The sequence below is a fragment of the Xenopus tropicalis genome, chromosome 8 (genome assembly GCF_000004195.4).
Source record: "Xenopus tropicalis strain Nigerian chromosome 8, UCB_Xtro_10.0, whole genome shotgun sequence".
Taxonomy (NCBI): domain Eukaryota; kingdom Metazoa; phylum Chordata; class Amphibia; order Anura; family Pipidae; genus Xenopus; species Xenopus tropicalis.
Window position 1 is genome coordinate 48,265,087 of NC_030684.2, and position 144,179 is coordinate 48,409,265.

Below are 144,179 nucleotides of genomic sequence, written 5' to 3' on the forward strand. Positions count from 1 at the left end.
AAAAGTGGCCAGCCAACGCCTAACAAACAACAGTTCAATATATTGTGTACCCAAAGACTAGAAGAAAAGAAACAAACAAAAGTTAGAGAATATAAATTCTAAATTATTTTATAATAAATAAAAAAGACAAATACAAAAGTTTTGTAGAAATGATACCTTTATTGGCTAACAATAAAAATATATTACAAGCTTTAGGAGCTCTAAGGCTCCTTCATCAGGCAAAATACAAATGAAAGCTGGAATGGTACAACGTATATACTCTTAGATCAGAGAGAAGTGTTCATGATCAACAAATTAGGAAGCTACAGATAGATAGAAAGAACTTGTGAAGCTAATAAAAGTAATAAATGTTTATTAGGATGGGTTGTATATAGCCCAGGGGTCTGGATTCAGTCAGGTCAGATAGTGTGACATGAAACCTGACCCCTAATTAAGGACCTGTCTTAATGTATTAAATAACTCCATAATTTTGAATTCATAGATCTTTTTTTGTCATTCATTTTTAAAGTTCCCTTTTAGAATTAACACCTTCATGTCCTGAAGCATGTAGTCCTGATTGCTTGAAGAAGTGTTGCCCCACTGGTGTATCACATGCTTTGGTCTTAATCTTATGTTAGTGATGGTTCATCCTTGTGCGTAGTCTTTGCCCAGCAAACTGTGACAGGAGGGTCAAATAACAGGAAAAAGAGAAGAATCGATTGATTGGCTGGAACCTTCTTTGATTTGGGATAGTCCTGAGTTACATAGCTACACAGTTAATGTGGGTTGAAAAAAGACATGTATCCATCACGTTCAACCAGTCAGTGTTTAATGAGGTAGGCAGCTTTTCATTACTCTAGAGAGAAGAGCACCCTTATGTCATGCATCCACACCTAATTAGAGTATGTCCTTGAATGTCATATTCTCCTGTAACTACTCACCAGTATTACATCATTATATATACTCTAATTAACATTTAACTTTTTGGAAATTGCCAGTGTAAGTGACAGCTTTAAATGTGTTCACATAGTTAATGGTCTATAAATAAAGACAGGTAGGTTATTGTCATGAACCTGGTATTTAGCTACCTTTTGGATGGTACATTTTGGCTGTACTTATGTTGATGATGTGGAAATCTATACAATTGAGTTTGTGTATTTAAGATTGGTCATATGGTGGGTCAGCTAAGGTAGAGCTAATCACACAGAAGCAGACTTGACTATTTTCTGCCTAACTGGTTGACATATACTTGTGTACCTTATTTACCTTAATCAAAGACAATATCTGATCAGAATATGTTTAGAATCAAGTATATTCTAATCAGACATGTTGCTAGATTGATTCTTCCAGTGATCAGACTAGCATGTTTTAAACATCATTGGCTGGACAGATTTACTGATTTGTTCATCAAATGTTTCTTGTGACTGCTTCTAAGAAGGTACTGGCCTACAGTATGTTATGCATAGGGGCACATTCATCAAAGTACGACAGGTCTGAATACAAACAATTCATATTTTTTTTAAAAGTTACAACTTTTGCGTATTTTCTGTGACTTTTTCTTACATTTGCGTGACTTTTTCGTATTGTCACGCCGAGTTTGAAAGTTTCTGATTCATTCAAGCTTCGGTATCGTGACTTTCCTTGGGCCGGGTTGAAGCTGCAGAGTGCCATTGAGTCCTATGGGAGACTTTCCTTGGGCCAGGTTGGAGCTGCAGAGTGCCATTGAGCCCTATGGGAGACTTTCCTTGGGCCGGGTTGGAGCTGCAGAATGCCATTGAGTCCTATGGGAGACTTTCCTTGGGCCAGGTTGGAGCTGCAGAGTGCCATTGAGCCCTATGGGAGACTTTCCTTGGGCCAGGTTGGAGCTGCAGAGTGCCATTGAGCCCTATGGGAGACTTTCCTTGGGCCAGGTTGGAGCTGCAGAGTGCCATTGAGCCCTATGGGAGACTTTCCTTGGGCCAGGTTGGAGCTGCAGAGTGCCATTGAGCCCTATGGGAGACTTTCCTTGGGCCAGGTTGGAGCTGCAGAGTGCCATTGAGCCCTATGGGAGACTTTCCTTGGGCCAGGTTGGAGCTGCAGAGTGCCATTGAGCCCTATGGTAGACTTTCCTTGGGCCAGGTTGGAGCTGCAGAGTGCCATTAAGTCCTATGGGAGGCTTCCAAAATCATGCACAGAAGGATCGATGTCAGAAAGGTTTTCCTTTTTTGTGATCGTACTTTTCGGACATTATAAGTTAAGATACGATTTTTTCGTATTTCAAGATCCAAATTTTTCATACTTTAAAAAGCACAATACAAAAAAATCGTACTTAATACGATTTTTTTCTATTGTGCTTTTTAAAGGTATGAAAATCGTATTTTGATAAATCTGCCCCATAATGTAACAAAACTTCCCAATGATTTTCCTTATCAGCTGTTTGATCATGTATAAGAAATAGTGTTTGTACTGCTGTGTTTAAAGTGATCATGTGTTTAAAGTGATCATGGAGGCCCCACCAATCAGCATTGCAACCCATTTGTGGATCCCAACACACAGGTTAAATAAGCCTGAGAGGCAACTTTCCCTGTGGTTTTAAACATAGCATAACAATTATTGCCTCATGAAAGGAAACTGAATCTCTACTGTCAGGTACACTACAACTTTATATATTTACTGCAAACCAGGATGTACATTCTGAATAAACATTCCCACTGGCTGGCACATTGACCATATAGAACAAGAGGGGTATACATGGGATCTATGTCAAAATAGCTTAACATTCCAAGACCAAAATGCACAAAACACATTCAAAAACTCCATTCAAGGAGTTTTCTTTAGCATTATTGCAAATGGGTAAGACTCAAACAAATTTTCAGTGCCCATTCAACAGCACATTCCTCGACCTTGACTTTTCTTATCATGTAACTGCTAATGGTTATGTCTTCATTGCTCTTTAAACTCCAAAATCCACAGAACAATAATAATACTATTACTGCAAAATATATAATTGCAGTTTTTGTGTGTATCTAAGAATTCAAAAACAAGCATCAAGCACAAGGTTTTCTAACTGGGAAAATATATTCAGTTGGCTAAAAGTTGTTTTGTTTCTTCTCAAAATTGCCCTAAAATGTGTGTTTACCAGATCAGAAATGAGAATGAAAGTGTTTATTTGCTACAGCTGGAATAAGATCAGTCTCTGGGTGCCTGGTCATTCACTTAGAACCGATTCTAACAGATTCATTCCTCATTAGGCAAACGGCTCATTCCCATTTCATTCACTGTTCTCACAGGGAAGTATAAGTCTCAGGGCCTTTGTTAAGAAAGCACAATGCTTCTATTAGAATGGAACTCCAAAATAGTGATGAGCGAATCTGTCCCATTTTGCTTAGCCGGAAAATGTGAAACAGTGAAAAATTCGCAAACAGCCAAAATGACTGTAAGTGTATGGATATCACCTAATTCTGAACTTTCTGGATAATGGGTTTCCTGATAACAGTTTCCATAACTGTACAACTGAACATACTAATATTTATGACTAGAAACAGAAAGAGTTATCCTAATAATGGTGGAGGCAAGTACATAATAACAATCACAGCAACTTCAAAAGAAAAAAGTAGAGACGTATACATATAGCAAGTTATAGCTTTTGAGCAAGTGAAAATCTGTTTGCTCTTCTTCTTTCTCTGCCAGTAACAGCAGGAAGTCTTGTTAAGAAGATAGGAATCTCTCTAGGGTTGAAGAGGGAGTTGTAGCAGTTACACTGCCGAGTTTATTGTATTAAGTGAAAAATGGCTCTTGAGATGATGGGCTGGCCGGTTATTTCATTTAGCATCTAAATCATTCTTCAGAATGTGTACAGAACATAATTTCGATTATACAATAGGTTCTGAAAAACTAGCAGCATTTAGTTTAAAATAAATATTTTGATGCTTACTATGCATCAACATCAGTGACAGTTGGACAACATCAGGTGACAGCTGGATAAGGAGTGCCATATTTTTTTAAACATATACAGATAATATAATCACTGAATTACTGATAAAGCATAGGGCCTAAAAATGTGCATTGATCATCCTCCTGTGTGTCTGCTGCAATGTTAGCTAGAGCAGAAGCACTTCCTTTACATTTTAAGTAGCCTTCTATAATCCCCTTGTAATTGTACTATGTAACCCTGGATACAGTTGAAAGGACCTTCATTAAAACTAAATGTCTTATTGGGTTTTCTTTTATAGAAAGTACGCCTTTGCAGAGAAAGCTTTTTCTATCTGTCTCTCTGTTATGGGCACACAATGGTTCATCATGTGTTTTTTTTCTTTAATGCATTTCTTACTGCTTTTAGAAGTACCTTTTACTGGGGAAACTATGTCCTTCAACTACCATGTACCTAAGGGATTTGTTTCTTTTTCCTTAACCCATTACTGTTAAGGCATGGTCTGAAAAGATATGACAATTTTCTCCCTACTTCCATACTGTGTATTAGGATCCTTGTTAATACTTATGCAAAGGCTACATGTTTTGATTGAACTCTACTATACGTTTCATAAACATAACTCTCCTGGCAGTGCTTCTTTTTGACAATGGTTACGCCTGTTGCCTTCGTTCATAATGATCTTGGTATTTTATGTACTATCACCCACTTGTGTTGAACCATCTTGAATGAAGATTCTGAGGATTAGATAGTAAATGTTTATGCTTAGGGACTTTTATACCCTTAACAACATGTTTTTGTATTCTTGCATTCTCTGTATTTTGAGTTCTCAGTATCTGGCTGTTTAGCACTTGGTGTACACATGTAATAGATAGTGATGGGAGAAATGTTTCACCAGGAATGGATTCGTCGAAATGGATGAAAAAATTTGCTGCAGGAAAATTCAAAGCGCGTTAAAAAATTAGTCGCAAGAATAGTCATGGGCGTCAAAAGAAAAGTCGCACATCCAAATTGTTGCAAGAATAGTCGCAGGCATCAAAAGAATAGTTGGGGCGACAATTTGTTTTCCTCACAACATTTTCGCTGTTTCACGAATCTTTTGAAAGATTTGCAAATTAATTGGCGAAACGCGACAGATTCGCTCATCACTAGTAATAGATGTATTTTTTATTATATGGGCTATATGGTTGGAGCATGGACTGGAACTTGTTTATTTCACTGTTGGTTGTTTGCAACTGTCCTTAAAACAGCTCTTACTTTGGTGATAAGGAAAGCGATATATTATATCATCATTGTATATATTAAATTGACCATCTTTGTTCTTTTCTATAGCAAACACAGTTTATATCTGTATTATTTCAGAGTTGCACAAAATAATTGCTAAATGAAACCCAACTTAAAAGTGATTTTCCTGTGCCCTGAAAGCGCAGTTGTTTGGACAAGGAATGGTCATTTCTAAGGAAGCAACATTTGTACTATTTTCAAGTAAAAGGAACTCCATCGCTCACAGACAGAATGAAGTGACAATGTGCAAGGCAAGATGTTGGCCGCAAAGCTATGAGGAAGCAGAAAAATGCTTTAATTTGGTACACAATTATATTAAAGCTTTGGTAGAAATTAATAGAGTTTTTGGGATGGAATAGGCAGAAAAAAACGGGTGCCCTTTTTCAATTAACTTGCTAAAACAATATAAAAAGAAGTGCAAACTCCCTGTACCTATTTACAGTAAATCTGTTTCTTTTCTAGCTCTCTTCAAAGCTTTCCTCAGATCATCCAGCGTCATGGGGGGGTTAATTTACTAACTTTGCTCAAAATTGCTTTAGAGCAGTAATCCAGGGCATTCAATCACATTTTTGGATTAAATGTTCTTTCTCATTGATTACTTTCTATAATTTTCTTTCAAGGTACAAATTTGTCCAGCATTAGTAAATTAGCTTGTTTCTCATAGATTGGCAAGTATACAACTCTAGAGACAAGGGACTGATTGCACAAATGAGTCTCCTTTTTGTAGCAGTTTAGGTAGGTGCAATCGACTCATGTGTTCAAACAGTAGCCTGGCCTAATCATTAGAAGTCATTTGACAGATTTTTAATTGCAAATCAAGAAACAAGAAAGAGAATGTCTTGAGAACAAAATTGCTGATTTCTTTATGCACTTTTGGCTTTTTTTGTATTGTTATCATTAAAAAAACAATTATAAAAAACCTTATCGGATACAAGGGAATACAAAAACATGAATGCCCTGAATTAGTAGCTTTCAGGTAATGGGTAGCAAAACTTGAAAAGCTTGAATTAACTTTTGTGTTTTTTTTACTTACTTTTCTTATATAGAACAATTGTGGATTTTTATCATTATTCAATTTGATGTTTTTTTAATGCAAACAAAAAAAAAATAAAAAAATTTATATTATACATATATACATATATATGAACATTGATACATAACCCCCTAGATCTACTTTTATCTTTCTCTTTTTTTTTTCTTTTTGTTGTTGATGATGAGGATGATGGTACTATTGAGGAAATGACTTCCAAAATAACCAATATGGCCCAACAATATGACAACATTTGGGGTAACTGACCACCTATTTTTTCTATCTATTCCTAGGCTCTAATAAGTAATAATCTTGCTTCTCAGTGCTGTATACACTGTGTTTTTGGCTATGGCTCCTTTTTGCTTCTTCTATTCTTTCTATACTTTTACTCTTGTTTACTTGATTCTCATCGGCATAATATTGTGTTTATATTACTGTCAATTGCAATGCCTGTAACAATAAAAAAAAACTAAATCCTGAGGTAACTCATTGTGAGTCTAGATGTGTCATTTCATTTTTCTGGTGTCCCTTTCTGCCTATACTGGCTGCTTTAATTGCTGTGTATCTGCAAATCTCATAAGATTTATACTGCTTATCTAGTAGCATAGCTAAAGCTTTACTGCCATCATGGCAAGTACAGGTAATGGTAATGATAAGCCCTGGAATATTCATGAATGGAGCTATCATTTCATAACACACCAAAAAATCAGGTATAGGCTATTGACTAGTAATGAGCAAATTTCTTTACCAGGCATGGATTCGCTGCACAATTCCACATTTTGCCATTGATGAATTATTTTTGCAAAACTGCTGCAAAATTCGCTGCTCCAAAGATTTGGCAAGTTGTGATTGCATGAAAAAAAGTTGCAGTCATTTCATAAATTTTACCGTTTTATGAATTTTTTAGCAGTTTCAGGAATTTTTCTCCAAAAAGGGACAGATTCACTCATCACTACTATTGATTTGCCTCTAGACCTTAATACTTGCTTCAAAGCATCTTTCATTGAACCTCATCTTTCTTGGTTTCTTGTTCCTTGTACAGGTATCGGACCCCTTATCCAGAAACCCATTATCCAGAAAGTTCCGAATTACGGCAAGGCCATCTCCCATAGACTCCATTTTAATAAAATAATTCTTATTTTTAAGAACTATATCCTTTTTCCCTGTTATAATAATAACAGTACCTTGTACTTGATCCCAACAATGATATAATTAATCCTCATTGGAGCCAAAACAATTCTATTGTGTTTAATTACTGTTTAAATAATGTTTTTAATAGACTTAAGGTAGGAGATCCGAATTACAGAAAGACCCCTTATCGGGGTCCCAAGCATTCTGGATAATAGGTCCCATACCTGTATAGTGATCTAGGACCTAACAATGAGCCAAACATCAAACGAAAAACAATTAAAGAACTTGCACTGAAAGCATTATATCAGTCATTCCTTGAGACAGGCATACATCTCTTACTCCCCCCTTTGCTCCTTGGTTCTTTTTTTCTCTTTATTATTTTCCTTATCCTCTCTTTGTTTTTATTGCAGTCAATGTCTGTCACTGTTATGACTACTGAAGCATAAATAAAAAATGTGTTATGATATTACTGGTACACAAATTTAAAATATAAACTAATTTAACAACAACATGGGGCAAATTTTCTTTTAACACCTTTCCTTCCTTGTATATACTTGGAGGTGTATTGGGAGAGGCTATATTAGCTATGTTCTTCCTTACCAGACATGGATGTGGTATGATTAATGAAGTCCACCCCTTATGTTTCCTGTGGTCCCAGGCACTATAAATGTGTAACAGTTTATGAGTAAGGGATATAAATAAAAAGAACTACATCATCTCTTATCAGTGATTTTATAACAGCCAAAAATGGACTCATTTGTTTCCCATATTATTTATTGCATTACTTTTTAAAATTCTAATCTTCCCTGTTCTTCTGTATATTTTTCACTCAGAATTCGAGCATTCCCCTCGTTCAGTCGATTTCCCCAACAGCTCATTTATTAAAATTGCACTCATCTGTGTGAAAGCTGTGTTACATTTACACAAGCCCAGCAATAAATGTCTTAATTCCCTGAAATCATTATTTACTCACAGTTCATTAAAGAAACAGTGTGAAATGGACCAGAAAACCAATACACCTTACACCACAGAATATGTTCTACTCAGGTTTGGCTTGATTTGAGCCTTCTATTGTCTCACCTCATGTTCACACAATATAATAACACTTATCTCTAGTTCATAAATACTCAGCATTACGATACTCCAAACCAGCTTTAATTATGTTTCCGTTTCTCACAAAAGGTTTCTCTGTGTCAAAGGAATCAATTTATTAAATAAATTCATCAAAGTCTTTTAGATGCTGAATAAGCAAGAAAATGGCATAATTAATAATTTCCTTTTCTTTCCCAGTAACCTGCATCCCTGGAGGAACAAAATCTTGATTATTAAAATCAGTTTGTGCATCACAAATGAACTTACATGCATTTAAAGGGGGGAGGTATCCAAGAGAAAATGAATGTCGTGCTTTTATTGTGTGGGGTTATATTTTGGTAACTTCTGTTTAGCCATTTTCTGAATAAAAAATAAAAACAAACGCACCCAATATTTATTCTCGAGGAGATGCCTACAGTTAATCTCAGCTACCGTGGGCAACTAATCTTCCCAAAATGCCTTTCCACCGGCAATAAAGTAAATTGGAAGTGGAAAGGCATACGAGCCACTTTCTTTTCAAAAGTCACAAGAAATTTCCTGCAGGAGGAAACTTTGTGCGACTTTAGTTCAGTTTACATAGAATAAACTTGTGCCTTGTGGCTTGTGGCTGAAGTCCCCCTGCCTGACTCTCCCTCGCTGATCAAATCAGCTTCCTCAGAGGGCTCTCTGATTTGGTTGTGTATGAAGGGGAGACCAGCCCATTGATTATATGTGATACATTTGACCATTGGTCTGTAAGTAGGCATTTCTTCTGGTTGGTGGAGGCCCCTGACTGATCACCAGCCTTTATATATAACACAAAATTATGACTCTCTATCAGAATTATTTGAACGTTCACCCTTACAACAAAGGGTGTTAACTTTACTGGTTGAATATACTACACTATAATAGCTCTTAGTTATTCTACTGCTTCAACAGAAAAAATGGCAGCAGACACTTGACCTGATAGTTAAAACAATACATATCTTTTCCTGTAAAGCACTATATTATCTAGGTGTTGGCATTCATTATATAAAAGAAATGACAAAATCTATTCCTGAAAGTATTATAAAGAAAGTTGGGTACTTCCCTGGTACCAATAGCAAGGACCCATTTCAATTAGATGTAAAGGATAATCAGTTAACATTTCTGAGTCTGTAAAGGCAGATGGCAGGGAAATAATTGTTTGGAGGGACAGATGGCTTTTCTTCTAACTCCTTTTCAGATTTGTTGTTTATCAGCGTGGCTGAGGTACATGAAGCCTTGCTATGACTATAACATCTGAACCGTTTTATCTCACTGCTTGCTGGATTTAAATTAGAAAGTCGAACAGTGTACAATGGCTGCTCACCAGTGCAAACAATGACAGATATATATATTTATGAATGACCAACATCTAAGAAACCTTTGGGGCTCACATACTTTTTTTTATTCAAAGTGGAAATTCTAAACACCCTTCCATTTATTTTTTTCATGGTTAGATTCATATAACTGCAGATGTATTATCAACACTTTAAAATAAACTAGAAATTGAAAACAAGTGAAGATACAATATGTGTGCTTCACTAGAGCAGTGCAAGCAATCCCTGTGACTGAACAGCTTCTATATAATGAAGGCCAATGATTATTTGGCAAGGGCATGTCTGCTAATAATATTATATCAAATGCAAAAACAAACAAACAAACCTATATTCATCAAGTCAAAATTAGGAGTAAGAAGGAAGCCCACTGTGAATCATTCATGGAAACAATGACAGCTGGGTACCTTTATTTGGGGTCTTTATACAATTTTCTTGCATTCTTTCTTTATATAAATGTTTTTAGAAAGGATTTTTTTTTTATTTATATCCACCAGCTTCTATGATAGGGTTATTAGGTCAGTTTTTAGTATTAGGTGCTTACGCTGTATTTTTGGTTTGCTGGCTTTGCCAACCTACCACTCACCAGGAGGGGTTCATTTATAAACTTTATGCAGTGCTGAATGATTTGCACAGTGAACCTCTCCAACCTGCGAGTGTTTAGATTTATAAAGCTGGCTAAGACTGGTGTATTTAAAGTGTAAACACAATTGCAAATTTTTATTCGCACAGTGATTGTCCTTTAGAGATTTTTTTATATGCACACTCTGCATTCCAGTCCACTCCATGTCAATCAAGAAAAGGAGGAGAGGCCTGACCAGTTTCCTAGTTTGGGAAACCAGGTAGGCAATGTTGACCTGGTTAGCCCTTACAAAAACGAGGATGTCAAAACTGGACTATATATTCTTGCAGCTCCCTATCTTGCTTGAAGGGGGGGGGGTTAGGGGGCAGGCGAAGGACTCTTATGTGGAAATGAGGTCTTGTGACTGCATAGATATTCTCCTCTACTGAGCATAATTCAGTATTTTGCATTAATAATATGATCAACTGGTATAATATTTGGGTACTTGACCTGCCTAGATTTATAAGTAGCTCTGCAGTCTTTTAATACAGGTGCTGCGAATATACAATGTGAGGTGTGGGTGAATACTTGCTATGCATATGAAAAAGGGGGTAGCATCCACTGAAATGTTTGACAGATTCTGCAATGATTTTAACAAACGCTTGATACCATTGCATCTTACATAAAGGCACTTATGCTCATTCAGGACTTGGACTATTGAGATGTGAAAGTAACTACAGCATTATATTGTCTAGATTCCAGTGATCTAATCTGGCTAATAACTGTACAGACTATCTGCAAATTACTTCTGTCATAGCACAACAGTAAATCCAATGCTGTAGTAATAATGGAATAAGCCTGGAAAGCAGGACTATGCGGCACACAGGTTTATTAAAGTCTGCTACATGTTTTGGACGCACAGGCCTTTCTCCGTTGAAACATGTTGTGGTAGTTTAAGCTACATTGTTAACCACATCAACAAAATTAATAAACTAATACAGTTGTATTTTGCTGCTTCATAAACACAGACTTGTAACCTTGTAGGATAATGTACTTGAGTGAGGGCAAAGGAAATTATCTATGAAAACTGTGTTTTATTTCATTCTCAATTGTTATGCACTGCGCGCTTGTGTGCCCCAGGGCACAGCTAAGAGAATACAGTGGTGACAGCCATACATATCAATAAGATGATGGAATGCCATCATCTTGACACATACTGCCTACAAAAAATGGCTATAAGCTCTGTAAAAATAATATGTACCCAAATATGTAACTAATAAATACATATATCATATTTGGGCATTTGCCAATTTTCCAAATACAAGTGCAGGAGTACTAAATGGTGCAAAAATATGTTCCCTTAGGGTAAATACACTTCTGCAGTCGGCACCATGTGCTGGATATTTAAATAAATAACAGGCAGTCTAGGGGGAATAAAAAAGAGGTGACTATGGTTTGGTAGAACTGATTGCAACTTTTTGCCTAGTTTCAAAATGCTTTGGGAGTATACAATGAGGAAATCATAAAAAGCTAACCCAAACATGCACAGTATATACTATATACACCATATCTTGTTTGAAGAAATGCCATGCTCTCTTAAGGTAAAGATATTTTTTGAGAAAGGTGCACAGAAGATTTAAACAGGAATAAAGGACTTGGAACTGGTCAAGTTAAGCTGGGCATCTTGTTTTAATGTACTGGAGCTGAAATGAACCAGGGGAATGAAGACAAGAAAAGAATAAAAAGAGATACTTGGTTTCCAGGAAAGAAAAGTCATGGAGATAAATGCAATAGCATCATAAACAGATGGACAGAAAGAGATTAGCAAACAGGTCTGCAAGGGAATGAGAGGAAAAGGGATCAGTGAGAGAAAAGAGAGAGGGGAACAAAAACTATAAAGAAGGTATATTTATAATCTATCATATTTTTTTCTATTATAACCAAGCTGGTTTATTAGACCTTTCTTGTTAAGATCTGACCTTAGGATGGATTGACCATGCCCTAATTCATCATCGGTCACTTCAAGTTCTTCATTTGTCTACATTTGTATTCACTGTGTTTGGTAAGCTCTGGAGGCAACTGAGGTTTTAAGGGCAAAAAGGGCAAGTAATAAAGAAAAGAGCTGACTCAACAAGTCTTTGAAGGACATAAGCAGAAGTAGCAAGACTATTTAGTCAATGAAGCTCTAAACCGAGCTTACAGTGCAACAGATCCGTTTCAGTAATGGACAACTCCCTCTGAGAGAATAAAAACAGAGATTTACAGTCATCAAAAATGCATTAGACTGAATTATTATAATCCTTGTCGAGGTATGCGGGCTACTTGATTTTCAAGAGCACTACAAGGCACAATGTTTTGTATGTTTAAAAATAAGCCTTTGTTATTTTAGGGACTAGATTGCCTTTTAGTAATTATTCAGATTCATCACGCAGATTAAACGGTCAGATCTTTCAGAGAGAAAGGTTAAACTACTTTTCAGAGTGTTCCAATCTTCTTTTGCATAAAGGTTTAATAATGCCCTTAATGCAATTTCATAATTTCATTATCCAGTCTTTATAAATATTTGAATTCTGGAGTAATCCTTTGTACAGACAAGTGTTTTTTTCACATCTTTCATTTCACCACTTATTCATCCCATCTTATTCTGAAGACTTTGCCCAGACTGTGTGTATGTACATATTATTTCTTTTCTAGTGGTGCTAAACTCTGGGCCACAGATATACGGCAAGTGACAAATGACATATTATTTTTTTTTCTGTGCTGTAAACATGTAAGTGTTCATTTAACGCCTGAGTTGCATTACCATGCTCTAGGGCCACATTTCTAATTTTATTTCAAAATGAGCTGAATTTATCCTTCACTGATCTCTTCTTTAGTTAAAGCAAAACTTTTTCTTAGCAGCCTACTCAGATATGGAGACAAATTTAAAGCAATAAATGTAGTTTTTCATGCAGTAATCAATTAAGCACACGGTCCTTTGTGTTTTTGGTTTCCTTGTGTGCATGCCATTTATGTGCATGTGTTTATTATTAAAGTGATACTAAAATTTATGCTATTATTAAAGTGACGCTAAAAAACTACTCTTCAAAATATTACTGTACAGAGCATATAGTAACATAATGTAATGTAAGAGGCAAATATTTTTAATGGCGTAATTATAAATAGCATGCATAGGCAATGTTAAGATGTAAAAAAGAAGGTAATTTCTGGTGTTGGTATCTCTTTAAGCTCTGCATCTTCACTAAGGCAGTTAGTTGTGTTGCTCAACTAGGATAAGGTGTAAGCCGTATCATAGGCATGATGGGAACATCTAGTAACGAAAAATGTGACTTAAATTTTTTTTTATTGTAAAGCACAGAGTAGAAAGATAGTGAGTTAATGTAAATGGGAGAAGTGTCCAGCATAAGTGGCAGTTAAAGAATGCTCAGAATAAGAAGTGGTTTGTTGACCAAAAGGCCTACAAGGCAGTTATACTGTACATGCATGAACTAATATATGCTACCATTGTAACATGTAATCAGGCCTATTATACTGCTACTTTCTCACATAGTAATAGGGTTAGTGGGTCTTAGAGGAATATTCACAGCAAATGTATTTCTTACCAGACTAAAAAGGTCAGAAGGGATATATAAATAATTTCCAGAATTACATTGACACACAATTCATAGAAAGGCCATTCTCCCTCTTTAGGGTCTGCTCTGGTCTTGTCTTCATGGTGTTATTCTATTGCTGGCTGTAGGAAAGCCTTGCATAAAATGTTTCCCTTGTATGTTTATCATTGTCCCAATCAAAGTATAGCCAGACAATTTACTTGTTCTCAACTTTGTCTGAAAAACGCAAATGGCAAAATAATAACATCCTCTGTTGTGCAGAAAAATGGAGAAAAGGAGAAAAAAATGGCAGTACCTTGTACTTGATCCCAACTAAGATAAAATGAATCCTTATTGGAGGCAAAACAATCCTGTTGGGTTTTAAACGGAAGACTCCAGATCCAGAGCATTCTGGATAACAGGTCCCATACCTGTATTAGGTTTTAAAGTTTTTTTTTCAATCAATATATTTAGGGCTTTATTTAGAAGAATTTGTTAAGTACTGCAATTTCTCTTGCTCTCCTCCCTTCCGAAGGTTTAACAACAGTGTAGCCATGGCATAATTCAAGGTGTGAATATTTGCTTTATTCTTATTGGATTGTTTCTTGTATAAGGGTGTCATGCTTTTGGATATCCTGCTAGCAGCACTGTTTTTCCTTGACTTTTGTATGGTTCTTACTATAAGCAATGTCAATGCTTCTCCTCCCTACAGTATGTCTCCCAGTGGTATGCAGTTTTCTCCATGCCTGTTGCCTTCTTGATGCTTTAACATACCCTTTACAAAAGTAAAGGGTTTTACAAATGTAAAGGGTTCACCTTCCTACATAGTCTCTTTAGATCAGAAGGGAAAACATGCATCTCCAGCTATTTCTCGTCATATTCTGTCTGTCTGAAGCATTATACACCTTAGAGAACTCCTCCTCTCCTAAATATAATTTCTTTGCTTTCTCTCTATGAAACTGGAAAGCACTATAAAGGTCAAACCAATTATTAACATTAACATTATCAATTAAATAATTAATTAATCAATTGGGATTCCATATTTCTTTCATATTTTTTAAATGTCTAGACATTGTTTTGATTCCAGCGGCTGACACACAAATCTGTAGCGCTATTAGAGAGACTTATTGACAATATTTAGGCTTTTATACAATACAGGTATGGGACCTGTTATCCAGAATGCTCAGGACCTGAGGTTTTCTGGATAATGGAATCTTTTCGGAATTTGGATCTCCATACCTTTAGTCTACTAAAAAATATTCTAAACATTGATTAAACCCAAGAGGGTTGCTTTGCTTCTGATAAGGATTAAATATAAAGTATTGTTTTATTATTACATAGAAAAAGGAAATCATTTTTAAAAATTTGAATTATTTGATTAAAATGGAGTCTATGAAAGATGGCCATTCTGTAATTAGTAGCTTTTTTTGATAATGGGTTTCCCAGATCCCATACCTGTATATAGATAGATTTATCATCAAATCATGTATAAATATTAGTTGCAGTGAATTAGTGTGCCCCAGAAGTGATCCTGTATGATCTGTGAGACCCCTGATATTCGCAGCATAGTAATACTTCCCAAGCCTTGCTGTAATCCAAGGTAATCAGTAAAGGGCTCCCTGTGTGTTTTATTTCCTGCATTATCGATGATGAAAGAAAGTCTGTCCTTTTGCAGATGTATAAATAAAAACTCCGCTCTTGTAGGCTCTGATTCATTTCTTCCTGCACTGACACTGCCAAGTTTGTGAAGTTCCCCGGTGCTTTTGAAGTAGACAAGATTCCGCTGGGACACAGCATTGATATAAGCAGACTATGATGACTCTATCTTCAAACAGGCACAGGGAAAAAAAGATAGAAAAGCACTTTGGATTAGAGTAAAACATGTGACTCTTTTTCCCCGTGCCAAACCCCCCCCCCAGATAATCTGTTTTGTTAATCGTTGAGTCTAAAGGGCACATAAAGGGTAAATGTCGTGTCTACAGGCCTGTTGAGTGTAATGGCAGGTATCACTTGTTTTTGGTCTTTTCCCTTAAGCTGGCCATACACGCACCAATAAAATCATAAGAAACCTAGATTTTTGGACCATGTGTGGGCTTAGAATTATTGTCCCAATAAGTTTTATACCATGGCAATCGGTTGTTTAGTTGATTGGCCAGATCATATAATTTAGGTTTGATAATTATGAAATCTGCGCATGTTTCGTGTATCTGATATCCTTGGGGACTTACAATGGAAGCCACTTTCATATGATTGGTGTCTGTCAACTATTTCATGTTCAGATTTGTTATTTTTAGGGCTTTATCCTACAATTTCTGTCTGAATGTTAATTTGTTGCATTTAAATGTACGATCGTTATCCGAATATTCGTTCGTTCGCAAGAAGATTGAAATTTCAACGTGTATGGCCACCTTTACACCCACTAAGAGAAACCTGTCAGCTTCATGGTAATTCCAGGGTTCCCATGCTTCAGGATGTGTACTTGTGTTTATTTGATGATTAATTAGCAAAATTCATTGTTGAATCTAGTGGGTTTTTTAAGGTCCCTATTGCTAAACCAACTATTTTGGCAATACAGAAGGAAGTTCATAAAATAAGAACCTGAGTTTTAAAAATGCTTGTCCCAGAGTTATGTGAATTTGTTAATCATATAGGAAGAGGCCTGGTCGGCACATGGGTGTGAAACCAGAAATCACCCAGACATAGTTCTCTGAAGGTTGAAATATCTGCAGCCGCTTCTGTCACTGTTTAACAAATTATTCCACCAGCACCCTACCCCTTTTTAATTAAAGCAATCCTGACAAGAGTGTTTAAATATGGGTGGCTCATCCATTACAGCACAGGCAGATATTATTAAAGGCTGGAGACTTCACCCCTGATAACCTAACCTAACCATTGTTTTTCCAAAACTCAATCACCCCGCCTACAACCCTTCAGTACCTCCACCTCTGTAGGGAGGGAGGGTGGGCGTTTTACTATACTTCCTAAAATGGATTGAGAAGCGGGAACGGTTTTACTGTACTTATACCCCTGCTTACGTTATCCCTGCATCTATGAATCCACCAATCCCCTTCAACTGGGAGTGGCTACGTCAGCCCTACGGCTTTGCATGCCCCTACTTCCCTACGATTTACTACGGGTCATTGGGCTACTGGATTTGGCCAAGATTTGGCTTTTTTCAGCAGGATTCAGATTCTAAATCCTAAAAATCATGTGTCGGAAACATTTTAGGCAGCACAATAGAAGGGTATTGAGTGCATAGCACATTCGTTCTTTGCATATTTGTATTACTATGGCTGGAAGCTGCCATATTGTCTTCTGTTGTACAGTATGAGGGTATACTTATTATTATACTTATTTCTATGTGTTTGGAAGTTGCCATATTGTTTTACTTGGACAGTACAGTATGAGGGTATAGCTTATTATTCGGTGAAGTTCATGTGAAGTCATTATATGCATTCGCATATGTGACGGTATAATTTTTTTATATTTGCTGCTGATTTTGCGCATGTACGCAGTGTCACTTTGGGAGGTGTGTGTCATGTACATGACGTTACTTTCAGGGGAATCTTATTTGTCTAGAGATTTATTAGTTGGAGGTACTGGTGAAGGAATATTCCTATGAAACGTTGCCCAAGTGTTTTAATTATTACCCTTCAAGCTAAACGTCAGTGTTTGTCAGGCTTCAATGGGATGTTCTTGGGTTGGAAAAGAGCACCAATCCATGATTACTCCATCAAATCCCCCACAACATGGCTTCTGTTACACACTCACCTGTGAAGTGTTAAAAAAGTGACAATAAACTGAAGATTGGCTTTTTTCACTTTTTTGCCTTCTATAGTTTTAGCTTGCATCAGTGGATGTGTCTTCTCTTCTCTGCTCGCTCTTGGTGACCGGTAATGAAAAGTAATTATTGCACTGCCACTCATACCCCACAAAACTTATTCCAAGAAAATGTGAATTCCACCCTATTTGCATAACATGCTGTCTCTAGTCTGCTATTTGATTACAAGGTCATCTGCTTCCTTGTACTGCACATAAGTGCTTTGCTTTTCTGATAAAAGAAAAGATAGATTTCTGTGAAAAGTATTCTTCCATTTTCTGTTCAGAGTTTACTATATATATATATATATGTAATCATATATCACATATACTGTATATAGGGATCCCATATCCAGAAACCGGTTACCCAGAAAAGCTCCAAAGTAAGGGAAGGCCATCTCTTATAGATCCCATTAAGTTATTTCCTTTATTTTCCTTTTTTTTTTTACATAATAAAACAGTAGCTTGTACTTGATGGTATCTGGAGCTGCAAGAATCTATATTGGTGGCAGAACAATCCTATTAGGTTTATTTTTTTTTTGTTATTTTATGTTTAATGCACCAACAAGACCTGGGTGCTAGTACAAAAAATATACAAGAAAAAGGACAGGACTCCTAGGGTTTAAGAAGTTGCAAGCCAAAAATGTAAATGCAAATGTAGGGGATCAGAGAACCCTGTCCCTTGTTTCTCAGTCTGTGATCTCATCCAGCCTAGCTACAGCCTGAGGAGGGATCTGGTTGGCTTTCTGCCGCAGTGCACGTCTGGGAGAGGTGTGCCTAAGTTTTGGAGCCAAAAATCTAGGGGCGGGCCCAGCAGTTTATAAAGGGAGCCCCTGCTGTTGTTTGCCAGTACATAGATAGAGACCCAGAGTGAGCAATCAACACAAACTGTGTGAGTTCAGACTAGAAAGTATAAAAGTCTGCTGGACTGCCAGGGAGTATAAAATCCTCTGTGGAACTCTGAGATTGTGTCCCCTGAGTGAACAGGTATTGCCTATTCGCCTGCTACGTGGGAGCAGCCACCCTTTTCAATGGGGAAGGTACTCTGTGGCAGGTAGCGCTTACTGGGGGGGGGGGACTTAAGAGCTCTTTGGGAAGAGACTGAACTGATTAAAGGGTTGGGGGTCTATCCGGATCAAAGTTGGGGCTGGGCAAAACACAGGGACTGTGCCAGGAGTGGATAGCCCACACAAGTTCCTCAGGACAGGATTGTCAGTCCTCCCTAAGCTGTTCTACTTTCTATTTCAAAAGTTATATAAAGTTTGATATTGCTGCAAACCGTGTGTGATTATGTCCTAGTGCAGGAAAAGGTGATGTACCGTGTTAGCCAGTCAAAAAATGTTTACAGGGTAACCTTTTTGAAATAAAAAATAACAAAAGTGGTATAAAGGTGATACCTTTATTGGCTAACTAAGATAACCATAGCAAGCTTTCAGAACATTCTAGTTCCTTTTTCAAGCTGATTAAAAGGTAATCAGCTTGAAAAAGGAACTAGAATGTTCTGAAAGCTTGCTATGGTTATCTTAGTTAGCCAATAAAGGTATCACCTTTATACCACTTTTGTTATGTCCTAGTGGAAATCCCCTAGAGGTGTGTTCCTCAGTGTCCACTAGGTGGAGGCACTGCGCTGTTCCCAGTTCCCAGTATCAATATTACTCTGAGAACACATATCTCCTGACATTACAGCCAATATTAAGTGAATGTGCCAAGAAAGGATTACACAAAAAAGAAAAGTTTATTACTCAACATCAACTTAGTCTCAAAAACCTTCATCTGGAGTGGATAACCAACAAAGCACTTCCTCCTCCTATATCTTCTTAAACACTCTAGAGGAGTTTTGGCACCAAACAAGTTGCTAGGCAACCAGGGATTCACTCCCACATGTAAACAATGCCTGTCTATAAATAAAGTCACTAAAACATCTAAAATCACCTAATAAAACAGGTTAAAGTCAAGTAATGCTGTGCTCAGAATCTAAATTTACCTCAATAGCAAAATAAAAAAAAGGGAATATAAGAACAGTATATTGAACTAGAAAGGGACAGTTGAGAACAAACTTCATGTTGGGTTGAAAAACGTGAAGTCACTGAACGAGATCTGTTGTTGGCTCCGCCCACTTTTTCTAACCTTGGACCACAGTTATATAGTAAAAACCATTGTGCAGTTTGGGGACCCTGGTTTTATAGTGTCTGAATGGCAGCAATTTAAATTTCCCCACTAAAAGTAAACAAGTGACATCTGATTGGCGGTTGGTTTTTTCTAACCTGAAACTGCAGTTACCCAGTGACTAACTCTGCAAAGTTTAGGGACCCTAGGATTAATAGTTAAAGAATGCCAGCAGTTTAAATTTAAACCAATAAAAGTCAATAAGTAAATTGTGATTGGTGGTTGGTGGGTGAGCCCACTTTTTCTAACCTTGAGTCGAATTCACCCAGTGACAAACAGTGGGCACCCTGGCATAAATAGTGTGAGAATGGCAGCATTTTAAATTTAAACCAATAAAATTCAATAGATGAAATCTCATTGGCTGGTAGTGGCCCAACCCACATTTCCTATTTTTGAACTGCTGTTCCCCAGTGACCAACTTTGCAAAGTTTGGGGACTCAGGCATAAAAATTGTGAGACTGACTGCATTTTACACTTCACCACTGAAAGTAAATGTGATTGGCTGTTGGTGGCCCCGCCTACTTTTTTCTAACTTTGAACAGCAAATACCCAGTGACTAACTTTGGAAAGTTTAACAACCATGGAATTAATACTTATTTAATTTAATGGGTGGAAATGGATTGGCTGTTGGTGGCTCCGCCTACTTCATGTTCTAACCCTGAATACGTGGTCAACCAATGACTGGGAACCCTGGCATAAATAGTGTGAGAAAGGCAGCATTTTAAATTTAAACCAAAGAAATTCAATAGGTGATGTGCGATTGGCTTTTGGTGGCTCCACCCACTCTTTGCACCTAAAAATGCAGTTCCCCAGTGACCCTGGTGTTAATACTGTGAGAATGGCAGCAGGTTGAATTTCTCCATTTTAAATCAATAGTTAAAATGTAATTGGATGTTGGTGGCTCCACCCAGTTTTTGCAAACTCCCAAACTTTGCACAGTTTGTCACTGGATGACTATGTTCCAAGTTTAGAAAAGTGGGTGGGGCCAACAACTGCCAATTAGATTTCACCTATAGACTTCATATGTTTAAATTTAAACTTCTGCAATTCTTTCAATATTAATACTAAGGCCCCCAAACTTTGCAGAGCTAGTCACCAGGTAACTGCAGTTCACAGCTAGAAAAAGAGGGTGGAGCCATCAACATCTAATCAGATTTTACCTATTGAATTTTATTGGTTTGATGTCAGGGTTCCCAAACTTTGCACAGTCAGTCACTGGGTTACTACATATTCAAGTTTTTTTGTGTTTTTATTTAAGTGGGCGGAAACACCAACAGCCAATCAGATTTTACCTATCGACTTTTAATATGGAAATTCAACCTGCTGCCATTCTCACAGTATTAACACCAGGGTCCCCAAACTTTTCACAGTTGGTCACTAGGGGACTGCAGTTTTAGTTTTTAAAAAGTGGGTGGAGCCACCAACAGCAAATCAGATTTTTCCTATTGAATTTTATTGGTTTGACACCAGGGTTCCCAAACTTTGCACAGTCAGTCACTGGGTGACTACGTACTCAAGGTTATAAAAAGTGGGCGGGGCCACCAAAAGCCAATCACATTTCTTTCATTGTTTTCAACTGGCAAATTTTAACTCCTGCCATTCTCACATGTTTAATGTCAGTTGAAAACAATGAAAGAAATGTGATTGGCTTTTGGCATGTTGAATTTCCCCATTAAAGTCAACAGGTAAAAGCTGATTGCCTATTTTTGGCTCCGTCCACTTTTTCTGACCCTGAACCACAGTTACCTGGTGCCTAACCCTGCAAAGTTTGGGGACCCCGGTGTTCTTACTGTGAGAATGGCAGCAGGTTGGATTTCTGCCAAGTCAATAGGTTAAATCTGATTGGCTGTTCACAGCTCCGCCCACTTTTGGGCATCCAACAATAATCATATTTTCATTCAGGCTGATCCCATGACTATGCGTAGCCTCAAAGCTGTAAGATTGGCAGCAGTTTCAATTTCCCCATAAAAGTCAATGGATGAAATTTGATTGGCTGTTGTTGGCCCCTCCCACTTTGGGGTCATCCAACAAATGTTGCTGTTTCATTCAGGGTGACCCCATTATTATGTTATTCAAGTTTGTGGAGTGTAGCTTTAAAGCTGTAAGTGCGGCAGCAGTTTGAAAATCTTCCCTGTCAAAGTCAATGGGAAAATTGGGGGGTTCGGAGCGGCGCCACAAAAAGACGGGGGACGGGATCACTTAGAAAAGCACAAGCAACTTGCTCCGCTATAGGGCGAAGATGTGTGGCGAGTTTGGGTGTTGTACCCCTAAAACTGTAGGAGGAGTAGTGTTTAGAAAATGGGGGGTGCTAAGAATAAGAAGAAAAAGCGGAATAAGCCAAAGTCGAAGAACAGTATGTTGGGATTTTCATCCCAACAAAATAAGGTAAAGCATGAGAAGAGTGCCATTTACAGACTATTTGTATAGATTTAGCTCCCTCAGGTAAAAATGTTTAACTTCCCTTGGCACCCAACAGCCCCAACTCCATGTTCATATGCACCCAGCATCCATAAAGTGCCCAGGCTGTGTGCCATTGCTAGCCAATGCATACGTACACTGGGTAGGTGACTGAAAGACGAGCGTGCTGTAGAGCAATGCCCATTATTGTACTCAAATGCAACAGATACTGCGCGGTGGGGGAGTTCCACTGGGCCCCAACTTGGACCAATTTCTGTGGTCCCAGGGACTGCAGTCATTAACTTTATGTGGTCATACATGTCTGGCTGTACTCAATAGGCCATATAATCTGGCACCACTCGATAGATCAACAATAATACAATGAGCCCAAAGGCACATGTACTGTATATGTCCAAGAATGCTCTATGAGACACAGCAGATTGGAAAATCCAGCTGTGAGTAAAACACAGGTCAATACCCGCTTGTTACACTGTGTCCTTTTCATTTGACTTACTAATATTACTCTACTTTCAAAAAAAAGAGGGGAGAAAATATGGTATTAGGGTATAGAGGCACTTGCGCACAACAGGAGGCTGGACAGACACAGCATTGCAAAACGTGGAATGAGTAGCTTCAGATGTAAGTACATTTAAGCAGTAATTTTCGCAACAACTGCATCTATTTTAACAACTATATCTACAGCTGCAGTTGCCCTTTATAAATGGGCACTCATATGTCATCAGCCTCTGGCTTGGAATTTCAACTGCTACAGGTATATAGCTGTTAGGGCTTGTTTTACATAGCAACCAGGTTGCAGTTTTTCAGTTGGAACAGAAACTAAATAGGGGAGAAAGGGAAAAGAAATATAAGCAATAACAAAATAAAAATATATATAAAACTGAAGCCTCATAATTAATGTTTTTTAGTACCATAGTTCAGTGATCCCAGCAACCAGAAAATATAAATACTAATAATTCATAAACCACAGAAAATAAATAGTTAAGAGAAATTAAAAAGTTGCCTACAGCTGGTTTATTGATAACAGTAATGTTATTGTATTGGTAAACTTTGCTTTAAAATATAATGCACCCTATTCTGAAAACTGTATATTTGCTTTAGATGCTCTTGTGCCATTTATAGAAACAGATTTCTTTGGTTCAGCCAATAGCATTTAATCTGCCTAATGCTACTTGCAACAGTGCCTGACTCATGTAGATCTGTGGCAGTTAAGAGCAGTTATAATTTTGTTAAGGTGGTTTGAATGTAAAAGTAATAGCAATAAGCATGCAGTAATGAGATCACTTTAATAGAAGATCCTCTCCTTATATATATATATACTGTATATATGTGCCTAGAGCAGTCAGTCTCACAACATTGCTCCTTACACAGTACTTATTGCATGGGAAAGTTGTCAGAAGGAAACCCTTTTCTAAAACTCTGTGCAAGCCCAAAGCACAAAAAATATCCAGTTTTAAATTAAATCACCCCACCCCCCTGGCCACTACACTATTTTATACAATACCACATATTGTTTAAAAAAGTGTACAATTTGTTTTCTTTTTTAAAGGACAGTATGCCTTTAAGGAATGCATTGTGAGTGTCATCACATTGTGACATCACAATGCCTGGTAACAAGACACCAAGCAACCTTCCCTGGTTAGCTCTGCTTATCAGTCATTTTTGTTCGGACTTCAAACGGACAAAGACATGAGAAACATTTCTCTAATTTTATTTTCAATCTTAATTTTTCAACTATTTTTATCAAACTGTACAAGTAAGAATTTTGTTATTGATTATATAATAGTACAAACAATATCATTTGTAAGGTGCGCAAGCGCAAAAACAGCCAAAGCTTTTGGAAAAAGCTACACAACATGATAGAACACATTATTGTCAAACTGTCAGTTTCTGGAAACAGTATGCTAACAAACAGCTACATCCTACACTGTGACATTACAATGCCTGGTAACAGGAAGCCAAGCAACCGTCCCTGGTTAGCTCTGCTTATCAGTCATTGTTGTTCAGACTTTATATGGACACAGACATGAGAAATATTTCTCTAATTTTATTTTCAATATTCATTTTGCAACTATTTTTATCTAACATTGCAAGTAAGAATTTGTAAGGTGCAGTTTCAACCTATGTTTAGTCTTAATAATAGATTGGTAAACATATATATAGAAAGAGTGCCGCCCACACAGGGACTTGATACAAAACAAAAAGTGTTTTTATTGAAAAAATTCCAACAATTCGAGCACAACCAGTGCTCTTCCTCAGGGACAAACCAACAGACCATATCCCAACACCCACAGTAAATTCCCCCACCACATAAAATGGCGCCAAAAAACGGCCATAGTTACCATGGCAACCAGTGTAAACAAGCCCCACACCCACCAGAGCAAGATAAATTCAAATGTCAACATATACAGGCAAATAGAATGGGAGTGCAGTGCTAGAAAACAAGGTTAAGTTTAAAATCATGTAGCTAGTAGGCAAATGGATACATGTTGCAAAAAAATGTTGCAAAAAATGTTGCAAAAAACGCTGGTCGGCGTATTCAATTAGTAGGGAGCTGAATAGTAGGGAGCGTAGGCATGCTAATAGAACATGCCCGACCAGCGTCCGTGACATTTGACTGGGCATTGCCTCCATGGGCGATATGATCTGCTCCACATGATGATCACATTTACACACTGAATTTCAGTGATCGCTGGGTACAGTTGACAGGTGGTGGCTCCTCTCTCTGTGCGTTCCTTTATACTCCTAGTTTCTCTGGTGCGTCCGGACATGGGTCCTGGGTAGGGATGTAGCGAACCTAAAAAAAAAAGTTCACGAACATGTTCGCGAACTTACGCCAAAACCCGCGAATATTCGCGAACTTTGCGAACCCCATAGACTTCAATGGGAAGGTGAACTTTAAAAACTAGAAAAGCCATTTCTGGCCAGAAAACTGATTTTAAAGTTGTTTAAAGGGTGCCACGACCTGGACAGTGGCATGCAGGAGGGGGATCAAGGGCAAAAACTTCTCTGAAAAATACTTTGTTGGCACAGAGTTGCGCAAAAAACGTAAGCTATTCTAGCGAAAATACGCGGCTTTTTTGCTATGTCGCGCTAAACACCATGAAAACGGGATTTGCGGAAAAACGCCATGTGTGACTTGTGCGCCATATTGTACAATACTTTTGCAACGATAAAAAATGCGGCGGAAAATGCGGCGCGAACCCAAACTGCGAACATACGCGTTCGCGATCACCCGATGTTCGCGCGAATTTGTTCGCCGGCGAACAGTTCGCTACATCTCTAGTGACTCCTGGGTTTAATACCCGATGCCTGTCATCTCCAACAAATAATTATGTTGGGTTGAAAACCCCAACATACTGTTCTTCGACTTTGGCTTATTCTTCCACTTTTCCTTCCTCTTCTTCTTCTTATTCTTAGCGCCCCCCATTTTCTAAACGCTACTCCTCCTACAGTTTTAGGGGTACAACACCCAAACTCCCCACACTTCTTCGCCCTATAGCAGAGCAGGTTGCTTGTGCTTTTCTAAGCGATTGCGCCCCCTGTCTTTTTGTGGTGCCGCTCCGAACCCCCCAATTTTTCCATTGACTTTGACAGGGAAGATTTTCAAACTGCTGCCACCCTTACAGCTTTGAAGCTACACCCCCCAAACTTGAATCACATAGTCATGGTCTCAGCCTGAATGAAAATATGATGATTATTGGACGCACAAAAGTGGGTGGAGCTGTGAACCGCCAATAAGATTTTACCTATTGACTTGGCAGAAATCCAACCTGCTGCCATTCTCACAGTAATAACACCGGGGTCCCCAAACTTTGCAGAGTTAAGCACCAGGTAACTGTGGTTCAAGGTAAGAAAAAGTGGGCGGAGCCACCAACAGCCAATCAGAGTTGACCTATTGACTTTCAATGGGGAAATTCAACCTGCTGCCATTCTCACAGAATTAACACCAGGGTCCCCAAACTTTTCACAGTTGGTCACTAGGGGACTGCAGTTTTAGTTTTGAAAAGTGGGCGGAGCCACCAACAACCAATCAGATTTCACCTATTGATTTTTATTGGTTTGTAGCCAGGGTTCCCAAACTTTGCATAGTCAGACACTGGGTGACTACGCATTTAAGGTTTTTTTTTATTTTTATAAGTGGGTGGAGCCACCAACAGCCAATCAGATTTTATCTATTGACTCTAAATGGGGAAATTCAACCTGCTGCCATTCTTGCAGTATTAACACCAGGGTCCCCAAACTTTGCAGAGTTAGGCACCAGGTAACTGCGTTTCAAGGTAAGAAAAAGTGGGCAGAGCCACCAACAGCCAATCAGAGTTTACCTATTGACTTTCAATGGGGAAATTCAATCTGCTGCCATTCTCACAGTATTAACACCAGGGTCCCCAAACTTTTCACAGTTGGTCACTAGAGGACTACAGTTTTAGTTTTGAACAAGTGGGCGGGGCCACCAACAGCCAATCAGATTTCACCTATTGAATTTTATTGGTTTGATGCCAGAGTTCGCAAACTTTGCACAGTCAGTCATTGCGTTTCTTTGTACTCAAGGTTAGAAAAGTGGGCGGGGCCACCAAAAGCTAATCACATTTCAGTGTTTTCAGTGGGAAAATTTTAACTGCTGCCATTCTCACATGTCAGGGTCCCCAAACTTTGCACAGTTTGTCACAAGGTGACTATGTTCCAAGTTTAGAAAAGTGGGTGGGGCCAACAACAACCAATTAGATTTCACCTATAGACTTCATATGTTTAAATTTAAACTGCGACCATTCTTTAAATATTAATACTAAGGTCTCCAAACTTTGCAGAGCTAGTCACCTGGTAACTGCAGTTCAGAGTTAGAAAAAGTGGGTGGAGCTAACAACAGCCAATCAGATTTTACCTATTGATTTTCAATGGGAAATTCAACCTGCTGCCATTCTCACAGTATTAACACCAGGGTTACTAGGGAACTGCATTTTTAGGTTTTAAAAATTGGGGGGAGCCACCAACAGCCAATCAGACTTCACCTATTAAATTTTTTTGGTTTATATTTAAAATTATTTATGTCAGGGTTCCCAAACAAGTGGGAGGAGCCACCAACAGCCAATCCATTTCCACCCATTAGATTTCATTGGTTTATATTTAAACTGATGCCATTATTTAAATATTAATTCCAGGGTTGTTAAAGTTTCCTGGGTATTTGCCATTCAAAGTTAGAAAAAAGTGGGCGAAGCCACCAACAGCCAATAACATTTCATCTATTTACTTTCAATGGTGAAGTGTAAAATGCTGTCAGCCTCACAATTGTTATGCTTGAGTCCCCAAAATTTGCAAAGTTGGTCACTGGGGGACTGCAGTTCAATAATAGGAAAAGTAGGTTGGGCCACTAACAGCCAATCAAATTTCATCCACTGATTATTATTGGTTTAAATTTAAAATGCTGCCATTCTCACACTATTTATGCCAGGGTGCCCACTGTTTGTCACTGAGTGATTTCAACTCAAGGTTAGAAAAAGTGGGTGGAGCCACCAACCACCAATCCCAATTCACCTATTGACTTTCATTGGTTTAAATTTTAATTGCTGCCGTTCTTTAACTATTAATCCTAGGGCCCCTAAACTTCGCAGAGTTAGTCACTGGGTAACTGCAGTTCCAGGTTAGGAAAAGGGGGTGGAGCCACCAACCGCCAATCAGATGTCGTTGACTTTCAGTGGGGAAATATAAGTTGCTGCCATGCAGACACTTTTAAAACCAGGGTCCCCAAACTTTGCACAGTGGTTTTTACTGTATAATTGTGGTCCAACGTTAGAGAAAGTGGGCAGAGCCCATTCAGTGACTTCATGTTTTTCAACCCAACATGAAGTTTGTTCTCAAACTTCCCTTTCTAGTTATCCTCTATAATCTTTTGTTCCTAGCAACTAAGGCATTCATCACTTAGCACAGTGAAATGCTTGACGTCTCTGACTGGGAACATTTTCTGTATAGTTTTTTGCAACATGTATCCATTTGCCTACTAGCTACATGATTTTAAACTTAACTTTGTTTTCTAGCACTGCACTCCCATTCTATTTGCCTGTATATGTTGACATTTGAATTTATCTTGCTCTGGTGGGTGTGGGGCTTGTTTACACTGGTTGCCATGGTAACTATGGCCATTTTTTGGCACCATTTTATGTGGCGGGGGTATTTACTGTGGGTGTTGGGATATGGTCTGTTGGTTTGTCCCTGAGGAAGAGCACTGGTTGTGCTCGAAACGTTGGAATTTTTTCAATAAAAACACTTTTTCTTTTGTATCAAATCCCTATGTGTGCGGCACTCTTTCTATTATATTTTTGTTTTTAACCTGCACCAAGGGCATTTGGACTTGTATAGGGTGTGCTCCTCCCTGTGTACTCTCTATATATATATATATATATATATATATATATATATATATATATATATATATATATATATATATATATATATATATATATATATATATATATATATAATCAGAAAAATCATTAGCGCACTCCAAGGACTTTTCATAAAAAATTCAGTCTTTATTCCAACATTGTCATCTGATCAACGTTTTGGCTCTGGCCTATAGCCTTTCTCAAGGTACAAATGGGTACAATAGAACATCACAATAAATACACCAATACCAATAGGTGTGTCCCAACCACTTCTCCATTTACCTCCCCCATTTATTTACATATATATATATATATAGATAGATAGATAGATAGATAGATAGATACAGGTATGGGATCCCTTATCCGGAAACCCATTATCCAGAAAGCTCAGAATTACGGAATGCCTGTCTCCCATAGACTCCATTTTAATCAAATAATTCAGATTTTTAAAACTGATTTCTTTTTTTTCTGTAATAATAAAACAGTACCATGTAATTGATCCCAACTAAGATATAAATAATCCTTATTGGATGCAAAACAATCCTATTGGGTTTAATTAATATTTTATTGCTTTTTTTTAGCAGATTTAAGGTATGGAGATTCAAATTACAGAATGACCCCTTATCTGGTATACCCTTGGTCCCAAGCATTCTGGATAATGGGTCCTATACCTGTATATATTACATTAAATAATCAACTTATTATGGTGCCACTTTGCTTTGATGGTGCATTTTTAGATAATTTAAAATTGTTCTACTGGTAATTTAGTATCTTTGCCATTATTACTACATAGAAATCATAAACTGGCATACATGCTTTGATTGGCTAATACCAAACATCTTTAAACTTAACATAGAGGCCAATATCTTTTTAAACTATGTGTTCTAAGTGCATTAGTGTAGAAAATGGGCTACTTATTATGACAAAGGAAAAAGGATTTAATTCTTCATTTAAAAAAAAGAATTAGAATTCTAAAAGAGATGGCCTTCCTGAAATTTAGAACTTTCCAGATAACAGATTTCTAGATAATGGATGCCAAACCTGCTTTTTATTTATTATTCTTTTTTAATGGAAGCTAAACTTCAGACTTTAATCCACTTTGTACGGCCCATTTTAAAGTCTAGCAGGCTTAAATGATGGCAAACAATGTAAGATTTAATTTATCCTATTCTGACTTTGTTTTAAGGATATAAGTACTATATTTATTTTTATTTTACAAACTTATTTTAAGTTGCATGTATTTTCAAATGCCATATTAAAGGAGACATATCCTATAAAAATTATGAATGTACAGGTATCGGACCCCTTATCCGGAAACCCGTTATCCAGAAAGCTCCGAATTATGGAATGCCCATCTCCCATAGACTCCATTTTAATCAAATAATTCAGAATTTTAAAACTGATTTCCTTTTTCTATGTAGAAATAAAACAGAACCTTGTAATTGATCCCAACTAAGATATAATTAATCCTTATTGGATGCAAAACAATCCTATTGGGATTAATTATTGTTTTATTGATTTTTTATTAGACTTAAGGTATTGAGATCCAAATTACGGAAAGACCCCTTATCCGGAATACCCTTGGTCCCGAGCATTCTGGATAATGGGTCCTATACCTGTACCAGTGAATTATACTCCTCTAGATATAGAAGGATTGTGCTTAAAAAAAGTTGTGTTTCTGACTGATTTATTGAGAAATTCCACAAAAACCCCACTAGCCCCGCCCATCTGTTCCAATTTCTGCTGGCTGAATTCTCTGGAGGAGCTGGGGAGCCGGCGGCCCTCCGTACACTGCACTGTAGGATAGGAACCAATCAGCAGCTAGGCTGACCTGATAGGGAACTGAAGCCTGTCTGTGCTTGTGTGAGTGCAGGGCTGTGATTGGCTCTCCCCCTCCTACTGTGCTTCTGGCAGGGACCATTAGGACACGCCCACTCTCCATTTCAAACAGGGACAGAGAAGTGATAGGATCTATAGGGAGCTCCAATAAAAGGGCCATTGTTACAGATAGGATTAATTTTTAGCACAAAGTGAAACCAGCACTGGATATTATTCATAATTGCCTACAAAATTACCTTTTTTTCCCATTTGTCCAATATGTCTCCTTTAAAGGTAAACTACAAGATAAATATATTGTAGAATAAGTGGCTTTTGATTTCTATTTGGTATTTAATCACTGGTTCACATGATGGTGCCTGTTCCTTCTCTGCTTTGGCTCTATAATTTATCAATCAGCATCTCTATAGAGCAACTTATGTGGTAGTGACTTTTATTTGTTGCAGCCCATTCTCACAATAATTGATGTTTTCTCTTCCCATAGATGCAGAGGAGACACTATTAGAAAATGATTTTTCTACACCAAGTAAGTCTAGTTTTATTACATTGACAATGTGTATTTTCATTTCACTCCCAATGGTCCCGATTAACAAACTTTTAGACTAGACTTGTTATGATCTCCCATTGCAAACTTACTGTTCCACTAACAATGTGTTCAATACTTGAATTATGATCATCAAAACCAGAAAAGTACTTTATGATTTTTTATGAACAATCTGAAGCAAAGTCAAGCTAACTATTTAGGATTAAATATTAAGGATTTGCTTAGCTAGGGACATAGTATTTGGTTAATAACCAGAATTTGCCTTAAGAAATAGTAAATGGCTTACATTCCTCAAAATATACACTACCTTGCTATTATATATTCATGTTTTCTTGATGATTTCTTTACAGGCTATTTGGAGAAAACCTTTGATTACTTGCTGGAAGAATCAGATGACAACACGGAAAAATTACTTATAATAGTAGCTTGTTTCCCACTGATAGTAGGAATAGTTGGTATGCTGCTATTAATAATTCTACCACTTCTGAAAAAATATAGGTACTATAATCTTTTATTATTTGTATGACATTATATCTATTAAAAATGAGCACAAATGTAATTTTCCTGTGCCCTTTTCACTACAGAGAGCACAAAGAGTGGAGTAAGAATGAACTGAAACTAGCTGAGGAAGGTAAGTACCTTAACAAAATATACTGTATTAAGATGAATACATCTATAAAAGAATTATATTTTACTGCATTTGTTCCCAAAGGGCTTGCTAACAAAGCTTCTGGGGAAAAAACAAATGAAGAAGGTGAAGAAGAAACTGAAGAAGAAGAAGAAGAAGAAGAGGATGATGATGATTAAGGAGAATAAGAATGATTAGGAGGAGAAGGAGTAAAAAAAAGAAAACAAAAAAAGAAAAAATAGGAACGAAAACAGTGAGAAAAATAACAAAAATGAGAGAAAGAGGGCATGGGCGTCCGCAGAAAATTTTCCAAGGGGGGGCAAGTAAGCTAGCATCATCCTGCAACAGACAAATATATATATATATATATATATTTTTTTTTTTTTTTGCAGGATGATACTAGGGGAGGCTAAAGATGGGCCGTACACAGTCCGACCTATAGCTAATGTGACACTTAAAGGATTCGCTGCTGGCGTAAAAAGTTAACCTCCCAACTACCTCTTGCCGTTCCCACTGACTCCCAGGGATACTGTACAAAAGTGCGGGGGGTGCTTTTTTTTTTTACCCTAAAATGTTTAGGATGTAAAAGTATTCATACGCGCACTTCTGTGAGGGGATCTGCAAACATTTGTGTTTGTGATCAGTTAGCTTAAAGGGGTAGTTCGCATTCGAATTCACTTTTATTTTTAATGGTTTTTCAGTCATTTAGCTTTTTGTTCAGCAGCTCTCCATTTGGTATTTCAGCAGCTATCTGGTTGCTAGGGTCTTATTTACCCTAGCAACCAGGTAGTGGTTTAAACAAGAGATGGGAATATGAATAGTTAAGGGGCCTACTTGGAAAAATAAGTAATACAAAATTATAATAATAATAAAATTGTAGCCTCACAGAGCAATATTTTTTGGCCCCCATTTGAAATCTGTATAGAGGCAGAAGAGAAAGAGAAACACACAATGAGCTTTTTCAGAGGGAAAGAGTTAACTTACCCTCCATGTGTTAGGGTAGGGGATAGATTATAAATTATTATAGATGTCAGGTCAGGCAAAAAACAATTTAATGTCAGCTAGTGATTCTTTAGAACTGTATAGTGCCTGTGTATAGTACCTGTGTATAGTGCCTGGGTATAGTGCCTGTGTATAGTACCTGTGTATAGTGCCTGTGGGATGAAAACTGCAGCAAAAATTGAGAGTTGGTTCTCAGGTAAAGTTACAGCTGCAGATTCTTCATTTCAGTCTTCATTTCTGTTTCCAGTTTGCAAAATCTCCCGATCCCTGTGTGCATCTGTGCTCTGATTGGTCAATTTTACTGTCTGTCAAGGAAGCTGTGCTCTGATTGGAGAATCCACAAGAAGAAAGATCCAATCGGAGCACAGCAAAACGGGCTTGCAAGCACATTCCAGGACAGTGCAGAAACGGAGTAAAGTTTTGGGTTTTTTTGCTACTTTTCCAGGGGGGGGCAAGTGCCCCCTCTTGCCCCCTTCTGTGGACGCCCATGAAAGAGGGGAGAATTGATGATCTTCGGGGCTGTTATTGGCTAGCTAGCTCCCCCTGTCTGCCCCTCATGAATATACAGTAGTTCTGGCCTGCAATAAATAAATAAATGCTATCCATTTATTATGTGTGAGGAACACGGGTCAAAAAATTTCATTACAGTAATGATGCTTCATTGTTATTTGTATATGACAATAAAACTTGAAACTGAAACTGGTTAATGTAATTTAATCCAATAGCAAGACATCAATGAATAACAAAGCAATGTATGAAAAGGTATACAGGTATGGGATTCCTTATCCGGAAACCCGTTATCCAGAAAGTTCCGAATTGCGAAAAAGCCATCTCCCATAGACTCCATTATAAGCAAATAATTCTAATTTTTAAAAATGATTTCCTTTTTCTCTGTAATTATAAAACAGAACCTTGTACTTGATCCCAACTAAGATGTAATTAATTTTTATTGGAGGCAAAACAAGCCTATCGGGTTTATTCAATATTTAAAATGATTTTTAGCAGAGTTAAGTTATGGAGATCCAAATTACGGAAAGATCCCTTATCCGGAATACCCCGGGTCCCAAGCATTCTGGATAACAGGTCCCATACCTGTATAAGATTTTAAGTAAAGGCTTTTTCCATGTATGTGCCAGCTTATAATTCTGTTGATATGTTCTGGAAGCATCTCACTGCCCTAATTTACTTATTGTAGTGGGCTTTCCAAATACAACTTATTATTTAAAAAGGTATTAAAATGTCATGGAAGGTGGTCTATGAACAGGACACTTTGTTTCATGAAAGGACCACCCTTGTTAAAAAAATAAAATGTCTTTAAATGGTAGAAAAGGGCTGATGTGCATTCTGCAAGCTTGTACCTTACTGTATATGCTATATGATCCTATATATAAAATTCGCCAAAATGTCGCGCGTCAAAAAAATTTTTCGCCCGCTGCTATTCTTTTGTTGGCGGCGACTATTGTTTTTGGACAAATTTTTTCATCCGTTTCGCGAAACAATCTGCAGAAATTCGCTGCAAATCCATGCCTGGCGAAACATTTTGCCCATCACTATTGTTCACCTTTGAGTTAACTTCAAGTATGATGTAGAGAGTGCTATTCTGAGACAATCTGCAATTCCTCTTTATTTTCTATTATTGGTAGTTTTTAATTACTTTACTTTTTGCTAGGCAGCTCTTGAGTTTGGAATTTTAGCAGTTATCTGGTTTCTAGGGTCCAATTTACCTTAGTAATCAATGGAATGGGTTAAAAGAGTGACTGATATATGAATAGTAAAGGGGGCTGAATAGAAAGATAAGAAATAAAAAGTAACAATAGCAATAACATTGTAGCCTCACAGAGCAATAGTTTTTTGGCTGCTGGGGTCAATGATCTCCATTTGAAAGCTGGCAGAAGAAGAAGGTAATTAATTAAAAAAATATAAAAGATAAAAAATAAAGACCAATATAACATATTAAAGGTTAAACAAAGGTGGACTATTTGACTTAAAGGACATGTAAAGCCTACATTTGCCTACAATGTATATCAGTTTGGCATGTCTCCCCCACCCAAATGGCATCATTTGTACTGTATATATCCCCTCCGTTTGCCAGCACCATCACATATTCCTAAAGCAAATAGCAGCTTTCACCTGGTGGCCATTTTTCCTCTGATACATAATCAGATACATTTAAATCTGCAAACAGCATACACGCACACAGACCCTTATTCAGCATACATTTCATCAAGAATACAGGCTCACACAGGCTCAACTGTCTTTGATAAAAGTTCTGCTTTGTTTGAGCACTGTAATGGTAAAGCTGAGCTCAGGAGAAAAAAATTGAAGCAGACAGCTAGAGCTGAGTTTCTATGGGAACCAGCAATGCCATCTCTTCACTGGCTGCTAGACTGGGGGGCGTGTTTAGTAATCTGTGCTTAGAACAACTGGGCATGTCCACAAGCCAGAAATCAAAGCAAATTCCTGAGGGAGGGGGCTGAGTGGGTTACAGGAGGAGAAGGAAATCTAAGTGATAAAGGGGACACTGCAGCCTTACTATTAACCTCTGGACAACCAGTGTGGCAGGTATTGAAAGATTGCAGCTCTTTTGGACAGGGCTCTCTTCACCTCTTGTATCGGTTATTGATTGCTTTATATGTTACTCTGTATGTCCAATGTATGTAACCCACTTATTGTACAGCGCTGCGGAATATGTTGGCGCTTTATAAATAAATGTTAATGTAATGTAATGTAATTGCAAAGAGGCTGTTCACTGATTAAATTTTTGTGTGTGGGGTTTACATGTCCTTTAAGCTTTGACTTTAAGGGCTGTGGCACACGGGGATATTAGTCACCCGCGACAAATCTCTGTTGTCGCGGGCGACTAATCTTCCCGAAATGCCATCCCACCGGTGAAAACTGTGGGAAAAGCGGCGCGCAATTTCCCCAAAATTGCGGAAGTTTCCTCTCAAGGCAACTTCGGCGATTTTGGGGAAATTGCGGCGCTGCGTATGCCATCCCACCGGCGATTTACATTTTGTTGCAAAGTACGAAAAAGTTGTGCAAGTTAATGAAAAAAACCACAAAAAAAATACTCACAGTTCTATAAATTAGAAAAAATAAGATTTTTTTGTATTTGGACTCAATCATACTTTGATAAATGTGCCCCTTAGTCTGTAACCCTTGTTTAATTATTGTTAATGATTTAGCCCCCTACAGGTGTAGTTACTTCCTCACTTCTGCATTGTACACAATCACATGACAAACAAAAACTGTTACTCCTATGTGGTGACGCCATTCTTGCTTGGTAAATTTGCCTCGTTAGAAGGCCCTTCGAGCTTTGAATAAATCTGCTGTTTCCAAAATATAAATCCATCCCTACATTTCCAGCCTCTACAACTGTGCATGCTTCCCATAGCCTAAGAACTTTAATTCAAAAGATGCCGTTTAACAGCCTGACGTGCTCTGTTACTGCCATTTAAGCTCTGCGTTTCCACAAGGGAAGATCTTTGCGGTGTGCAGTAAGAAATAATTTCATGCACCGCTGCAGTCTCTTGAAACTAATTTAACATCCTATTTTGCTGCTGCTGTTCTTTGTTCTATTCATTTTACAGTCCACCTTTCCCAGCACGCACCTTTCTCTCTTTTCAAAGATCAGCACTTTAAAAACTACTAATACACATCATTTTGCTAATGAAGGGAATAAAAATTTGCATTTGTGCTCTTGCATCCACGCGTGTCATAATTCCAAATGTCTTCCCATATTGCAGGATTTGCCCGAGGCCTGTATTTCTCTGCATAAACACTGAATTATACTCTGGGGTATAATTTAAAGCCTTGGCAATTTGCAGAATTTGTCAAAATGTAAATGTAAGCTGTAAGAGAACGAATGGCCCTCCAGGCCAATTAATATTGTACTAGGGAGAGAATCAATATACAATCAAGCTCTTGTATGTGTCCATTATTGAAAATAACGCGAAAAAAGGCTTCTAATAAAGATTAGGACCATGTAACTCCATGAGCACAAAGCTGTATAAAACCTAACTCAAAAGGGCTTGTGTGTTATATGCTGTGAACCTAGCACTCTCATAAAGCTCCCTTTACGATTTTTAAAAGTGCACCTAACCCTCTCCTGAACTGCATCTAACACTACTCCCCCATAGTGATGAGTGAATTTTTTTCATGGACACCATTGGCGAATCTTTTTGCAAAACTGCAGCAGAACATTCGCTGAGACAAAAATAGTCACTAAGACAAAAAAGTTGCCAAGCCAAAAATGTTGACAAGATAAAAAACTCGGTGACATTTTTTTTTCTCCATTGACTGCATTTGGAGTAAGAAAAATAATGCAAAAATTTGTTGAATATAAAAAAATAAATAAATAAAAAAAGTCGGCTATTGACTTCAATACGTTTCCCCAACAGGATGCGCTCATCACTTCTCCCCCATCAGCTGCACACTTGTACTGTACCTACAAGAGAGAAGTAAAGGGCAATAGACTTAGCTGCAGCCATGTCTGGCCTAGGGTTGCTCCTTTTTGGTTGGCCTCTTACAGATTGATGACATAAAGGTGGGACCAAGAAGGGGGTCTGTGGTGCTAAGGGGGCAGGGTTGTGATATTGGTAGCTGAAGCAGAGGAAGAATCAGTGAGGAGACAGGGTAAAAGATGTAGCGGAGTGGAGGGTAGAACTGGGGCAGATTAGAAGGATTAGAGGCAGGACAACTAGGAATTACAAATTTACCAGCAAGTATATTTTTGGTAAATTTGCAATACTGGGCCTGGTTTCTATTGTGCTGGTTAGCCTGAAATACCAGCCAGGTGGCAAACCTAGTCTGGCACCTCAATGTCTAGTTAAAATGCATTTACCGCATTGTGTTAGTTCTCGCGCAGAAATAACACTAACGCATGATTCACAAACACTTAGACGCGCTAAATATCGCATTAGTCTATGTGAAAATTAACACCTACTTGGGGCAGGCGGTAATTATAGAAAAAGAGCTTTTGGCAACACAATATGGACCTGCATTGTGATTTATTAAAGTATGTGTTGGCCCTAGAGTGATGCAGCCTCCAGTTTGCAGGGAAATTGACTTTTTCAGTTCAGATTTGTTTTGTAAAGGTGAGACATTTGTGGAAATGAGTTTAGTTGAATTTTTAAAAATACGAGAAGTTTTAGAGTTTCCCAGTAAAATGTGCTTGGGCACCTTTTTCCTGTTGGTGTCTGTTGGTAAGATTACAAAAGGCTGTAAGAGCACTCAAAGGCTATGTCACCCTACGTTTGTCATGGAATGCTTGAGAACTTTTACTGCGGCTGGATTGAAATGCAGGTGCTATAGTATGTCACTGAATGCTTAGGGCTCAATATGTTCTGGTGGCCTCTGTGTCTGTGCCCATGCTAGTGCAAAATAATCCTTCAATTAAAATCCCAGCTGAAGTCCCCAGGCCTGAGCAAAAGCCAACCTTGATGGAAGCCACAAAACAAAAGGACAAGATATGGGCAACTGTCATATAGCTATTCAATAGCGTTAAATGTTTATAGGCATAAAGGTGGCCATACAGGGGCTGATAAAAGCAATAGACAGACCCAGCTGGTAGCTTATCAGCCTGTGTATGTGGCCCCCAGATGGACCTACCTAACCAATACATGGGCAAAAAATCATCCAGATGTCATTTGGGCAGGATTAAAAATATTACTGGGCATGAGGAGTGCCTTGCCAAACAAGCATGGCCACCTTAAGAGTCTCTCTAAACGTCTTTTCAGAATGTTAAATCATTTTCCTAAGACTTTGGTTTTTATCTGAAGTCTGTGTAGCCCTAGAGCAGGTTGGAGGGCATAAAAAAACCTCAGATGGACAGCCTTGGTCGAAAACAAGCAAAGATATCCCAGTTATATCAGTTAAGCTGGATTCCTAAGGTATAATTTGATTCAGGTGACTAAAGATATCATAAAAGTTTTTGAGTTCAAAAGAACCCAAAACAGTTCAGCTTATTTTGAGTGATTTCCCAATTTTAAATGGGTTAAAACTGAATATGAAGTAGTAGTTTCTACATATGAAGGGTCTGTCATACTAGATGGCTAAAGGGGATTTAAACCCTCTGTGTCCCACTGCACTGCAATCAAACATGAGGAGGGAGGAAATACATCCAAATTGTTGTGTGCAATAAAAAACTGTGATTAATGTTTCCAGCTTCAGTTGGAGGAACAAAGAACATGCAGTCAGATTTACATAGATCCAGTGCCATTCTCATTGGAGGATTCTTTGAGTCACTGACCCTGGAGATGTGGAGAAAATGTTATCATATGAATGAAGGATTCAACCCTGATGATGATGATGATGGACTACAGCTCGTAACACATAATGGGCCAGAATCAATTCAGTGAGAAAAAGGTTTATCGCATGAAAACTAAAGGACGAGATTCAATCTGAGATGCAATTCAGAAAAACGTATCTCAAAGTTTATCATTTGAAACCTCTATTGAAGTCTGGAACTGAATTTGGAGAAAAGTTTTTTCTCCTCTAATAAGATCTCATCCATCTCGATAAACTATGAGAAAACTTTTTCTCATTGAATTGAATACTGCCCAATATGTTAAAAGTATACTTGGATTTGTACAGTGTTGTTACTAAGGGTGCCTGTGACATGCCACTGGATTTGTAGCAACACTTGGGTAAAGCATGGTTCAACAGTGATTAAATCCTCTCTAGAAACTGTTACATACAGTATCAGTGCGTGGAAGTGTGTTTTGCATGTTCTTTATATGTGCATACATGTGATATAAAACCATTTAATACAGACATTATTGTTTAGTGTCATAAGAATTGAAGATATTTGACCATAGGATCATGATGACAAATAGCCATTTTTATCTGCTGGCAAAGGCAACAAAAGCCCTAAAACTGTACAGTTAAGAGGAAAATGTATTTAATTAAAGAGGGTTAGCATATCTGAATTATCCTGTACATAATTTCACTCATAAATGACAATTAGGCAGTAAAACAAAGGCTGCTAATTTATAATTCAGATCATAGGTTCTAATGACATACACAGTTGTGCTACAACATCCTGTCTCTAATTGCCCATTAAATTGCAACACACAAATGTCCATAATATCTAGTGACAGCCAGGGATTATTAGTTATCAAACTATATTGCAGTCAATATGCAGGTACTGTATACTAGGGTTAGCTGGAAGAAATAACAGTGTATTTTGAGTCATGGTATTTTATTGTCATATATAAAATATATATACATAGTTACTTAGGGTTGAAAAAAGACCAGAGTCCATCAAGTTCAACTCTTTCAAGTAAACCCAGCACACAGAACCTATACTTACCAATCTATGCCAACACATACATAACTATATATACAAACATTAATACCAATTGTAGATATTAGTATCACAATAGCCTTGGATATTAGACTTGTTCAAGAACTCATCCAGGCCCCTCTTAAAGGCATTAACAGAATCTGCCATTACCACATCTCTAGGAAGGGCATTCCACAACCTCACTGCCTTCACTGTGAAAAACCCCCAACGCTGCTTCAAATGGAAACTCTGTTCCTCTAATCTAAAGGCCTTTGATGCTTTGATCGTTTTTATGGGAAAAAAGAACATCCCCCATCTGCCTATAATCCCCTCTAATGTACTTGTACAGAGTAATCATGTCCCCTCGCAAGCGCCTCTTTTCCAGAGAAAACAAGTCCAACCCTGACAGTCTAACCTCATAGCTTAAATCTTCCATCTCCTTTACCAGTTTAATTGCAGTCTCTGCACTCTCTCCAGCTCATTAATATCCTTCTTAAGGACTGGAGCCCAAAACTGCACTGCATACTCAGGGTGAGGCCTTACCAGGGACGTAAAGAGGTAAAATTATGTTTTCATCCCTTGAGTCAATGGGCTTTTTTATACAAGACAGCACTTTATTTGCTTTAGTAGCCACCAAAGACATTGCCAAGAATTAGACAACTTGTTATCTACAAAACCCCCAGATCCTTCTCCATTAAGGATACCCCCAACAAACCATTTAGTAGATAGGTTGCGTTTATATAATATATCTACCAAAGTGCATAACTTTGCACTTATCCACATCGAACCTCATTTTCTGGTTTGCTGAGTGTTGTGGTTATTATTTTGCCAGTAAAACCTGATAGTGTGTAGAACCCAAGGGAAAAATGCCTATTGGTGCCATGAACAGAAGATATCCTGAGTTTCTCTTTTTTCCTGTGTGAAAGATGTAGGATACAGGCTGCTGTACTATGTGGGGAGGAAGCTGTACTGAGCTGCTCCTCCATTCAGTCACATAACTAAACTCCCACAAAAAAATCTTTAGGGGGGGGTATGGCGCTAAGTAGCCTCCAGACCCCTCCCCCCTGCCTGCTCATGTATAAATCCCTGTTCCCTGCCTGCTCTCCTATACAGTGGTGTGAAAAACTATATGCCCCCTTCCTGATTTCTTATTCTTTTGCATGTTTGTCACACTTAAATGTTTCTGCTCATCAAAAACCGTTAACTATTAGTCAAAGATAACATAATTGAACACAAAATGCAGTTTTTAAATGAAGGTTTACGTTATTAAGGGAGAAAAAAAACTCCAAATCTACATGGCCCTGTGTGAAAAAGTGATTGCCCCCCTTGTTAAAAAATAACTTAACTGTGGTTTATCACACCTGAGTTCAATTTCTGTAGTCACCCCCAGGCCTGATTACTGTCACCCCTGTTTCAATCAAGAAATCACTTAAATAGGAGCTACCTGACACAGAGAAGTAGACCAAAAGCACCTCAAAAGCTAGACATCATGCCAAGATCCAAAGAAATTCAGGAACAAATGAGAACAAAAGTAATTGAGATCTATCAGTCTGGTAAAGGTTATAAAGCCATTTCTAAAGCTTTGGGACTCCAGCGAACCACAGTGAGAGCCAATATCCACAAATGGCAAAAACATGGAACAGTGGTGAACCTTCCCAGGAGTGGCCGGCCGACCAAAATTACCCCAAGAGCGCAGAGACAACTCATCCGAGAGGCCACAAAAGACCCCAGGACAACATCTAAAGAACTGCAGGCCTCACTTGCCTCAATTAAGGTCAGTGTTCACGACTCCACCATAAGAAAGAGACTGGGCCAAAACGGCCTGCATGGCAGATTTCCAAGGCGCAAACCACTTTTAAGCAAAAAGAACATTAAGGCTCGTCTCGATTTTGCTAAAAAACATCTCAATGATTGCCAAGACTTTTGGGAAAATACCTTGTGGACCGACGAGACAAAAGTTGAATTTTTTGGAAGGTGCGTGCCCCGTTACATCTGGCGTAAAAGTAACACAGCATTTCAGAAAAAACATCATACCAACAGTAAAATATGGTGGTGGTAGTGTGTTGGTCTGGGGTTGTTTTGCTGCTTCAGGACCTGGAAGGCTTGCTGTGATAGATGGAACCATGAATTCTACTGTCTACCAAAAAATCCTGAAGGAGAATGTCCGGCCATCTGTTCGTCAACTCAAGCTGAAGCGATCTTGGGTGCTGCAGCAGGACAATGACCCAAAACACACCAGCAAATCCACCTCTGAATGGCTGAAGAAAAACAAAAAGACTTTGGAGTGGCCTAGTCAAAGTCCTGACCTGAATCCTATTGAGATGTTGTGGCATGACCTTAAAAAGGCGGTTCATGCTAGAAAACCCTCAAATAAAGCTGAATTACAACAATTCTGCAAAGATGAGTGGGCCAAAATTCCTCCAGAGCGCTGTAAAAGACTCGTTGCAAGTTATCGCAAACGCTTGATTGCAGTTATTGCTGCTAAGGGTGGCCCAACCAGTTATTAGGTTCAGGGGGCAATTACTTTTTCACACAGGGCCATGTAGGTTTGGATTTTTTTTCTCCCTAAATAATAAAAACCCTCATTTAAAAACTGCATTTTGTGTTTACTTGTGTTATTTTTGACTAATAGTTAAATGTGTTTGATGATCAGAAACATTTTGTGTGACAAACATGCAAAAGAATAAGAAATCAGGAAGGGGGCAAATAGTTTTTCACACCACTGTATATACATTTTTGCCGGTCAGATGGCATTTCGGGGAGATTAGTCGCCCGCGAACAGGGAGATTTGTCGTGGGCGACTAATCTCCCCGTGTGCCAGAGCCCTTAAAGTAGTCACCCGAAACTGAATTAAAGCTGCTAGAGGATTGTCCACTAAGAATCACCCTTATTAGTGTTATGTTTAATGATTGTATGAAAGATTGTATAAATCCAGTAAGACAGTAGCAGAACAGGCAGGATTCTCTTTAGAATTCTAACTTGCATAAGCTGGGATACTTGCCCTGGGAAACTTGGGAAAAGTTTAATGTTCATTTTTGTTTAAAGGCTCCATTTCTATGGTTGCTTGACAGCAGCTCCCGTTTTGCTTTAAAGGAACTGTTCAGTGTAAAAATGACATGGGTAAAATAGATAGACTGTGCAAAATAACAAATACTTGTAATATACCGTATATACTCAAGTATAAGCTTCCGAATATAAGCCGAGGTACCTAATTTTACGCAGCAGCAGCTGATCACATGATATGGATATACTTGATCAGTATTGCTAATAATGGGAAATACTTAGGTACTAATTATAGGTAATTATTGATTGATTGAAGTTAAACACACAATATGTGTTTAACTGCAGTCAATTATGATTAACTACAATTGGGATCTATAGGAAATATATACTACAGTATTATATATATATATATATGTAATATATGTAATATGTAACATGTAAAGTAATGGGAACCGTTATATACCATATATATATAGATATATATCTGTATGACTAGTAACTTGGAAGACGAGGCCATGATTAACTGAAGGGGCGCGTAATGTCACTTCCGCCTCAGACGCCACTACGGTGCACAGAAGAGCGCACTAACAGGTAGCAGGCTAATGCAGCAGGACTCAGCGGTTCCTATCACAGCCCCAAGCTGCTGTGGGAAGCTGGCATAGGCATGCTAAGAGCGGGATTGAAGGAACTTTAAATCGCGGCTGCAACTTGTTTTATTTTGCAGGAGAGACTGTCTGTGCTGTGCGTGTGGGGCTATAGAGATGGCGGGGGCATCGGGAATCGCTATAGAATTGGTGGGGGCAGCGGAAATCGCTAGCAGGGGGTCTGGAGGGTCCGGGACTTGAGTATAAGCCGAGGGTGAGTTTTTCAGCACATTTTGTGTGCTGAAAAACGTGGCTTATACTTGAGTATATACGGTAGTTAGTTAGGTAAAAATGTAATCTATAAAGGCTGGAGTGAACGGATTTCTAACATAATAGCCAGAACACTACTTCCTGCTTTTAGCTCTATAACCTCTAAGTCGGCGACTTTAGGGGTGGGTGTGGGAATTGCATGGGACATAACTGTTCAATTAGTTTGTGAGCACACAGGTCAGATTCAAAAGCAAACTAACTGAACAGTTATGTCCCATATGGCCCCCTTTAAGTCACTGATTGGTAACTGACTGCTAACAGCTTAGAGAGCTGTAAAGGAGGAAGTGTTGTTCTGGCTATCTGCCCACTTCAGCCTTTATAGATTACATTTTTGCTTAACTAACTATATTGAAAACATTTTTTATTTTGTGCAGTCTTACTATTTTTTACCCAGTTTCATTTTTACACGGAACTATTCCTTTAACCTTTGATTGCATGCTGCTGGAGTTGTAGTCCAGCAGCATTTGAATGAAGCAAAATTGTGGTGGAAAGTATATGTCCTCCTTAGCTTGGTTGCCTTTTTCTAGGAAATCTTTTACCTGATTATTTTTTTTTCAATGCAATTACCTGTGGAACTTTGGAATAAAAAAAGCTATACAATAAATATTATACTAGAGAATAAATTGAGTAATAATATGTATTATCAAGTACCATCATAAACTTGGGGAGCATTGAAAAGGAAATAAACATCCATCGATGGAGGGACTCATTTAGAGAATGAGATACCTTTGTGAGATGCTGCATAAAAATAAATAAATCAAACAAAAACACTTTGTACAATTGTAAAAGAGTTCAGGGCAGGTCAGCAAAACAGATTATGGGATTAGAACATCTGAATTATGAAAAAAGGGTTACAATTTAGGTTAGTTTTCAATTGAAATATGAGACCTACAAAGCAATATGCTTAATCGGCAGAAATGCATCCAAGGTCAATACAAGGAATTTTCAAATAATACAAGAAACATATGCCATCAGTGAAGGAAAAGGATTCTTTATCAAAGATGAATAGGGATTCTTTAAAAATAAAGATACTATTGAAACTATTAAATTGATTTCTTAGAAAAAGTGGTGCCTGAAAGTACAACATAGGTGTCACTGTTATTTATATTCCATTTATTAATTTAATCCAGTAAAAGCACATAATACTGTACAATTCTGATAACATATAGCTTTTCTTGCTGGAAAAAAACAAGGTTACTGCAATTTCTGTGCTGGTGTCAAATGATTCACATTCTACCATTTCTCATGATTATTTGGCGTCAGGAAGCTACGGTTTCACCGGTGCCAATGTGGGACTGGTTGTGCTTGCTTTAATGTGGAACATAATGGCAACTACCTAGCACATAAATACAAACTAGAAATATAAATACTAGTATAGTAAATACTAAATATATTTAGTAAACAAGGCTTTATGGGCGGAATATATTAGAGCAATGTATTTTACAGAATGTATTTATAAAATAAAACAACTTTAGCCCCTGCATATACTCTGAGAAGAGCAAAGGTTATGAATTGGACACATTTTGTTATTTTCCAGATTGCAAATTATTTTGTTAAATGAGCTGATTTAGATACAGAACATGGGATATAACCGAAAGTAGCAACAAACCAAAAGTTCTAACTTGGAGCCTATGTGCCTCCCATGTCCCATTGCCTCCTGCAATTCCTAAAGAGCAGAACATCAATTGTGCCCTTTTTTGCACTTTGCACCTTTGGTTTTCTTATGTAAATAACCCATATGATCCTTTCTTCAAACTATGGAGGCTTGATCCTGGGCAAGGTTTGAGATAGATTTAAATTGTTGTATTTCTGCATCAGTTTGCTTTGTCTATAAGCAGGAACCAATCACAGAAATGCTGCAATTTAACGTGCCAAGTCACAGTGAGAAAATACAGCATGTTGTAAATATTTTCTTGAAAGCTGTCTTAACAGTGATGGCTACAAGATTTGTGCTGTGAAATATATGTAAGTACTATTATATTAGACCACAACAAATATTTGAATTTTTCTACAGAAAGGAGTTTTTCACCATTTCAAGAGTCAACAAATGTTTGAAAAGAAAATCAGGTATTCAAAAAACAAGCATAACATTTTGGTTTTATATCCTGCTGGAAAATGTTACATTTAAAGTGCTTTGTTCCATTTTAATGCTGGTCACATGGCTATATGAAATGGGGAGTATTTACGAAGCACTAAAGAAATGAAGGGGACATTGTTGGCATTGTCAAATCAATTTAAATTTGATATTAGTATACAATAGTATAATAATAGTAATATTAATGTAATAAATGTAAGAAAACTAATGTAATCAATGCAAGAAAGATCTTAGTCTTGCTCTCATTTTTATTGATTGTATTTTTTTCTTTTTTATTTATTTTTTCTAAATCTACAGTCCAGTAGGAAACAGCTTAACCATAGTAATATTGCTTTCAGTGGTGTGTCCCATAGCCTGAAGATTATTTATCAAGAGATATTATAATGATCTGTAAAAATGATATGGTTAAAATAAATGTAAAAATCAGATTGAATATACAAAAAAAATATATATTTAAAAAAAAAAGTAAGATGGAAAAAACATTATGGTTCATTCAAATCTACAAGTGCAGTCTTCATTCTGGAATTCTGGTATCACTGCAGATACAAAGTAGCAATTCTCTTGATGCTGTTGCGCCTGACAAAAAATCAACACAAGTGCGAATGTACCGGGTGCGATTACTGCCTGGCCATAAGGTGGTGGTAGTTCTAGGATTCCCCTGCATCAGCAGCACTCGATTTGGAATGGAAGGCAGGAAGGACCAAGCAGCGGCAAGCATAACTATATGGGAGTGCAAAAAGTGTCTTTTGATGCAAATAGCTGTGGTTTTACATGCAACTGAATGTGGGGAAATGGCAGGGACTGTGACTGCACAACCTTAGTGTTTAGTGTTGTTTTCCTTCTGCATGGCATAAGCACTCCAAAAAATTGCACATGTCAAGCACTCCAAAATATTTAACATGCCAAGCCCCGTCCTGAGCCACCACCCTTTCTCTATCCAGCACATACGGATGTTGGGCAATATACTTTCACAAGATAACAGTAATGCAATCAGTCTCCTGACAATATAAATTAATGAAGTACTATGCACTGAATTTGTAGTGGTAGGTATCTACAGCAAAGTGTACAATACAATGTGGTTGATTCACTAAAGGGCGATAAAACGAGCGCTATTTATAGCATGCGTTAAAAATTTTATTGCTTCTTATTTTTTGCGACAACGGTCGATTCACTAAAAGGACAGGCGTCATAATTAAGACCCAATGTTCTTTGCGTTATTTAACTCGCAATGAGCGTTTTTCTTGCGTTAATTCCCGCTGCTTGCATTATTTCCCGCTGCACATGATCTATTTCACCGCTTGCTATATTAGCGCATGATTTTACGCACGTAACCATTACTTTCAGAAAACTACTTTTCTGAAAATTACAATTTCCCTGAAAACTGGAGGATGCATCACTCAAGGGCCAACACATACTTGAAAAAAACCCCCACTGCAAAGTCCATGTTGTGTTGCCAAAAGCTCACCAATAGGGATGTAGCGAACCTCAAAAAAAAAGTTCGCGAACCTGTTCGCGAACTTCCGCCGAAAATTGCGAATATTCACGAACTTTGCGAACCCCATAGACTTCAATGGGAAGGCGAACTTTAAAACCTAGAAAAGCCATTTCTGGCCAGAAAACTGATTTTAAAGTTGTTTAAAGGGTGCCACGACCTGGACAGTGGCATGCAGGAGGGGGATCAAGGGCAAAAACTTCTCTGAAAAATTGACACATGCCGTTTTTCGAAATGATCGGTAATTTTGCGACTTTTTCGTAATTTCCGGCGCTTTCGTAAAGTTATCGTAAGTTTTGCGACTTTTTCGGAGCATTCGTAACGTTATCGTAAGTTTTGCGACTTTTTCGGAGCATTCGTAACGTTATCGTAAGTTTTGCGACTTTTTCGGAGCATTCGTAACGTTATCGTAAGTTTTGCGACTTTTTCGGAGCATTCGTAACGTTATCGTAAGTTTTGCGACTTTTTCGGAGCAGTCGTACCGTTATCGTAAGTTTTGCGACTTTTTCGGAGCATTCGTAACGTTATCGTAAGTTTTGCGACTTTTTCGGAGCATTCGTAACGTTATTGTAAGTTTTGCGACTTTTTCGGAGCATTCGTAACGTTATCGTAAGTTTTGCGACTTTTTCGGAGCAGTCGTAACGTTATCGTAAGTTTTGCGACTTTTTCGGAGCATTCGTAACGTTATCGTAAGTTTTGCGATTTTTTCGGTGCCGGCGAACCCAAATTGCGAACATCACGAAAAGTTTGCGAATTTGTGGACTTGCGAACACCCGATGTTCGCGCGAATTATTTCACCGGCGAACAGTTCGCTACATCTCTACTCACCAACCATAAATTTTTCATAGTATCGCCTGCCCCAATTAGGTGTTAATATTTGCACAGACTAATGCAATATTTAGTGCATTTAACGCTTCATATGTGTTTGTGAATCATGCGTTAGTACTATTTCTATGCGAGAATTAATGCAATGCGAGGTAAATAACACATGTGATAGTGCGTTTTTTTGCGCATGCAATATGTGTCTTAGCGCATGCGAAATGACTTTGATGAATCGGGACTTAATATCGCATGCTTTTTAACACAAAAAAGCATGTGATAAGCGTTATCGACCTTTAGTGAATCAACCCCAATATGTATTATCCCATACCTCAAAACATATGAAACAGTAGCACATAGTACAGGATCTAACTACAGAATTGTAGTGTTGCCTTCATTAAATTGACTTGCATTTCTTTCCATATAATACCCAAGAGCCATGAATAACCTGTAATTTATATCCTCTTAAATAGGGATTAATGATGTCAGACATGCTGGGCTAAAAGCAGCCAAATCTATTAAAACTGGAAAATAATGTAAACCCTTTTTGGCTATGTTAGACCAAATGTCCAGCTAGTAATAGATCATGGGATACATTGGACTCTTCTTCCACAGGATGGGCCTTCACTAAGGGGAAGTTACTTAATGGAGGGTAAAGATAACTGTTTACAAATGATGTAAATGCAAGGTGGACAATACTCACACTCTAAGGAGGTATAGCAAATTTCTCAGCAGTACAAATGATGGAATTGTAGATGAAGCATAAGAGTATGGTGTCCACCATTTTATCCCTCTCAACAGAGTATGGGTAGGGTAAAGACAGTCAACTGAAAGCAGGAAGATATGTGTAACAAAAAATGCCTTACCGGCACGGCGGGGACGCCCGCCGCGCCGCCGTCAGCGGGGACGCCCGCCGCGCCGTCCTCCTCATGCGCCGGCTTCCTCATAGTGGGCGCGCGCGCGCGCGCTCCCGCATTTAAAGGCGCATGCGCGCTGACGTGATGACGTCAGCGCGCAATGGCGCGAATTTCAAAGATATTTAAAGGGACGTTTGTTTACATTTTGTTGCCCGTGATAGGATTCGATTCCTGGTGCCTTCCTGAGCCTTGTGCATTCTTGTTCCTGTATTTCTGATAGTATTTCTCCTGTTTTGACCCGGCCTGCTCTTGACTTTCCTGAAATCCGTAACCTGACCCCGGCTTGTACTTTTGACTCCGATTTTGCCTAAACCCGCTACTTGATTATCTGGTTGACCATTGCCTGTCTGACGATCCCTGTTTTCCGCCTGCCTCGACCCAGCCTGCCTGACGACGAACTTGTTTAAACCCTATTTGTACCGTGATCTCGGCCTAACTAACTTTATCTACAGTCGTGCCCCTTTGCTTGCCAGAACTCCTGCCTTGTTCCTCTCGTTAAGTCCAGGTGGCATCTGAGTAGCTGAGGGCTCCTCCCGAAGCCAAAGGCGGTCACATTACTGGTGAAGCCGAGCCGAGACCAAGGAACTTGGCATTTGTTCTGGTTTAGGGTGCCGACCGTGACATTATCACGGGCACTGGAGGACCAAGATCACGCTGAGTTCTCTGCTGCTCCTCCCACTCCGTCTGCTACTACTGAAGCGCTTCTTACTGCCCTGCTACAGCGCTTGGAGGATCAGGAGCAAAAGCAGAATTATCTCCTGCAGGGTTTTCACAATCTAACCCGTCAGCTGGAGACTACGCAATCTCCGCAGCAGCAACCTGTTCCTAGTTCTTCCCCTCCTGTGGGTTCGTTCGTTTTGGGGGGTAACACTTTCAGGCCCCAGGAGCCCAAAATTGCATTTCCTGAGAAATTCTCTGGGGACAGGTCCAAATTTTTCGTCTTCAAAGAGGCATGTAAACTGTATCTTAGCTTTTTCCCTCATTCTTTCCCTTCTGGTGTGGAAAAAGTAAAATTTGTTATGACCCTTCTGGTAGGGGATCCCCAAGTTTGGGCCCTTAGACTGTCTTCCTCTGATCCTGCCCGTTTTTCCTTGGATGTATTCTTTGATACTATGGCAGTTCTTTACGATGACCCAGATCGTGCATCATCAGCTGATTCGGCGATTCGTAAACTGCGCCAAGGGAGACGGGAGGTAGAGATATATTGCACAGAGTTCCGCCGGTGGGCAGGAGAGACGGAGTGGAACGATGCGGCCCTGCGCAGTCAGTTCCGTGTCGGGCTATCTGACCCTATTAAAGATAGCTTGGTGAATTACCCCTTGTCGTCCAGTCTAGATGATCTCATGTCCCTAGTCATCCAGATTGATAGGAGACAGAGGGAGAGAAGGGCTGAGAGGGGTCATGCTAATTTTTCTGGGGTTACTTATAAGGGACCTGACGTGGTGCCCAATGTCAAGTCTTTGGTTTCCCCTGTGTCTACATCTCAGGAGGAACCTATGCAACTAGGTCTATTCCATCTCTCTCCTGAGGAAAAGACACGCAGGCGGACCCTTGGGTTATGTATATATTGCGGGGACAAGGGTCATTTTCTGAAGCAATGCACTAAGAGGCCGGGAAACGCCCCAGCCTAAATGAAGAAGGGGAGCTTCATTTGGGTGCAGGCGTTTCCTCTCCCCAATTTGCCTCCAAGGTTCAGCTACCAGTTAAATTGTCCTGGCCTATGGGCTCCATTAACTTGTCCGCTTTCGTGGACTCAGGGGCAGAGGGTAATTTTATTGAGGCCACGTTTGCAGCCAAAAAGTGTCCCCTTGAGGATATTAACGGTGGATAAAAGACCCTTAGGGACAGGGGTGGTAAATAAGAGAACTGTTTCTTTATCCTTATGTGTGAACGATTTTCATGTTGAAGAGATAACCTTTTTCCTTATTGAAGGAGCCTCTTCTCCACTCATTTTGGGGTTACCCTGGCTCCAGGTTCATAACCCTCAGATTAATTGGGTTACAGGGGAGGTTTCTCAGTGGGGTCCTAGTTGTAGAAATGTCTGTATTGCCCCAGTTTTAGCAGCCACTTCACTTGAGGGTTTACCTGCAGCCTATTCAGCTTATGCTGACGTTTTTTCCAAAAAGGCTGCCGAAACCTTACCTCCACACAGACAGTATGACTGTCCCATTGATCTGATTCCAGGTTCCTCTCCCCCTCGTGGTCGTACATATCCACTTTCCCTACCTGAATCTCAGTCTATGAAGGAATATATCCAGGAAAACCTCGAAAGAGGTTTTATCCGGCCCTCTAGTTCTCCTGCAGGTGCAGGGTTTTTCTTTGTGGGTAAGAAGGATGGTGGTCTCCGTCCTTGTATAGACTACAGAGGTTTAAACAAGGTCACTATTAAAAACCGCTACCCCCTTCCTCTGATTTCCGAGCTATTTGATCAGGTTAAAGGCGCCAGAATCTATACCAAGCTCGATCTTAGGGGTGCTTACAATCTCATCCGTATTAGAGAGGGGGATGAATGGAAAACTGCCTTTAACACCAGGGACGGCCACTACGAATATTTGGTAATGCCCTTTGGGCTCTGTAACGCCCCCGCAGTTTTTCAAGAATTTGTCAATGACATTTTTCGTGACTTGCTGGGGGTATTCGTAGTGGTCTATCTTGACGATATTCTTATTTTCTCTTCTAATTTAATGGAACATCGTAATCATGTTTGTGAAGTCTTAAAGAGACTAAGGGAGAATAATCTGTATGCAAAACTAGAGAAATGTACCTTTGAAGTCTCTTCTGTCCAGTTTTTGGGGTTTATTATTACCAGTAAGGGTCTAGAAATGGACCCAGGCAAGGTGAAAGCTGTCCTGGATTGGGCACAACCCCTTTCTTTACGTGCTGTACAAAGGTTTCTCGGATTTGCCAATTATTATCGTCAATTTATTAAGAATTTTTCTCTTATTGTAGCCCCCATCACAGATTTAACTAAGAAGGGCGCTGATCCCAGCTTGTGGTCTCCTGAGGCAGAGCAAGCCTTTGAAACCCTCAAAAAAGAATTCAGTTCTGCCCCAATCCTTAAATACCCCGATTCTGCACTCCCTTTCATTGTAGAGGTAGATGCATCTGAGGTGGGAGCTGGGGCAATCCTTTCTCAAAGGCACCCGATAACCAACAAAATACATCCCTGTGCTTTTTTTTCTAAAAAGTTTTTACCCGCAGAGGTAAATTACGATATAGGGAACAGGGAATTGTTGGCTGTCAAATTAGCTTTTGAGGAATGGCGCCATCTTCTAGAGGGTGCTAAGCATCTGGTGACGGTCTATACGGACCATAAAAATTTACTTTATATCGAATCTGCTAAGCGCCTGAATCCAAGACAAGCCAGGTGGGCTTTATTTTTTTCAAGGTTCAATTTTTCTCTAACTTTTAGGCCTGGTTCAAAGAATACTAAGGCAGATGCACTTTCTAGGAGTTTCAATTCTGTTTTCCCCGACTCTGGTGAGTGCACTCCCATCATTCCCAGGGAGTTAATTGTTGCAACCTTGGAGTCTGACCTCTCTTCCTTATTGTCCCCGTTACAAACTTCTGCTCCTATTGGAACTCCATTTGGTAAATGGTTTGTTCCTGAGGAGCTTAGGGAACAAGTATTAAGAGAGGTTCATGATTCTAAAATGGCAGGTCATCCAGGTGTTGTAAAAACCATTTCTTTGTTGTCCCGCCATATTTGGTGGCCATCCTTCAAGCAGGATGCTAAAACTTTTGTCAATTCCTGTCCAATTTGTCAAAGGTCTAAGTCATCTCATCAGCGGCCCCAGGGTCTGTTAAATCCCTTACCTATTCCAATGAAGCCATGGTCCCACATTTCTATGGATTTTATCGTGGAGTTACCCCCTTCTCAGGGTAAGACAGTGATTTGGGTGGTGGTTGATAGATTCAGTAAAATGGCTCATTTCATTCCTCTCCCACACCTCCCTTCTGCTAAGACCTTGGCTGATCTATTCATTACTCATATTTTTAAGTCTCATGGGTTTCCTGTGAATATTGTTTCTGACAGGGGGGTCCAGTTTGTGTCAAGATTTTGGCGTGCTTTCTGTTCCCTGGTTGGTACGGAATTGTCCTTTTCCTCTGCCTATCACCCCCAAACTAACGGTCAAACTGAAAGGGTTAATCAGTCCCTTGAACAGTATCTCAGATGCTATGTATCCGATAATCAGTCCACTTGGTCTGAATTGCTTCCCTGGGCGGAGTTCGCATATAATAATGCTACCCACTCCTCTTCAGGGAGGTCTCCTTTCTTTATTGTTTATGGTTTACACCCCAAAGCATTTTCTTTTTCTGAACCTAACTCCTCTGTACCCTCTGCCAATTCTTCTGTTTTGAAATTTTCGGAAATTTGGTCTTCAGTTCATGATTCATTGTCTGCAGCTTCCCTAGCCCAGAAAAAAGCTGCTGACAAAGCCCGTAGGGAGGCTCCCCAGTACAAGGTGGGGGATTTTGTGTGGTTATCAACCAAGAATATTAGGTTGAAGGTTCCCTCTCCCAAACTGGGTCCTAGGTTCATCGGTCCATATCCCATCAGTGCTATAGTGAACCCATCTTCTGTCCGTCTTCAGTTACCTCCTAATTTCAAAATTGCTAATACTTTTCATGTTTCTCTTCTAAAACCTGCTTCTAATTCTCGGTGTCTGTCTGCTCCTCCCCCGGTGTTGGTTGAAGGTCAGCCTGAGTACGAGATCCAGGAGTTCCTCGACTCCCGCCTGGTGAGAGGTAAACTACAATATCTTACCAGGTGGAAAGGCTTTGGTCCTGAGGAGAACTCTTGGGTCTCAGTTGATGACATCAAAGCTGATCTCCTCAGGAAGCAATTTCATTCTAGGTTTCCTGAGAAACCTGGGGGTCCAGTGGCCCCCCCTAGAGAGGGGGGTAATGTAACAAAAAATGCCTTACCGGCACGGCGGGGACGCCCGCCGCGCCGTCCTCCTCATGCGCCGGCTTCCTCATAGTGGGCGCGCGCGCGCGCGCTCCCGCATTTAAAGGCGCATGCGCGCTGACGTGATGACGTCAGCGCGCAATGGCGCGAATTTCAAAGATATTTAAAGGGACGTTTGTTTACATTTTGTTGCCCATGATAGGATTCGATTCCTGGTGCCTTCCTGAGCCTTGTGCATTCTTGTTCCTGTATTTCTGATAGTATTTCTCCTGTTTTGACCCGGCCTGCTCTTGACTTTCCTGAAATCCGTAACCTGACCCCGGCTTGTACTTTTGACTCCGATTTTGCCTAAACCCGCTACTTGATTATCTGGTTGACCATTGCCTGTCTGACGATCCCTGTTTTCCGCCTGCCTCGACCCAGCCTGCCTGACGACGAACTTGTTTAAACCCTATTTGTACCGTGATCTCGGCCTAACTAACTTTATCTACAGTCGTGCCCCTTTGCTTGCCAGAACTCCTGCCTTGTTCCTCTCGTTAAGTCCAGGTGGCATCTGAGTAGCTGAGGGCTCCTCCCGAAGCCAAAGGCGGTCACATTACTGGTGAAGCCGAGCCGAGACCAAGGAACTTGGCATTTGTTCTGGTTTAGGGTGCCGACCGTGACAATATGGAGTCCACCGGTTTATCCCACCTTAGGAAAGAGTGGGCAGGGTAAAGACTAACCTATGGGCCATTAATAGAGGTATATGTAAATACCAAAATATATATGTATAGATGTATACTGGTCTAATTATTCTTCTAGCAAGACAAACATGGAGTAGCTTCAATATCTCTGTTCAGCTCATGCAACAAAAACTTGGATTTTCCTTGATTAAAAAATAAGGCAAAAAGTATGTTCAGCACAAACCCCTTTCATCAAGTTCAATAAGCAATGTTAATTTTTCATTACTTGATGGATTCTGCATTTTTCTGTTAATACTGCAATACAGTGGCATAAAGAAAAATATTGGTTAATGCTGCATCCTGAAATATGTGATATTATATAGCTAATTAAACATAGCAGGGTCCATATTATGGGGACCTATAACAAGGAATATTGTTCCATGACCCGCAATGAAGCATCATTCCTTGGCAATGTCTGCAATACTATATTTTACAACTGAGATACATTATTGCCTATATTTTCTTATTTATGTTTCAGTGTGTCTATTTCCAGGGACTGCATTTAACAGCTAATCAGCTAGTAATATAGAGTAAGTGAAAAAGCAGTGCTGTGAGTTGACTGCAAATGCACCTTTCATTTTTAAGTCTGGGGATATACTATTTATGCAGTCCATGTTAATTTATATAGACACTAACAATGACAATAACAACAAGCAGTATTATTATTATTACGTTAATACATATAAACAATATATTTAAATCAATGTATGTATGTCCTACAAGGACCTTGTAGGACCACATCCTAATACTAATACAGCACATTTACAACAGATGAAGGGTCTGCAGCAACATCACATTATGCCAGAGACTCTCTCTGTTTTCTCTTAATATACACCATAGTGCAGCATATGTCAAAGCACTCAATTCAATGTAAAAACCTTTAAATAAAGTAGAGGGAAAGGTTGAAATCATTGTGGGTTACCAAAAGTTTGACTCCCCACCACCAATTGTATTTACTTACTTGATACCCCAGGCCAATGCTCCTGTAAGCGGCCTGGAGTTCTTCTCAGTGAGTACCATGGATCGATCCTCTTCCTGCTTTTTTCTTGGCCTAGGCGCACATCATGTGCCTTAGAGTGAAAAGCCAAACTTTAATAAAATCTACTTCACATGTGTTGGTTTCAGAGTATCGAAGAAAGGTGACGTGAAAGAAGAGAGTGGCTCTGTGGAGCACCGGACTTACAAGTAAGTAAATACAGTCACTGGGGCACCCCCCCAGTGATTTTACCTTTTCTTCACCATTAAATAGACAGATATAGTGGGACACAGAGTTTGAGGCTGTCTAACTTAACCTTTATATTAATTATTCTCATTGTGAAATATTTCAGCATCAGCCATTGCTAAATCTTAATTCATCAAACATAGGCTTAGAACTGTTGCAGTGTTTATTAAAGAAAAAAAATACTATTTTCAGAAAAAATATTGTTCCATTGTGATACATAGAAAGGCAACTTTGACTAAGCAGACTAGTCATGCACTGACTGCTAAAGAGACTGTGCCACAAGAGATTTGGAAGTAGAATGGTGCATCTGTTGCACACAGATTGAGCAAATGTTTCCTTTCTGTTTGTATTTAATAATGCTAACAATAACATTTCTATGGCACTCTGCATGTACACTATGGAGATGCAATCCATTATGTTGGCTATTAGCGACAATAATCCACTTAATTAAGGTTCTAATGCACAACAAATGGAATGGAAAATGTTCGGTCATGGTAAATACTTTTATAAAATGGCAGAAATTAAGGATTGCTTTTCCTCAATTATCATTATTATTGTTCTGAATTTTGATAAAATGCCATTAATGCACTGAACTATGGGTAAGATTTAGCTGGCAAATAATTCAGTATGTTTTGAGGTTAAATTGAAATAAATGGATAGATGTAAATAAAATTTTCGGAAATCATAGATAATAATAGCTTTTATGAACACAGAAAGAAACCTTTTATCCAGAAAACTCCAAAATGCAAGAAATGCCATTTCCATAGTGTTCTATTTCAAGGAAAACTATGCCCCCCATCAATGTAGGTCACTATAAAAATATATGGCATAAAACAGATATGTAAAACTCTGCTTCATATAAATAAACCATTTTCGTAATAAATATTCTTTAGTAGTATGCGTAATTGGGTACTCCTAAAGAGAATTTTCATTTTAAGAATTAAGGGCCGCCTCCTGGGATCATATGATTCACAGTGCACACAAACAAACCAAAGGCACACAGACATAGTTCTGTCTTTTGCTCCCACATTTCTTCTGGTTACAATTAGAGCTGCATTATTTCCTGTCAGCTGATCAATGATGTAAAAGGGCAATATTTACTGATATATATATATCAAGAATATATATGCAAGAATCTTTAATAGCTCACTTAACTTGATTTAAACTATCTGTTGGTTAAGTATTTATTCTGGGGGTATAGTTTTCCTTTAAACAAGCAGTTCTTAATTCTCTACTGATTTGCTTTTACTCTCTAATAATAACACAGGACAGGTATGGGATCTGGAATGCTTGGGTCCAAAGGTTTTCCAAATAAGGAATCTTTATGTAATTTGGATCTCAATACCTTAAAGGAGAGGGAAAGTTACAATCACTGGGAGATACCAAAATGTAAGACCCAGTGATTGTAATCACTTACCTGAAACCCCCTGAAAGTGCTCCTGTTAGAAAACTGCACCGGCCAGGGTGTATGTAGGTGAGCGTTCCTGCAGTGAGGATCACTGCTTAGTGATGTTTTGCTTAGTGCTTTATTCAAGAACTTCTCAAAAGAGGTTGCAGGAATAGCAAGGTTTTAAAAAGAATCAGGTGCACCAGAATACTCTGTACAGTACAGTACATTTAACTGGACAAATTCCACCCTACTCTAGCATGTTATCAAAGATGTCCCCTGGGCCCTCCCTCGACCACAGGGTTTGCTTTCTCTTTAGTTAAGTCAGTGGTCTCCAGGGCTACGATGGGTGAGGTTTGTAACATGACAGATGTTCCCTTCCACTGGCTGGTCTGCCATGGGGCTTTCTGTGAATAGGAGACGTTTTGTATGTGAATTCAGAGGGCATTTAGGGGTATAATTGGCCATGACTGGAGTGGTGGCAGATACACATATGGGGCTTCATGGTTTCTGAATGGGGGCACAGGGGGACAGTTACCGGTATTTACACTGTTTAGATCTTCCTTAACCTTGTATCAGTACTTTTCATTACACACACAGTATTTCAGCATCTGTCTGATGCATTCAAATACATTAAACCAAGACAATATTTGGCAACAACATTCATTATGCTGGGGATATAAAAACAACAAGAAGTGCAGTTTCTAATCATGCCCTTTGTTTGTTCTTGTTTAGTTTGGCTATCGGTGCCAGTTCTGTTTGGAATAAATTATTCAGCAGCATTGAGCTGTGGCATACAGCCATTTATTGGAGAATAGATGTTACTCTTGCTGGTTTCTGTAATTTGTCTAGTCACTTTTGCAAACGTATCAGATAGGGTAAAAAAAAACTATTTTAAATACACAGGCCCTTTATTAAACAAACAAACATCTGTATTTCCCTAAATTGTTTTCTTTGAAAAAAAAATGGCCATGTTGTTTTCTTTGTGACACAGCTGTCTTGCTACAGAAATGGTAGCTGAAAGGGCTGTTTAACAAAACAAAAAGATGAGATTTTGCTAGCGTCACTTCTCTTCCTCTGAACGTTGGATGTGATTTTTTTTTTTAAATAGGTTTCAGATTTCCATTCCCTAAATGGACTGGTGCTACATGCAGTACTTAATGCAAATGGGGTGCAGCTGAGAGGTTTCATGGACATAAAAGAACAAGGGAGTCGCCCTACTTACAGAGACCAAATGCAGCCCTGGAATTTCCCTAAGTGCAGGTTACTAATTTTACTTGACTGGGTTGTAATGTTAAGTAAACTTTCTGGAATTTCTTAAGGTGGATTCAATGTAGGTCTCTAGAAAAATATATATCAGTATAAAACAGCATTTGTAAAACCCTGCTTCTTCTAAATAAACCATTTTTATAAAACTGGGTAATCCTAAATAGAAAATTGCCATTTTAAGAATAAAGGGCCGCCCCATTGGGATCATACGATTCATGGAACACAAAAACAAACCAAGGACACACATACATGTTAGTCTCAAGGGATAAAAAGGACGTAAAAGGACAATATATATATATATATATATATATATATATATATATACCTGTATATATATATATATATATATATATATATATATATATATATATATATGTTTGTAAGATTCTTTAATATTTCATTTAACATGATATACAGTAAACTATGTTTCATTTCAGAGGAAAAATTTTCCTTTACGGGACACCATGCTCTATAGTGTCTTTAAGAAATAAAACCCATAGAGCAGGCATGGGAAACAGGTGGACTGTCATCTTAATTGGAATCTAAACATTGATGGTCAACTATACTATAGCCAATGGGTGTTTGTATTCTTCAGCATTGCTCAAGGAACCTTTTGGCCAGCTGACCCAATGAATCCCACCTGATCAGTGTAACTTTAATTGCATGTTTTTGTTCATGCAACTGGAACTTAGAGTTTTTTCTAGCACCAAATAGCTGCAAAGTACTTATCTCCTCCTGACTATTTACTGTTTATTATTGGGAAGCAAAAATTTGCAGTTATCTCTGAATGTTACATAACAGCAATATGATTAAAGTAGCTTAGCTAAAAATGATTTACACTGGTGACTATTCTTGCATCAGAAATCAAGATCAGTTCACCAACTTTAAGAAGCTAGGGGACACAAGGGACAATTTTGCAGAACATAGCAGTTCAATTACATGCAAAGTTATCTACCAGTGACAATCTTACCTGTTCTGTGTAAATCTGGCTCCATGTTCTTGCATGCTGCTGCAATTGGTGCTGGAAGCATTAAACACTGATTTTTCATAAAACAAGGGGATTCCAAGCACTTTGCCACTAACATCAATTTCAAGATTTTGTCCAAGTGTTTGCAAGATAATTGCCTGATGTGTGATTGGAGTGTAAAGATGATTAACATTAAAGGAGACATATAGCATAACTACGAACCCCTTCAATGTTTTAGGCAATAATGAATGATAAAAAATAATAATAATGAAATATGGTGCTGGTTTTACTTTGGGCTAAAAATAATCATTAACTTTAAAAATGGCCCCTTTATTAGAGTTCTCCACTGATCTGCTGTTCCAATGGTCCCTGCCAGAAGCACACTAGGAGGGGGATAGCCAATCACAGCCCTGCATTCACACAAACAAAGAGAGGTTTTGGTTCCCTATCAGGTCAGAGCAGAACTTAGAAGGGACCTGTCACCCAGACATAAAACTCTGTATAATAAAAGCCCTTTTCAAATTAAACATGAAACCCAAACCTGCGGGGCAGACAATATATTGCCAGCCCTGCCTCTGTGCCTTAGGCATAGAGGTGAATCAGACAGTTACTTTCATGTTCCATTCAGCACTCGCTCCCCCCATCCAACTTGCCTTTTATTAATTATATTTCCACAAAATGGCACCTGTCTGCTGTGAATATAAGTGAAATTTATTTTGCTTGATAAACACAAAAGAAAAGGATTTGGAATTATTTTTTATGGTGACAGGTCCCTATGTGAGGCTAATATGAGAATTATATGTTGGTATCTCCACTACTCTTGGAAATAGTATACACATATGTCAACATATTACCAAATGGCACTCACGTGACTTTGCAACGTGCAGTCAGTGTGTGTGGTTTTATTCAAGATCTTAGTGCAAGTGTTGCGTGCCACTGGCTCCCCTGAACAGCCTGGGAAAGAAGGCAACAGGAAGTGTAATAGATGGGCAGGACTAGAAGGGTTTTTGCAGAAATTTTGAATAAATCAGTCAAAAACACTACTTTTTTAATCACATTCCTTCTATATTTAGAGGAGTATAATGCATTGGCACATTTTTGTTTTTACACAATATATCATCTTTAAAGTCAATGAAGGGTTAATTCCCAGAGTTCTGGTGTATGCCTGTCCACCCAACTGGAAATTGTTCAGGTGGTAAAACACTGGAATTCTGTCATTGCTCCATTACCCTATAACATAGTTTTTTTTAACACTGAACAACTAAACAGCAGTATGTGCAAGTCACAAGTTGGAAACTAAGGGGTGCACACTTGTGTCCCAGGATATTGTAAATACCCTCTTATACAGTATAGCAACAGAAGTGTAGATCTGTGCCTCTGATTATTCCCTGAGTATTCCTATCTTTTTTCTTCACAGCAGACAGCATTAGCTTATTTGACAAATATAACCTCTCTTTCTCCTAATACTTGGATGAACCCTAAATATATTATCTATGACAGTCCAGAGCATGCTGAGTATGTGCATTTACAGTGATTAGTGATGAGCGAATCTGTCCTGTTTCACTTCTCCGAAAAAGTCACAAATCTTTACAAAGATTCGCGAAACGGCGGAAAATTCGTGAAACGGCGAAAATGCTGCTTGTCAAAAAATTCTTTTGTCGCCCGCGGCTATTCGTTTGTCGCGTGGCTATTCTTTTGTCGCTAGCGGCTATTATTTTGTCGCCCATGGCTATTATTTTGACGCGCGGCAAATTTTTTCATCCATTTCAATGCATTTCCAATGCCAAAACGTGGAAGTTTGTCGCGAATCTATGCCTGGCGAAACATCGCCCATCACTAGCAGTGATACTTAAAAGGTGGCTTAACCAGATCCAAGATGAAAAGTAGCTGTGGAAGGCTTTGAAGGCATGGATCATCACTGTTATGGGGCTTCTGAACTTCTGGGCTGGTGCAGCATTTCTAGCAAGTTTCGATGTAAAGCTTTGTATCTGTTTTACATGTCTTAAGTTGTAAAAATTCACAAAAATGATTTATTCATTTCTATTTCTTTTAAAGCAGGCAGCACACACTTTGGCACCAAAGTTTCTTTGTGTCTCCATTTGAGCCAACAACTAAGGACCACAAAGTATGCAAGCATCACTGGACTAGTCTCTGGAATAAACTGTGACCACGTCACATTTGCTAGTTTATGAGACTTTCTAAATGTGCCTAATCAATTTTATGTTTGCTGAAGTTTTGGGGCTTGCCAATCAGGCCCCAAAATTCTACTGTTTTTAAGAGTTTAACGATTCTCTATTTGAACTTTTCTTGGGGGGGTTCTCCACTATATTACATTTCTAGGTTGGGGTTGCCCAGATGTATGGTATAAATGACTAAATAAGCCGTTTCAAAATGTGTTTGTCAAACAGATCATTTTTCTCAAAGAATGTTGTTTTAACAGTGGTTTTGTCATTCCAAAATAAAAATGCAGTACAACATTATATCTAATTTATTACAGACTGGTAACTGAAAACTATCTCCAGATTCTTAACCCTCATCACTTACGTATATTGAACCATTGCTCTAGGTTGTGCTTTAGTGATGAGCAAATATTTTTGCTGGGCATGGATTTTCTGCTAAATTCTGCATTTCGCCATTGGCAAAGCTTTGGGTGGCAAATTGCCACAACAAAAATTTTCCAGGACAAACACCCATTTACTTTAATGTATTTGAAATGAGAAAAAAAGTTAGCAGATTTTTCAACAAAGTAAAATGGGACAGATTCGCTCATCATTACCCATCGCATAGCATCTTAGTATGATACTATGCTAAAGGAAATAAAAAAGGTTTTGATGCAAATTCCCATAGTTATTCGGCAAAGGATAGTAGCGGATGAGATAAAGTGATTGACATATTAATACATATTGAGCTACCACATGGAAACTGTCAGAGCTCCTGTTCCATGAAATTGCCTTTGAGGCCAACAGACCAGTGCAACGTTAACTTATTAAATACCGTTCTTCAGATCAAACATTTGCAATCATATTGCAGCTTTCTCCAAGTCATTACTAATGCATTTGCTGTCTTCTTTTCTTAAAATGTTATGGCAAATTATACAGTGTTGACTATTGTAAAAAAGGTATATATTACAATGGTATTGAACATAGACCACTTTTTCATTTGCTTGAAATATTTTCCTGGGGAGGTTCTTTTTTCAAAATCTTGTTAGAATTAAGCTCTAAAGTCTACTTAAGAAGCTTTACCTGCTTAAATGTTATTGGTAATTATTAGGAAAACACCAACATTGTATGTTGAAGGTCAGTTCTATCTTGATAAATCTTCTGTAAACAGCTCTGCTTATAGAGCTTTAAAGTGGTATGTTTACTACAGCTTTATTTCTTGTTTATGGTTTATACAGCTTCCAAAATTTTCTGCAGAGTGTGTAAGACATTAAGATTTTGAAGAAGCTGTTCATTTAATAATGGAAATGTTGGCATATTAACAAAATGTCATTGAAATTCAATGATTTTCAAAATAATTCAACTTCTTCACTCAGATTATCATATTTATCACTTTAAGTGATTATTTATGTCTTTAAATAAGACTTTTTAATTGTTCTCCTTTCCCAGGTGTGAGCTCTTTATGGTTTTACCCTGGAGTTCGGCAACATTTTGGTAGACCCATGATGCTATGTATTGTCAGTAGAAGTGATGAGCGATTCTATTTGGCAGGCTTGGATTCACTGCAAAATTCCTCATTTCATCATAGAAAAAGTCGCAGTTGTGTCAAAAAGTTGGTATCCCATCAAATAAGTTGCAGTTGTGTCAGAAGTCACAGTTGTGCCAAAAAACGTTGTGCCTCATTTCGTGAATGTTTCACCGTTTCAGGAATTTTCTTGAGATTGACTCACCACATATTCTCAGAACTTAATTTTTTTACTTCTAAAATTAATTCTCATTTATTATAGCTAGTGCGCTATAATAATACCTCATTGTTTATCCGATACGATTGCTGTGTTTTACACTTTTTTTTATAAGAATTGTTTGACTTTTCATTAGGAAAATAGAATTTTTTCAAGTGCCGTTATTTTTTTCTTCTTCTCCTTTTTACCTCAATTATCTAATAAAAGTTGGTGCAAACTTGGCCCCAGGCTATGATATTTATTACCACCTCAAAGAAAAAAACACGGCAGGGGGAGTTTACATTTTTTGGTTCATTGGCAGCCACACTTTGCAAGAAAAAAAAAACCATCCTTGATTTTTAATGAATAAGGGAAAATAATAAAGGAAAGTATTTTCAGTGTTTCACAGCAAAAGCATTTAAACCTTTGATAAATTTATCTAAGGGGCAGATTTATCAAAATGTGAGATTAGAGCTCACCACAGAAAAATTCACCCACTTACTATACATTTATGGGACTTTTATAATTGTATTTATTAACAGGTGAAAGCCAGAGTTCACCATTTGATAAATATGCTTCTGAAAATGTCATAGAAATTAATAGAATGTGGGTAAAATTTTGATCATTTGATAAATAAGCCCCTTGGATACTTGAGGCAAATGTATCAAAGGTTGAAATGCTTTCACCACGAAACACTGAAAATACCATCCCTTGTTAATTTCCCTCACATTTTTATAAATCTGCCCCAAGTGTTAAAATAGGCATTGTCAAATCTTGGCATTATTTAAGATGTATGTCACCTTTTCCAAATGGTAACTGCTGACTCTGTCTTTACCTATAGTTCTGCCTATTGTGTTGGAATGAAATCCATGAAAAAAATAGAATCTTACTGTTAACGACAATATTCTTCTGCAGTGTTAATACCAAGTTCTTAGATATATAGAATTAATTCTTATCATTGCAAGTACCATATTTGTTCTTGAAAAGGTCTGTGATACATTTTTGAAATAAAACACACATTGTCCTATCTCTCCTCAATTTACTGACCTATGGAACTTGCGTCTGTAATCTGGCCAGACAACAGAAACTTGTTTATAGCCTGCAATGTATTGCTGGCCTTGCTTCAGATTATCACAATAGGGTTCACAGTAGCCATGTAGAACATGTCAGTTCAGAGATTGTGCTTTAGGGAACAGAGTTGGCAAGACGTTTCACATCTGTTACAGAGTGCCTGCAAACACACAGAATACAAATATCCAGTGTTCAAAGTAACTTACTCTTCCCCCGTTGTCTTTTTTTTTTTTTAGATATAGATATCTGTAGTCCATAACAAGCTCTCAGATGAGCATATAAAAACATAGAACATTTTGAATTAGACAGAATGTCCAGTCTAGTCTGCCAACAGTTTTCTAGATGTTTTATGAATTCATATGGATTTTCTCCACTAGTGAATGTAAAGGGGAGGAAAAAATAAGTCATTAACAATTTATAAACCCTAGTGTGGAAATTATTGTTCATGTAGTAACATGGAATGTCAAGTAATGGTGAGATTAATATAATAAAATCCAGGAAATGTTCCAAAGGAATTGATTGTGCTCTTAGCAATGCATGCAGTAGCTGTGTTTCTAATTGTGCTCACAATAAGAATTTTTTGTTATTATGTTTATAGTTCTGTTCCCAGCCAGGCTTCCCAAGTGAGAAATCAGTGAACATTGGAATCCACTTGGTTTCATATAACATGGGGACATGCTGACGTTACAGTCAATTGTTTGACTTTTTCTCTGTTCTTACGCGGACCTTATGTGCACTCCTGCAAATACATTTTGGGAGGGTTGACTCCATACTTGACCAGCTAATCCAGGACTTTGAGAATAACCCAATCACTTACTTTAAAGGTATTGAAAAGCAGAAAATACATATACATTTCAAAATATGCATGAAACAACCTTAAATTGTACATAAGCTGCAACAGTTTAAAGGCAGTCTACCCTTTAAAATATTACCGTATGACAGATTTAATGGGGGGAGTGTTCTGTATACAGTATATAGTGATTGAGCATTTACCTAAAGACTAAAATGATGAAAATATGATAGTTCATAGGATTAAACAGTTAGCAGATGGGCCATGCATGGAAAAATAGCTGTCAACCATTCAGTAGAATCATCGTAATTTGAAACAATGGTACTATAGTTATTGCAATATTTACGGAACACAGGCAGATATTATGGTTTGAGTAAAATCTAATAACATGTTTAATTCCAATAAAACAATTCATATTCAATGATGTTTGGTTTGATAGTTTGTTGACCCAATATCTGTACATATATGAGAATCCTCACTATCTTTAGCCATTAACACTGCTTCATTATAGAGAGCTATCAACCTACTGATATACCTCAGAAAAGAGAAATTGCTCCAAGGGGCTACAGAAGCATTTCCTCACATCTTTCTTTCAGTTGTCAAAATTGCCCCATATAAGTTCTTTTTGTACAGTGTAAGGTATCCTGCGTATCACCTTTTGCTGATGTGTTGCCTATGCAGCCAATTCCCATAATTGAGATTTTTGACTTTGTGCTATGGCAGAGGGGTCATAAGCACCGTCCTTTAAATTAGGTTAAAGAATTCACAGGCATGCAAGTGGAACTGTCTGATTGCCACGTTATCTTTATTTTATTTTCCCATTTACTCTAAAATCTCTTCATCTGCTGAGTGTGCAAAACATCATCTATCAGCTAAATGAACTAGGAAAATTGGTGATCTTGTCAAGATGCAATGTACACGTTCTGGCACATTAAGTTCACAACTTTAACATACAGAAGTGTATTCCAGAGTTACTCACATAAAACTGTACAAAAAAAAGGACCTGCAATTATTTAAATGTATAACTTACCAGCAAAGTCATGTATAAAAACTCTGATGAATGAGAGGGTTTTTTACATTATTGTAACAGATCAGTGATTATATTATACAGCTCTGCCAATGCGCTTGTCACCTTCTGTTCTTTATTACAAGCACTTTGTAGTGTAATGTAAAAATGATACATAGCATTTAATTGAAAATGTAATTTGGCCCACTCTGGTTCTTGTATAGTTCACCATAAGCAATACAGATTTAATCAGTATTCAGTGGAAGAAACTTTCTATGGGAAAAATGAAATCAAGTAAAAAAAGATAGTGTTGTAGTACTTCTTCACATACATATATAAAAGAAAAATTGTTCCAGGCTCAAAGCTTTACAATGTTCGTAAAGAGAAAGCAATGAGCATAAGCAACTTTCATGCTGGCTGACCAGGGCAGAGTCAACCAACTCCGCTTAATCAGACTAACCACACCCATTTCCCTACTTGGCTACTCCAAAGGATTTTCCGTGTCATTTAATGCTTCCAACTCCATGTGCAGAAGGCTAGCTTTAAACAGATCATGTGGAATTCTAATTGAAGACTTGCATTCATTGGGTCAGTGCCCAGAGAACTGCAGAAAAAAGTGATATTGCTTTGAAGGGAATGTAAACACTTTTTTAACCATAACTAACTCATCATACTCCAACATATATCAAAGGTTAGCTCAGCAGCATCAAGGTTGTATTCTCAAGTTCAATTCTCAGTGCATGTCTTCAACTTAAGAAAGAAATATATCAAATATAATCAATTAAACATTCTGACCCATTTCTAAAAAATAATAAAATCACTCTTCACTTTGAATTATCAAACCACTCTTTAGTATTACCCTCTCAGAAATTTGTCTCTTTTTATTCTCTCTTTATGCTTGAGTCGGGAGTCTTATTTTAATTTAAAGTTAGGTCTAATATAGCTTTTTGGGGGTGCTCTTTTTGCCTTGAAAATGTACTAGAGCTCACTCAACTAAACTCACTAGAAACTGTCTCTCTATATACAGGATTTGTTCCAAAGTCAGATATTTTGATTGAATTTGTTTGTGCCTGAATCAGTTATTTGAGTTAGCGCCAATACATCTGCTAGGAAAGGGGGGCCCCCCCAAAATATATATTAGATGCAACCATTAATCAAGATCTGACTCCCAAATCCTGTATGAAGAGAGACAGATTAGATTGCTGAGAAGAGTGAAGAGTGGTTTGATTATTTCAGAAATAGTACAGAGTTTTTTAACTGATTATATTTAGAAAGTTTATTTCCATAAGAAGAAGCTTATATAAAATTTTCATTTTCAGAATATTTCCCCAATCAATAAAAAAAAAACAAAACCTTTTTTTACAGCATTTCCAGCTCTCCATGGTCCCAGAATTCTTAGAAATTATTTTGGTCTGATTTACTTGTGCAACTACTTATACAGTAAGTATATAAACATGTTGATTGCTTATTCAAGGGGAAATAAAAATATGTGTTGCGTGAAATGCAATTTTATTGATCACTGGTTAGCAAAGGAGTGAATGTACATTCAGAACCACCACTCACTCCTTCTAAACCAGGGAAAAGCAGATTCATGATAACAACGAAATGAGAGAAAACTGATTATTTACATCATTTTTTAATCAAAAAATATAATTTTAAAAATGTTATCTATGTTTTCAAACCATTTACCCAGGAATTGTTGAGTAGATTGTTTAATGCATTCCTTTATCTAGAAGATCTATTATCTCAGGCTTCAAATAACACTTTATTCTTTGTAGTCCAGCAAGAACTGCTAATTTATACTGTATATAGCACTTGTCCTTAATCTAATCTTTAGTTGTTTCTGATTAATAAACTCCTCAGTATTTTACAGCTGTGATATGTTGTGAGGAACATTTTGCAATGGAGATGCTCTTACAAATAGGATAGTGCTCCCAAACTTAAGAGTCGTATCAATCTCTTCAGCAATGACTGTACTAGAGAGACATAAAGCTCACAAGCATGACTCTGTTAATGGTTAGTTCACCCTGCAATAAACTTGTATTACAATTCAACCAAGGAAATGCCAAGTTTTTTAAAGGGTAAGTAGCAGAGTCATAAAAAAGGGAATATTCAGTATGTGACCAAAGGAGTTCACCAGTGATTACGTAGGGTCTGGGTGCACACACCCCAGACTATAGATTGAGGACGAGATTCATACCACAAAAATACAGCAGGCATTCATAGATCACACAAATATGTGTAGTACAAAGAGGGCAATTTGTATTTTAAGCTAATGCAGTACACACCTTATCTTAGCTTTCAATAGAAATAGTGACATTAATTTAAATCTAGGCCTGAGATCCGTCTACTTTCTAGGTTGCGTTAATCTCTTGTTCACACATACTGTACTGCAGCTTCCAGCATACTCCAAAATATCAAGTGTAAAAGCATTAGTCCAGCATTCTTAAAGCAACATTGCTCAAATAAACCCTTCTCCTGCTCTCCAGGGTTAGTGACCCAGTGAACGCAAGAAAATCCAACAATGAGAATTGCAAGTGACCTATGTTAATCTGGCTCTGCCTTTTTTTTCATTGTATCTGTAGCAGGGAATCATTAGAAGTAGCACATACGGAGATTTTAAGATTTTGGTGGGAATCACCTCTCCGCTTACTACTGTTCCCAAGATAATTACTTGTTGTGTAAGGGCTCTGGCACACGGGGAGATTAGTCGCCTGCAACAAAACTCCCTGTTCGCGGATGACTAATCTCCCCGAGTTGCCATCACCTGCCATCCCACCGGGAATATAAGTCGCTGGTGGGATGGCACACGCGGCGGCGCGATTTCGGCAAATCGCCGAAGTTGCCTCGCGAGGCTTGGCACTGAAGATTAACATTAAAGTCAATAGGGCAATTCCTAGATTTCTGATATCCACCTGCCCACCCAACTGTAATGGCACTTGTGCAGTTTAGCACGGGCTGTCGGTCTTTTAAGTTTCCTTTTAGGAGGCACTATAAGAACGCCATTCCAAAATACAGGATGATAATTTATGGCTTAGTCCCCCTGTGTTTGTCATTGCTGTAAAAGTAAACCTAATAATGAACTAACCATTTAGGTTTGATTTTATTGTATACATTATCTGAGGTTGATATATATACAAATAAAAAAATGTACATATTTAATTAGCTTCCCATATAAAGTTTTTGGGTGTTTTAAGTACCTGCGAATCGCATATGGGAAGCCAAAAAAAGTCTAATAACTCACCTCGGCAGGGTAGCAGATTTACTTTCTCATTATATTTTGTGTTCCCTGTCAATCCCTAATAAAACACACGAGTAGTTAAAAGTGCAGCACTAGCCATATAAACAGAATGTTATTGCTTGGATTGTGTTTGTAATTGCTATGTAAATCCTTTGTGAATGTGCTGCCTGTTTGTTTTATCTAAGGATAAAAAAAATAAGCAGATTTCCAGTAACAGATGTCAGGAATTATACACGATATTAGATGCTCATTATTTACAAAATATTATCTTGGGGGTTAGTATTAATAAATCAAAACTGCTTGATTGCAGCCTTCAGTGCTGCAATCAAAGTATATTTTTCTGTATGAGTATGTAAACTAGGGCAGAATATAATTTACAGTAAATGCTGCTCTTGACGAGATGGTTTAATAAGAACAGATAAAACACTATTATAGTCCTTAATCAGTAGTTAATCAGCTGTTCCATTAATTAGGTCTATAATTTCCTGGGCCGTAAAATCCTTACACTTGAAATAAAAACTAGATCTAAAATTCATCAGTAAATAATAAATATTATCCTGTGTATGGGTTCATGCAGCAATAAAGGCTTCCGCTTGTAGCAAGCACGGAAAGTTTCTGGCCAATTAGAATATGATACCTTATAAACAAAATCTATGATAGTTTATTTTCTATCTGTTTTCAGCTGGGGGGGGGGGGGTTGCTCCTCATAACATCTGTATATTATGAACATGGATCTTGAAGGTACACGGGTATATAGCATGCTGTAATGTTACAAGCAAGACTTGTTTAATTTCACTGAGTTCATTTTCAATAACTTAAGAAACCTGACATTATTTACAAACCCTTCCAACAACTGGAACCTCATTTAAAATTGGGTAATTTGTGCCACTTGTTTCATAAAGCAACGTGAATGGCACATTGAATATTATAGGTATATGATCTATTATTCAGAATGCTTGGGATAAAGGATGTTTCTGTAATTTGGCTCTCTATACCTTAAAGGGGAACTCTGGTTTCTGAACCAAAATTTTAGAGACTAAGAACTTTCCTAGACTAAATGCTGTGTGCCTTCCTGCCGTCTTATGTCTTGTTCCTTACATGCACAGTTATATAGTTATTTTTAAACGTGACGAAGACCTCACATATCTCTTGTGTTTTTGTATTGATTTATGGCATTTACACCATTTTTGCATGGCGAAGCCTGCCGAATTTTCTCGTCGTTTTTTACATAGCATAATAAATACGCCCCCTAGAGTTTACCTTCTGAAAAGCCCACTTTGGCCTAAGAACAACCTAGCAAACTGCAATAATGGTGTGTTTGGTTATTGCAGCAGATAAAAACACGTGTTTATGTAGGAAGGCTGCGAATACCTATACTGTTATCTGTACAGGTATGGGACCTGTTATCCAGAATGCTCGGGACCTGGGGTTTTCCAGATAAGGGGTCTTTCTGTAATTTGGATCTCCATAACTTAAGTCTGCTAAAAATCATTTAAATATTGAATAATTCCAATAGTCTTGTTTTGCCTCCAGTAAGTATTCATTATATCTTAGTTAGGATCAAGTACAAGGTACTGTTTTATAACTACAGAGAAAAATGAAATAATTTTTAATTAGAATTATTTGCTTATAAAGGAGTCTATGGGAGATGGCCTTTCTGTAATTTAGAACTTTCTTGATAATGGGTTTCCCATACCTGTACTATTTCTGTTCAGGGAGGAGTCCTCACCCCTGTGAGTTGACAGGGAGGAAGGTCTGCACAGGAAGTGCTGGAAGAGAGAAGCAGAGAGAGAAAGGTTGTGAGATCCTACAGTGTGTGAAAAGGTGGTGGGGAACCCCAGTTGCAGAAAGGGGCACTCTGTTTAGAGTGGGAAGGAAAAGGAGTAGTGACGAGCAATTTTTTTGGTAGGTATTGCTATGAAAAGATGCTCATGGACAATGGGTGAAAGAAAAAGTTGTGCGGTAAAAAAAATGTTGACTTTTTATTTTGCAACTTTTTGCTATTTTACAAATTTTTCGGCAAAGTGAAATGGGACTTGTCAGGGCTCTGAAGAAAAAAGTGTGCTCTTTTCAGGGCACAGAAAGCTTAAGAGACTCCTTCTCAGAGCCCTGAAGGAACTGCCACATAAGTGGGGATCCCCCTGCAGCTCAAGGACCAAACAATCTGTATTAGTAAGTGAAGTTGCTTCTGGCTGGCATACTGTATGTATTCAAGTTATTTAAAGGTACAGTGTCAACCTGTGTGTGATTATGGATCAGAGAATTTCCCGGGGCGGGGGTGGGGTATTGCAGCCCGATTTTTTCTGACCATGGGTGGAGGAATGCCAGTTTATACTGTATCTGTTATCCCATATAATGGAGACACAGCACTACTGTAGCGGCAAGAAGAGGAAATCAGGCAGGATTTGCTTCAGCAGCAGAATAGGGTTACATTTGAAATAAAATAATCTCCTAGAAATGTTTTATTAGCAACCTCATAAATGTATCATACCAGTTATACTGATTGCATTCTGATGCTTAATAAAACTGAATCTTGTTTTATATGTCATATTGCATTTTATTTGTACCCTGTTTAAATTCTGACACCAAATACACAATACAAGAATAACGTCTAACATTCTAACAGAGCATTGGTATTTATGTCGTGAACCCTGCACCCATTTGCTTCATTGAACAAATGTATGTGGTTATTGCATTGGTCACATTCATGTCAGCCTACCTGGTACTTATGAGTAATTGCATATGTCTGTCTGGTGGTAACTGCCTATTTATTCTGATATGTTTGTTAAAAGTGTTTAATTACCACTCAGTGCATATCGCTAAATATCTGCAATCAACACTGGGCAATATGACAAAAGTTAAGGTAGATGTTTGAAAAAGCAAGCAGTGCCATTCTCAAGCATTAACATTTGCAGCAATTACCTCTGACTGCACATCAAATAAAATCCCACACCCTTTTAGGTTGAACGTCAGCATAATTGCAGTTTAGCTCTAATAGCCCTAGATGAAACACAAAAGAATGGAGCAGGAAATGATGAGAAGTGTTCAGATTTCTCTAACCTGAGACTAAAGGAACAGTGGAATCTGTTGGGTAAAGGCCATATGGAACTGCATTTAGAATAATAACTTGAAATGCGATGTTAATCAAATACTCACTCTGAAAGACAATTTTAAAAAAAAAATAAGAGGAAGAGACCATGTGAATGTGTTTTTATTTATCCTTTATTTTATTATAAAGCACAGTGGCTACATAAATACTGCATTATAATTCAGTTCAGTGATTTGGATAAACTGATTCACTAAGCATCTCTTACATCGCCCATTGTAATGTTTTAAAACTATGATCCATACTCAGGCCCAGATTTGTGGCAAGGCCAGAAATGGCCAGGCCTTGGGCGGCATAAATTTATAGATGGCATGTCGCCAAAGCCGCATGTAAATTTTGCTCACATACGAAGCACTGGGAAAAGGAAGCGCAGGAAACTTCAGCGCGTCCTGTCCTCAGTGCTTCGTAAGAATGGAGGCAGCCTTTGGGCGCCCTAAACAGAAATCCAGCTCTGTCCATACTCAGCTACTAATTTTGTGAGGGAATTCTAACTTTAACTTTTTTTCTTAAAGGAGAAGGAAAGGTAAAACCTAAGTAAGCTTTATCAGAAAGCGCTGTGTAAATACAGCCATAAGCACTCACAGAAATTCTGCACTGATGTCTCTGTCAAAAGATTTGTTGTGTCTGTTTTCCTCTGCCAGAGACACGCAGCTCTCTCCTCTCTCCCCTCTCCTGCTCCCCCCTCACTCAAGAATGCCAATAACTCCCTCCCCCCTTTAGGAATGTGGATATGAGCCAATCAGCAGGAAGTCTTCTAACTGAGCATGTACACCGGTTTGGGTCTCGGTGCAGAAGCGAGGCATTATGGGAACTTTCTTTACACGGCTCAGTGTTTTTTCTTCCTGTTTGGCTTCTGATCATCTGAACAGGTGAAATATGGGGAGACTTCAGGGCACTATTGAGACAACTGAAGGTATGCCTGCAACTTGAGATTAACTCTTTATTCGCCTTTCCTTCTCCTTTAAACATGCAGTCAAGATGCATTCTACCATCCACAATTTTTTTACCTACAAATGTTTAAAAACACTTTCATTTGAAAGATCTAAGGACTCATTTACATAAAGAGAGAAAAGTGCAATTTCAAGTGCAATCACCATGTTTTTTATTTTCACCATGCAGTGTTTTTCCCCAGGGGGCAAAGTGCCTGACTCAATTGCATCTGATTCAGCAAAATAAATGCAACTACACGTGCATTATTTTGCAAATTAGATGCAATTGCATGGACGCCTGCCATCAATTCTGTGTTTGCTGTGACCTCTGCACATGATTGTTAAGGCACAAGTGTTCTGCACCTATTGACACTGGGTGCAAAGGAAACATGGGAGCTGCTCCCTTTTCATATATAGTAAGCAACAAATAAAATACGTAACTATCAATTTTTCAATTTAAGAATTTCAAACTTTTACCAAACTCAAATGTTTGCTTATTTATTTAATAAATCATTTTCAATGTGTCTACAAACTCTCAAAAAAAAATTGAAGAACTTGAATGAAAGAAAATCACTTTCATTTTACCTAGGGAATACTCCCTTTGACTTCTAAATAGTGATGAGTGAATCTGCGAAAATGTTGCACGTCAAAAAAAATTTGACACGTGCGACTATTCCTTTTATGCCTGCGACAATGTATTTTTTACGCGTGACTATTCTTTGACGCCCGCGACTAGTTATTTTGCCACTCACGACTATTTATTTTGACGCGCGACTATTCTTTTGACACCCATGACTATTCTTTTGACACCCACAACTGTTCTTTTGCTGTGCAGCCATTTATTTTGCCGCTCGCGAATATTTATTTTGATGCATGACTATTCTTTTGACGCCCGCGAATATTTATTTTGACGTGGGCAACAATTTTTGGACACGCAGCAAATTTTTTCAACTGTTTCACAAAACAATCTGCCAAATGGTGAAATGCGGAAATTCGCCGCGAATCCATGCCTGGAGAAACATTTCGCCCATCACTACTTCTAAATTAACTTACAAGCTTTTAGATGAAGGTGAAGTTGTATGAATATTTTGTGCTTACTAAATATGGGACATTTGAGTTTTGAAAGCCATAGTTCAAAGGTGGGAGTTATTTGAGCAAAAAAATTTGAATCTCGGAAAAAAAGTCATGTTTGAATGTTGATAAATCAGCCCTATAGAGTTAGATTTGACTTGAAGGCTTAAGTGTCTGGGTTCAGGCAAAATGATTGAATAAACTGTAAGTGAGTTCTTGCTTTAGGCGTTGAACCGTGATGTTGCTGGACTACAGCTCCTTGCATGATTTTTTATAGAACTGAGTGCAAACAGTTCTTTTTTCCTGCCATTTAGATAGAAGCGTGGCTACCATGCACCCGCTGAATCCAGCTAGTAAATGGATTTGCCGGTGTCCTGTTAAGCTATAGCTGCTTTAAAAAACCATTAAAATAGCAGGCTTTTTGTTTATCCAGAGGCAGCGAGTGAGGCTTTAGTCAACACTACTGGCTGAATTACTTCATACCACTTCTAGGCCCTGAACTCTGCAAAAAGAGCACGGCGAGAAAGTGAAATTTGTTTTTGTAAATAGAGCGCATCTTGATATTTGATTTGCCGAGGTGACCTACTTCCCTTGTGTTTGTGTTCGTTTCCGAGCAGTACTTAGCTCAAGCCTCAAATGTTCATTCTCTAGCTTGTCCAAACAGGACAATATTTTTATCTACTTTTCAATAAAAAGAGCCATGCCAGCTTTAACTTGTGCTTTGCTTGAAAGAAAAACCAACAAAATAACTGGGCTTCTTGATAAAAGCACATTTCTAACGTTATCTACACGTATGTTAAAATGTGGTTCAAAGCAATAAAATACACAGGGGCAATGGAAAGGGAAAGCAATTTTTTGGCACTCTACCTTATTAAATTCAGGGAGAAGCCACAGCTTTTCTCACAGGAAATAAAAACACCTCATGGATTTTATGCTGTATGCTGACATGGAATTTAATGTTTTTGCAAATGTAGTTGTTGCAAGCGCTCTGTCCCAGCCTTAGTTATTTATGATTAATCTCAAAATATATAGCGCTGGTGCTGGTGTTGGTGTTGGTGTACAAACATGATTTAAGCATTTCACCTAATAAGAAAAAGCTCAAGATTTGTTAAACTTCACTTACTCAGCAATACAGTCATTGGATGGCTTAATTAAAGCAAAAAAAAGCCATTTGGCTGTACATCAGGCAGGTGTAAGATTGACTGACAGGGCCAATAGAGTCAGCACTCTGCTGTTTAACCAAAAACATTAACTTCTCTCGGCTGTTGGAAAGTTTGATAGGAAATATATATGTTAGCAAATATAATGGTCATAATGTAATAACAGCACTGCATTTTCTCCAGTTCTAGCAATCCAAAGAAACATTCTGTGCCCCCTTGTTGAACATGAATACTATAACTAGGGCTTGTGCCGAATATACTTTTTGCCTATTGGCTCATTCTAAAAAAATCTGATCCAGACCTGGGGTTTTCTGGATAAGGGATCCTGCCTTAATTTGGATCTCCATACCTAAGTCTACTAAACATAAACATGCAATAACCCAATAGGATAGTTTTGCCTCTAATACGGATTAATTATTGGTGAGGGGCAAAAAAATTCGCCAGGCATTGATTCACAGCGAATTTCTTTGTTCCACCATTAGCAGATTTTTTTGCGAAATAGACGACAACATTCGCAACAGAAAACTTGCCATGCGTCCAAAAAAGAATTGCACCAAAAGAATTGTCATGCACCAAAAAGAATTGTCTCTCTCTTATCAAAAGAATTGTCTCATGCGTCAAAAGAATTGTTGTACATCAATAGAATTGTCGCGGGCGACAAAATTTTTTTGACGCATGACATTTCGCCAATTTCCCGCCATGTTTCAAATCTTTTGAAAGATTCGCAAATTTTTCAGCAAAGTGAAACGGAACAGATTCACTCATCACTATTAATTATATCTTAGGTAGAATCAAGGGCATTATTACAGAGATAAAATTTGAATTATTTCATTAAAATGGAGTCTATGCGAGGTAGCCTTTCTTTTATTTGGAGCTTTCTGGATACCAGGTTATATGTGTATATATATGTATATATATGTATCTTTTTTATCCTTGATTCATAGCTGCTCATATTTACCCTGTAAGGACAAGACCCAATATGTTCAGGTGACTTTATTAGGTGGGTTAGATTCAGAAATTAGGTTGTTCTTAAAATCATTTTGAATTTGTGTAAATAAAATAAGAATACATGGAATGACAGATACTGGGTAAAGTAGGATAAGGGCATTTGCTAAAGTGCAGAGACACAGTGGGTAGTCCTGGGCGAATCAGTTCCATATTGCAAAAGGCAGTGAAATGAATGGGCATTGTTTGACGGTGAAACCTAGTGAGAAATTTCACTCATCACTAACAGTGGGGCATGTTTATTAAAGTGTGAAACTAGAGCTATGGCAGGCAGTAAGGACAGGGTTAAGGCACATTTTTCTAAATTCAAATATTATTTGGAAGTGACTCTTTTCTAGCTAAATCAGCCTAACAAGGCATAAGCCCTCTTATTCTAATGCATACATGTTTTTTTTCTGTGATTAATCACGCATTTATAAAAACAAATTATATGTGTATAATGTGACGTGGAAAATGATTTGAAAATGTACACAAAATTCCTTGACTTTACTGCGAATTGAAATGTAAAAGCGATATTACATTGCTCCTCAAATTTATGTTGTAATAAAGCAAGAATTGTTAGGAGCATGAGTGTTGCTCTGGACAGCTGATCAAACATTCCATTGCTCATTTATAGCATTGCGTTGCTGTAATGTGTATACATGTATAAAATATTCATGTTGTGGAGGTCTCAAACATAAAAGAATACATGTTGCCTTATGAAGGAAAATGGGTAGCAAAGCATCTGGAGGAGAAATTCTTTGTTCATGTGCTCTAATGCTAACAGGATTTTGGCAAATAATCAGTCTCCTTTTGTGTATTGTTTTAATTTTTATGTTAATTTTGTTTTTTTAATAAGAAAAGGGAAGGAAATACCAATTTACAGGATACACAGATAGATAGGGTATAATATAACTCACAGACTGTACTGATGATCAAGTAAGGGGTATGATATATGCAACTACAGTGCTGTATGTGTTGTCACTTGTAAATAGCCATTTACGACCACATGAGCAGTGTCCAAAGTCAGACTCAATTTACTATGTTTTTACCCACAATGCAGCACTGGGGATTGTGTTTTTCTGCCATCCAGTGTTACAATGATGTTTGTGTGTGATTCTTTGGGCACTAGTCTGTTTAGTTTATTAAGGCAGCCAGCTGTGGGAACCCTGGAATTACTGTCAGGGAAGTGATAACCACAGGGTTCCCTTGTATCAATAGGCACACTTGGACCCAAATGATCAGAATTGACTGCATGGATGAAAGAGGAACGTGTTTGGATGCAAATAGCTTCAATGGACCCTGTCAATACTCAATTGCATCTATTTTAGCATGACTGCACTTGTGGTGTAAATGAGACCTGTAGTATTTTTGTACAGATTAAAGTTAATGAGTCCTTCTACTGTTACAATATTGCAAACCTAATATGGGAAAACTGTTCTAGATCCTGAACAAATTTCAATTTTGGTTATATTGATTTACATTTTAATAACAATAACAAAATCTCTTTATCTCTCACCTATCTATCTTTATCAATCATCTATCATCATCAAGGTTTTGGAAACAATGGTATGGGATCTGTTATCCAGTTATTGGATCATTGTTTTGCTTCCAATAAGGATTATGTCAGGATCAGCCAGGATTCGAACACCACTTGGGGTGTTCCTGGCGGCGTGCGTTTGCCTCTTGAGCCACTGGAGGCATTTTGGGCTGACTTTGTCTGATTCTTCTATTTTCTGTCTCCTACTTTCTGTCTGCTCCCTTTCCTCCGCCCACCTCATTAACCTCATGTGTTTCCCATCTCCTAATCTTCACCCTTTATAAGCCTTTCCCTGACCATTGCCCCTTGCTTGGTCATTAAGTGTTTCTTGTGCCCTGCCTCCGTGTTCCCTGTTCCTATGACTATTCTTGTTATCTTGCTGGTTCCAAGCTCCAGTTTTCCGTGTCCTGTTCCTGCTTTCTGCCCTGTTCCTGTTCTCTGGTGCCCTTCCTAGTTCAGCCTTGATTTCCCGGTTCTGACCTTGGCCTGTCCTCGACTTCGCTTGATTGCTGCTTGCCCTGACCTTTTGCCTGTTTTTGATTTCACCTCTGCCTGCCGTTCTATATTCAGTGTGTATTTCCATTGTGTGCACTGTTACGTCACTAGTTATTAAAGTTCTTCACTATCATCATGGCCTCTGACACCAGTTCTGTGATCTATGGTTACACTCCGGGTTACCCAGTCTTCAGGCTCCCACCTTCCTGGTACTCCATGGCATCTCCTCAGGGAGATCGTGACAGATTAACTATATCTTAGTTGGGATCAAGTACAAGCTACTGTTTTAATATTACAGAGAAAAAGGAAATCCCTTACAAAAATATGAATTACTTGATTAAAATGGACTCTATGGGAGATGGTCTTCCCTTAATGTTGAGCTTTCTGGATAATGGGTTTCTGGATAACAGATTCCATACCTGTAAATATTATGATACCATAAGAAAGGTTTCTTAATTAACTGTGTCTCAAAAACTTTTTTTTAAAACTCCTTCATGCATCAAATATTTTCACCCAAAATACAATAGTTAAACAAGTAAAAAAATAAAACGTAGTGCAAATAGAGAAAAGAAAAATAACAATCACCATGGTGTATAAAATGCATGTTAGATATATTATATATGGTATAACCATGCCTATTTGTGTCTTTATGCTGTGCTTTACACCTCTCAATATCTGTTTTTTTTTCCAGGCTGCTCTAAATGGCTCCATTATGTATGTGTAAAGAGGTTTAAGTGCGACTGTGAAAGCACATCACTATTTTGCAAGCACAGACTTCTGAAAATTACAGCACTAGAAAACATACTGAGCCAAGTAGGTGAAACAAGCGCCTGCCTCAGGGATTCCTGTTAAGTGGATTGAGGCAAAAGTGCGACTCAGAAGCGCTTTCCCTTTTGCACGTCACTAACTCTGAGACTCTGAGAGCCAAGGGTAGATCCAGGTGAACGCCAGCCCTAAACTGGTTTGTGTGTGTGTATGAGGGACAATTTAGGTAAATTTTTATAAGGAAAAAAAGGAAACATTGCATTTAGGTAACCACCACCTTCTATATGCTTTTATCTGTTCAGTTATTTTGAATAAGTACACCAGGGACAGTGAATTTAATGTTTTACATCCCTGCTCATTCAGCTTATAATGCCTGGCAGAGAAGAGCAGCAGTCAAATCACCCCTATTTGCCTGTCACCAGTTCCCATACACATATATGGAACTTATTACCTAATGCACAGGTTAAAGGGGGCAGTCCATTGAAACAGGCTCACTGGCGTTTCTGAGCAAAGGTACATTTGTAACCACCATGCCTGCTGCTTTAGGCAATGTTTTTCCCTTATATCTCTATGGGAAGCTGTGACAAGAAGACAGGAACTTTTTTTCCCACTGATCCGCTCTATGGCAGCAGTGGCATACATTTCTCATGTTCCTAATGTTGGAAGTAGTTCTGCATTCCATTTAAGTAACATTGCTGCAAAAGCTTTAGACATGGATATTAAAACCAGCCCTGTTGGCATTCTTATTGCTCCTTTCTAGATAAGAAACACTGCCTAAAGCTGGCCATACAGTACAAGATCCGCTGGTTTGGCGCGGTCACCAAACTGCGTATCTTTCCCCCAATATGACCACCTGAGGTGAGCGATATCAGGTTAATCCGATCATTTGGCCCTATGGCCAAGCAATCGTATTACAATGTCAGGAATAGAAGCTATGAGGGCAAGGACTGCATGAATGAGCTGATGTGCTCCTTGATTCGATGGGAAAATGAAACCTGTTTGGTTAAGCTGGCAAATCAGTCTGAAGGTCCTGAATCGGCAGCTTAAATCTGCAAGTGTATGGCCACCTTAAGGCTTATGGCACATGTGGCACATAATCCACTGGTATTCTTCGCCCACTGGGGATGAGCCCTAAACACAATTGTTTAGCCTGTTATTCTTTCTATGGAAACAACAACTGAAGGACAGGGTTTGAGCACTTCGCAGTAGTGAGCGAATTTTTTCGGCAGGCATGGATTTGCAGCAAATTACCACATTCCCCCATTGGCGAATTGTTTTGCGAAACCTCCGTGAAAATTTGCTGCAAAAAAATTTGTTGCGTGAAAATTTTTTTTGTTGTGCGTTATATCATACGCGGCAGCATCAAATCGGACACGCTTGCGTCCGACAAAAAATTCAGGCAGCAAAAAAAATCGCGCAATAAATGCGTTTCACAAATTTTTCGCCATTTCGCAAATTTTCTTGCCGTTTTGCAAATTTTATAGAGAAGTGAAACGGGACAGATTCGCTTATCACTACTTCTCAGTGAGCTGAAAAACCATTGGAAAATATGGCATGTATGGTATGAGCTCAAAACAGATTGTTCCCATAGATGTCTTAAGGCTTAGCTATTACCTTGCTGTAGGAATATATTTTCAGGCAGACTATAGAATCACTTTTGTGCTGTTACCCCTCATAACAGAGACTCCCAGATTCAGCCCCCCTTCCCCAGATACACCCAAGGCAAAGTTTGGGGTGGCCCAATCTGATGGCCATTTAAGAAGGAATTAGTGGTTAATTTAATGATTATTGCTTATTTGCTCTTTTCAGATAATCCTGAAAGTCCAGCTTAAAAACCAGGTAGAATGACCCCTTGGGGGAATTTATAAAGAGTTTTTGTATAGCAGAAAATAATATTAAAGTTTTTTTTTTATATACTGGTTACTTTGATATGAGGTAAAGAGTGCCCTGATCTAATGCTGGCTCTCAAAAAGAGGTTCAGCAAACTCCCTTTTCCAAGATTCTGAAATACATGAGACTTATACCAATGATTAATGCAAAAAAAGGTATTGTAAAGCCGCTGTAATGCAGCAATACATAAAATATATTCATTCCAATAAATATGTAATATGTATGTGACATACACATCTAACTTTTTTTTTTTTTTTGCTCATTTTGCATGTAACACATATATTTGAAGGGAACCTTGATTCACAGCATGCAGACAGCAGTACGAGACATAGCGATTGCTCATATATTGCAGCATTATCTAGTAGCTGGGAATTTTATGACCTCTTCTACATTTCAGTGTGATCTCCCTGGTGGTCCTGACCCACATTTAAAGAAACTCTCCGGTAAAAGATATGCGCAGACACCAGTTAAACCACGATGTGCTGAATTCTTTATTTTTACACCTGGGGATTGAAACCTTTCTGATGCTTATTTATTATCATCAAAATCTCTAACAAGAAGCCACGGAGCTATTAAGATTGGGAGCTTGGGAGAAAAGAACACTGTGTTATCAGCACTTGCTGCAAATTGTTTAAAGGCAAAAGAACATTCTCAGGCTGCAGCGTCATGCCATTCTTAAGCTGATGAAGGAAAGTCGCAGTAAAGACAGGATTGTCCTCTGGGGTTTATTTGTGCCACATTGTGCATTACTTAAATAATGCAAGTTATTACATGGGCACATTCTTGAATGTCTTTTAAAAAAGAAAACATATATATAAGCAAGTTTATTCTCTTTTTTTTAAAGGGCAGTTTATCATGTTTATAGATAATGGTATGCACTGTCTAATTTTCTTTTTTACAGACTAGTTCAGAGGTCCCCAGACTTTTGTACCTGTGAGCCACATTTAAATGTAAAATAATTTGGGGAGCAACACAAGCATAAAAAAAGTTCCTGGGGGTTCCAAATAATGCATGTGATTGGCTATTTGATAGCCCCTATGTGAACTGGCAGCCTACAGCAGTACAACCGGATTTTATGCAACCAAAACTTGCCCCCAAGTCAGGAATTCAAAAATAAGCTCCTACTTTGAGGCCACTGGGAGCAACATCCAAGGGGTTGGAGAGCAACATGTTGCTTACGAGCCACTGGTTGGGGAACACTGGACTAGTTGGACCTTTCATACTACTTTTCTTGGTTAAAGCATAAACAAAATGACAAGGCATTAATATTCATGATGTTTAGGATTCCCTTTATTCTATTTAGAATGTATTTGCCAAAGCAATTCAAAGAAAGGGCTACATGGGAATGTTTTATGCATGCAGGGGGCCTTATTTTTTACTTTTGGACAAGACACACTCTTTGCTCCTTTTTTGCACTTTTCTCAGGTTGTCCCAAATGTGTAACTCTTTGTGCTCACAAAGCTGCCCAGGACAATGGTAAATGTGATACAATATATTCCCAAACTTCACAGGGGACCTATACAGGTATTTTTTATTTTGCTGAATACAAATATTAATAATTGACTGTGAAGTAATTCCCTTTTTATGCATAGTTTACCTTTGTTTGTCATGTGTGTCCCCAGAGCATTGCAGTTCACATATTTAACTTGCAGAAGTCTACCCCATTTGCAGATGCTCCATTTGGCCAGTATTGTGTTTTGTTAGTTTGTCGGTTGTTAGTAGGGAGGGTTCCAAACTAACAACCGAGCCAGGGGAAGAAGAGGTGTGGCTGTGCTTGATGTTGTCTGCATATCCAGTTGTGGCTCATCTCACTTCTGCACCTGCAGGCAGCAATCCAATTGAACTACAATATGATCTGTTAAAACTTCCCCTACCCAAGGTGGTATATATTCTGATCAAAAGCAGCAGAATTTCCCAATTAAATCTGCATGAGTTGTTGTTTCCGGAAGCGGCCTGTTTTATCATCTGACCATGTACAGGGCTGCTTTAAGATACCATCCAACCCTGGGCAAAATTTCAATAGTAGGCCTCCACTGTGCCTTTAGACCATTTCTTAAAAAGTCCCTGTCCCTGTGTAGCAAAAAGTCTGTATTGGGTCTCACCAAATAGCCAAGGGGAATGACACAGAACTAGCTGAAAAAAATACTGTAACTGAATACTGAATTAAACAGTAGTTTCTGCTAGGAGATACAACTTACTATAAAAATATTCTATAATCTATTTAATAAAACAAATGTGCCTACTATGCAATTTGGTATTTTGCACCATTACAACTGCAAATGTTAGTTCCATAGTGAAATGTTTGTTCCACCTTACTTGTAAACCATACAGACAAGATTGTGTGAGGACAATTGGAATTCTATGAATGTGCCATATAGGGACATCTGAGAATTGGGATAATGTGAAGTCTTCTTGAAATTATTCTCAAGTCAGATTTAATAAATTCTACCACTGACAGCTTCTACTCCAGACTCCCTTGAGCAGCGTCTCGCAGATCTTTCTAATATTGCATGGCGTACACACAAGCCATATTTCTTTCACTTTTGCTGCTTCTACAAGATAAGCTTTGCTTTAGCATTTACAGGACTTAGTAGAAAATAAAGGAGAAAGCTGGTCTTTATTCTAAAGTTATATTCTTATTATCCAGTCTGTTGAAAATGTACATAGACTTTCTGTTGATTCATTTGCACTTGAGAAGCTCATTAATTACATACAGTAATTCAGTGATACTAATGTAGGGTTATGTGACAGGTGCAAAATTGGCTACAGGTATAGCCACCTATAGCAACTACTCAGCAGGCTGCATTCACTGGCCACCTGTTTAAAAGCAAACAAATTGTCTATATTCTAAGGCAGTGCTGTCCAACTGGCGGCCCGCGACCCCCCTCTGTGTGGCCCCCCACCTGTCTGGCTGCTTTGATGGCTTACTCTTGTGTAAGCTCTAAGTGGTATCAGTACTGTGATTAACTGCCCCCCCTGCATGGTTCTCACCTCAGATTCAGGCTGTAATCCCCCTGTATTGTTTAAATATGTAATCCCCTGTGTTGTTCACACCTTTTAATCTCTGCATTGTTCACCCCCTGCAGTGTTCACACCTCAGGCTCAGGCTGTAATCACCTCCATTGTTCCCCTGTTCACACCTCAGGAGCAGTAGAAACCCACAAATAATCCCTGCACACTACAAAAAGAACATATACTGAGGTGGTACTTCAATTAAAAAGTTTTTTTAATATATAGTTATTGTGCAGACTGTAGGAGCAGTGCCAGCATTGTGTCACTGTAGGCTGCCTGTGTGTGCCATACACATCATAGGGCAAGCAGAGTATGGCACACACAGGCAGGGTAGGGCAGGCAGAGTATGGCACACACAGGCAGAGTATGGCACACACAGGCAGAGTATGGCACACACAGGCAGAGTATGGCACACACAGGCAGAGTGTATGGCACACACAGGCAGAGTGTATGGCACACACAGGCAGAGAGTATGGCACACACAGGCAGAGAGTATGGCACACACAGGCAGAGAGTATGGCACACACAGGCAGAGAGTATGGCACACACAGGCAGTGAGTATGGCACACACAGGCAGAGAGTATGGCACACACAGGCAGAGAGTATGGCACACACCAGTGAAAGTATGGCACAGGCAGGGTAGGGCAGGCAGAGTATGGCACGCAGAGTATGGCACACACAGGCAGGGTAGGGCACAAACCAGCCAAGAATGGCACACACAGTGAAAGTATGGCACACACAGGCAGGGTAGGGAAGGCAGAGTATGGCACACACAGGCAGGGTAGGGCAGGCAGAGTATGGCACACACAGGCAGGGTAGGGCAGGCAGAGTATCGCACACACAGGCAGGGTAGGGCAGGCAGAGTATGGCAGGTTTTTGCTGTACTACAACCATTAATATGGGTATGGTCATGTGATAACATGGGTGTGGTTTCAAGTGGGTGCGGTTTCAAAAAGGGGAGTGGTCAAAACTGGCTTCCATTATCGGCCCTCCACCACGTAGGTCGGAAAAATTCCGGCCCTCGGTACAACAGAAGTTGGACAGCACTGTTCTAAGGGATTTGACCAGGACAAACTTTGTGCCTTTTATTTTATTTCCCCATAAGTTTATTACAAATACTGATGGACTGCTACACCTCACCAGTTTTGCAGGGGTCCTTATTCTAAAAGGTGCTGTTGTTTCTTGGCATCTTTGAGACTGTCAGGCTAAAATGTCTCATTCCTAGTTTGCAAGGAACCCCTGTAGTGTAGGAAGAGGCATGGGAGAAATTTCGTTTTAACAACGGTTTTATTGTAAATAATACTTTAATGATGAACACCATGTTCGTTTTCAGCATTAGTAAAAGTAAAGTGAGGCATTCATACTGATACTAATGCCTTAATTATGGCTGCCTAAATTCCTGCTGGATACCACTTCATCGCATGCAGAGGCAAGAAGCTCGGAGGTATTCTCTCTACTTTATCTTAGGAAACACTTGTGAAAACACATAATGTATTAATTTCAATACCCTTTAATCTCTTTATTCCCTCAGGGAGCCCCTTTTCAATATCTGTAGATGACCACTTTTAAACCCAGAGCCTAATTTCTGCATAATCTCACAGAATCTTAATCCCACTGGCCCCAAGGTAAAGAACTACTCCAAACCAATTAACACTGTTAGAATACAGTATATCTACTGGGTCTCCAACCAATGTTTCTGTGGTTCACTAGCACTCAGCTTTTATGCATCAGCCTTAAGACAATGCCAAGAACTTCCTAAACTGCTTATTGTATTTATTAGTTGCTCTCAGTCCCTAAAATATAGTGTAAACCAAAAGCAATAATTTATCTTGTACTTTGCATTATGGGTTTAAATAAGGGCTCATTTACTCACGCAAAGTGCAGTTTACCCATGTTTTGGGGTTTTTTGCTTCCAATGGTGTCAACTTGCGAAACAACTGCGGCAATTTTTGTGCAACTTCAACTGCACTTTGAGCCGTAAATAAGCAATAAAGACTTTCAACTCTAAATATGGTCCATTTGTAAGGCCTTTTTTCATTCCATTTCACAATTAATTTTTTTCACTTGATGCAAACTTTATTGATATCATTATAATAATAATTATATATAATATAGATGCTAAGGCAAGTGCAGCCATTCCTGATTAAATAGCATTACTTAGGACAATGATTAATGCTAACAGTGCACTCTCTCTGTAAGATGAACATGCAAAGAAATCATATTATGATTTAGCTTAGCCAAGCCAAACTGATGAATGCTATATTATGCTGAGGATACATCAAGAAAATTAATCACAATTTATTTAATTGGATTCATTATGACTGTCTTTAAGGGCTTAATAACACCAGGTCTACACTTTGAGATAATTTGCAAAGAATGCTTCTCTTTCCGAGTGCAAATCAGGGAAATTGGTCTTCTTTTGTTGAACAGTTTCAATAAAACGACAAAAGCCTTACATATTTCCGTTAAGTTGCTGGGAACACTTTGATTTTGTTCTGATCATTCTATTATAATAATGCACTAATTGTAGAGTGAAGTTCTCCACAGAAGGGACAATTGTCCCTTTTTCTGACCATTCAGTCACTGGTTTCAATGTACCTTTATAATTTAGTCATTTTCTTTTTGCCAAATATGTTGTAGTCCCAATAAAAAGATCTAAGTCTAAGTTGCAGATTAAGTTAAAGGACAGATAAGTTTTCCTCAAGGTCAGGTTGGGTGGCATTTATTGGTTTAAGGAGGTTTGGTAGTGTATCAGGGCATAAAGCTGGCAGTCACTCTGATGCCATTTGATTATGCTCTGTGCTTCACTGTGTTAGTTAACAGAAAGAAAACATCTCCTTTTAATAATATTGTTGATCTGCTCCCATGCCTGTTGGGAAAAGAGACTTAAAGCTGCAGCCTAATAAACCCCTTTGCAAGAGGTGTGGGAGTGACTGATTGCAGGAGCAATTGGCTGAAAATTGCTAGGTTGAGGGAACATGCATCATCTTCTGCTTAATGAAGAAGAATGCGACTTGGATTTATTTAATTTCTTCCAGTTAAACCAAAACAAGCAAACCTTTTTTCCACTAATGTTGGTCAGTGATGCTGGGAGATATACTTATTGGCTAAATTTTATGGATGATTATAATTTTTTCAACCCAAATTAACTATGTAACTATTTGTAGTTATACTTTATCAAATGTCTGTTGCTATTCACCCGACCTCACATGGAATTAGACTAGCTGTCCTCAAGGTTTGGCATCATTGAAATGCTTTCAGTTTAATTTGCCATACTTTAAAAAATACTCCTTGTTTCAATTCTTATTGCAAAGGTTTTAGGTAGATCAGGATCTATGCTCTTCATGAGTACCTTAAAGGAATACTGTCGAGGGAAAACATGTTTTTTTCCAAAGTGCATCAGTTAATAGAGCTTCTCCAGCAGAATCCTGCATTGAAATCAGTTTTTCATAAATGCAAACATGGGGCTAGCCATGTTCTTCACTTCCCAGGGTGCCACAACCATGTGACCAATTCTCTGATAAACTTCAGTCACACTTTACTGCCGAGCTGCAATTTGTAGTGATATCACCCCCCCCCCCAGCAGCAGCCGATCAGCAGGACAATGGTAAGGCAGCACGATAACAGCTTCCAGTAGATATCAGAATAGCACTCAAAAATATGTGAAGCAGTTCAAATGTGCAGCATTGGCTTAGGGCTCTGGCACACGGGGAGATTAGTCGCCCGCGACAAATCTCCCTGTTCGCGGGCGACTAATCTCCCCGAATTGCCATCCCACCAGTGAAAATGTAAGTCACCGGTGGGATGGCACATGCTGCGCAGGCAATTTCGGCAAATCGCCGAAGTTGCCTCGTGAGGCAATTTCGGTGATTTACCGAAATCGTCTGTGCAGCGTGTGCCATCCTACCGGCGACTTACATTTTCGCCGGTGGGATGGCAGTTTGGGAAGATTAGTCGCCCATGACAAGGGAGATTTGTCGTGGGCGACTAATCTTCCCGTGTGCCAGAGCCCTTAGAGTGCAGTACTGCACAGTCAAATATTTGCTTTTATTGCCTAATATAGCGTTTAGCAACTTTTATTAGATGACCCCCCCCATGAATACAGTGCAGCCATTGTAACCAGTTGTTGCTCCTCAGTGGGGTGAGTTGTTGCAGTTAAAGGGGCGCTATGAATTTTCTTTTTCTTCATTGATATATGTTTTAACTAAAATGAAAACTCCAAAACCAAATGAATAATAGTTAACAGATTCTGCAGAGAAAATTCTCTGCTAAAGTCCTTGGAAAATGACATTGCTGTGAAGGCTTCAGAGAACAATAAAACCATCCATCTTAGTATTGCTATTTCTTCCATTTAAATAAGCAACAAGTTGGTTGCCTCCATTGCATTTTTATGGCCCCAGCATGCCCTCAAGAAGTCTATGGCTGCAGAATGCAATTAAGAGACCTAGCTGCCTTAATTGGCAGGTACAGTAGGCGGCTATCTAGGCAAGCCCACCCTGTTTAAGCAAGCCACCATTAAGACATTTTTTACTGAAACAGTTTTTAATGTGTAGCTATTATTATTACCTTTTCTTTATATAGCACAAGCACATTCATTGTTGGGATCAGCCGTGTATATACGAATATAAACAAAACTGTTCAAAACATGCTTCATGTATGGATATCAGAGTTTAGTTTTACATGTAACTCAATATCTCTCTTCAGGTTACACCAAAACTTGTCACAGGCATCTATTATCTGAAAACAGGATTCTCCTGGCTTTTGCAGAACCTTTAACATTATCTTTGATTCACTCAGACCTAATTTAAAGCCTTCAACTTTTCTGGAAAAAATAGTGAAGACATTGGCTTCTTTTCAGAAATGCCGTGTGCCATACTCAAAGGCACTGGGACTTTGCTGTTCACTGTGATAAAGGTTCTCTGGTTGAGATGCTTCAATGAAAAATGTGACTTGGTGGCTCAATTAGCTGTTGAGCAACAACCTATGTGGTTTGTCTTGAGGAAGGGGACATGGGTGCCAGCAAACATGCAGAGGAGATACAATACTGATAAAGAGCTAAAGGGACCATCTAGTATGCAGAATCCAGTAAATGAGTAAAATTAATACCAAGAAAGAATCTTGTGTTACTAATGAGTGTGACGTTGTATAGTGTTAATTATTCAGCATTATAAAGGTGACCAGCTAAAACCCAAATGGTCTGTTGCTATAACAAATGGTCACTAAATAACTGTTACTTGTTTTATTACAATTTTAATTGATAACCTAAGAACTACAGTACAAACACTATGATAAACTGCTCAGCACACTAAGGCGTATAGTGTGTATCACAGTATTCACCCTTCGATCAAAGGAGAAAATTGTTTCATACTTACCGTAATTTTCTTTTCCTGGCCATCTCCCGTAGTAGCATCTTAACACTTGGGTAGCCCTCTTAGCGCAGCGATGACAGAAGGAAAAAACAGCATAAAATCCCCTCCCTTGGTCCATTCCATGTCTAGTAACAAGCTTCTGGAATATACAACTCAAAAATGATTAATAGGGAGGGAAGATGCTACTACGGGAGATGGCCAGGAAAAGAAAATTACGGTAAGTATGAAACAATTTTCTCCTTTCCTGGCCATCCCCTCCGTAGCATCTTAACACTTGGGTAAGTACCCGAGCAATACCAAAAAAAAAAAAAAAAAGGGAAGGGAACACATTAATATGCTGAACAGAAAACTTTAATCACAGTGAGACACGGCCTGCAAAACCTTGAGGCCAAATAAAGAATCATTTTGAGCAGAAACATCTAATTTATAAAGTCTGAGAAAAGTATTAGTGGATTTCCAAGTCGCAGCCTTACAAATCGATTCTGGCGCTGCCTGTGCTTCTGCCGCCCAGGATGCTGCCAATCCTCTGGTCGAGTGTGCCTTGACCCCACTAGGTAACGGAAGCGCCTGCTCTCTGTATGCTGTAGTTATGGCCATCACGATCCATCTTCCAATGGTCCTAACCGAGGCAGTCTGACCCTTATTTATTCCTCCCGGCATGACAAAGAGGTTAGAAGACTTTCTAAAGGGTTGTGTTCTGAGAATGTAGGTTTCAAGGCAATTCCTGACATCTAAGTTCTTCTTCGGAGTTTCCGTTTCTGTGGATGAAACTGGATGGAAGGAAGGAAGTACTATAGGCTCATTCAGGTGGAAGGTAGAAACTACCTTGGGTAGAAAGTTAGGCATGGTCCGCAGAACAACCTTCTCTGGATAGAAAACTGTGAAGGGAGGTTCAGACGATAAGGCTCTTAATTCACTGATTCTCCTTGCCGAGGTGACTGCCACTAACAGAACTGTTTTGAGTGTCAGATGCCATATAGAAATATCTTCCATCGGAGCAAAAGGCTTCATAGACAAGGCCTTCAAAACTAATGGAAGGTCCCAAGGAGGAGCATGGGACCTAATGGGTGGACGAATTCGCTTCACAGCTGCTAGAAATCGGACAACTAAGGGATTCTCAGCCCATTTGATATTTAGGATGGCAGACAGGGCAGAAATTTGAACTCTTAGAGAACTCCACGACAGACCCCTGTCTAGGCCCGCCTGCAAGAATTCCAACACTGTGGCTGTAGAAGGCTCCTGGAATTCGAGACTTCTCTCTCTAGCCCATGCTTGGAAGCGGTCCCAATCTTGCAATATTGAGAGGTAGTAGAGGCCTTCCTGGCTCTAAGGAGAGTAGCAATAACTTCCTCCGTAAACCCTAAATCTATAAGCCTTCTCCTCTCAATCTCCATGCCTTGAGGTTCAGATGCTGGGGAAAGGGGTGGAAAACTGGCCCTTGCCTGAGAACATCCTGCCTGCTGGGGAGGCCTGCCTGCTGGGGAGGCCGAAAGCCTCCTGAGGAGGGGATACCATGGCCGCCGGGGCCAATCTGGGAGGATGGCTATCACTGTTGCCCTGGACACCATTATTTTCCGAAGAATAAGAGAAATCATGGGAAGAGGAGGGAATACATAGAGGAGCCCCTCTTCCCAGCTCTGGGCTAAGGCATCCACTGCTTCTGACTGAGGGTGATGAAATCTCGAGTAAAACCGGGCCACTTTGGCATTCTGGGGGGTCGCCATCAGATCTATGGCCGGGGTCCCCCATTTCTGAGTTATCGTCAGAAACACCTCCTGACTGAGCTCCCATTCCGTATAATCTAGTGACCTTCGAGAAAGAAAGTCTGCTGCTTGATTTTCTCTTCCAGGGATATGAACGGCCGTTAGATCTTGTAGATGTTCTCTTGCCCAGTCCATGATGGGTTCTAGTTCCTGAAGAAGAGTCACACTCTTGGTACCCCCTTGCTTTCTTATATATGAGACGGTGGAAATATTGTCCGATCTCACCTTTACACAAGACCCCTGTACGAGATCTGAGAAAGCATCCAGAGCTCTGTTGACTGCTCTTAGCTCGATGATATTTGAGGGGATGTGTCCCAAATTTGTACCCCAGGATCCTTGAGCCGAATGCCCAAGACAATGAGCTCCCCAACCTTCTGCTGAAGCGTCTGTGAAGAGTTCTACCCAGCAAGGATCTCGAAGAGGAAACCCGTTTTTTAGATTTACTTCGTCCCGCCACCAGGAGAGGGAGCTCCTGACTACAGCTGGAAGAGGAAGGATTTGAGACCAATTCTCTAGTTCTTTGTTCCAATGGGACAGAAATACATGTTGGAGTGGCCTCATCTTCCATCTGGCCCATTTTACTAGCCCAATACAGGAGGCCATCATCCCTAACAGTCTCATCATGTGGCGCGCTGTAATTCGGGAAAACTGACATAGCCTGGATGCTTCTGTTGTGACCTTTAAGATCCGATCTTGAGACAGGCTCAAACTGTTGTCCTTCGTATCTATGTAAGCCCCCAGAAAGACCAGGGCCTGGGTCGGCTGTAGTTGACTCTTGGCAACATTGATGATCCAACCGACCTCCTTGAGCTTGGACAGAGCCCGATCTCGATCTACCACAGCTTGTGCCATGGTCCTGGAGACCACTAGAAGGTCGTCTAGGTAATGAAAGATCTCCAGACCGGCACGCCTGAGCCAAGCTATGACTACCACAAGGACCTTGGAGAAGGTTCGGGGAGATGTGGAAAGGCCAAAGGGCAAACAGACGAATTGAAGATGAAGGTCTCTCCAGGCGAATCTAAGAAAGGACTGATGCTCCACTGCCACGGGGACATGAAGATAGGCGTCCTTTAAGTCTATAGTTATTAGCCAATCGCCCGAGCTGATCATTGGCCTGATGGTAGCTATAGACTCCATCTTGAACGGCTGGACCTTTATCGATCTGTTCAGCCTTCGCAAATCTAAAATCGGACGCAGCTCTCCTGAGCTCTTTGTAACAAGGAATAGTGGGGAATAGAACCCCTTTCTTCTGGAGCGAGATGGAACTGGCACTACTGCTCCCTTTGTGAGAAGCTGCTGAATATACTCGTCCATTGCTAGCTGGCCCTCTGCTTGTATAGGGATCCTTGTTTGACAAAAGAAGGTTTGACTTGGCCTTTTGAAAAATTCTATTTTGTAACCCCTGAGTATAATGTCTAACACCCAGGAGTCGTGAGTAATTCCTGCCCAGGCCTCTCTGAACTGTAGAAGACGTGCCCCAACTTGAGGAACCTGGACAGGCTCCATCTCATGCTGACTTGGGCTGGGGCTTAGGTGACCTGATGAATCTGGTTTTACGATTCTGGAACAAGGAGGACTGGGCAGAACGCCAATTTTGGCCACGAAAGGACTCCTTGCCTTGCCTGAAGCCTCTACTTTCCTCACGACGTCTAGTGAAGTATCTCTCAGACTGGGACCTTCTAAACGTCTCCTTAAAACGTTTATTTTGAGGCAAGAAGGAAGACTTACCACCTGAGGATTTGGATATAATGTCGTCTAGTGACTTGCCAAAAAGTCTATCTCCTTCATAAGGCAGTTTGCATAAGGTATTCTTAGAGGCTGTGTCAGCATACCAACCTTTTAGCCATAAGGCTCTTCTCGTTGAAATGGATAAGGCTGTAGTGCGTGCCACTAGTTTAGTGGAATCGATAGCTGCTTCTAGAGAAAAACCCGCAGCTACCTTCAGGTCAGCCAGGATCTCCCTTAATGAATCTCGTGAAGCCTTAGAATTAACAGCTTGCTCTAAGTTCTCTACCCATATTGTCATGGCCTTAGCCACAGAAATTTGAGCCACAGTGGGTCTATACAAAGCACCTGCGGCCAGAAAAAGCCTCCTCAGATCAGTCTCCATGCGACGATCCATCGGATGTTTAAGAGAAGATACATTGTCAATCGGGAGGGCAGTTTTCCTTGAGAGCCTTGCCACTGGGGCATCGACAACTGGCAATCTATCCCACTTAGCAGAAACTTCCTCAGGGAAAGGATAGAGTTTAGAGAACTTAGATTCTGTAGGGATCTTCTTTGCAGTCTTTTCCCACTCAGACTCAATAAGGGCTTTAATCTCATCATGCAGAGGGAAACTTGCCTTCTTCTTTTTACTGATAAGGACTGATGAAGAGCTTGCAGAGGAATCCTGAATTGAAAGGGTCTGTCTAACAGCTTTAATAAGCGGAGACACAAGTTTAAAGTCGAATCCGAACGATTCCTCATCCTCATCAGAAGAAGAAGAATATCCCTCCATATCATCCTTGGCGGAAGAGGATGAACTGCAGTCCTCAACTTGTTTGCTAGTGGAGGGTCTAGGACGCTTCCTCTCTGAAGCATGTTTTACTCCCTCCGCAACAGCATCTTTGATCCAAGCTAATAAGTCCTTAGGACAAGCCTCTTCCTTAGCCGAATCCTCTGGCTCTGGGTCAACAGATAAAAAAGCACTTCCAGAATGCTTAGCAGATTCAGCAGCTGGGGCAAGGAATTGGAGAATGCAATCCTTACAAAACTTCTTGCCTTTAAGCGCAGGTTCATAACAAGTGAGGCAGGACTTAAACTCTGTAGCCGGAGTATCCGAATGTTCAGGGGTCTGCGACATACTGAAACAGAACAAACAAAATAAATCGCCACCCAGCATAAAATTCTACTCTCTGCTTTTTTTTTTTTTTTTTTTTTTTTACCTTGAGAGGTGGCAAGATACAGGAGACACAGGCAGGACGACTGCAACAACTTCCCCACGAGTAGCGGCGTCTGACGAGCAATACAGCTTCCACTGACGTCAGAGAAAAGCGCCACACACCTTCACTGCCGAGGACAGGTAATGGGTGGGGGAAAAACCCCAACAACTGATCCTTAGGGGGGGCCACAGCCCGAGACACCACCACCAGCGCTGAGACACTCACTCTGGAGGCTGAGCAGCGCGGCATCGGATGGGGAGAGAGAGAGTGAAGAGAGAACTCCCCACCCGGTAAATCAACTTCTGCGCTGACAGAAGGAAAAAAAGACATGGAATGGACCAAGGGAGGGGATTTTATGCTGTTTTTTCCTTCTGTCATCGCTGCGCTAAGAGGGCTACCCAAGTGTTAAGATGCTACGGAGGGGATGGCCAGGAAATACAATTACTTTCATGTCCAATATCCCATAGCTGAACATATACAACTACACACACTGTATGATAATTAGCAAATGAATAAGAAACTGTAAAAAGTTTTAATGGGGTTATAATTCAAATATAATCTTGGGAGAAGGATCCAACTAATCCATATATAAATCCATAGCTTAATGAATATCGGAAATGTTCATGGACCAAAAGGCAAATGAGGATTTCTTAGCATATGTTTGCACTCATGTAAGTAAAATAATACAGTGGAATGGAGAAACTGTATATCCCGTAGTAATAAATATGTAACAGGTAACAAACAGATGCTACTCAACTTGAACTGGGGCATCCACAGCCGGCCAGAATGTGGCACTTTGTATCTTGCTCATATATGACTTGGCCAATTATTCAGTGGTATGTACATCTGCATGTGTACCTAAATGAAAGGTAGACTCCTTTGGGCACCAGTTGCTTCACGCTCCACCTTTTTGCCTTAAATAACATCTGTACACTCCCTAGTCTTCACTAGTAGAAATCTGATTTTATCCAATTAAATAGAAGACAGCAGTTGGGAATGAGTAAAGAATCTGTGCCATCTTTTATAACCTGCACTTATAGGGGAAAATGTTGATTTTAACTATTAAAAGTCAGTTTTAATTCACTTCTCTATTACAGCCAGTTTAAATACAGCTCTTTTACTGACCTCCTTGTCTAGCATGAAGCCCTGAGCCCTTCTTCTTTCTCCAACTATGATGACCTGAGAGAGGTGCCTACTGCACATGCCTGATTGATTGTAATTGGAGCAGAGGAAGTGAGCATGCTCAGTAGGCACCTCTTTGAGGTCTTCATAGAAAGGGAAGAAAGGCTCAGAAAGCAAAAGGAGCTTCACACTAATCACGGAAGTCAGAAAAAGAACTTCTCTTTAGCTGCTTGTAACAGAGAAACAAAATAAATCTGCATGCAGGGAGAAAGGTTTGTTATTCTGGGAGCTGTTTATAGTAATTTTAGGGGATTTTAAAATAACAGGTGTATCCTTTAAAAGTGGTGATAGTTCCAAGGTCTCCCAGAGTCCACAGGCGCATTTGCACACAATCCAGCAGCAGAGGCAAGGCAGGCACAATAGTGACTGGTATGCAAGTCCATGTTTGAAAGCAAATACCTTTTCTGGCATCAGTAAGTGCAATATCTGTTTATTTTAGCAAGACCACACTTTGGGCTGTATTTGCAAATGTCCCCTATTTTATTTGATTTCAGATAGCACTAATTTTTTGGTTACAGGTATAGGACCTGTTATCCAGAATGCTCGAGACCATGGGTATTCTGGATCTTCATACCTTATGGGGCACATTTACTAATCCACGAATCCGAATCACGAATGGGAAAAAATCGGATTGGAAACGAAAATTTCTGAAGATTGCAAATATCACGAAAATGCTTATGAAAAAATCGTATTAGTCACGAAAATATCGTATTGGCGATCCGAAAGTCACGAAATTTTCGTACCGAGCAATTGGAAACAGTGGTAAAACCTTTCCGATTTTTTTGTGCAACCGTCCGAAAAAGTCGTGTGGCGTACGAAAAAGTCGTGCGGCGTACGAAAAAGTCGTCCGGACGCCCCAAAAAATCGGCGAAAATACGCTCGGAGCGTATGCATGAACGCTCGAGCATTCGTGCCTTTGTAAATGTGCCCTTAAGTCTACTAAAAAATCAATAAAACATTAATTAATCCCAATAGGATTGTTTTACATCCAGTAAGGATTCATTACATCTTAGTTGTGATCAAATACAAAGCACTGTTTTATATTTACAGAGAAAAGGGAAATCAATTTTAAAAATCTGAATTATTTCATTAAAATGGAGTCTATGGGAGACAGGCTTTCCATAATTCAGAGCTTTCTGGATATCGGGTTTCCGGATAACGGATCCAATACCTGTACCACTATTTCAACTGTAGCAGTGGTACTGCAATTCATTTTAAATAACAACATATTTAAGTTCTAAGCTACCATTCCCTCACACTTATTATAGCCCCCCCCCCTCCATTATGTTAAAAACCATGGCTTGTTGTATTGGAAGGGTGAGGCCTGTGTGAAATTAAATTCTCCTAGCTTGGCATGAGAAGGACTAACTTGTACATTGCTATTCCTCTGTACAGGCCAGAATTTATCAGGAAAATTTAAGTTTAGAGTCCTGCTTTATACTGATTGTGTTCAGTCTGTTACCATCTGTTTATTAAACACTGTTTTTAATGTCAAGTTTTATTTATATTGCAAAGTTTGCTTTTATGATTTCCCGTGTTGTTTAGCTATATTTGAAAGCCTGCCTCCTTGTGCTTTCCATCGTAAACATTTTGAAGATCTCAGCTAAAATAAATTGAACTCACATTTTCAGCATGTCACCTTCCATCTCCTTGTAATGCATTCACTCAAAGCAGGGATTACTTATCAAAGGCTCCAGACTTCAAACCTTTCATTAAAGAAAAGGAATTAGGTGGGGAAAAAAAGATTACATTTCAAGATGACTGTTTTTGTTGGGGTAGGGGGTGGAGTAAACTGTACTTTGCTCAGATTTGTATTCAGGTGAACATGGGGCTTGCAGACTATAACTGCTTTGAATTAAATGATAAGGGAAATAATTTTGCTACAACGGGTTCTTTTCATTACAGATACAGTATATAAACTTAATCCATATATGGATCAGATGTCAATTTCAGTTTATTGAAATTCCATACAGTTTGCCCATTGAAATATGCTTGAAACACGGCCAAGTTAAAGAGAATCTATCATATGCTGATGTTGGGGTAATTATTTTTACCAAATCAATCTTTAAGTTTAAACTAATGTTTTTTTAATACATTTGTTTCAATTTCACAGTACTGTATGTGTTTGTTTAATTATTCTATTCATGTTTATTATATGAGTGCTTACATGACAATTGAATAGTTCCAAAGGAAGCCTGGATGTATAAGTAAATGTAACCATAAACAGGTCAACCTCGTATGAAAACTGCTGCTCTTCACTTCCTCACTGGCCAATACTCCATGAAATAACCAACATGGTGCATTGACAAATTAAATTTTCATACCTTCCTGATTTAAAATCATCCAGTCATGTTCGGTGTTGGGAACCAAAAGTAAAACTTTATTTTATGCTATTTTACCTGTAGATGTATGGTCTTAGTTCAAAATGTTAGCAACTGGCTTTAGCACATTAACTCATTTAGCACTGTAATTGCTAGAAGTAATGACATTATTTATCTCCCAGCCATACTGTCATTTGCAACTGTAAGGGATGCTGTCATGATTTTATGGTGTAAATTACACTGTTTACATAGAAAATATTTCATTATACCATTTACATTTTTCTATTCTTGAACCAGTTAATGTATTATTTTTAGTTGTAATATTGGTGTGTAGGCGCCATCTCAAGTCACTGTGCCTGATTCTGAGCTTTCATAAGGATCCAGCACGACACAATGCAAATGCTTTCAGATAAGCTATTGTTTCTCCTATTTTTCAAGTTTGTGTCACAACTTGGCTTGGATCATCTATTCTCATATCTACCAGTAGGAGGAGCATGGGGGCATTTTTAGCAATGCAAACTCACTTTGATCCATACAATGTTAAAACCTTCTTAAACCTTCAGGTAACATGCTTTTTGGGAGGGTAAAGGGTATAGTGCAGTCAGTTCTAATTCCAAAAACACACATTCAAGCATTTTGGAAACAGGGCATTTTGTTATCCAGTGATCGGTGCAGCTAAAATTCTCCATTACCACTCCTGATAATGTTATATGTACAGCACCCTAAGTGACTTATATGAAGCAATGAAAGTCAGGTCTCCACCTGTCAACTCTTTGTGTACGTCAGCCTGAGTGCATCTTATATTATCAGAAGCTGTGACAGTGATTCATACTGTATGTTTTAGTGCCAGAGATTCCCACAGTAATATTCTGAAGATTTGTTTCCTGTAGGTAGTGCAGATTCCCATAAGCATTCCCATTCTCCCCTTGTGCCATCACCCTATAGCAAGTTGGCAGTTTTGTATGTTTTCTCTGTAATAATAAAACATTAGCTTGTACTGCCATATTCATATCCATATTGGAGGCAAAACTATCCTAATAGGTTTGACTGTGGAGACTTATTCCCTCCTTACCAAACTTGTCCCCCAATGTAACCACCTGACTCAAGAAAACACAATGACACCATATTTTGTGGGTGGAGTTAGGCCACAGTTTTACTAAAGAAATACAACATCAGAAAATAGTCCTTGCCATGTATTTCAAACTTTTACCAAACATCGCAACAACATTTTTTATAACTGTTTTATAACGAATGCCGGCCACTGCAAACGCAGTGGGCATGTGGAAACCATCAAACACCACCAGAAATTAAATGGCCAAGGACTATCACCCGCCATTTGCTGTGACAAATCGAATATGTAAAGTATATATAATAAGTCTTTGAAAAAAAAAAAAATTATTTTTTTTTTTTTTGCATTAAGAGAGCCTGCAAGGAAAATATAAAACATGCAAATTGAATGAACTTACAGGCCTATGGTTACTAGTTTATTGCTCTTAAACAGGGAGGGGGGGGAGGGAGATGCTGCTCCGTGTATGCAGGGTGAGACGCTGCTGAGAGAGCTGACAGGCAAAAGGGGAGGGAGTGAGTACGGATACTTTTCTTCCCGCCCAAAAGCTAAGCTGGTTAACTCCTTGCGTGCTGGAGGGAATTAAGCCCCAGATTGGCTCCCAAGTCCCTCTGCGCTTTCCTTAGGTATTTCAGCGCCCTCTAATTTATGTTTAAATTATTTTTACCAGACTTAAGGTATGGAGATCCAAATTACAATACAATAGCAATAACAATAATAATAACTTTTTAATAGATGGGACTTTTGATGTTGGCATCTACTTGGCCCAGGTTGGAGCTGACACTTTTTATTTGCCTGCTTTGAAATTATTGTCGCTGCTTTTATACAATGCTGTTATTTGACAAATTCCATACCTGAGTATAAGGATATTTATTAGATAATATTACAGTCTGAGTAAAAATCCATTTCTATTAAAACTGAATATCTACTTAGCAGTCAGTCTAATGTTTGCTTTCTGTATATGTATTGTTCCCAAACAGCTACTGTCTTTTCTATGTTCTTTCTCACTTTAATAGCCCATTTCAGTGTATTAGCAAGAATGATCATCATATACCTCTTAATATTGTTACAAATGAATTGGGGTTTTTTTTTTCTGGGATAATCTTTTTATTTGCACTATCATTTGAATGAAAGTGTGACTTAAGCATAAAAGCCTTGGGACATGGGTTTCTTGAAAGCGTGGCTTAAAGAAATCAATCAAAAATTAGGTTTTATCAGCAGGCAACATATCATCATTGTTAATGCGCCCCTCTTTCCCCGACAATATGTTTCTGCTGGATTCCTTTGAAGTGGAGTTGTTTAAGAAAATCCTGTTGAGTTAAATAGTGTTAGGAGATTATTTCTGTTGTTACAGCAGGAAATATCTGCTTGAAGAATTCACTCCTATGAATACTTCAGTCATTTGTTCTCTCCAAGTGTTTCTATACAAAGCAGATTAGCTTCAAATATGGATTTATTTATTAACGTTTTGTTGCACCTACTATTACTATCATACAGAGGGGGTGGACCGCAGGGTCTGCTGCATGGTAATCCTTCTCCTGAGCCTCTTCTGCCTATTTAATTTTGCCCCTTGCCTCCAACAAGGGGCGGACGGTGCACGCCGGAGAAGGGAAGGGGAGTGGAGAGACTGTTCCCGCTAAAAGATTTTTTCACAGGGTGACCAACCCTTAAAGGAACAGTAACACCAAAATATGAAAGTGTAAAAAAGTAATTACAATATAATGTATTGTTACCCTGCATTGGTACAACTGGTGTGTTTGCCTCAGAGACACTACCATCGTTTATATAAACAAAGCTGCTGTGTAGTCATGGGGACAGCCATTCAAGCTGGAAAAAAGGAAAAAAGGCACAGGTTACATAGCAGATAACAGATAAACCCCCATTATATTCTACAGAGCTTATCTGTCATCTGTTATGTAACCTGTGCCTTTTCTCCTTTGAATGGCTGCCCCCGTGGGTACAGAGCAGGGTATATACACATACATACATATATATACTCTCCATAGAAGGCACTCCCGGCATACAGGCTATAAGAAAAGTTCTTTATTGGATGCCCAAATCTACGCGTTTTGATCCACTGAGGATCGTCGTCGGGATATATATATATATATATATATACTGTATATATATATAAACTATATGTTTCTACTACTATGTTTCTGAAGCAAACACACCAGTTTTACCAGTCAGGGCAACAGTACTTTATATTTTAATTACTTTAAAACACTTTGATCAACTTTTCATCTTCTATTACATTACCCACCATAGTATCCTGCTTAATACGCTCCCTTAAAAGTTGACCACTACAAAAACCGTAATAACAACCTCAGGGATGTTTAGCTAAACTCTGATATAGCTCTGGTTATATGTCTATATTCTTAATGAAAAGCGCTTTATCAAGCAAGCAGCGAGAGTTACTAAACCTCAATCCTGTGCTGCCTCTGGGTAGATGCTGTATATCATAACAGATAGGGAACGTTTTCTTCCTGCAGTCCTTTCTTTCTGCTTGGTCAGGAACTCAGCAGAGTGCAGAGAACTGCTCAAAGTACAAAATTTACATCATGTACTTTTAAAAGCAAGTTATTAAAAGTTCCATTTCAGTGAATCTCTAAATTTACATGTAATACATTTCTCTATGTTCTGCTCAATGACCAGGCATATTTTAAGGATTGTAGGGAAAACTGCTGTCCTTCCCAAGTACAGAGAAATAATGAATTTGTTAATAGAAAAAAGGGAAGCACAAATTAAGCATTTAAAAAGTAAACATAATTTCAACTTTCATAATTTCAATTTTCAGTTTTCTCGACGATCCACCATACACCCACCAAGTATCGGTGCATGTATGGCCAGCTTTAGTGACCAGTTCCTGTCACACTTTAATAAAGTGATTGGGAAGGGTGGCTTTTTCCTCTTTGGCCCCCATCTTCTGACTGAGGTGGATGTGTCTGGGGAGTCAACAAGTTCTGCCATAGAAGGACTGCTAGAAAAGTTGGGGAACCCCTGTTCCTGTGAGTGAGGTTTAGTCAGATATACTATAGGATTACCTTTGTCAGAGAACCTTCTAGGAATGTAAGATAGTGAGGCATACTAGAAAGAGCAGTCTTATACCCCACCAAGGATTGATGGCTGGAGGTAGCTCTCCCTTAGGCCTTACTGGTCCAAAATGAAGGGACCACAGCGGTGAAGGAAATCAGGTTTAGTATTTATGCCCTGAACAATTCCAGTGGAGGGCATCTGGACCACTAGCTGGTAAACTAAAGGTGTTTTTCAAACCTACCAAGCGACTCCAAAGTGGTGCAAAGGCTAAGCTTTGCTTTGATTGTGTCTTTGTTGTATCTGCCTCTGAACATTTGTTATTATATCCCTTCTGTGTTTGGCAATAAACCTTTTATTCTATGTTTAAAAACCTCTGGTGTCCTACTTGCTTGTCTTCCGCAGCAGAGAGGTGTGCAAATTGGGCCAAGATAGGGTTACACAAGCTTAGCTAGTAATTAAAAGAATATACTATAAAGGGAAAACCTTTAACAGCCGCTGACTTTTTTTCTCACCCACCCAAAATGAGTGATAAAAAAAACACTTACTTTGTGGGTAAAAAAATGCAAAGTTATTATTTTCATGGCCTACACCTAATTACATATGAAAGGATAAATCTCAGAAGTGGATGAATGCATCTTTGAAAGCTACTCTACTGATTACAGTTCCAAAGAACAAAAAGTATTGACAATACACACACCTTACATACATTGGAGTAGTTGTTGATCTGTGTGTTACTTTGAGGGGGGTAGAGCAATGCACCTGCATTATCCAGGGAAATTCTTCGGCAAAATCCTTCATGAAAATGTCAGATTACTATGTTCTCGATTGATTTTTGGGTCTATATTCCCCTGGCAAAAGATTTATGACTGAGCCTGTTACGACCCTATTTGTCTTTGTATGTCTTCCTATTTCCAATTAGTACACTCTTTAGACAATAACTGATCTCTTTATCCATGGCACAGAGTGCTGCAGTGTAGCCCCCACTGCTGTATCTATTCCGGTTTACCAGCCCTTATGCTTGCTGATGCCTAAATGTTTGGGTTTTTGAAAGTACATAAAATACTGTATTGATTGGTGCCGCTATTCAGATTACATTCTACACAGAGTTTTATTTTCCACTTTATTTTTCTCATTAGCAATAAAAAAGTTAAAAGCTTCGAATGCAATGTCAGAAGAAACATGTATACTCATAAAAGCTTTCAGATCATCTTGTTATAAATGGGAAAGTATAAAATAGAGTTATTTAAGCCAGGATAAGGACAACATGACTGTGTGGATTATTGGAATTCCCAAGCAGAAGTACATTAGTGGGTGTGTTTCCTTTCTGAGAGAAAACTGCAGTTCCTCTGTAAACCTTTTTAAGCAAAGCTAATCTTAGGCATATGCCCTTGAACAAACTCCCAAAGAAACCTTGCTAAGAGGATTTTAGCCCCCATATGATGTCTATGCGCTGGAAGTCGTTCTTCAAAAATGTGTTTTTTTGCAAAGAAACATTAAATAAGAAACCATCAGAAAGGCACCTTGCCCGCCTCATAATTTCCACTTTACCATTATGGGACAGCTTTGTAACATATACTCACACAAATAACATTATCGGCTGTTTAAAAAACAAAACAAAATAATTTCCTTGCTCAAAGCTGTTGTTTGCATTTTTCTCCTGTTTAGAAAAACGTTATAATTTAAAGTAATATTGTCATGGGAAAACATGGTTTTTTTTCCAAAATACATCAGTTAATTGAGCTTCTCCAGCAGAATCATTGAAAATGATTGCATTGAAATCTCTTTTTCAAAAACACAGATATTTTTATGTTTAATTTTGAAATTTTACATGGGGCTAGCCATATTATTCACTTCCCAGGGTGCCACAGCCATGTCACTCTGATAAACTTCAGTCACACTTTACTGCTGAGCTGCACGTTGGAATGATATCACCCCCTCCCAGCAGCATTAAAGCAGCTCCCAGTAGATATAGCACTCAATAGTAAGAAATCCAAGTCTGGCTTGGGACTCCTCCAGTTACATGGGAGTAGGAGAAACAATAGGTTACCTGAAAGCAGTTCTTATGTGTAGCGTTGGCTCCTTCTGAAAGCTCAGACTCAGGCACAATGCACTGAGATGGCGCCTACACACCAATATTACAACAAAAATTACATTTGTTGGTTCAAGAATAACATTTTAATGGTAGAGTGAATTATTTGCTATGTAAACAGTGTAATTTAGAAATGAAATGTACACAACAGAAACCATGTCAGAATCCCTTAAATACCAGCTTAATGGTGCTTTTTGTCAGGCAGTAATTCTAAAGACATCATACCCACTTTTGTCTATGAGAGAATGATACACATGGTGACAAATTGCCTATTTGGACCATGATAAATAAATAAACAAATAATTCAAATTTTTAAATGGATTTTCTTTTTCTCTGTAATTGTAAAACAGTACCTATTACTTGAACCCAACTGACATAAAATGAATCCTTATTAGAGGCAAAACAATTCTTTTGGGTTTATTTAACGTTTAAATCATTTTTATCATCATCAATCATTAAAGTATGGTGATCCCAATTATAGAAAATCCCTTATCCAGAAAAAACCCAGGTCCCAAGCATGCTGGAAGTCCCATACCTATATACCATCAGTCCTTAATATTTCATTTTGGCAAATCAATATTAAGAATTTTTAAAATGAATGCAGTAGTAGTAGTTGCCCTTTAATCAGTAAAGACGCAATAGAGTAGTAGCCTTCACCCATATGTGCAGTGACCCACACCTCTATTTATATTCTGTTCATTAGACATTAACTGTTTTAGCTTTTGTCCAATGAACCTCCTACCTCTGCCTTCTCGCTAACCATAACCAATTACAATATTTGTTTGTCTCATGCTACACAACCATAGCCTGCCATTTTGGCCCTTTGCTCATGACTTACTTCTATAATGCATTGTGCAGGGCTACAAGCAACTTGGGTGACTTTCCTCATCAAATTTAACTAAGTATTGTTTTGGTTTAATGATTTTTTTTTACCGCTGTTACTTTTTGTCAGGTCAGTAGAAATAAATCGGTTTCAATCAGTTTACCAGAACTCTGTTTATGGCTTTGAAAAAAAGTATAGTCAACTTCCATTTGGTTCCTTTGGCGCCCAGTAACAATAAACTGGAAAGATGTCAGTGGGGCTCATTGCATAAATCTGGGAAACTTTGCCCATGAAACAAATTCACATAGATTTGTTAAACTATTATATATGCTTCCCAACTGCCCAGATTTTCGTGGGACAGTCCCTCTTTTAACAGCTCAACCCAGCAGTCTGGGATTCTTACTGAAAAGTCCCTAATTTCCCTTTGATCTCCTGCACTGAACAAAAAAAGATTCAAACTTAATTAAAACGTAGCTTTTGGCAGAGAGCCCAGAAATCTTAACGAGCTTCGCCTGCACTTAGATACATTGTTTCTCACATTTAATTAAATAAGTGGGCTTTTGGCAGAGAGCCCCGAAAGTTAACAAGCCCACCTGCACTGAGATACAATTGTAACTAATAAGCTCTTGGGGGAACTGAGACTTGCAGCTTTAAGGGCAATTTCACCTTCATCAGCAAAACTGTAATAACACATAAAATGACCCCAAAACCCCCAGAAATGTGTTCAAACTTTAAATAACCTGCCAAATTTAGTAAATGGGTGTGGTATTTAGGGGGTGTGGTTGCAAAAATGTGCGTGGTCAAAATATTTTGCCGTGCTATGCGCAGCATTTCTTTTTGTCCCCCTTTCCAGTTTTCCATGTATTTCCATGCACAGTAGATGGAACTATGAAAACAACTCTGAATTGATACTGGTAACTGAAATGGGACACATTTATTCAACATTAGAAAATAAGCCCCAGAGAGTCTGTTTATAAGTACAGAGTACGTAACCAGAAGAAAATCAGTCGAGGTAGAAATGAACATGCCAGTTGATTTGGGTTGACAAATGTAACATACTTTGATCATATTATGGAAATAAAAAAACCCCAGTGCTTGCATAATATAATGCCAAACTACACTCTAAAGAACCTTCAGAAGGATAAAGCTAGCTCTTGGTGTGCATATCAATGCATTGTATTTGTGTGTACTTTCATCAGATTTGAACATTCTGCAAAAATGTGCATTTTCGCATACCTTCATGTTGATAAAACAGCATAAATCTTTTCTTTCCGTTTGAGATTTGCTCTAATTACGTTGTTTTAGGATGCAAGGAACAGACTTTGCATATTCATAGCCTTCTGAAGTGTCCCTCTCCTCTACATACAGGCAGTAATTCAGGAAAACCCAGTATGCTAGCTCAAATCTGGCAAAGTTCATTGAATTCCGAAGGAAGCTTTGCATTCACTAGCATCAGAGATACTGCTAATAATGTATTTATAACAAAACCTTCTTCTGAAGAGTCAATTTAAGTTCACTAAGTTAAGACTGCAAAAATAGCTGGATTTCTCTACTTCAATGTAACTTTAGAATGTGGTGCAAATGACAGCTGAGCAATGAGCCCCCATGAAACTGTTACTAGAGAATGCATAGTGATAGCCCTACCATGAACTTGTCAAAATGAACATAATAACATCTAACATTTTAAGGACTCTAGGGACATTTTGTTCCCTACCATTTTACCAATGTGATTTTTCTCCACATCGCTTTACACTACATTGGCTGGGGGGTGGAAAAGGTGAAGACCCCAGCTTTATCCCATCAACAGTGACAGGGTGAACACAATCCATGACATTCATCCTGGAGCATTCATTTTGTAATTTTATTATTTCCTTGAAAGCCTGCCTATCTGACTGAGATTTAAATACTTACATTTTAAATGAATGGCAGCAATAGTCACAACTCTGTAAACTGTCAGTAATAAATATTCCCCTTATGAGACCTGATTTCCAGGGTTTAAGGAATGGTTTTGTGGCTTTTTAATCAAGGGGCCAAAATTAAGTAGAAAGAGCATTTTGGGAAGGACTACCTAAAGGTTGAGAAGCTCTACTGTAGGGTGAAGAAGTACTAACTGTAAACATTATGGGCAGTGCTACTAAAACCACTGTATAAACTTTAGTAATATTAAGTCTACAAGTTATATATAACACTTCTCTTCAGGTATTCATATTATCTACCTCTTGCTAGAGAACTGTTTCGCCTTTGTGCGATATAGTCACTTCATTGGGCTCATACCAAGATTAATCCCATTAATGTGCTAAGGAAGAAAACAAGTGATTTTATAAGTTCATTCAATTTTGTTTCATATAGAACCACCGACTGTTCCAGTTTTTTAATTATATCCAGATTTCCATGGATTTTAGCTCAGAATTTTTGCATTAATAGATTTTTCCAACATTGTAGCAAATCTGGAATTTTTTTCAGATTTCTAGAGGCATGGAATAAAGTAAAGAAATAAAGAGTATATAAAATACTGTATTTTAAAAATCCTAAATAACACAACTGCCAGATCTGGGATATATATGGTTTGGTTTGTCCCTGAGGAAGAGCACAGTTGGTGCTCAAAAGGTCGGATATCTTTCAATAAATACTTTTTTCACTAAGTCCCTATGTGTGCGGTACTCTGTTCTTTTCTTACTTATTTTTGACCAGCACCTAGGGCATTTGATCGCTTGAAGGGTGTGCTCCTTCTGTTCCTGTATATATATATATATATATATATATATACGCACTGGGGTTCATTTGGAGGGGTTGAACTTTTCAACCAGAATTAACTACGTAACTATGTAGGATTGTCATAAAAAATTACTAAGTCATTTTCCCAAGATCACAACAAGTTGAAGAGGATCAAAATCTATTCTCTCAAAGTCTTGTTCTCTGAGCCACCTCTTTTGCTAGATACTATATGATCAGAAAAACCAAAGGCAGTTTCATAAGAAAAACTCAGATCAAGTTCCGTTAAGTCCGCAAAAACAGATTGCACAAGTGATTGAAAGTAACCCCCACAGCTTGGTATGGTAGATGCCTTGAGGATAAACTCTGATGACCCACATTCTGCTGCTTTCATATGCTGCATTGCTTTGTTGTAAGAAAAACAAAAAAAAAAAAAGAAAGAAAATTATTACAAACACCCAAGCATCTGGAAAATTTGTATAATATGTGTTAAAATTCAACATTTGAACAAGAATACAGTCACCTTTTATGAACCTCCTGATTATAATATTAGAAATGAATATGTATTTTGTGTAATTAAATAGAGCATTAAATCCATCTGTTGTCAGAGACTGAGACTAGCGAGTTATTACTGCAGCGGTATTCGCTACGGCACAGCCCAACACTCCGAGGCCTTCCAAGGCTAATAGATTTATCTGCACTCTTCTTTTCAGAAACCTTTGAAACACTGTGTACTGAAAATTGTATATTATAGAAAGCCTTTATTATTTGCTTGGTTTATATCCATCCATTACATGTTTCAGCAAGTCTTTTGGATTACTGTATGTAAAAAGCTGGAGATGATAAAAAAAAGTATTAATGTAGACAGAATTTTTCATAAACCACTCTTGTTTCAAGAATGGTGCCACTAATTTTCCTCTCTTAAGTATTTCACAAGGTACTTACAAGAAAGCAGGCAAAATGTGCAAATCTTGTGCAAAATTGTGTATGAGCCAACTGATGCCAGTATTTGTTGAGCATGAATAGGGTTACCCTAGAAATCCATGATATTTATATGAGACTTTCTTCTAAACCTACAGAGTTTGGGGTTCCTCAAACTAACCATATTGTTAAGTGAATATGACAGTGACTCAGGACTATATATACTGTATATATATATATATATATATATAATGTTAGTTAGTAATCAAGTTATAGACTAAAATGAATCTTATATGAAAGTACGATGGGCTGATATTGCTTCAGAATTATTGCTATTCTCTTAGATCCACCTTTTAGATAAATAAGGCAACAAGAGGCATCTTACCTGCTGCAAGTGCTAGAGCACTAATTGTGCCCCTTTAGTGCCCAGTTACAGAACCTTGTGCCAAGGGATTTGTGCACAGTCTGATCTTTGTACCCTGTGCTAAATCCAGCACAGCCCTGTGAATATAAGGCATCGTGGAGGCACAGTATGTGTGTTTCAATCTGGAGCACAAAGATTTTCACCTGTGGGTGGTCACATTGGGCAGGAAGGTGATTGTGTAATAAAAGGCACTAAGTTTGCCCAGAAACAGTAACCCACAGTAACCAATGTATGTATGTATGTATATTTTTATTTATAAAGCGCTACTTATGTACGCAGCGCTGTACAGTAGAATACATTAATACAAACAGGGTTTGTAGGGTTGTAGGGTTAATAAGATAATATGCTGTTCAGTTTTGGTCTCCAGTGCTCAAACGGGACATTATTGAGTTAGAGAGGGTCCAGAGAAGGGCAACTAAGCTGGTAAAGGGTATGGAAAGTCTCAGTTATGAAGAAAGGCTGGCCAAGTTGGGTCTGTTTACACTGGAGAAGAGGCGCTTAAGAGGTGACATGATAACTATGTATAAATATATAAAGGGATCATATAATAACCTTTCTAATGTTTTATTTACCAGTAGGTCCTTCCAACGGACACGAGGGCACCAACTCCGTTTAGAAGAAGGGAGGTTCCATTTAAATATTCGGAAAGGATTTTTTACAGTGAGAGCTGTGAGGTTCTGGAATTCCCTCCCCGAATCAGTTGTGCTGGCTGATACATTATATAGCTTTAAGAAGGGGCTGGATGGATTCTTAGCAAGTGAGGGAATACAGGGTTATGGGAGATAGCTCTCAGTACAAGTGAGGGAATACAGGATTATGGGAGATAGCTCTCAGTACAAGTGAGGGAATACAGGGGTATGGGAGATAGCTCTCAGTACAAGTGAGGGAATACAGGGGTAGGGGAGATAGCTCTTAGTACAAGTGAGGGAATACAGGGTTATGGGAGATAGCTCTCAGTACAAGTGAGGGAATACAGGGTTATGGGAGATAGCTCTTAGTACAAGTGAGGGAATACAGGGGTATGGGAGATAGCTCTCAGTACAAGTGAGGGAATACAGGGTTATGGGAGATAGCTCTCAGTACAAGTGAGGGAATACAGGGGTATGGGAGATAGCTCTCAGTACAAGTGAGGGAATACAGGGTATGGGAGATAGCTCTCAGTACAAGTGAGGGAATACAGGGTTATGGGAGATAGCTCTTAGTACTAGTTGATCCAGGGACTGGTCCGATTGCCATGTTGGATTCAGGAAGGAATTTTTTCCCCTCTGCGGCAAATTAGAGAGGCTTCAGATGGGGTTTTTTGTCTTCCTCTGGATCAACTAGTAGTTAGGCAGGTTATATATAGGCATTATGGTTGAACTTGATGGACGTATGTCTTTTTTCAACCCAACTTACTATGTTACTATGTTACTATGTAAATACAAAGTATAACAATAAATACAAATAAATACAAGATACAGTTGCAATAAGTTAAGAGTCAAAGACACAAGAGGATGGAGGTCCCTGCCCTGTTGAGCTTACAATCAGCAGTCAGCATGTAATGGTCACCTGTTTAAAAGTAAACATCAATAAGATGCTACCTGCTGATTGGTTGCTAAAGGTACTGCTCCTGGGCACATTTAGTGCCTTTTATTACACATGGGGGTAATTATGAAAAACATAGTGGCTTGCGCTTTTTTATGGATCATATGAGGCATTTCTTCCCCAGATCTTTATAAATGACCCCTACTGTTTTCAGTAATATTTTAAATACACATAATTTAAAGGGAAAATGTAAAATTAAATGTCTTTATATGCATATCCTTCTGAATTTTAGCTATTCTTTACTAGCACAGAACAATAAAGAAAAATAATACCCTCACAGACTCACCACTCACCACACAAGTTTTGTGCGAACAGGTGAAGGCCAAAGGAGATTGGTGCCCGCCAATCCAGTGCAATGCTCCAAACAAGCAAAGGAAAAAAGGCCGCACTCCTTCTCCAATAATAAAAGCTGTCTTTTACTAGTTAATTAAAACCACAGGTGGCTGCTGTGGTAAAAAGGCTTGGCTCATTTTGGGTATAAACCCTTAATCATAGGCTCTATCACAGCAGCCACCCATGGTTTTAATTAACTGATAAAAGACAGCTTTTAATTTTGGAGAAGCAGTGCAGCCTTTTTTCATTTCCTTTGCTTTTTGTTGTTTTCTAGCACAGAAACCTACTTCAATTCTGCATACAAGGAAGGCAGTGTACTAAGTGCAAAAAAACTTTGCACACTGCCTTCCTTAACATGTCCTGTAAGGTTTGTACCAGGTGTAGTCAGAACTAAAGGTAGGCAGCAGGGGCTGAAGGTGAAACTGGGGAGGGGCACTAGGACCCTGTGCACATGACCAACTTGTATTACAATGCTGGAGTGGGGGTGTTGGGGTAGTGGAGTGGGGGGAAATCTGGTGGGGGTGTAGTAGTTAGCAAGCAGATCAGGCCCTGGTGTAGCAAGCCAGGGGTATTGGCAGCAAGTACATTAGGCGTAGGTGCAGCAAGTGGCAGGGAGCCGATTGGGTGGAGATGCCAGTGCAAATACCTGATGATAAAAATAATTATGGCTCTCTTCCTGGCAGTTAGGAAGGGTGGCACTATAAAATAGAGTACAATAACCAAACTGTCATCTGCGGGCACAAAGAAAACAAGCACACAATAAGTCACACGCATCCTTGTTTATTTTAAATTGTAGGAGAAATCAGGTAGAAACTCACCCAACTAAAAACAATACACCCATTTTACGTGGTTGAAATTGCAGTTCCAGGAGTAAAGAAGCACTAGGTTCACCAGCCTTTTATTACAGACACAATATGGCCACACATTTCATGACATATTCTGGTCCCCTGCATTAGTGATGTGCAGGTTGACCTGAGACCCAGGCTAGGGGAGTACACTCTTTCTCTGCTCCCAAAGTTTCCCTGTCTTAAACCCAAAGTGTAAGCATTAGTGTACATATGGGTACGGTTTGGGTGCAGGTCCTACCATAGCAACACTGTTTTACAATAAAGGGTTTTAGAAAAACTGTGAACTGTTTTTCAAAACTGAAGGGATTTTGAAGTGGGTAGAATAGTCTTGCAATATAGTTGTTATAGAAGTCAAGAAGTAGCACTGGTCACTTCTGCACCCCATAATATATAGGAATATATAGTTATCTAACAGCTTGAATACAGTGTCATCAGTCTGTTCATAGAAGCTATTGGGATATTTGTACTGTATAAGCATAAAATATGATAATAAATAATTCAATACCTTTATATGACTGGAGCAGAGTCAGGCCTGTGTGCAGCTGTATGCCCATATAATGCCCATGCTAGAGATTGCTTCTTATGAAATTTCCCTAGGAAGTTTTCCAAATAAAGTATACTGGATACTTTTGCTTGTACAGACACTGTTGGTATATTGTATATCTTTATTTATAGCAATTGGTTTCTAGTCAATGTAATTAGTATTTAAAACCAGATGTGATATGTAGCAGAGGAGTAGAGCCCTCGAAGAGTAGGGCTGACGAAGCTCATGGTCCATCTGTCAACATCATTTTCGGAACCACAGCCCACATTACATTGAATAAATAGGTAATACACACTGACAAACTTTACTTTATTGACTCACATTTAATCGTGCATTGGTCCGATCCAAAACAATGTTGAACGACCCTGGGGGGCAGATATCCCACTGCTGCCTCTGATTCAGCGTGCCAGCTCCCACCTGTGTTATTCAACTTCTCTTTAAATATTTGCCCAGGAAATGGAGACTGGCTGCTATAACATTAAACATTACACTAACCTACAAGAATAACATAATTGTGCAGTTGTTCCATTGGTGGACATGTGCTTTCTAACTGTATCTGTGTTATAAGGAGGTAATGTTCTGTTTCTAAGGGGGGATGTATTAAAATGTAAAATTAGAGCCCACTGCAGAAAAAAATTCACCCACTTTGCTTTTTTGTCTTGAGAAACCCCACCCTAACGCTTTTGTTTTTGCCATTTGTAAGTTGTCCCTATTGTAGTAGATCCCCAAATAAAAACATAAAGTATGTCTATTTCTTCTACTTCAATCATTTCAAACACAAATGACGTTATTGTCTGGGGATGTGTCTGTAAAAGGGGGTATATACCAAAAGGAAGATATTCAAGAGCACCATTTTCTATCTTTCTATCTATCTATCTATCTATCTATCTATCTATCTATCTATCCCATGGCGATGCTGTTCAGGCGCACCATCTTGGATCCAGGCACATGGAAGCCCAGGTACTTTACACTCAAGCTCATTAAGATCTGTCACTTTAGTCTCAATGGGGGGACACAATGGCATAACTAATTTGCATTCTCCGCTCCCTAAAATTGGTATTGGGAGATCTGAAACCCCTAGGAATACTATGGAGAGTAGTAGGACTTTCTTATTCCTCATAAACATTCCATGTATGCTGCTGCTGCTGTTTACCTGGAATAGTGCAAGATTTTTATTTTCAATCTTGTCTCTTGTTATCTTAACACTTATTCCCTTAACCAAGTACCCGTAAATGACCTCCATAGATTGCAGAGAGCAAAGAATTTAGAAGATCTTGCTAGAATCACATTGAAATTCCAGGTTTGTTTAATTTGACCCCCCCCCCAAATATACTGGATCTTTGATATGCCCACTTAACATGTTTGGATAAACATTTTTGAACTTTCAAAATTTAATGTTGGCTCCTTAAATTTCTATATAACCAGAAAGATTCTTTATTTTTTCCTGTTTGAGGTCCTTTGATTGCATTTGTTGTATGCTTATGAATACCAGTAACATCAGAAGATTATGGTGACCATGGTAGGTTAAAGAAATATATTTTTAGCCATTAGTTAACCTTTTGTTAAAGAGTTGTGAGGTTACATTTTCAACACCATGGCCTGCCACAAGCACAAGTCAACATAAACAGTTAAAATAGGCAAAATGAAAGACCTTGACTAGTTTCTACAGAAACATTTCATGACTCATCCCTGACACTCCAAGATCATTTGTTTGCCTGATGTACTCCCACAGAATGCTTACATAACTGCCGTACTTAGAAATACAGATTATCTCTCTTAACATACATCATATATCACATGTACTTTACTAGAACACTGAACATTTTTTCATTTTCAAATTTCCTTAGAAACCTATCATTATTTTAGCAAAATAATTCTACTTCTACTATATATATATATATATATATATATATATATATAGAATGTCGTAAAAAAGCAGGGCACTCACAGGGCAATAAACATATAAACTTTACTTCTTTTTCACCATACTTTTCCTGTGAGTGCCCATATATATATGATGTTCTATATACTATATACACTGTATATATATATATAGAGAGAGAGAGAGAGAGATTTTTTATCATTTTTGTCTTACTTTCTAGCAATGGTTTGGGACAAATTCATTTTGCAAAATTTGATATTTTTAAGAATACATGCAATTCAGTTTTATTTGTATTCATGGAAGTACCCATTTTGACTGACCCACCTGAGCTTACTCAGCCTGATGCATTTACATTACCTATTTGGTCCCCTATAGTCCTATATAAGAAGGCTGCCATATTTGTACAACAGTAGGCTGTTAGCATTAGAAGCTATAACTGCCTGGTTGGGAAGGGACAGTCAGGTTGGCAAAACAGTCAGGTTTAGAAAATTCAATTAACAAAAGCAGTGAAAATGATCAACATTGCCTTTAGGTAACTTTTAATGTACATTCCTATTTTGAAGAGTAGCTTTTTAGCATCACTATCACTTTACAAATGCTTCAGCTCTTTTTTTAACCACTATGTTAAACTTCCTTTTGAAAGGCCATATTTCCATATAATCTAATAACTCAGCACAAGTGTATGGCCAGATTCCACTAATCCTTTTTTTTTTCTTCCATATGGAGGAGTATAACTAATACCCTTCCATATACCATAGACCAGACAGAATTTTCAGTAATATCCAATTATGCAGGTAGATATGGATTACTTGCAATTATTAATTCTAATAAATATGGCTGAATTGGTTTATAATGTCATGCACTATGTGGCCAGTTATGGTCTGAATACTCAACACTACGTGACCAGTTATGGTCTGAATACTCAACACTACGTGACCAGTTATGGTCTGAATACTCAACACTATGTGGCCAGTTATGGTCTGAATACTCAACACTACGTGGCCAGTTATGGTCTGAATACTCAACACTACGTGGCCAGTTATGGTCTGAATACTCAACACTACGTGACCAGTTATGGTCTGAATACTCAACACTACGTGGCCAGTTATAGTCTGAATACTCAACACTACGTGGCCAGTTATGGTCTGAATACTCAACACTACGTGGCCAGTTATGGTCTGAATACTCAACACTACGTGACCAGTTATGGTCTGAATACTCAACACTACGTGGCCAGTTATGGTCTGAATACTCAACACTACGTGGCCAGTTATGGTCTGAATACTCAACACTACGTGGCCAGTTATGGTCTGAATACTCAACACTACGTGACCAGTTATGGTCTGAATACTCAACACTACGTGGCCAGTTATGGTCTGAATACTCAACACTACGTGGCCAGTTATGGTCTGAATACTCAATTTAAAAAAAGTTAAAGATGTTTATTGGTTCTTCTATGGCTATAGCTTAAAGGGTTATTTTTTTCTATTTTTAAGGAAATATCAGGAACAATAATGCCTGTAAAATTAAAGTTCTGCTCTGTTAAAGTAACAACTAACATTAACAAGTAACATTTTCAGTTGTATTTAAAGAAAAACTATACCCCCAGAATAAATACTTAACCAACAGATAGTTTACTTTATGTTAAGTGACCTATGATGAATCTCGCCAAACTGAAACCTAAACTGATGGGCTGTGTGCTCCCTCAGAGATCACATGATGCAGCTCTAACTGTAACAGGAAGTAGTGTGGGAGTAAAAGACAGAACTCTGTCCATTCATTGGCTGATGGAGCCTAGCATGTATGTGTGCCTTGGCTTGTTTGTCTGCACTGTGAATCCTATGATCCCAGGAGGTGGTCCTTAATTCTTAAAATGCCAATTTTCCATTTAGGATTACCCAATAGCCCATACTACTAAAAAAATATATTTTTATAAAACAGTTTATTTAGATGAAGCAGGATTTTACATATGAGCTGGTTTATGCAATAAATTTTATAAAGACATACATTGTTTGGGGGTATAGTTTTCCTTTAATAGTTAGTCCAGCAGCAATTAGCAGGTACATAGAAAGAGATTAGAGCCTACCGCATGTGCGTTGCGTGTGCACAATTGCCCATCTGATAACATCACAACCCCTAATATGTACTCAGCAAGGGCTCATTTAGCATCAGATTCCTTGCCAGCTCTATAATCGGCTTAAGTCTTAAGCTAATGTACTGTACCTAAAGGAGATGCCAGATTGTTGTGCTTCAACTTTGTGACAAGTGGTGGGACTGAGAGCAGGTTCCATAGCCACAGTGCCCTTAAAAGGAAGGATTTAACTATTACCCATAGCCAGCACTTAAATGTAATGGAAATGTAGAGTCTTTGCCTTCCAAATGAATTAAATAAATATAGATATACAATGTATGTGGGTGAGAGATTTTGAAAAGGCAATAGATATTTATGTATGCATGCTATAATTACCCTTCTGGTAGTAAATGGGTTAATGTTCTCATTAACCCAATGAACAATCACTTAAAAAAATGTATATATATAAATAATTTCTTTCAAGGCTAAAAATAACCGTAGCTGTGAAAGCTCAGGCAGAAAGTCGTGCCTTTGTATTTTATTCAAATCATGAAAATTCTCTTTTAGCCTCTTTATAAATCTTTAAGCTGCTTTTAAACATCCTCCTTCAAACCTTTTATTAACCTCCCTTACAGCAAAGTGCTTTTTCTCCCTCCCTGTCTAACACATTCAAGACATCATTATTGTTGTTGCTAGGAAGCAGATGTAATGAACAAGGAGCGGACAATCCCTCTATGAGTACAAAATCCCAGGCTTGGATAAAATCTGCAGAAATAAAAAAAAAAAAACCAAGAAACTATTCAGGACCAATAATATATTTCTGGAACTAGAGACCTGTCATGTTTCATTGTTGCTGGGAGTGCAATAAGGAAGTTATCTTGTCATTTTACTTTAGGATAAATGACCAGGCTTTATACAGGCATAAGCTTGAGTAATAGTATGACAAAACATTCCCCGAACAATTGGTTATTAGTAAGTAAAGTCTGAGCCTGTCTTTATAGAGAGCATTGCTACATGGCTTATTATTGTTCTTCAGATTATAGGCAAAATGATGCATTCACTTATGTAAAACGTAACTTTTATTCATGCAAAAAATATGTGAAAAAAAGTATCAGAATGTAAAGAAAACAACAAAGAAAATGTTACAATCAATTAAAAAACTGGACCGTTATTACAATCTTTGATGTATCAAAATCAACAATGCTCACATATAGAGCATTTTACCATTTAACTTTACATTTATTTAGGGGCAGATTTACTAAAACTCTTTTTTTCATTTTTAAAATTTTGACCAAACTAACTTCCACCAATATCTGAGATTGACGTATAAATCCGAAATGAAAAAGTTGCGGTAACGGCAACTTTGCCAGATTGTCTCCCCAAAAACTAAAGTTTTGAGGCAAAAGAAGAATCTTTTAGGAAAGGAAAGGGACATCTGCCATTGACTTCTACAAGATCTTGGCAAGTTTTAGCTGATGACTTGTAGGATTTGGATTTTTACCCATTTGGATGCATAGTAAAACTTGGAAAAGTCGCAATTTTTTTTTTCTCCCCACATCTTCTAATGCTAAAAGTCTGAATCGGGGGGAAAAAAAGGTTAGTAAATGGCTGCCTTAATGTCTAATATAGGTAATGTGAAGACTTCCTTTTGGGACTCAAACGTAACTTCTGTCTCTATCACCTCAGTCACATGATCCTGCCTTTCTATCACTACATAAACATATTTTAATCAAACAACTAATCAGGCTTCAGATAAATCATTACACATTGGCTTCTATAGGGCTATCTATTCTTTAAGTCAAAAGTGTCCTTTTGTTTACCAATAGAGATGAGCGATTGTTTTCGCCAGGCATGGAATCACAGCAAATTTCTGCATTTCACCATTGGCGAATGGCTTTGTGAAACTTCTGCAAAATTTTGCTGTGTTGTGTCAAAAAAAGACAGGCGCGGTCGCATCAAAATAGGCACAGTCGTGTCAAAAAAAGCACCCAAAAAAAGTCACGTGCATAAAAAACAATGAGCGGCACCCTCGGTTCGTGAATTTTGTCTTTTCCATAGTTTAGTGAATTGTTCAGCAAAGCAAAACAGGACAGATTCACTCATCACTATTTATTAGTGCAAATGTATAGAGTTTGGATCTGTATTGAAATCAGGTCTTTAAGAATGTTACCTACCAAATTCTGTAGTTTGATTTTTGCCTACATTACATTACATTAACATTTATTTATAAAGCGCCAACATATTCCGCAGCGCTGTACAATAAGTGGGTTACATACATTGGACATACAGAGTAACATATAAAGCACTCAATAACCGATACAAGAGGTGAAGAGGGCCCTGCCCAAAAGAGCTTACAATCTAAAGACTAAACAGAGAATATTTAAAATTTTTATGTCTCCAGAGTCACCTCTCTTAACTCCTAAGCCTACACAAGGCTCATTTGTATAGGGCTTATAAGAAAAGGCTTACAGTATCTCCTCCTGAGAGACATACAGGCAACATACTCTAACACTAACGCCCAATTTCCTCTCCAACAGCTAGCTGACCCTACACCCCAGGAAGTCTATGCCTGAAACCATGTCTCTCAGAGGAATAGCCCTAGTAGTGAATAGCCTTGCTTACTAGAGTAATAACCTTAAATCTTATTAATGACCATGACAATGTAGAGTTTAACTAGAATTTTTTATATTCACAATATTTTCTGTATAAGAAAGGTAATCATGCAGAATCAGCATGAACAAATTATATTGTAGTATTTCAAATTGTGGGTACATATTGACAAAAGTTATATTTTTCAATAGTATTCAAAGTGGCAAAGAATATATAGACTGGAAGTTAACATTACATGGAAGAATGTTTTGCAAATACATATAAAACTACCATAAAGGATTTGGTGATTTTTCTTAAAATGTTGAAATGATCTTGAAATGATCATAGGTATGAACAGGAATTAACAACATACATGCTTTCCAGCAGTTACAGAGAGTTCACAGATATAGGTATAGGGACTATTATCCGGAAACCTATTATCCAGAAAGCTCTGAATAACAGGAAGGCCATCTCCAGAAGACTTCTTTGTATTTAAATAATTCACTTTTTGAGAAATAATTTTCCTTTTCTCTGTAATAATAAAACAGTACCTTGTACTTGATCCCACCTGGAATATAATTAATCCTTATCGGAGACAAAATAATCCTATTGGGTTTATTTAATGTTTAAATACATTTTTTTTTAGCAGACTTAGGGGCTGATTTACTAAGACACGAATTCGAATCCAAATTGGAAAAATTCCGATTGGAAAACGGGCTGGTGGCTGACTGAATCAACTGCTTTTTCAATTCAACAAAAAAAAGGGATAAGTATTTTTTATTAACTTTATTCAGAATCACTGTGTTTTCTAACTGTTGTGTTTAAATTTTTTCAAAAGTATTTGCTCTTTTTGGTGCCAATTTACAAAGTTTGGTTAACTATAAGGCTTACAGCAGGTTTGCCAGAGTTACATTCCTTTGTAATTACCCTCAGTTTGAGGGGGTGGGGTTTGATTAGTTGACCTTAACAGACTGTATAAATAGAACCACTGGCACTCTGTGAGCTGGCTTACTAACAGGCTGGTGGCTGACTGAATCAACTGCTTTTTCAATTCAACAAAAAAAAGGGATAAGTATTTTTTATTAACTTTATTCAGAATCACTGTGTTTTCTAACTGTTGGGTTTAAATTTTTTCAAAAGTATTTGCTCTTTTTGGTGCCAATTTACAAAGTTTGGTTAACTATAAGGCTTACAGCAGGTTTGCCAGAGTTACATTCCTTTGTAATTACCCTCAGTTTGAGGGGGTGGGGTTTGATTAGTTCACCTTAACAGACTGTTGAAATAGAACCACTGGCACTCCAGTGGAGCTTGCTCTGGTGGTAGGTGCTCTGTAAGTGATTGCTCTTTAAGTGGGGGCTCTATAAGTGGAGTTATAATCACAGGAGTAGGTGGGGGCTCTATAAGTGGAGTTATAATCACAGGAGTAGGTGGGGGCTCTATAAGTGGAGTTATAATCACAGGAGTAGGTGGGGGCTCTATAAGTGGAGTTATAATCACAGGAGTAGGTGGGGGCTCTATAAGTGGAGTTATAATCACAGGAGTAGGTGGGGGCTCTATAAGTGGAGTTATAATCACAGGAGTAGGTGGGGGCTCTATAAGTGGAGTTATAATCACAGGAGTAGGTGGGGGCTCTATAAGTGGAGTTATAATCACAGGAGTAGGTGGGGGCTCTATAAGTGGAGTTATAATCACAGGAGTAGGTGGGGGCTCTATAAGTGGAGTTATAATCACAGGAGTAGGTGGGGGCTCTATAAGTGGAGTTATAATCACAGGAGTAGGTGGGGGCTCTATAAGTGGAGTTATAATCACAGGAGTAGGTGGGGGCTCTATAAGTGGAGTTATAATCACAGGAGTAGGTGGGGGCTCTATAAGTGGAGTTATAATCACAGGAGTAGGTGGGGGCTCTATAAGTGGAGTTATAATCACAGGAGTAGGTGGGGGCTCTATAAGTGGAGTTATAATCACAGGAGTAGGTGGGGGCTCTATAAGTGGAGTTATAATCACAGGAGTAGGTGGGGGCTCTATAAGTGGAGTTATAATCACAGGAGTAGGTGGGGGCTCTATAAGTGGAGTTATAATCACAGGAGTAGGTGGGGGCTCTATAAGTGGAGTTATAATCACAGGAGTTACAAACTAAGGGAGTTAAAACAAGGTTAAAAAAAAAAAAAAAAAATTTTTTTTGTTTATTTAATAGCCTTTTTTCACCAATTTTTGTTTAACTGTTTCTGTAACTGGGAGAATGAGTGGCAGCAACATTGAAGGTATGACACAGTGCACAGCCTGCCGCATGTATGCAGTTGTGGAACAACAGTTCCAAAGTGCATACCTCTGTTGTGGATGTGAGCGAGTTGCCACTTTAGAGGCTCGCGTTAGAGCACTAGAGGAACAAGTTGCAACACTGCGTTCTATTGACAATCTTGAAAGAAGTCTCTTGCTAACTGAACAAGAACTAGCGGGGTCAGATAGTATGGGGGGAGGGGAGCAAGGAAAGGATGATAGGGCAGTAAGCTGGGTGACAGTTAGAAAATCGAGTGTGGGGAAAAGAAAAAGGGAGGCTGCTCCAGGGTTTGCGCATCCCAACAGATTTGCCAGATTGTGTGAAGAAGATGGGAGTGTGAACTCTGGACTGGCGGTTCTAGATGAGGCTGATCTCTCTAACAGCCGGGAGACCAGTTTCTCTAGTAGTGGTGGGGAGGAGAGCAGAGCTAGGCCTAAACAGATGGTGGTTATAGGGGATTCAATCATTAGGAAAGTGGACAGGGTAATCTGTCGAGCGGATCGCTTCAACCGGACAGTTTGCTGTCTTCCTGGTGCCAGGGTTCGGCATGTGGTTGATCGGGTCGACACATTATTGGGAGGGGCTGGGCATGACCCGGCTGTCTTGGTACATATCGGTACTAACGACAAAATGAACGGTAGGTGGGGGACCTTAAAGAGTGAGTTCAGGGATCTAGGCTCTAAAATTAAGCAAAGGTCCTCCAATGTAATTTTTTCGGAAATTTTGCCGGTGCCGCGTGCTAGTTTAGGGAGACAGCGGGAGCTTAGGGAGCTAAATGCGTGGCTAAAGTCTTGGTGTAGGAAGGAAGGGTTTGGGTTCCTAGAGCACTGGGCTGACTTTTCTTTGGGGTACAATCTATACAGCCCTGACGGATTGCACCTCAATGGAAGGGGGTCTACTGTGCTAGGGGAGAGAATGGTTAAGAGGCTGGAGGAGTGTTTAAACTAGACAAGGGGGGGGTTGGTAAGCTAGATTCTTATGGGAGAGCTAGTGTAGATGGGGCAGTGGGACCAGTAAAGGGTTGTGGGGGAGGAGTGAGGGGGGCATATAGTTTATCAGATAAGGAGCTTCCATTGTTACAAGGGAAACAGACTAATTTTCACCTTAGCTCTAACTGTCCTTTAGCTAATGTAAGCTGTAGAGGAAGAAGTAGTAATCTCCGCTGCATGCTGGCTAATGCGCGTAGCTTGTCGGGAAAAATAGGGGAGCTGCAAGCTATTGCATGTATTGAAAATTATGACTTAATTGGTATCACTGAGACCTGGTGGGATGAAAAATGCGACTGGGCAGTGAATTTAAATGGGTATACGCTTTTTAGGAGGGACAGAGGGATTAAAAAGGGTGGAGGGGTTTGTCTTTATGTAAAGTCAGATTTAAAGCCATGTAATAAAGACATTACCAATGAAAACGTTGAATCTCTTTGGGTAGAAATTTCAGTAGGGCTGAAGGTCACAAAGAAAATGATCATTGGTGTATGCTATAAACCACCCCGTATAGATGAGGGGGATGAGTCCCAGCTACTTTTACAAATGGAGGAGGCTTCAAAATTGGGTCAAGTTGTTATTATGGGGGACTTTAATTATCCGGACATTGACTGGAGTAATGGGGTGGCTAAGTCAGAAAAAGCTAGTAGGTTTGTAAATATGCTTAATGACAACTTTTTATTTCAGGTGGTTCAAGAACCTACTCGGAATGAGTCTATTTTGGACCTGGTAATATCTAATAATACTGAACTTATCTCTAACATTTGTGTGGGTGAGCATTTGGGGAACAGTGATCACAACATGGTCTCCTTTGAGATAATGCTACAGAGACAGCTCTATAAGGGAGTAACTAAAACGCTCAATTTTAGACGTGCAGACTTTGCCAGTTTAAGGGCATCTCTGCAATGTGTCAACTGGGAAAGGCTTTTCATGGGGTTAGACACAGAAGGAAAATGGAACATCTTTAAAACATTGCTTTGCAGGTATACACAACAGTATATTCCCCTTGTAAGCAAGGAGAGGCATCGCAAAGCAAAACCCTTATGGCTGAATAAAAGAGTTAAGGTCGAGGTTGGTAATAAAAAACGTGCTTTTAAAGCATTCAAGTTAGCTGGGACAGCGGAAACTTTCATCAGGTACAAGGAAGCAAATAAAGCATGCAAAAAAGCTATCAGGCAAGCTAAAATAGAGATGGAAAGGGATATTGCAGCTAGGAGTAAAAAGAATCCAAAATTATTTTTTAATTATGTGAATAGTAAAAAAATGAAGCAAGAAGGGGTGGGAACTTTATTATCACGGGGAGGTACGTTGGTTGATGAGAACGGGGAAAAAGCTGAAATTTTGAACTCTTATTTTTCATCTGTCTATACATCTGAGGAGCCAGATAATGAAGGCTTCCCTTTTAATATACCCAGTGCTAGTAATTTAGCTACTGGCGCATGGGTCACTCAGGAGGAAATTCAAAAGAGACTTGAACATGTAAAGGTAAACAAAGGTCCAGGACCGGATGGGATTCATCCCAGGGTATTAAATGAGCTGAGCGCTGTGATTGCCAAGCCTCTTCACATAATTTTTCAGGATTCGTTGAGGTTTGGCATGGTGCCGAGAGACTGGCGGATTGCTAATGTGGTGCCGTTATTTAAAAAGGGATCTCGTTCTCAGCCTGAAAACTATAGGCCTGTTAGTCTGACATCAGTAGTAGGAAAGCTTCTGGAAGGGGTAATAAGGGATAGGATAGTTGAATACATTGCAGTTCACAATACTATTAGTTTGTGCCAGCATGGTTTTATGGGTAACAGATCTTGCCAGACTAATTTAGTTGCCTTTTATGAGGAGGTGAGCAGGAACCTTGATGCTGGAATGGCAGTTGATGTCATCTACTTAGATTTTGCTAAAGCGTTTGATACAGTACCTCACAGAAGGTTAATGATCAAATTGAGGAATATTGGCCTAGAACATAATATTTGTAATTGGATAGAAAACTGGCTGAAGGATAGAGTACAAAGAGTGGTGGTAAATGGAACATTTTCTAATTGGGCCAGTGTGGTTAGTGGAGTACCGCAGGGGTCAGTCCTTGGGCCTTTGCTTTTTAACTTGTTTATTAATGACCTGGAGGTGGGCATAGAGAGTACTGTTTCTATTTTTGCTGATGACACTAAATTGTGCAAAACTATAAGTTCCATGCAGGATGCTGCCGCTTTGCAGAGCGATTTGACAAAATTGGAAAACTGGGCAGCAAACTGGAAAATGAGGTTCAATGTTGACAAGTGCAAAGTTATGCACTTTGGTAGGAATAATATAAACGCAAACTATCTACTGAATGGTAGTGTGTTGGGGGCATCCTTAATGGAGAAGGATCTAGGGGTTTTTGTAGATCACAAGTTGTCTAATTCCAGGCAGTGTCATTCTGTGGCTACTACAGCAAATAAAGTGCTGTCTTGTATAAAAAAGGGCATTGACTCAAGGGATGAGGACATATTTTTGCCGCTTTATAGGTCCCTGGTAAGGCCTCACCTTGAGTATGCAGTGCAGTTTTGGGCTCCAGTCCTTAAGAAGGATATTAATGAGCTGGAGAGAGTGCAGAGACGTGCAACTAAACTGGTAAAGGGGATGGAAGATTTAAGCTATGAGGTTAGACTGTCGAGGTTGGGGTTGTTTTCTCTGGAAAAGAGGCGCTTGCGAGGGGACATGATTACTCTGTACAAGTACATTAGAGGGGATTATAGGCAGTTGGGGGATGTTCTTTTTTCCCATAAAAACAATCAGCGCACCAGAGGTCACCCCTATAGATTAGAGGAACAGAGCTTCCATTTGAAGCAGCGTAGGTGGTTTTTCACGGTGAGGGCAGTGAGGCTGTGGAATGCCCTTCCTAGTGATGTGGTAATGGCAGACTCTGTTAATGCCTTTAAGAGGGGCCTGGATGAGTTTTTGAACAATCAGAATATCCAAGGCTATTGTGATACTAATATCTACAGTTAGTATTACTGGTTGTATATATATAGTTTATGTATGTGAGTGTATAGATTGGTTAGTATAGGTTGTGTGCTGGGTTTACTCGGATGGGTTGAACTTGATGGACAATGGTCTTTTTTCAACCCTATGTAACTATGTAACTATGTAACTATTTTGCGTCTTTTTCGTATTTTTTGCGATTTTTTTTCGGCGCCTTAAGACTTTTCGGAAATTGTCGTGACTTTTTCGTTACCAATACGATTTTCGCGAAAAAATGCGACTTTTTCGTAGCCATTACGATTCGCTTGTATCTTGTCGCGACTTTTTCGCATTGAGCGCTCGTAAGCGGCGGGCGAAACTTTCAGACTTAGCATGATTTTGGAAGCCTCAATGGCACCCTGCAGCTCCAACCTGGCCCAAGAAAAGTCACCATACTGAAGCTTGAATGAATCCAAACGCTACGAAAAAATCGCAACATTTTGCGCAACTTTCGGAATGGCTACAAAAAAGGCGCGACTTTTCACGCAAGTTTTAACGCTACGAAAAAATCGCCAGATTTTACGCAACATTCGGATGGCAACGAAAAAGTCGCCAAAAAAATTGCCAAATACCGATCATTACGAAAAAAACGCAATCGGACGCATTCGGCCAGTTCGTGAGTAAGTAAATGGGCCCCTTAAGGTATGTAGATCCAATCTATAGAAATATTCCTTATCTAGAAAACCCTAAGTCCTAGGCATTCTGAATATAAGGTCCTATGTATCACATCTTTGGACATGTAGAATGTAGAAAAGAACCAATTTCGATATTTATTCCCCCTATTAAATGGTCTTGTTCTAGTTTTATTTTTCCTCAAATTTGCCAAACTTCTATATTGAAGTAGTTTACCCCCAGTGCCTTTACTGAAAGATAATTTTATGTACTTATTTTATAGAAAAATGTGTAGCGCTTGTGGTAGACTTGTGGTGGGGGTGTAAAACATGTCTATGAGAACTACATCTAGCCCCTGGGTCTCTAGCTGGACAGGCTTAGGGTTATATTTATCATGCTGTGTAAAAAGTGGAGTAAAACATTACCAGTGATGTTGCTCATAGCAGCCAATCAGATGCTTTGCTTTGGTTTTCTGACTGTTGAAATCTAATTGCTTATTGCTTGCCTCGGGCAGCATCACTGGTAATGCTTACACAACATGATAAATATACCCCTTAATGTATTGCAGTGGTTAATGAAAATAAAGCTGAAAGCTGAAGCTTTCAAAGTAGTACGTTACCATTGTAAGGGGAGTCATCTGAGTCCATGCTGAGAATAGCCTGTTATACAACATACACCAATTAATCAATTGTTCAGTTATTATGGGACTAATAGGAGGCTAGGTTTAACCTCAAAAAGTTACCTGCACATTTGCTAGTGGCTTACGCTTCAGCTACATCTATTAATTTCCTACGTTTTAATTTTGTCTTTCTTGTTAAATAAGTTAATAAAAGTTATGTTTTAATCCAATATGCACAGAAACCAAGGATTCAGAGTGTTAATACAGTACCAGCTTTATTTTTATTGTCTTCATTTATGCTATTCGCCTGGGAGCACCAACATACTATTAGGAAGAATCTAACTTCCAAATCCTTTCCAGCCCTGATGTACTACAATAAGAGATACTAAAAATCCAATTATTAACAGTTTTATGTTTCACAGATAGCATAGATGAAATCATGGCAGAATGTATTAACTATTATAACGGTATTATAAAAGGTTCCCTTTAACCTAACATTTTTGACAGAAATTATTAAAAAATGGAACTTCATACTGTCATCAGTGTATAAGCAATCATTAATTAATTTTTATACAGTTAACAGGCATAGTGTTCTATACAGAGCTACAAAGCAGTTCTTCTTATAACCAGTAATGGGTCCAGCTTGATAGGAATTTAATGATGCAAAGATATCTACATTATTGATGTCTATGAAGGTTTCCATTAAAACAGGTCATGGTATACAGGGTAGTGATTAGTTTACAGTAAACTTTTTCACCCTGTCCGGTTTCATGGCAAAATTTCCCCCGTGATGCAATCGCATATCCTAGAATTTGCCTTTTGGTCTGTTTCTTTGGAAAACAATCCCTGGTTGGTTGTACTGAAAAAAAAAAAACATGAAAACCATTATTATCCACCCTTTGCTTTTCACATCTACCAATGGGATAGGTCTCCCCCCCCCCCCCCCCCCCGCTCTCCCCTTTTCTATCTCTAAAGAGCCGTCCAGGTGCCATATTTGGAAGAAACTGGCAACATGAGAACCTTTTTTTCTATGAAGTACTATGAACTGTAATGTAGCAGAAATGACCTTTTCCAATATGTTAGTACAATGTACAAGCTATTGTTTAGCTAAAAACACCTTAACTATTGACTCCATTGCTTTTTATCAAACCGAATATTCACCATTCAACTATTTGACTTCTTTAATTCAACTTAAGTTGAACTGAAGAAGCTGCTCAGATGAGTAATAAAACATTTTTAAGATTACTTTTATCTTCAGTCACATCCGTATATGAGCAAGGCTAAAGAGATTCTGTCAGGAGAAAACATGATTTTTACAAAATGTATCTGTTAATAGCGCTCCTCCAGAAGACTCTTGCATTAAAATCCATTTTTCAAAAGAGCAAACAGATTTTTTTTATATTTAATTTTGTAATGTGACATGTGGTTAGATATATTCTAAGTTTCCCAGGTGCCCTCAGCCATGTGACTTCAGCCACTCTATTACTGCTGCACTGCAAGTTGCCCCCTCCCCCCCAGCAGCCAATCAGTAGAACAAATGGGAAAGTAGCAAGACAGCAGTTCCCTGACACCTGTATTGCTAAGAATGCTCCCATGCCCCACTTAGTGGTAGATATGATAACAGCACTCAATAGTAATAATACAAGTCTGGCTCACCCACTTAATGAATCCTTCAGTTACACTGAATAAGAGAAACTGCAGAGTTCTAATATGTAGCACTGGCTCCTTCTGAAAGCTCAGACTCAGGCACAATGCACTGAGATGGCGCTTACACACCAATATTACAGCTAAAAAAATACATTTTTTGGTTCAATAATCACATTTCAAATGGTAGAGTAAATTATTTGTACACAGCGTAATTTAGTAATAAAAACTATGCCATAAAAATCATGACAGAATTTCTTAAATAAATCCTGGCTTACATTATTCAGCTTATACCTTTATCAAATTACATAACTTCATTTGATTGGCAGCAAAGGGATTTCACATATTTTATATTAACTTCTACATAAAATATGTATGGCTGTTAAAATGTAGTTTTACTAAATGTGTCCTTAAGTTATAATTTTCCTTAAATTCCCCATATTGCTAAACTCAAGTGTTCCTGATAATAGAGTGTAGTATCTGCCAGTGCTGAAATACAGAACCAAAACATTAATTAGTAAACTGTAGTGTTGTTGACATTGAGATTTAAGTATCTTTAGGGAAAACAAATTTTAAAAAAGTTGAGCTTATGAATCTCAGAAGTAAGAGCACTCATGTCTGGCTTATGGTATTATTGCCCCTTTCCAAGATAAATATATATACAGGTATAGGATCCCTTATCCGGAAACCTGTTATCCAAAAAGCTCTGAATTACAGAAAGCCCGTCTCCCATAGACTCCATTTTAATCAAATAATTCAGAATTTTAAAACTGATTTCCTTGTTTCTCTGTAGAAATAAAACAGTACCTTGTAATTGATCCCAGCTAAGATATAAACAATCCTTATTGGATGCAAAACAATCCTATTGGGTTTAATAAATATTTTATTGATTTTTTAGTAGACTTAAGGTATGGAGATCCAAATTACGGAAAGACCCCTTATCCGGAATACCCTTGGTCCCGAGCATTCTGGATAATGGGTCCTATACCTGTATATATTATTTTTTTGCATTCATATACATGATGTGCAGGATCCGGCCAAGCAATTGACACCTTCTGTAACAGGAACTATAACATTAAAAGGTGTTTGAGTTTTAATTGAATACAATGCATACATGGCTGTGTACTCCAAGGCAAACTAGCAACCAAATAAGAACTAAACCAATATTCTGTACTTTGCTTTCTTAGTTGTCTTGACTTTCCTTCCTCCGACTATCAGGTCTTTTGTATAGGTAATACTTATCATTGCCAGGGACCAGTTTTTATCTGCCTTTATTGAAAGGGCTTTCCTCAGTAAGGTATATTTACCCAACCACCCACACTATCTAGGAATTTGCACATCTACTTATTAGCGGTTGTTCCAAATGATCAACTATGAAAATGATTTCTTGTAAGAATTGGAGCTCAACTTATTTTTGACATTTATTTATTAGCTCAAAGTCCCTAGGGTTTAGAGTGAGGTATGTTAGGCCTTAATGGCCAGCCTCATGTTTACTGAGAGACTCAAGGAATACAACAAGGGGCAGATTTGTGTGAAAGTGTGAAATTAGAAATCACCACAGTAAAATTCTGCCACTCTGTATCCATTCTTATGGGATATATAGAGGCTTATTTATCAAAGAGTAAATTCTTTCACCCATTGATATACGGTATATCTATCTATCTATATATATACATAGTATAAAAAAGACCAGCAACTCCGGGATTTCTTGTGAAAAATCAAAACATATATTCAAAGTAGCATAAACAGCCGACGTAACGTTTCGGTCCCCATCGATATTTATATATCTAAAGATTATATGAATGAACAGGAATGAACAGAATGGCGGAATTTTTATGCAGTGAGCTCCAATTTCACACTTAATATGCCCCTGAGTATTTCTGCTTCTCAAAGTAAAAAAGCAGTGGTAGAAATCTTCTAGTTAAAATTACTGTCCACTGAAAACGTACCATACAAAGAAGGAGATTCTTTTTGTTCTATGCTTCATCAAATTTAAAAAATATATATCACCAATAATGCACTCCCTATTGTATACTGTAAGGTGTAGAATTGGAATCACCGAGGAGTTCCATGACCATATAAAGTCACAAGGCTGAAGTTCAAGTGCTTTGATGCAGGTCGTGGAACTCCAATGCGACTTCTAAAATCTTTATATTTTACAACAGGGGGTACATTGGTTATTTTAAACTGTATTATAACGTTTCAGTGAGTGATTTGACAAAAACAACATCACTGAGTAGTGATGGGCGAAATGTTTCGCCAGGCATGAATTAGCAGCGAATTTCCACGTTTGGCCATTGGCGGATTGTTTTGGGAAACGGATGAAAAAATTTGCGCGGAAAAATTCGCAGAGCGTCCAAAATTTGCCGACGCAACAAAAAAATAGCCGCGGGCGACAAAAGAATAGCCTTGCGACAAAAAAATAGCTGTGGCACCTAGAGCTTTCTGCATAAAGGCTCTTTGGAGCACAGATGAGAAAAAATAAATTAAACATTCCAAAAGGAATGTATTTATGGAGCTTAGTTATCATCAAATTCATAGTACTGTCTCATTAGTCCAGAGGTAAAACAACGTTTATAACCCCAGTCACCTGTCTGCTGTCCAGCACTTGCTTAGTGAATCCAACTTGACAGTACCTGTAATGCTTTCAGTATTTCCTGGTACACCGACGGGCCAGTCCAAGTCTCTGACCTGACTCGGGAGAGATATTTAGCCGAGGAAGTGTAGGGAAGGGGAGGTGCTGGAGAAAAATAATAAGGGGGTATCCTACCATGTGTTAAACACTAGGGGGCTGATTTATTAACCCACGAATTCAAATCCGAATTGGAAAAATTCCGATTGGAAAACGAACATTTTGCGACTTTTTCGTATTTTTTGCGATTTTTTCGGGGCCTTTACGACTTTTCGGAAATTATTGCGACTTTTTCGTTACCAATACGATTTGCGCGAAAAAACACGAGTTTTTCGTAGCCATTCCGAAAGCTGCGCAAAAACTGGCGATTTTTTCGTAGCGTTAAAACTTGCGCGAAAAGTTGCGCCTTTTTCGTAGCGTTAAAACTTAAAAGGCGCGATGTTTCGCGCAAGTTTGAACGCTACGAAAAAATCGCAACTTTTCGCGCAAGTTTTAACGCTACGAAAAAATCGCCAGATTTTGCGCAACTTTCGGAATGGCTACGAAAAACTCGCGTTTTTTCGCACAAATCGTATTGGTAACGAAAAATTCGCAATAATTTTCCGAAAAAAATCGCAAAATACCGATCATTACGAAAAAAACGCAATCGGACGCATTCGGCCCGTTCGTGGGTTAGTAAATGTGCCCCTATGAGTAAGGCTTATACAGGAGCACTGCTTAGAGCACAGGGATCAGCAGGCAGAGCAGCGGGTTAATACAAGCAGAGCAAGATTATTGAAATATCCCAACATGTCAACTGGCACCTTGTCAGCAGTAACAGAAATCAATACTGCACACTATATTAAAGCATAGTAGTAGCTACATAAGCCTTAGTTATGCCTCTATGAGTAGGTGTATGAATTCAGGAAGAATGCTTTATGATGTAACTGACATAGAGGCAGTTGGCTTGATGCATGCAATGATGATCGATAAAGCCACTTATTTTTAGTATCCATCTAAAAACGCATCACTTAAAGGAATAGTAACACCAAAAAAATTAATTAAAATATAATGTGCTGTTACCCTGCTGGTAAATCTGGTATGTTTGCAGGAATACTAATGTAGTTTATATTAATATGCTGCTGTGTAGCCATGGGGGCAGCCATTCAAGCTAGAAAAATAAAAAAGGCACAGGTTATATTGCATATGAACAGATAAAACACCATTGTATCCTACAGAGTTTATCTGTGCCTGTGCCTTTTCTCCATTTGTATGGCTGCCTCCATGGCTACATAGCAGGGTATTTATATAAACTATAGTAGTGTTTCTGAAGCAAACACACAACTTTTATCAGTGCAGAGCAGCAGTACAATATAGTTTAATTACTTTGATACATTTACATTTTTGGTGTTACTGTTCCTTCAAGAAGAAGACACACAGAGCTACTAGTAGCAGCTACTTGTTACAGCTACAAAAATAGACAATGCTGATCATTGTTACTGATAACTGACTCTACGTGTGTTTTAGCAGAAGCAATTCTCAGTATTGTCTATGACAGGGTATCTTTTGGGATTTAGTAGCTGTGACAAGTAGCTGCTACTTAGTAGTTCCATGTGCCTTTACCCTTAATCCAGGAATGTGAGTGACACAGCGAACTAATTAATACCATTATCTTTTTCACTGTAACAAAAACAGTCATTTATATTTGCATGAGAGTAAGGAAAGTCCCACAGGAGAACATTGTTCTTAATTATTATTATCTACCTTTTAATCTTAATTGGGACTTTGAAACCCACGTAGGGTTCCAGCTTGGCACATTCAGTAGGTAAATAATGGATACTATTTTGCTGCTCATTGTTCTGCAACACAGACTTGTAATTAAAATTTTTGTCAATTAGCACATTTTGGGAAATTTCTATATTGAAGTATGTGAAGCAGAGCATGTAATCAGAGTGTTTACTGTTTAGCCATGGCCATGATCCAGTTTCTCCTAGCTCTGCTATAAAAGAATCATAAAATCCCTTCTTCTATCTTCATTTGGTGGCTGTGTATCGTTCAGCAAGCCTCCCCCCCCTTTATTTGGCTAAAGCATGCAATCTGCATACATTTGTCAGCTGATTATGCCGATTAGAAGACCTGGCTGGCATCTAAGGAGTTAGAGGTTCTGCTGAATTATTGATTTGCCCCGGTCTTTTTTTCCAGGCAGAATGAAAGTTAAATAAATCATTAATGATTTGCATGTTTCTGTTTGCTTAGCATGCACAATGTAGGAATGAATATGGAGCTGTACCTGCTGCATGCCTTGTGCCTGAGCCCGGTGCTCTCTGATCTGCTTGAGGCTGAAAGAAAAGGGATTTGTACACAATCCAAAGTCTTCCATTTGTTGCTTAGATTATACAGCAATCATCCCTTGAGAAGTCACCAAGATTATTTCTGATCTGGTAAACCCCTTTGTAGCTGTTGGTTAAGGTTAGTGCTGTTCCTTTGATTTTTTTTCCCTAGAAGTATTTAAAAGACCCCCTGCCCCCTGGAGATTTAGTTATAATAGTAAATATTTATTTCATCCTGCACTGTCCTCACCAACAAAAAAAGCTTACCATGCAGGAATCGTAGTCTTGTAAATCATTAAACAACACCAATAAAATAGTCCTGCTTGCGTGTAAAAATATTGGGTTATGAGTGGGAAATAGAAACAGTAAGGGAAAAAATGCTTTTTTTGTAAACTGTATTGGTCCCAAATGTAATGCAGTACTGTAGATTTCAGAGGTCTTAACAGAATGAGTTAGCAGAGGAGTTTAGAAAGAGAAATAAATATAGAGGAACCAATGTCAGACTGGGCCTCCTAGGACCCCCCAAAGGGTATGATACTAAGGGCCCAATATTACCACAATTAGATGTGGTGGTAAAGGTGACGTATAGACTTATAGTGGAAATAAAAATGAGCTAATGGGAACTCTAGCAGGCCTGTCCAACTATCTATCATCTATCCATCTATCTATCTATCTATCTATCTATCTATCTATCCATCTATCTATCTATCTATCTATCTATCTATCATCTATCATCATCTATCATCTATCTAGCTATCTATCTAGCTATCTATCTATCATCTATCTATCTATCTATCTATCTATCATCTATCTATCTATCTATCTATCTATCTATCTATCTAGCTATCTATCAGTCTATCTATCGTCTATCTATCTATCTATCTATCTATCTATCTATCTATCTATCATCTATCATCATCTATCATCTATCTAGCTATCTATCTAGCGATCTCTCTATCTAGCTATCTATCTATCAGTCTATCTATCATCTATCTATCTATCTATCTATCTATCTATCATCTATCTATCTATCTATCTATCTATCTATCATCTATCTATCTATCTATCTATCTATCTATCATCTATCTATCTATCTATCTATCTATCTATCATCTATCTATCTATCTATCTATCATCTATCTATCTTTCATCTACAGTATCTGTATATATGCGTGTTACCTTATTATGAGATAAGGATTGATTACATGATTGGAGTTCTGTGAGATGAAAACCTGAAAACTTATTTATGGCTTTTATTTACCAGGGGCTATTTCCATTTTTCTATCTCCTTTAGCTATGGGGAACGTGTAGGCATGTAACTAGAGAGGGGCTAATGTAATAAGAGGTCTAGTTACTAACAGTAACCAATAAGCAGGTAGAATGTACTGGTTAGCTAACTGAATATAAACACATGATTGTTTGTAATGAGTTTCTAGACTGGGCCAGATTTTATTACATTAACCCATATACATCTAATCATCCACTTGAAAGGGTTTTTCTATTAAACACTCTAACTCTTCTGCTGTAACTCAATGTTATGTGTCAAAGAGTTGAATTTTCAAACCCCTCTAATTTTCTTGTATGAACAGTAGCTATTCTTTAGCCAAGGGCCATACCTATCAACAATCAGTCACTTTGCCTTCAGTTTCCTTCATTTAAGTTTATTATAAGCCATGGCTTTCTCTCAGCCAATCACCTGGAGCATGGAGATACTGGTAAGGGAGGTTTTTATAAGGGAGGCACTTGCTGTATTTAAGTCTGCTATAATTTTATCACCTAAAATATTAAAAACTTATCAGACATTATATTTAATGTGAAATGGCACCATTTATTAGGGTTGCACCAACTCATCCACAGCTTTTAACCTTATCTTAAAACACATGTACCTTTAGCAAACAGCTCCAATATCCTTCTGATAGCAAAATGTTACTCTATATAAATGATCTAATAACACTTAAGTGATCAAATACCAGCTGTGGCCCATAAAGAGAGTTCTTGGCAAACAGTAGCTGAGCAGTCAGACAGTCTGTGCCAGTGCAATATAAGGCTATTAGTATTAAAGTTGTCCTTAAGAGCTCCAGTGCCCATACTATTTCCAGTCCTTTTCTTCAGATCAGCATGAGGCGGTAAATGTAATAATATGGGCAGAGCTGGCTCCGAGCCTAATATCCCAATAAGATGTTTTATATCAAACAGCTGACCAATAAACACAACGTACTGGTTGGTTGCTATGGGTTACTCTATCTAGAGATATTTTTCCACCTGTTATTACATTATCCCTAATGCTACAATGCAACAGGCTGATTAAATATCCTAGATGTCTGTTGTATGCATGTTTCCCACATTACCAACAGATGTTTATCTTCACACTTCTCTATCTGGATACAGGAGGCAGATGCACAAATCATGATTATACCAAAAACTACTTAGAAAATGCAATGAATAATTTGCACTTCCATCGTTTTTTATGAATTCCTATTTTAAGGAGATCTCCACCCAAAAACCTTTCTGCAGAAGAGAAGCAGATATACACTAATGTACACTAATTTAAAATGTTCAGTTGTTTTACCATTATTTGTAAATGTAACTGCTGTTGAAAGCAGAATCTGTTCCTTTCTGTACTCTGCACTTCTTGTTCTGACTCCTGAGACTTCTGCATTGTTTCTGAGCCAGAGAACCTAAATAATAAAACAAATACCACTGCCAACTGCAATTTATATTTACAAATTACTTGAAAGGACTTGTAAAACCCACGCACACAAAAATGTAATTAGTGAACAGTCTCTTCAAAATCTTTAAATATCTTCTACTTCGGGTTTTTAAAGATTAATAGTAAGTTTGCAGCATCCCCTTAATCAATTAGCATTCCTTCTCCTCCTCTAACCCTCTCAGCCCCCTCCCTTAGGAATTTACTTTGGCTAATTGCTACTGAGCATGCTCAGTTCTGTTTAACTCAGGTTACCAAACATGCCCTTCAGTTTAGCAGCCAATTAAGAGATGGCACTGTAGAAACTCTTCTGACTGTACACTGCTGGAGAAACATCTTTTTCTCTCCTAACCTCCTGTCCTGAGCTCATCTTAAACATTACAGTGCTCAATCCAAGCAGGACTTCTTATCAAAGTTCTGCCTGTGTAAGCCTGCATTCATCATTGTCTATGAAGATTTTCATTCATCCAGGTCATGGTATATCTAGTATAAATAAATTTAAAGCAACTGGACTTGTTAAGTAATCATTGAAGACGTTTCACTACTCATCCGAGCAGCTTCTTCAGTTCATGCATTCATCATTGCATTAATTTTACAGTGCATATGTGTTGTTTGCAGATGTAAATGCCACTGATGATGTGTCAGAGGAAAAAATGGCTGCCTGGTGAAAGCTGCTATTTGTTTTAGGAAAATGTGCTGGCAAACAAAAGTGATATATGCCGTACAAATGATGCCATTTAGGTGGGAGAGATGTGCCCAACTTACATACATGTCAGGAAAATATAGGGTTTACATGTCCTTTGAAACCATTAAAATGAATGTGTATTAGAAAGCTGCCTATAATTATATTGTCCTTTATTATGTATTAAAACATTTTTTAAATAGTCACTAGCCATGAGCAAACTGATCATTACTAAAAATCCAAGACCATTTATTCCATTTGGAATATTTGGGATTTTTTCGAAATCTGTAATTTCAGTCTATGGAAGTAGATTTGGTGATCACTTATAGGATAAAAAAAAACCCACAACCAGCTTTAATCACCCTTTCCAGAACAGCAGTATATAAAAAAAAACCACTGCATTGATGTGAAGTTGTAACCTATTCCTCCTCCACTACACATAGCTCTACATACAATTGAAGTATTCTGCTTTCAAGGGTAACTAATATTTTCATCACAGAGGTAATGCTAGCCATTCTATTACAGCACCAGCTTTAGAGCAATACTTCCAAAGTTCTATGCAATTAAAGCAGTTCTAAAGCAAAGTGGTTGAAGAGTTACCCAACCACGGCACTGACTGTTCTTATAGTAAACCAATCATATCAATGTGTTTTCTCAATGTCCCTACTGTATATCTGTTATAATGGAGTTTTCTGTTTTCGTATATGGCGAGTTGTTGTTTGGAAAGTGGACACACCAGCACAGCGGCACCAGGAAACGTCCCCTGGCAAAAAAATAAATAAAAGAAGTGCGTAGCCTTGGCTGATGGAATGATTGCTGTGCTAAAACAACTAAACCGGCAGTGTTTGAAAACACATCAGAAGGCGGTTACAACAAACAGAGAGATTAACATACCCCATGCTTTCTCTTGATTTTACTTACCATCCAAAGTGAAATACTTATTCAAGCATCTGACACAGCCTGCTGCTCTAAGCCTTGCTGCTGCTCACAGATGCATGCCGCCACCAACCTTCATCCATCCTTTAAAAAGACGAAAGCAAGAAAGCACTCGCCCAGAAATAGGATTTTAATGAAAAGAAAAAACACATGGTGTGCTCATTCCAGACAATGACATGAAGGACTTGGACAGCTTAGAAATACTTTTTCTTTCCTTAGGATTTGCATTATGTTTTCAGTTAAGGAAGCTTTAAAGGGACAATATACCCCTGTTTCTAAATAGGGTTAATATTTCTTATAAGCATTTAGTCTGGTTTGTTGGCGCTGATCAATTAGGGTAGCAGTGGTGTAACTACAGAGGAGGCAGACCCAGTGGCCATGCAGGGACAAGGGCAATAGGAGGTTATAGGAGGCCCGGTGTTGGGGGGGGGTCACAGGGTCGGATTGGGGGGTGCAGGGACCAGCGGGGCTGCCACCCCAGGTGCCCCTATCAGGCAGGCCCCCCGCACTACTAACCTCCCCAGGGGCTCTCACTGAGCACCACTAACCCCCCCCCCCCACAGGGTCTCCCACCAACTTCCTTCCCTGAGCGTGCATAAAGGTCCCCATACACAGTAAGATCCGCTCGCTTGGTGAGGTCGGCAAGCGAGCGGATCTTCCCCCGATATCCCCACCTACGGGTGGGCGATATCGGGGAGTTCGAAGTTAAAAAAAAAAAATCCGATCGTTTGGCCCTGGGGCCAAACGATCGGATTATGTAGGCGGCAATGGGGCAGTCGGTTCAGGGACCGTATCAACGAGCCGATGCGGTCCCCGATCCGACTGGATTTTCTAACTTGGCCGACCGATAGCTGGCCAATTTCAGGCCAGATATCGGTCGGCCAGCCCGCTCGTTTCTGCCCCTACACGGGCAGATAAGCTGCCGAATTGGTCCAAGGGACCGATATTGGCAGCTACAATCTGCCCGTGTATGGGGACCTTAAGTTTAATGCGTCAGGGGAGGAACGGTCAGAAGGGGGAGCGCCGGCAAGGGTCGGGTCTGGGCCTCTGGGGCCCACTGCAACCCAGTCCGACCCTGGGGGGTCATAATTTACATAGCAGGCCAAAATGACACCCTAGTCAGGGAGCCTTATTTATCCGCATATTTGATTTTATTAATGCTGAATGGACCAGTCAGTATGTAGGAATCTTATCCCCCCAGATTTGCCTACCAGTGACTAGCAGGCAATATAATTTGAACAATTCAATTTAGCTTCCTATTACTTTTAAAGTGGATATACACACTGGGATATCTAGGAAAGCAAATGCTTTTTTGACAGTCTATGGCTTTTAAACTTGGTAACATGCACACAGACATATATATATATATATATATATATATAAAGATATGGGACCTTTTATACAAAATGCTCAGGACCTGGGGTTTCCCAGATAAAGGTTCTTCTTGTAATTTGGAACTCCAAATGTTAAATCTACTAAAAATTTATTTAAACTAAAATAAAATACAATAATGTAAAAAGGAAAGATCAGTTGCAAATTGTCTCAAAATATCAATCTCTGCATCGAACTAAAAGTGAATTTTAAGTTGGACAACATGGTTAACATCAAGCATAATTTTTACCAGTCAGATGGGTAACATACCATCCAGTTGGATTTTACCCCTAGTAAGATAGGAAGTAACATAGGAACATTATAGTTGAAATTGAAACATCAAGTTCAAGCAGTTATCTTTAGAGAGAAAAGAGAGACTTCCATTTGCAGCAATCTTCTATTGTCTCTCTAAAATATAGTACAGGTATAGGATCCACTATGCAGAAACCCATTATCCAGAAAGCTACAAATTATGGACCATGGGCACAGGGGGGCCTGCTGCACAGAAATTCCCCTTCTCCAAATACTTTTTAATAGTAAAATTAGCATGCCTGCCACAGCCAGCAAGGTGCCTGAGAATGCAGGGAGGGGGGAGCAGCATTGCTGTTAGTGATGGGCCTCTCCAAAGTTTCTTTTGTGTGGGGGACGGCTGCCGACTGCTTGGCACTCACTGTATAGCTCATGAAAAATTCTAGATATATCAGAACCCGGTGAGTGATCTATGTAGGCTGTGTGAGCCAAACTCAATATAATTTGTTTCAGTTTAGTTTTAGTTTTAGATGAAAAAATATGGATTTCTAATCATAAAATAGTCATTTGCCCTGGTTTGGAAATAAATAATAAAAATATTCATTCAAAGGTCAAAGTATTTGTTCTGTTTATATCAACGTTTTCAGATCACCCTTTTGTAGACAGGGAAAACTCATAGGTCAATCATACATTGATTTATAAAGTTAGGTCATTAAGATGTTTATCCGGCCTGATACGAAATGTCAGCCACTGACAAAGCAAAGCTGCCAGAAGATCGCTTTTGTCTGCCTTATATAATGTGTTAAAATTGCCTATAACTGACCTTCCCGGACATCACAAAAATGTCATTTGGGTTATATATGTACAAAAGAGAGGTGATTGATTAATGCACATTCCCTGGCCCCCGGTTTTACTAGTAATTTAGTATCTATGCAAGTGGATGTACTTTACAAAATTCTGATCATAAAATTGACAAGCCACCATACCATGTCAAGGTAAACCCCATGGTCCTATTTATTTACATCTGGTCATATTTTTCAAGGCTGGTACCTCCCTGCATAGTAGCATTTCTTGGGATAACTGTCTCCTGACCTGAGAGTTGGTCTCAGTAAAGGGCTTAGTCTTTTTCCACCATTAGCTTTTATAAGAGAGGGATTGCAGAGACCACAACATTACAGAAGAGCAAAACAGATCCTGTTTAGCTTTGCTGGGAAATTTACAAAAAATTTCAGGAAAGAAGAAAAACTGAAAAAAAAAATGTTCATTGAAATGAATTATGTGTGAAAAAGAATTGTTGCTTCAATGTGTTTCATGAATTACTGGCCATTTCAAAATTTTGGGGTTTTGTGAATTTTCGGTGAGCAAAATGTGACAGATTCGCTCATGGCTAAATCAGTGCAACCCTACTTAAGGCTCATCAGCATAGAGCACAGTTCTAGATCAGTAAAGGCTGGGAAGTGATTTCACATGAGTAGTGCACTTCTTACTGGGAAATGATCAGCACCTCACCAGCCGTGGTGGGCATCGACCTATGAACATTTTGATGCAAAATGTAACTACTTTCCCAAAGTCAGTCTTATCGATCCAGGATTTTCAAGGATTCTCAAGAATTCGGTGGTTGGTTGGGTGCAGCTGGGTATGGTCATGCATAATGGGGTTGTGGCTTTATGCATCAGAGACATAAAACAATACTCTTTTCCTACTGAAATAGGCTCAAATGCACCCATTACAACATTTTTATAGTATATAAGTGTATATACAGTACATGCACTTTTTTTCTATAACATTGTTCTCCAGTGATTTAAAATATACAAAATGAAAGCAGCTTCTACAGTTACAATAATAATAAGAGAATGAGCTTAATATTCTCTTATATTTGCACCACGCGTCAAATGAAAGGGATAAAGATGTCGGCATATGTTATTGGTGTGCCATTTTTGGTGCAAACTAAAGTTATTTCTTTAAAAAGTAACCCCTAAAAATGAACAGATTAGCTTTTGTATATGGGAACATACTGTAACACAATACATTCTGTTAACAATTGTGTGAATCCATCCCTGCAGCTGACTGGTTGTTATAGATAACTAGACCTATAGCAAACCTTTTACCTCTTGTTACTTTAACCCATTAATATTCCAACTGTTTGCTGGCACACCCTAACATTTTTTTCCTTCTGCAAACAACCCACTCATGTTATGAGTCCCTGAGGCATAACAGGAGCAGTTGGTTGTATCAAGGTAAAACCACCAGACTCAGGCCAGAGTTAGCTATTTTAGAAGCCCACTTGTCAAATAGGATTAAAGGGGTAGTTCACCTTTAAATGATCTTTTAGTACAATGTAGACAATGATATTCTCAGACAAATGGTTTTCATTTTTTATCTGTGTCTTTTATAGTTGTTTTGTTTAGCAGTTCTCTAGTTTTGAAATTCAGCAATTATCTGGTTCCCAGGATCTTGTTTACCTTAGCAACCAATCTGGGTTTGAATGAGAGGGAGAGGGGAATAGAAGGGGTCCTGAATAGAAAGCTAAGAAATAAAATCTAACAATAAAATTGTAAACTCAAAAAGCAATAGTGTTGCTATGGGGGTCAGTGACCTCCATTTGAAGGCTGAAAAGCTATAGAAGAAAAAGGTAAATAATCCCAACACTTTTAAAAATAAATAATGAAGATTAATTGCAAAGTTGCTAGGAACAGGAATTTCTATAAGATATATATATATATATATACAGGTATAGGACCCATTATCCAGAATGCTCGGGACCAAAGGTATTCTGTATAATTGGGTCTTTGTGTAATTTGGATCTCCATACCTAAAAGTCTACTAAAAAATCAATAAAATATTAATTAAACCCAATAGGATTGTTTTGCATCCAAAAAGGATTATTTATATCTTAGTTGGGATCAATTACAAGGTACTGTTTTATTATTACAGAGAAAAAGGAAATCAGTTTTAAAATTCTGAATTATTTGATTAAAATGGAGTCTATGCGAAATGGGCTTTCTGTAATTCGGAGCTTTCTGGATAACGGGTTTCCGGATAAGGGATTCCATACCTGTATAAGATATAAGATAAAACACGAAATGTTGAGGGCACGCTCAAAATTTTAGAGAGCAAAACAATTATTTATGAAAATGATTTATTAAATTTCCAAAAATAAACAAAATGTCACTGGCGTCAAGGAAAAGAGGTAAGGAAAGGGAAAGAAGCATAGATGTTACACTTTCACACTGAAGCACTAAGAGTTTAGGTTAAAGGCAATGCTTTTGTTTTTATTATGTTTGAATCTTGGTCCCCTCTTATAAAATATCCCAGCATTGTGCAGATAAAAGGGCTCTGTGATAAAGCGCCACTATGGTATTCCCCCACTGTCAAAGGCTCAGATGCACGGCTTTTCATTAGGTGTAGCTGTGGGCATGCTGCCATGTATGCTTGCTGACTTCATGCAACCACAGCTAAAGGCCAGATAATCATAATCATTTTGAGTTCATTGCACAATACATGTCCCCCAGGAACTCTATTCAGATTGAATCAGTCATAGTAACAATGATTTTATGAGTAGGTAATAAAGAGAAGAGTCAATTCTGAAAGACATGGTTATTAGTAGCTGTCCTCTGCAAGTATGTTTGTGTGGTCGGAGCAATGAGGACGTGAGTCACGCATTAACTGCAGATAAAAATAAAAAAACATTTGCCTAATTGCTATCTGAACAGCTTTATAAACATCTTTGGGAACAGACAGATTGAAGCAGAGGTTTAAAGTATACATGTATATAAACCAGTCTGAATAAAACAGGAATCGGAACTGATGTTAAAGGGAAAAGTACAAACACAGGATTTTATTAGTGTATGATGTTCATCTAAGGGGGCTTAGGAATTAAATGCCCCACTTATTAAATTTTTGTAAACCTTTAATTATTCTCCTAGTTTTCACAGGAGGGTTCTTGGCCAGCTATGTGTGGGCCCGTATAACATTTGGGAGGGGGAGTTAGCCTGGGATTGAGGTAGGTTCCAGTAGGTGTAGTAAGTACAAATATAGTTTAGTAATAACTCACTCAAGGAGTGGGTTAGGACCCTGTGGTGACAAGACTGCTAATATAGGGGTTGAAGGAGTTAGGCTCAGGGACAGAGTGATCCTTTGGGTGAAGACACATGGAGCTACTAGTAGCAGCTACTTTTTCACAGCTACTAAATGAAAGAAAATACCCTGCCATAAACAATGCTGAGAATTGCCTCTGCTAAAACACAAGTAGACAGTTATCAGTATATGATCAGTATTGTCTATTTTAGTAGCCACGACAAGTAGCTGCTACTAGTAGCTCCGTGTGTCTTCACCCTTAGAGCCGTGACACACAGGGAGATTAGTCGCGCCTCGACAAATCTCCATTGTCGCGGACGACTAATCTCCCTGCAATGCCATCCCACCGCCTAGAATGTAAATCGCATATGTGGCGCCGCGATTTACATTATAACCGATGCAATGGCATTGTGGGGAGATTAGTCACCCGTGACAATGGAGATTTTTCACGGCGCGACTAATCTCCCCGTGTGTCATGACCCTTAGGGGCTGATTTACTAACCCACGAATCCGACCCGAATTGCAAAAGTTCCGACTTGAAAACGAACATTTTGCGACTTTTTCGTATGTTTTGCGATTTTTTCGGCGTCTTTACGAATTTTTCGTTACCAATACGATTTTTGCGTAAAAACGCGAGTTTTTCGTAGCCTTTACGAAAGTTGCGTAAAATCTTGCGATTTTTCTGTAGCGTTAAAACTTACGCGAAAAGTTGCGCCTTTTTCGTAGCGTTAAAACTTAAAAGGTGCGAAGTTTTGCGCAAGTTTTAACGCTACGAAAAATCACAAGATTTTACGCAACTTTCGTAATGGCTACGAAAAACTCGCGTTTTTACGCAAAAATCGGATTGGTAACGAAAAATTCGTAAAGACGCCGAAAAAATCGCAAAAAATACGAAAAAATCGCAAAATACCGATCTTTACAAAAAAACCGCAATCGGACTCATTTCGACCCGTTCGTGGGTT